The sequence below is a fragment of the Amia ocellicauda genome, chromosome 7 (genome assembly GCF_036373705.1).
Source record: "Amia ocellicauda isolate fAmiCal2 chromosome 7, fAmiCal2.hap1, whole genome shotgun sequence".
Lineage (NCBI taxonomy): Eukaryota > Metazoa > Chordata > Actinopteri > Amiiformes > Amiidae > Amia > Amia ocellicauda.
In genome coordinates, this window is record NC_089856.1 from 32797381 (window position 1) to 32941559 (window position 144179).

A 144179-nucleotide genomic window follows, 5' to 3' on the forward strand; every position below is an offset into this window, starting at 1 on the left:
ACAGTCATATTGTATCCAGATATTCCCCTTGTCTCCACTCTGTAGCTGGACACATTTCCAATAGGTGCACTCCAGCTAAGGAAGATTGATGTTGTGGAAATGGAGGTGGCTGCCAAACCGGTAACAGACTCGGGTTCTGTGGAAGACAGGTGGGATAAACAATTACTTCAAAATGATTAGAAAATAAGGGAAGGTTCAATTCAATTCTGATCAATTCTGTCAATTGATCAAATTAAACGTTAGAAACATGTATGAACTGTGGATCACAAAAGCATGGCTATACATTGTAAGAGTAAACGAAAATATTACGAAGATTTTGACACTTACTTGTAGATACTGTTGTTGTCACTGGTGCCCCTTCAGTAACATTGTCTGCAGCCACAGCAATAACACTCAGTGTATAATTGCTTCCAGGTACAAGTCCAGATACTTTAGCTGATAATGTGTTCACTGTGAAGTTTGTAAAAGTAGGTCCAGTGGCTTCAACTTTGTAACCCCCTGCATTTCCAAATGGTGCACTCCATGTAAGGACTATAGATGTTGTGCTGATGTTGTTGGCAGTCAGATTGGCAATCCTCTCAGGCTCTACAGGGGGACAGGCATGTTAAAGTAAATAAAAAAGGTGGCAGTTGAATACGTTTAAATTATAAAAATTCAATTTTTAAGCAACATAATTTAACATTATGCACAGCTAAAGGGGATAGCATAAAAGTATTTGGTATTCAACATTGGATTAGATTGAACATCAAAATAAAGTGAGTAATTCAACAGCAATAAAGAAAAGTTCAAAATGTCACATAAGATAATAACACTATATACTTCTTATATTTTGTCATCCAATTTATATAACTCACTTGTGACCACTATTATTGTCACTGCAGCTCCTTCAGTACGCTGCTCTGTGGTGACGCCAGCAATTGTACTAGTTGATGTTGTCATACTAGTAGTAGCTGTTGTAGTATTAGTTGGTGTTGATGTAATAGTTGGAGCTTCAATTCTGGTGTTAGTTGAAGGTTCAGGAGTGGTGATAGTGGTCGGAGCTTCAGTAGTGGTGATGGTGGTCGGAGGTTCAGATGAGGTAGTGGTGGTCGCAGCTTCAGTGGTGGTGGTGGTGGTCGGAGTTTCAGTAGTGGTGATGGTGATCGGAGGTTCAGTTGTGTTGGTGGTTGGAGCTTCGGTGGTGGTGGTGGTGGTCGGAGCTTCGGTGGTGGTGGTGGTGGTCGGAGCATCAGTTGTGGTGGTGGTGGACGGAGCTTTGGTGGTGGTGGTGGTGGTCGGAGCTTCAGTTGTGGTGGTGGTGGTCGGAGCTTCAGTTGTGGTGGTGGTGGTAGGAGCTTCAGTGGTGGTGGTGGTCGGAGCTTCAGTTGTGGTGGTCGGAGTTTCAGTGGTGGTGGTGGTGGTGGTGGTGGTCGGAGCTTCTGTGGTGGTCGGAGCTTCGGTGGTGGTGGTGGTGGTCGGAGCTTCGGTGGTGGTGGTGGTGGTCGGAGTTTCAGTAGTGGTGGTGGTGGCGGTGGTGGTCGGAGCTTCAGTTGTGGTGGTGGGAGCTTCAGTGGTGGTGGTGGTGGTCGGAGCTTCAGTTGTGGTGGTGGGAGCTTCAGTGGTAGTGATGGTCGGAGCTTCAGTTGTGGTGGTGGTGGTCGGAGCTTCAGTGGTGGTGGTGGGGATCGGAGCTTCAGTGGTGGTGGTGGGGGTCGGAGCTTCAGTGGTGGTGGTGGGGGTCGGAGCTTCAGTGGTGGTGGTGGGGGTCGGAGCTTCAGTGGTGGTGGTGGGGGTCGGAGCTTCAGTGGTGGTGGTGGGGGTCGGAGCTTCAGTTGTGGTGGTGGGGGTCGGAGCTTCAGTGGTGGTGGGGGTCGGAGCTTCAGTGGTGGTGGTGGGGGTCGGAGCTTCAGTGGTGGTGGTGGGGGTCGGAGCTTCAGTTGTGGTGGTGGGGGTCGGAGCTTCAGTTGTGGTGGTGGGGGTCGGAGCTTCAGTGGTGGTGGTGGTGGTGGTGGGGGTCGGAGCTTCAGTGGTGGTGGTGGGGGTCGGAGCTTCAGTTGTGGTGGTGGGGATCGGAGCTTCAGTGGTGGTGGTGGGGGTCGGAGCTTCAGTTGTGGTGGTGGGGATCGGAGCTTCAGTGGTGGTGGTGGGGGTCGGAGCTTCAGTTGTGGTGGTGGGGGTCGGAGCTTCAGTGGTGGTGGTGGGGGTCGGAGCTTCAGTTGTGGTGGTGGGGGTCGGAGCTTCAGTGGTGGTGGGGGTCGGAGCTTCAGTGGTGGTGGTGGGGGTCGGAGCTTCAGTGGTGGTGGTGGGGGTCGGAGCTTCAGTTGTGGTGGTGGGGGTCGGAGCTTCAGTTGTGGTGGTGGGGGTCGGAGCTTCAGTGGTGGTGGTGGTGGTGGTGGGGGTCGGAGCTTCAGTGGTGGTGGTGGGGGTCGGAGCTTCAGTGGTGGTGGTGGTGGTGGGGGTCGGAGCTTCAGTGGTGGTGGTGCTGGTCGGAGCTTCAGTTGTGGTGGTGCTGGTCGGAGATTCAGTGGTGGTGGTGGTGGTTGGAGCTTCAGTTGTGGTGGTGGGGATCGGAGCTTCAGTGGTGGTGGTGGGGGTCGGAGCTTCAGTTGTGGTGGTGGGGATCGGAGCTTCAGTTGTGGTGGTGGGGGTTGGAGCTTCAGTGGTGGTGGTGGTGGGGGTCGGAGCTTCAGTGGTGGTGGTGGTGGGGGTCGGAGCTTCAGTGGTGGTGGTGGGGGTCGGAGCTTCAGTGGTGGTGGTGGTGGTGGTCCGAGCTTCGGTGGTGGTGGTGGTGGTCGGAGCTTCGGTGGTGGTGGTGGTGGTCGGAGCTTCAGTGCTGGTGGTGGTGGTCGGAGCTTCAGTGGTGGTGGTGGTGGGGGTCGGAGCTTCAGTGGTGGTGGTGGTGGGGGTCGGAGCTTCAGTGGTGGTGGTGGTGGTGGGGGTCGGAGCTTCAGTGGTGGTGGTGGTGGTGGGGGTCGGAGCTTCAGTGGTGGTGGTGCTGGTCGGAGCTTCAGTTGTGGTGGTGCTGGTCGGAGATTCAGTGGTGGTGGTGGTGGTTGGAGCTTCAGTGCTGGTGGTGGTGGTCGGAGCTTCAGTTGTGGTGGTCGGAGCATTAGTGGTGGTGGTGGTGGTGGTGGTCGGAGCTTCAGTTTTGGTGGTGGTGGTCGGAGCTTCAGTGGTGGTGGTGCTGGTCGGAGCTTCAGTTGTGGTGGTGCTGGTCGGAGATTCAGTGCTGGTGGTGGTGGTCTGAGCTTCAGTGCTGGTGGTGGTGGTCTGAGCTTCAGTGCTGGTGGTGGTGGTCGGAGCTTCAGTGCTGGTGGTGGTGGTGGTCGGAGCTTCAGTGCTGGTGGTGGTGGTCGGAGCTTCGGTGGTGGTGGTGGTGGTCGGAGCTTCGGTGGTGGTGGTGGGGGTCGGAGCTTCAGTTGTGGTGGTGGGGATCGGAGCTTCAGTGGTGGTGGTGGGGGTCGGAGCTTCAGTTGTGGTGGTGGGGATCGGAGCTTCAGTGGTGGTGGTGGGGATCGGAGCTTCAGTGGTGGTGGTGGTGGGGGTCGGAGCTTCAGTTGTGGTGGTGGGGATCGGAGCTTCAGTTGTGGTGGTGGGGGTCGGAGCTTCAGTGGTGGTGGTGGGTGTCGGAGCTTCAGTGGTGGTGGTGGGGGTCGGAGCTTCAGTTGTGGTGGTGGTGGTCGGAGATTCAGTGGTGGTGGTGGTGGTTGGAGCTTCAGTGCTGGTGGTGGTGGTCGGAGCTTCAGTGGTGGTGGTGGTGGGGGTCGGAGCTTCAGTGGTGGTGGTGGTGGGGGTCGGAGCTTCAGTGGTGGTGGTGCTGGTCGGAGCTTCAGTTGTGGTGGTGCTGGTCAGAGATTCAGTGGTGGTGGTGGTGGTTGGAGCTTCAGTGCTGGTGGTGGTGGTCTGAGCTTCAGTGCTGGTGGTGGTGGTCGGAGCTTCAGTTGTGGTGGTCGGAGCATTAGTGGTGGTGGTGGTGGTGGTGGTGGTCGGAGCTTCAGTTTTGGTGGTGGTGGTCGGAGCTTCAGTGGTGGTGGTGGTGGGGGTCGGAGCTTCAGTGGTGGTGGTGCTGGTCGGAGCTTCAGTTGTGGTGGTGCTGGTCGGAGATTCAGTGCTGGTGGTGGTGGTCTGAGCTTCAGTGCTGGTGGTGGTGGTCGGAGCTTCAGTGCTGGTGGTGGTGGTGGTCGGAGCTTCAGTTGTGGTGGTGGTGGTCGGAGCTTCGGTGGTGGTGGTGGTGGTGGTCGGAGCTTCGGTGGTGGTGGTGGTGGTGGACGGAGCTTCGGTGGTGGTGGTGGTGGTGGACGGAGCTTCGGTGGTGGTGGTGGTGGACGGAGCTTCAGTGGTGGTGGTGGTGGTGGTCGGAGCTTCGGTGGTGGTGGTGGTGGTCGGAGCTTCGGTGGTGGTGGTGGTGGTCGGAGCTTCGGTGGTGGTGGTGGTGGTCGGAGCTTCGGTGGTGGTGGTGGTGGTCGGAGCTTCAGTTGTGGTGGTGGTGGTCGGAGCTTCAGTGCTGGTGGTGGTGGTCAGAGCTTCAGTGCTGGTAGTGGTGGTCGGAGCTTCAGTTGTGGTGGTGGTGGTCAGAGCTTCAATTGTGGTGGTGGTGGTCGGAACTTCAGTTGTGGTGGTGGTCAGAGCTTCAGTGCTGTTGGTGGTGGTCGGAGCTTCAGTTGTGGTGGTGGTGGTCGGAGCTTCAATTGTGGTGGTGGTGGTGGGAGCTTCAGTGGTGGTGGTGGTGGTCGGAGCTTCAGTTGTGGTGGTGGGAGCTTCAGTGGTAGTGATGGTCGGAGCTTCAGTTGTGGTGGTGGTCGGAGCTTCAGTGGTGGTGGTGGTGGGGGTCGGAGCTTCAGTTGTGGTGGTGGTGGTGGTGGTGGTGGTGGTGGTCGGAGCTTCAGTTGTGGTGGTGCTGGTCGGAGCTTCAGTTGTGGTGGTGCTGGTCGGAGATTCAGTGGTGGTGGTGGTGGTCGGAGCTTCAGTGGTGGTGGTGGTGGGGGTCGGAGCTTCAGTGGTGGTGGTGCTGGTCGGAGCTTCAGTTGTGGTGGTGCTGGTTGGAGATTCAGTGCTGGTGGTGGAGGTTGGAGCTTCAGTGCTGGTGGTGGTGGTCTGAGCTTCAGTGCTGGTGGTGGTGGTCGGAGTTTCAGTGGTGATGGTGGTGGGGGTCGGAGTTTCAGTGGTGGTGGTGGTGGTGGGGGTCGGAGCTTCAGTGGTGGTGGTGGGGGTCGGAGCTTCAGTTGTGGTGGTGGGGATCGGAGCTTCAGTTGTGGTGGTGGGGGTCGGAGCATCAGTGGTGGTGGTGGTGGGGGTCGGAGCTTCAGTTGTGGTGGTCGGAGCATTAGTGGTGGTGGTGGTCGGAGCTTCAGTTTTGGTGGTGGTGGTCGGAGCTTCAGTGGTGGTGGTGGTGGTGGTCGGAGCTTCAGTTTTGGTGGTGGTGGTCGGAGCTTCAGTTGTGGTGGTGCTGGTCGGAGATTCAGTGCTGGTGGTGGTGGTTGGAGCTTCAGTGCTGGTGGTGGTGGTCTGAGCTTCAGTGCTGGTGGTGGTGGTCGGAGTTTCAGTGGTGATGGTGGTGGGGGTCGGAGTTTCAGTGGTGGTGGTGGTGGTCGGAGATTCAGTGGTGGTGGTGGTGGTTGGAGCTTCAGTGCTGGTGGTGGTGGTCGGAGCTTCAGTGGTGGTGGTGGTGGGGGTCGGAGCGTCAGTGGTGGTGGTGCTGGTCGGAGATTCAGTGGTGGTGGTGGTTGGAGCTTCAGTGCTGGTGGTGGTGGTCTGAGCTTCAGTGCTGGTGGTGGTGGTCGGAGCATTAGTGGTGGTGGTGGTGGTGGTGGTCGGAGCTTCAGTTTTGGTGGTGGTGGTCGGAGCTTCAGTGGTGGTGGTGGTGGGGGTCGGAGCTTCAGTGGTGGTGGTGCTGGTCGGAGCTTCAGTTGTGGTGGTGCTGGTCGGAGATTCAGTTGTGGTGGTGGTGGTCGTAGCTTCAGTGGTGGTGGTGGTGGTCGGAGCTTCAGTTGTGGTGGTGGTGGTCGGAGCTTCAGTTGTGGTGGTGGTGGTCGGAGCTTCAGTTGTGGTGGTGGGAGCTTCAGTGGTGGTGGTGGTGGTCGGAGCTTCAGTTGTGGTGGTGGGAGCTTCAGTGGTAGTGATGGTCGGAGCTTCAGTTGTGGTGGTGGTCGGAGCTTCAGTGGTGGTGGTGGGGGTCGGAGCTTCAGTTGTGGTGGTGGGAGCTTCAGTGGTGGTGGTGGTGGTCGGAGCTTCAGTTGTGGCGGTGGGAGCTTCAGTGGTAGTGATGGTCGGAGCTTCAGTTGTGGTGGTGGTCGGAGCTTCAGTGGTGGTGGTGGGGGTCGGAGCTTCAGTTGTGGTGGTGGTGGTCGGAGATTCAGTGGTGGTGGTGGTGGTTGGAGCTTCAGTGCTGGTGGTGGTGGTCGGAGCTTCAGTGCTGGTGGTGGTGGTCGGAGCTTCAGTTGTGGTGGTCGGAGCATTAGTGGTGGTGGTGGTGGTGGTGGTGGTCGGAGCTTCAGTTTTGGTGGTGGTGGTCGGAGCTTCAGTGGTGGTGGTGGTGGGGGTCGGAGCTTCAGTGGTGGTGGTGCTGGTCGGAGCTTCAGTTGTGGTGGTGCTGGTCGGAGATTCAGTTGTGGTGGTGGTGGTCGTAGCTTCAGTGGTGGTGGTGGTGGTCGGAGCTTCAGTTGTGGTGGTGGTGGTCGGAGCTTCAGTTGTGGTGGTGGGAGCTTCAGTGGTGGTGGTGGTGGTCGGAGCTTCAGTTGTGGTGGTGGGAGCTTCAGTGGTAGTGATGGTCGGAGCTTCAGTTGTGGTGGTGGTCGGAGCTTCAGTGGTGGTGGTGGGGGTCGGAGCTTCAGTTGTGGTGGTCGGAGCTTCAGTGGTGGTGGTGGGGGTCGGAGCTTCAGTTGTGGTGGTGGGAGCTTCAGTGGTGGTGGTGGTGGTCGGAGCTTCAGTTGTGGTGGTGGGAGCTTCAGTGGTAGTGATGGTCGGAGCTTCAGTGGTGGTGGTGGGGGTCGGAGCTTCAGTGGTGGTGGTGGTGGGGGTCGGAGCTTCAGTGGTGGTGGTGGTGGGGGTCGGAGCTTCAGTGGTGGTGGTGGTGGGGGTCGGAGCTTCAGTGGTGGTGGTGGTGGTGGTGCTGGTCGGAGCTTCAGTTGTGGTGGTGCTGGTCGGAGCTTCAGTTGTGGTGGTGCTGGTCGGAGCTTCAGTGGTGGTGGTGGGGGTCGGAGCTTCAGTGGTGGTGGTGGTGGGGGTCGGAGCTTCAGTGCTGGTGGTGGTGGTCGGAGTTTCAGTGGTGATGGTGGTGGGGGTCGGAGTTTCAGTGGTGATGGTGGTGGGGGTCGGAGTTTCAGTGGTGGTGGTGGTGGTGGTGGGGGTCGGAGCTTCAGTGGTGGTGGTGGTGGGGGTCGGAGCTTCAATTGTGGTGGTGGGGATCGGAGCTTCAGTTGTGGTGGTGGGGGTCGGAGCTTCAGTGGTGGTGGTGGTGGTGGTCGGAGCTTCAGTGGTGGTGGTGGTGGGGGTCGGAGCTTCAGTGGTGGTGGTGGTGGGGGTCGGAGCTTCAGTGGTGGTGGTGGTGGTGGTGGTGGTGGTGCTGGTCGGAGCTTCAGTTGTGGTGGTGCTGGTCGGAGCTTCAGTTGTGGTGGTGCTGGTCGGAGCTTCAGTGGTGGTGGTGGGGGTCGGAGCTTCAGTGGTGGTGGTGGTGGGGGTCGGAGCTTCAGTGCTGGTGGTGGTGGTCGGAGTTTCAGTGGTGATGGTGGTGGGGGTCGGAGTTTCAGTGGTGGTGGTGGTGGTGGTGGGGGTCGGAGCTTCAGTGGTGGTGGTGGTGGGGGTCGGAGCTTCAATTGTGGTGGTGGGGATCGGAGCTTCAGTTGTGGTGGTGGGGGTCGGAGCTTCAGTGGTGGTGGTGGTGGTGGTCGGAGCTTCAGTTGTGGTGGTGGTGGTTGGAGCTTCAGTGCTGGTGGTGGTGGTCTGAGCTTCAGTGCTGGTGGTGGTGGTCGGAGTTTCAGTGCTGGTGGTGGTGGTCGGAGCTTCAGTTGTGGTGGTGGTGGTGGACGGAGCTTCGGTGGTGGTGGTGGTGGACGGAGCTTCGGTGGTGGTGGTGGTGGTCGGAGCTTCAGTGGTGGTGGTCAGAGCTTCATTTGTGGTGGTTGAAGCTTCAGTTGTGGTGGTAGTGGGAGTCTCAGTGGTTGTCGTGGTAGGTGCAGTTTTCATGGTAGATGGAGCTGCAGTTGTGGTGGTAGTAGTAGATGTAGATATAGTTGCAGTTGGATCAGTAGTTGTGTTAGTGGGGTCTGCAGTTGATGGCACTGCTGTTTCAGAAATGATATATATTACATTTACTATATTTGATTACTTTCTTATTCATCATAGTCTGCTTGTATGGTAGAACAATCAAACATTTTTATTATTAAAAATAATAATTGACTGCATTGCAGATATGCCAACACTGACTGATGCGAGAGAGTTCCCCCCCGGTGGCATGCTCCCACCTCAAGATGTTGAAATAATGTAATGAAGTTTGATGGGAGGTTGAGATTTGTTATTTATTTTATTGTGTTTGACTAACAATGGTCATGTTCATGTAGCACAGATTTCCACAGTTCTGCACGGATCTGCACAGCTCCACCAATGGGATCGGTGGAATTCTATAGATCTGCACAGATCTGTGGAAATCTGTGCTACAAGAACTTGACCAATGGCTTCCTCACAGAGAAATATATTTATTTTGTGACTCAGAGATTTATGATTTAGTTAAATATTGAATCAAATGATAAATATTTAGAGAGAGGCAGCTGGACACAGTACAGTACATGGACCACGGCACCAACCAGATAGCACAGGACGTTGGGTCGACGTCGGCATATGGTTTGCATGGTTGAACAGCAGTAACTAGTGAAAAACAGAAGTGTTCACATTCTTTTCACATTGTATGTTTCTTCAGTGAGCCTCAGTACAGGCGTTGTGTGTGAAGATGCCGCAGAAACGAGTTGTTTGTTTTTGTAAGAGGACACTGAATTAGCCACAAATGTAACTTAATGGCTACAGGACAGAAGGGAACATTCACATAACTATTTTAAAAGTTGTCAATACTGAAAATTAAAATTAGTTATAAGAATGAATACAGCTTATTGAATGCCTTGTAGTTTAGTTAATTTTTGTTTATCTGTTTATCTAGAATTGAGCCAGACGTGTCCAGAGGATTCAGGCACTCGATCACTGCGGGCTATAGGACGAGGACGAGCAACACTGGATACAGGATAAGTGCAAAGGATATTTTTGGGGATGAACATTTGCAGGTCAAAACACGGATGACCGACTGATGTTGGACCGATGTTGGGCAGTCGTTGTTTTTGCTCATCGGGCCAAAGTAGGCACTATGATGAGCAAAAAGAAGACGGCCCGACCACTCCAATGCTGCTGTGCTATCTGGGCAGGCAGAGGCACTTACCTGTGGTGGTGAGAAGCGCCATCTGGTTTGGAGTAGCTGAAAGAGATAAATATCAAGGTTAAAGGTAATGAGTTTGCGAAGACTGAATCCCACAGAGTCCTGATACTGCACTCGTCTAGAACTGCTGCAGCTCACAGTTAGCTTCCAAACCTCATTTAGTTGCTAACTTTCTGTTTCATTTGGTTGTTACATTGATTACCGATGTGCACGTTATACATAATTACAGGTTGTAAATGCAATGTTTTTCATTAAGGGGCAAATATCTCCAATTATTAATATTACGTGCCTCAATTAGTAGGTCCGTTTTATCGATTGTAGATCGCACAGTAAACGTCTTATGTTTACCCTTTCAAATCCATTGCATAGAGCCAGCGTTTCTGCACGGTTCAGTAGATAACATGTCACCATTAGTTACGATTTCACATTATATTTTTAGTTTCACTTTCGATTTCTCTCTCGCTTGTCTTCCCGGTTTCTCTACAGCTTAAACAATCCCTCACTATAAACAAATCTCAGGTGACAGTATTTGTATCTGCATGCAGAAATGTCTCTGTGTTTAAACTAATACTTTACATTCTATTCGTGTTGAAGTGACTGATTGTGACTGAGTTTTGATGTTACGATATACATGCCAAAGACCGAGTAGGTCCGTTTTCTCGGGTGTAGCTCGCACAGTATACGTCTCTTGTTCACCCTTTCAACTCTACAGCAAAGCCCAAGCGATTCTGCACAGATCAGTATATAATATGTCACCACAAGTTATGATTTCACCGAGAGAGAAGAGCACAAAGTTGTGCCCCCCATGTTGCATCGGTAACATGATATAAACAGGAAGTCACGCACTCGTTGTGATCTCAGTTTGAAATGACTTTAATTTGAAAGCAATAACCCACCACTACAGATTCAGCAACGTCATTGCTGTTGTACCACTGTTCATGTTCATGTATTTATTTTAATACCTTGCATTACAGTGTGTTGAGAATCATATTTAAGTATTTTTTACTTTCACTTTCGGTTTCTCCCTCGTTTTCCTTCACGGTCTCTACAGCTGAAACAACCCTCACTACAAACACATCTCAGTTTACACTATTTGTATTTGCAGGCAGAAGTGTCTCTGTGTTTAAAACAATAGTTTCCACTCTAATACTGTTGCAAGTGACTGATACTGCTTTGTTGCTACGATGTACATGCCCAAGTTGGCTGCTTCGTTTTTTTTTCTCAGTGCTCTATGTGGTATATGCTGCTACCAGTGGTGACAGTGTGTCATTGCAGGCTTAAAATTGAACAAAATTTACAGTAAGTCAATATCTTTTGTTCATTACTGCCATGTGTTTTTATGTAGGAACTTTTCATTAAGAATATGTATAGAACACAGTCCAAAGATACTGTATACCAAAGCACACATCAGCCAGTTTAAGGGTTTATGAGATATCGAAGCTGAAGTGTTTTCAGCATAATCCAAAATGGTTGCCATACCATGTGACTTATACATTTTTGGAAATAGCCAAATCAATACAATATAAGTCTCATATCTCAACTCTTTACCGTTCCTGAGAAAACAAAGTTTGAAAACTGACATTTCTTGTTTGGACTACAATCAAGATGGCTGCCAAACCGTGTTACATGATGCCGCCATTTTGTGGTCGAGTGACCATGCCAAGGACTCCTACATCCATGTATCCATGAATTGGTGACTTTTTAGACATCAGTTGAAAAGTTATCGGCATTTGAACATATTCTGGTATAAAAAGTATAATAATAATGACCCTTGACCACCATATTGCTCATGGGATCATGAAAACTTCATATCAATCGGACCAACCGTTTCGGAGAAGAAGATCTTTGAAGATTCTTGGCCAATCCAATATGGCTGCCAAACCATGTGACTTATCGAAATCTGAATATAGGCTATACCATAACATCACACACCAAGTTTCATATTTTTATAGATTTTCCAAAATGTGTCACCAGACCATGTGACATATGGCCTCCATATTGCATATGGCATAGCACTACATAGCCATCTATCACTGTATGAAGTTTCATGAGTTTTCGTCAAGCGGTTTGGGTTTTATAGGCTTTTGAAAAAAAATTGCGGAAAAATAATAATAATAATAATAATCCTAACAATAACAATAGGGTTCCAGCAACTTCGTTGCTTGGCCCCCTAATAATAATAATCCTAACAATTACAATAGGGTTCCAGCAACTTCGTTGCTTGGCCCCCTAACTAGAAGTTGCATGCAACTTTTAAGGCTTCCATGTTGTATCGGTAGGTTTCAGATTTGAACAGGCATTTGTAGTTGAAATGCATGTGTTATTAAATGTGTACTTTTCAATTCTAATTCAATGTAGTATAGATTTGAGTTTTTCAATATTTTGTCACTTGAAGTGTGTATTTCAATGTCAGTGAAGTATAATATTAATGTATTGATTGCATGCATCAATTTTGAAAGGTGCCATTGTATTTTTTCATGTATGTATAAGCGTTTTATGGACATTTTAATGTTTCAAGTTTTCTGCATTGAAGATACAGAATGCAATTTCCAAGTTTGTCCTCATGATGGAGGTAGAGGGTTACATAACGAATATCAGTATATGGTTGAGGCTGTCATTTTCATTGGTGTATAGCAGTCATGTTTTTTGTCCAATCAACTTGGCTTTTTCAGCTTTGACAGATGTTTGACCTAGTGTTAATCACTGAAAATTTAAGCACCTTAGGATTCACTGTTCTGTAGATATTCACTGCTGCATGTGACATGGCCTTCAGCATCGGTACCAGTGCGCCGTTTCACCGTTGGTAACAAAACTCACTACAAACAAGCATAACATTGTCATTTATTATTGTGCCAAGTTTGGTGAGTTTTTGAATATGGCTCATGGGTTTTTTTTGGGGTCAAATTTCATGCTTTTGTAAATACGTGTATTTTGCATATGTGCTCAGTCATTTGCTTGTGGCTGCCATGTTTTTGCATGCAGTCACTTGCTTTTTGCACATTTGATAGATTACAGTATGTATGTAATACATGGACAGTTTCAGGGCACTGGGCTTTATTGTTCTGGAGTAGTAACCGTTTTCATATTCTCACGCGGATTAATGTTAAATCCAACATTACAGCTAAACCGTGTACCCCACAAACTTTTTCATTTTCTGGTTTTCTCTTCAAGGCAGAGGCATACACACATGTGCAGAGTTTCATGTGCGTACTGCATTCCAGTGTGCAGGAAATGTGTAACTTGTCTGAAGCGGCGCATACTTTTTATTCATTGGCCCACAGCACCCATGTTTTTCACTGGGCCATCTCGCCTTTAACTACCTTGGTAGTACTCTGTACTAGTGTCATGCATACCAATTTGTGGCACAGTGGTATGGAGTAGAAGGCACCAAAGCTTGAATCAGAAAACACAGCCTGGCGGACAAAGCTTGAGACCGAGCAACTTCTGATGAACAAGCGTAACAGTAGGCCATAAGGTATGCAAGTGTATGAAGTGGCATATGCATGTGTCCATTGGTTTTGGAGAAGAAGATTTTTGTAGCATTTCACAATTTCGCCTCTAATCACAACATGGTGGTGGCACTCCGTGCATGGAAGCCTAATAATAATAATAATAAAAATCCTAACAGAAACAATAGGCTTCCAGCACTTCGTGCATGGAAGCCTAATAATAATAATAACTAGAAGTTGCATGCAACTTTTAAGGCTTCCATGTTGTCTCAGTAGGTTTCAGATTTTAGCAGGCATTTGTAGTTTAAATGCATGTGTTATTAAATGTGTAATTTTCAATTTCAATCCACTGTAGTATATATTTGTGGTTTTCATTCTTTTCATTTGAAGTATGTATTCTAAGTCAGTGGACTTTATTTTCAATTTCGTCATTGCTTGCTTTACTGATGTAAAGTACCATTGTATGTTTCATTTAATTCTAACATATATGTGAAATGTTCATTCTTGTGTCATTCAAGATGCATAATGCAATTCCTAAGTTTAGCCAAATGATGGAGGTAGAGGTCTACATAAGGAATGTCATGATGTGGCTGAAATGTGAAGCTTTCATTTTGGTTGGTGTACAACAGACAGGTTTTGTGTCCTATCAGCTTGGCTTTATCAACTTTTACAGATCTTTCTACTAGTTTAATCACTAACAATTTAAGTGGGAGTTTGTCAGACAGTCCGGGGTTCAAGAGGGAGAATGGTCCAGGTCCAGAAAAAGGGTCATAAGCCAGTGAATCCGTCAACTGTGAGCTTTACCCTTCTTTCTCCTGCTCTTCCATGCTCACACTCACGCTCTCGCTCTCGCTCTCCGTTGTCTTCTCGCCCTCCTGTGCACCTTGCTACCCCAGCCAAGCATGCACACCCTGGTCTGTTTCCTGGTTCCTTTTATAGGGGAAGTGGTGGTCGGGGCTATGGCTATCAGGAGCCCTGCTGGCTTCTGGGGTTTGGAGTCTTGGAGGAGATGTTTTGTAGTCTCCTCCACTGAAAGACCCGCCCTGACCCCATCCTTGCCTCTCACACTGCCACAATATATATTCTATACAAAAGTAGTAGTCCAAAATGTATTCAACATGGCACAACAGAACCAGCCGATTTGTCCGCAAAGAATACATCTGCACTGAGTCAGACACGTGTTTACAATCAATGCAAAGTAAGCAATATACGTCTATTATTAGTATTGTTACGATTAACATCACATTAAGATGCTTCTATATTTATTCAACACAGCACAACCTGAACTAAACCTGTTTTTTTTTTTCCCAGTTATAGTTCTGATGAGCTTCTAGATAGGTGCACAATTGATGATATCTTTTGAACAGTTATTTGTAAACATCTGTTACAAGCTGTGAATTCAGAAGATAGAAAACTAAGCATTCAGTGTTTCCCATCATTCTCCTGACAAGGTGGTGTATGAGCCTACTGGGAGGAAAAAAGTGTGATTGCATAGAACATTTTATTATACACAATGCAAGAAGTAGAGATTAAAATATTATTAAGCCCCCTGCCTATTTTTGCCACCCGGACAGTATTTTACCGAATTGTCCAGTATTGTTTTGTACTTTGACCCCCGTCCGTTTTTTTTATAATTTGAAGATTGTAATCTATTGGATATGTTCTTACAAATGTGTTACAATCAGTGCATGACCCCTCCTCCCCACCTCGACAATTCACCAGCACCGCCACTCCCCCCAGGAAACCCTACCCCTGCCCCCCAAAATAAAGAAGTCAAATTCCGCCTTTGGTGCACCGAGATGACACGTACTCCATCGGATGTCTGCAGAGGATTATGTAGAATCCTATCTACTGGCATTTGAACACATCTCAGCAAGAAAGGCCTGGCCTAAGGATCAATGGGCTGGGATTTTAGCACCTTTTCTGACGTTGACTTTGCAGATGCAGAAAATTATTAAGTTAAAAACAGAAATCACGCAACAGGCATGCCTGGACCTACAGTCAGGCCACAAGATCCTGGATGTTAGACATGGTACACCTAGCAAATAGGTGGCAACAGCCAAAATGCAACACCCCAAATATGATACTTGAACTCCCACCAAAGCTAAGGATGTGTGTGTGACAAGGAAACTACAAGAACCTAGATGAGTTTGTAGTGAGGGGGCATGCTGAAAAGCAATTAACTTGAACCTATGCAATATAACCTGGATTTATACACCCTTCATGATTCTGAACTAATCCGTAACTAGGGACCTCCAAATGTCATCCCTACCAGGAAGAAAAAGCCATGGCAGAAGATATTACAAGTATATTCCCATTTTGTGATACAGATTTATTCATGGAGACTCCAAAAGGACGGAAAACCAATTAAGACTGATAGCACAACAAGGCCAGAGGTGTTGAAGAAACGGAGGAACAACTACTAGAACCAACAGGAAGTTAAGATAATGAGGCAATTAAACAATTGGCAGTACACAGTCCACTCAACTCCACCGAGACCACTAAAAAGGATCTTAAAAAGACACCCAGATCAATGAAACAAATAGCACAACTGCTTCTTCTTCAAACCCATCGAATCAACGTAATGTGACTAGTTCACTTGTTTGGGGCAGACTTAGGAGTGGCAAAAATGATAGACAGGATCTCAACCCCTTGTCTACTCAACGTCACGTGTTTATATAACCTTGTTTTGAAACCCAAAATGGCACTGCCCAAACAAAGAAAAAAATCAAACACGTACAAAATTGTGAATTTCTTTAAAATGGAACATATCATGGGTCAGATGCCAAGTAGTATGTAATTGTAATATAGACAGCTAACAGAATTATGATGTCAAAAAAATGATGATATAAAAATGTATGTTATATTTGAATCATGGAAAAACACGTATTTTCACTTTTTTTTATTTGAGAATTTAGATGTTTTAATCACAGAAAACTAGTAACCTTGCTAATTATGGTGCTTTGATTAAGAGTGGAAAATTAGCTACTGGATGTGCTACATGATTGATTGTTTAGAAAATATGACTCTACCAACCACCCATGGCTAATTATGGAGAAATCGAATCTTTGCTGCACAATTTGTTGAAACTAAGGTAGGCACCCTGTATCCAGAGAAAATGTTGGGCATTAAACTGGCTAGAGTGGGTAACATGCATCGTGACCTACACTGCCCCAGATCTGCCTCAGATTTTTAAACCAAAAATGTGTTTACATCATGGTTTATGAAAATAATGGGGGGGAAATTAGAATGTTATCTTTAAAATTATATATTTTTATTAATTTTGGTTACCCCTGGGCTATATACAGAATATGCAGTGGGAGATCATACAGTCAGATTCTGAAATGCCACGGACCCGACGATGGGTCCACCAGAGTGGAAATGTTTAAAAATTTGAGTAGACATAACAGCATATTTTTGTGGCATTTCAAGTGACAAATTTATAAATAATTTAATTTTAATATTTTATGTTATTTTGTTAGCATGTTATGTACAGTGGTGGCTTGAAAGTGCACTAATAATGCATTACATTGATGTTAAGAGTATGTCATCACACTAAGCACTCTGGTACCTCAGCTGCCCCTAGTACATCCACTCTCTCCTACATATTGAGCTATGTAAATGGATATAGATATACACTCACCTAAAGGATTATTAGGAACACCATACTAATACTGTGTTTGACCCCCTTTCGCCTTCAGAACTGCCTTAATTCTACATGGCATTGATTCAACAAGGTGCTGAAAGCATTCTTTAGAAATGTTGGCCCATATTGATAGGATAGCATCTTGCAGTTGATGGAGATTTGTGGGATGCACATCCAGGGCACGAAGCTCCCGTTCCACCACATCCCAAAGATGCTCTATTGGGTTGAGATCTGGTGACTGTGGGGGCCAGTTTAGTACAGTGAACTCATTGTCATGTTCAAGAAACCAATTTGAAATGATTCAACCTTTGTGACATGGTGCATTATCCTGCTGGAAGTAGCCATCAGAGGATGGGTACATGGTGGTCATAAAGGGATGGACATGGTCAGAAACAATGCTCAGGTAGGCCGTGGCATTTAAACGATGCCCAATTGGCACTAAGGGGCCTAAAGTGTGCCAAGAAAACATCCCCCACACCATTACACCACCACCACCAGCCTGTACAGTGGTAACAAGGCATGATGGATCCATGTTCTCATTCTGTTTACGCCAAATTCTGACTTTACCATCTGAATGTCTGAACAGAAATCGAGACTCATCAGACCAGGCAACATTTTTCCAGTCTTCAACTGTCCAATTTTGGTGAGCTTGTGCAAATTGTAGCCTCTTTTTCCTATTTGTAGTGGAGATGAGTGGTACCCGGTGGGGTCTTCTGCTGTTGTAGCCCATCCGCCTCAAGGTTGTACGTGTTGTGGCTTCACAAATGTTTTGCTGCATTGTAACGAGTGGTTATTTCAGTCAAAGTTGCTCTTCTATCAGCTTGAATCAGTCGGCCCATTCTCCTCTGACCTCTAGCATCAACAAGGCATTTTCGCCCACAGGACTGCCGCATACTGGATGTTTTTCCCTTTTCACACCATTCTTTGTAAACCCTAGAAATGGTTGTGCGTGAAAATCCCAGTAACTGAGCAGATTGTGAAATACTCAGACCGGCCCGTCTGGCACCAACAACCATGCCACGCTCAAAATTGCTTAAATCACCTTTCTTTCCCATTCAGACATTCAGTTTGGAGTTCAGGAGATTGTCTTGACCAGGACCACACCCCTAAATGCATTGAAGCAACTGCCATGTGATTGGTTGGTTAGATAATTGCATTAATGAGAAATTGAACAGGTGTTCCTAATAATCCTTTAGGTTAGTGTACAGTTGCAGTGAACAGAATTCACATCCTTCATTTGAAGCAATATTTTTAGTGATTAGTTAAATAAATATTGTTAATTAGACAATTGTTGTTAATTATCAAAGGTATGTTTTCACAGTTTGTTGAAAATTGGTCATCATTGACATTGTGTCTATACGTAGATCTAAGAACCCCTCATAGACACATACGTTGAGTTGTTTTCTATAGCCTATTCTGCCTATTTGTCTATATGCTTTTTTATGACCCCAGCTGCATTTGTCAATCTGATACCTATAATATAATAATTGTCATAATCCAATCTTACCTGCTGTTGTTCCTTGTCCAAAAGACAAATGGAGGTTTATCAATAAAATTAAAATTAAATAAAACATTATTAATGCTTGTCATCTGAAAGACATAAGCATACAGTGCGTGTCTCTTGGTTAAAGGAAGTGAATTTCAACAATTCCTTTTACTGGATGGGATTGGATAACCTGTTTTACAACTATGATCTAAAAATACTGGATTACTTTAATATAAGGAAATTAATCTGGTGGTAATATAAAGGAAACATACATTTACAAATGACAGCAACTTTACACTAATGTCTGCAAATTTCCAATGAATTAATATATGGATAAATTATTTTTACTTACAGTGGTATCCCATGTCCTGGGATCCTGACTAAACCTGCAAGGGGAAGACTGAACAGAAAACAAATATTCTGATGGGGTCTGGTAGATATATATGTTTTATACTTAATTAACCACTCTGCTTTGTATTAATCATGTTATGTAATTTTGATTTAAACAATTTCTGAGAAGTATATAAATACTGATTTATATACTCAAATGTATAACCCGAGAAATCCCTTGACAAGAGCAATTTATGCAATTATTTTTTAAATGTATTTCTTGAGCTAACATACAAAAAGAACAAAACAAACATCATAATCTTGAGTTTTGTTGTTGATTAAGTGCTGCATTTGCCACTGTTTCCTGAAACTAACACTTTACAAAAAGACATGCAAAGTATGTTATGTTATGTTATGCCTGACTTCCTTTTTACAATGAAATTAGCTTATTTTATAAATGAGCATCAGCTTGGTCTAAAAAAGTACAATAACGTATATTATATATCACATATGAGAAACTCCCCCACAACAGGTCACTCCACACAGGCTGCATTTCCCTCATTGCCAAAGCCATATTAAGGCCTGCAGAGTGACCTTATAAACATTGTAACATCATGGGGGCATGGCACAGTGCTGGGCACTTTTAATAGGCAGGGTCGGGAAAACAGACACAGAAACGGGGTATGGTACAAAGGATATTTATTTATAGTGCAGAAGTAAAGGAAACAAATTACAACCAAACAAAACCCTAGCTCTTTTTCTAGCCTAGGTATACAGAGAAACAGATCCATCTCTACACATAGATATTAACAGAATAGACAGACAGACAAAGACAGCAAACAGTCTGACTCACAACCCAAAAGCAGTCAAAGTCACAGTCTGTAAGCAAAAGTCTATTACCAGTTCCTCTTCAAATTCAGTTTGTGCAATCTTGCTCTTCCACTAGCTCCTACTCCCCAGCTTCCCCAGTTTGAATTTACAATGCCTCAATTTTTGTTTGAGGAAGATTATTTAACGAATGCCCATGTCGAAAGGGGTGAAGCTCAGAAATATCATTATTTATATTTATATATAAATATATATATATTTAAGATGCATATTTAAGATGTTTTGTTGCTGTCTAAAGTAAACCACAGAGAATCCGGTGTAAAACACATTACATTAGAAGATGTAAGGACACTCTCTATTACTAGGGGTAGAACGACTACTAACTTATGTAATCGAATAGATAAGTGTAAAGTAGTCGAACTAGTCGAGATTGTAGCACAAAAATATATTTAAAAAACCCCGCATTATTTCAGTTTTATTTTGTATTTCTTTGATGGAGATTAATAACACTATGTAACACAATTGTTGTTCCTGGGTAGTAAGTGTTATTTCCTAATTGCTTATGCCTCAAAATTATAGAAAATGGCTATTATTCCCCACAAATAGGACAGTGATATTTTGAAATGTACCTATTTCCAATGAGAAAACGTGTGAATTTGTGTCTTTTCATTCAAATAAAGTCAGAAAAAACAACATATGAATCCAAATTAACATGTATTTATACTAAAGTAATGCTAAACTGACTACACACGATTTAGAAGTGAGTCGTTTTTTGAGCCCCTGCTGTCATTCGCCTGAGTGGAGGGTCACTGTGCACGGCGGCGGTTGCGGCAGCTCTCGGTGTGAGGACGGAATCTGCAGTCTGATCGCGCCTGCTGTGCATGTGCACATCCATGAAACAGATAAAGTGCAGCGGAGGCACCGGTCAGTGTTTGCACCAGGGGACACACAACAACTGGGACACCTCCACGACAAGTGGAGCGCCTAGCGGGTATGGCTGCTGTAAATGTCTCCACCTGGCAACGTTAGCGGACACGGGGGCACTGCAACACCAACACTGCCGGACAGAACACTGTGTATCTAAACACTGGAGTGTAGAATACAAGCGCCACATAGGCCCATAGGCTTAACCACACCGTGGCAGCCGCAGGCTGTAGTGTGGGCCCAAGTTGGTGGAGGAGCCCCTCACGTGGGCGAGATCTCTTACGACAGAACAAGGCTTAGGACGGGCGTCCGGGACTCAGATTTTTCTGCCACTGCTAATGTTCATGCTGTGGAGGAAAAAGCCCTGTGGCCAAAAAAAACAACCACAGCAAGCAGTTGGATAATATAAGGCACTATATTAACACGACTATTATTTTGTAAATGCTCTATTTGTAACCGAACTGAAACCGGAAGCACAACCGGACCTCGGCTGTGGAACTGAATCGGGATTAGCTATCAAGATAACTAAAATTTAACAAATAGAGAGGTACCGTAGCGAGAAAATGGTGGTGAACGACACAGTAGTGAAGCCAGCCAACCGAAATACGCAGTTTGTAAAGGGAGTCTTATGCACAAACAAGACACAGTGAGCTCACGTTCTCGAGTCCAGCAAAGAGACAAAAGATTGTGAACCTGTGCAGACCTTTTATACAAACAGGAAGTGGAAGGAACCTGTTTGAGTGACATGCACAGGGGCCAATGGCAGCTTTGATAGAGTGATGTCTCGATCAGGTTCCTACGGAAGTGTGCAGAAACCCCTCCCCCTTGGACCGTGCTTCCGACTGGAAAGATACACCGATCAGCCATAACATTATGACCACTGACAGGTGAAGTGAATAACACTGATAATCTCGTTATCATGGCACCTGTCAGTGGGTGGGATATATTAGGCAGCAAGTGAACATTTGTCCTCAAAGTTGATGTGTTAGAAGCAGGAAAAATGGGCAAGCGTAAGGATCTGAGCGACTTTGACAAGGGCCAAATTGGGATGGCTAGACGACTGGGTCAGAGCATTTCCAAAACTGCAGCTCTTGTGTAGTGTTCCCAGTCTGCAGTGGTCAGTACCTATCAAAAGTGGTCCAAGGAAGGAAAAGTTGTGAACCGGCGACAGGGTCATGGGCTGCCAAGGCTCATTGATGCACGTGAGGAGCTAAGGCTGGCCCATGTGATCCAATCCAACAGACCTACAATGGGCACGTGAACATCAGAACTGGACCACAGAGCAATGGAAGAAGGTGGCCTGGTATGATGAATCACGAGTTGAAGGTGTTGACCTGGCCTCCAAATTCCCCAGATCTCAATCCAATCGAGCATTTGTGGGATATGCTGGACAAACAAGTCCGATCCATGGAGGCCCCACCTCGCAACTTACAAAACTTAAAGGATCTGTTGCTAACGTCTTGGTGCCAGATACCACAGCACACCTTCAGAGGTCTAGTGGAGTCCATCCCTCTATGGGTCAGGACTGTTTAGACGGCAAAAGGGGGATCATAATGTTATGGCTGATCGGTGTAATATCCAAATCAAAAGGTTTCACGAGTTGCTGTTCTACTGCCATTAGCATTAAATAGCTAAGTCTTTCGTCTCCTGTAGTTGTCCTGATGTAGGTTTTCACTCTTTTCAAAACTGAGAAGAATTTTTAATTGGCATCTGTGTTGACTGACAAGTTAAGGGCAATTCAGATTACCTTCAGCACTTCTGGGTAGTCCACAGGTAGTGTCTGCAATGTGTTAAGTATTGTGAAAATGTCACAGTCCTCTGCATCTCACAGAGAGGTCACGTTCAGTCCAGCGAAGAGGCAAAAGATGGCAAACCTGTGCAGACATCACCTTTTATATAATAAACAATAAACAAAGTGGGTAAGCAGGAACCAAAAACAATCCCTCAGTTAAAACTGAAGAGGGAAACTGAACCAACAGTTGATGAAATAAACAAAAACAAAAATGGCAAAACCACCAAATAAATAAATGCTACTTCTTTGAATACAGCAAAAGGAGCCAAGCAGCGTAAAAACACCACTCCTCACTCTGAGCCTCCCCCCCTGACTGAATGGAGAACAGCCTTTTTATACCCTGGGTCTTAGCTTTGGGGAAAAAACATCTAAATCCCAAGTAAGTGAACATTAACTAATATGATTCATTCTCTGTTTTCTTAGTAAATGGGTACATCCTGCAATTTGACAGCATTCAAAGACAGTTTGAATGGGGGTGCAACAGGAAAAAAGCATGTAAATGTTGCCTGCATTTTGCTGGAATTTCAGTGTGAATGGGGCTAATGTGAGTGTTATACAGTTTTGAAAACACTTCAATGTTGTCGACATCCATTGTCAAAGGCTTCTATTGAATTAATAGGTTTGCTAAATTTGACAATGAAAACAGAACCTCCTGTAGAAGTGACTGGAACAAAGATAATTCAGGTTAAATGTGATTTATTACAGAGTCTAGAATATAGATCACAGTATACAGGTATACTGGGTACAGCAACCTTTCTGTTTTTGCAGTTTCTTAATGCATTTTGGTCTGTAGTTTCGTACCAACTACTCAGGATGTTACATAAATCTACCAAAGTCATATCACCCTGTCTGTCTTAGGTTCATTGCCATTTGTATGTCTTCATTTACTATCGGGTCATTGTTGAATGATAAGAGCAAGGAAAGCCAGATTATTATGCTGGGTACTCTGTATACCAGAGTTACATCTGTAGGAATTGAATAAGTGATTTACAAACACTGCAGGGTTCTCCCCTTTCTCTGGCTTAGAGTTCTCTCCTTTCTCAAGCATCTACATTGACGACATCCTAATTTACTCTTCCTTCCTCTCCGAGGACACGTCTCCCAGGTGCGACAGGTGCTACAGTGTCTGCTGCACAATGGACTGTATGTAAAGGCAGAGAAGTGTGAGTTCCACCGCCAGCACGTGGGCTTCCTGGGCTACGTCATCAATGCCAGTGGCTTGCATATGGATGTAGAGAAGGTGCGTGCTGTTACAGACTGGCCTCAGCCCCACACTATGAAGGAGCTGCAAGCGCTTCTTGGGCTTTTCCAACTTTTATCGTCTGTTTATCCACAACTTTACCTCTGTCGCATCTCCACTGACCTCTCTATAAAAGGGATCCCCCTGGACATTCACCTGGACTGATGCTGCCACTGCCACATTCGCCTGACTCAAGACCCTGTTCATGACAGCCCCCATCCTCAGACACCCAGACCCTCATGGAGGTGGATGCCTCTGAGTCCGGAGTGGGGGCTGTGCTTTCCCAGTGCCACGTACAGCCTCCCAAGCTGCACCCCTGTGCTTTCTTCTCTCGAAAGTTGTCACCGTTGGAGTGCAATTACGACATTGGTAACCATGAGCTCCTCGCTGTGAAGCTGGCTTTCGAGGAGTGGAGACACTGGCTGGAGGGCTGGTCACCCAGGTGTCAGCCGCACCATCGCCTTGCTTCGGGGAAAATTCTGGTGGCCCAGTTTAGTGCATGATGCTACCAGGTTTGTCAGTGCCTGCTCCACCTGCGCACAGTCCAAAGTCTCCAGACACCTCCCTGCCCATCTGCTTGATCTGCTTCATATCCCTCACCGTCCCTGGTCCCACATTGCCATGGATTTTGTCACGGATCTCTGCAAATCCCAGGGCTACACCGCCATCCTGGTGGCTATTGACCGGTTCTCCAAAGGCTACAGGCTCATCCCTCTAAGGGGATCCCTCACTGCACTAGAGACTGCGGAGATGCTGTTCACTCACGTCTTCCGCATCTACAGGTTGCCTGAGGACATTGTCTCCGACCAGGGTCCCCAGTTCAACTCCTGTGTTTGGTCTGCCTTTTTCAAGGCACTAAACGTGAATGTCAATCTCACGTCTGGCTATCACCTCCTGCTGAATGGACACACCGAGTGCCTGAACCAGGAGATCAGGAGGTTTCTGCGCTCCTATTGCAGCTCATCCCAGGTGGACTGGAGTCGCTATCTACCCTGGGCTGATTACACGCAGAACTCCCTCACCAGCTCTTCCTCCGGCCTCACACCCTTCCAATGTACACTTGGTTACCAGCCTGCCCTGTTCCCATGGGATGAGGAATCCACGGATGTCCCGGCACTGGACTACTGGTTTCACTACAGTGCTGCAGTCTGGCAAGCAGCGCACACCTGGCTGCAACACGCGATCCATCGTCAGAAGACCACAGCAGACCGTCATCGCTGTCCAGCACCTCAATATCTATCAGGACAAGAGGTTTGGCTGTCCACCCGAGACATACGGATGAAGCTCCCTTCCAAAAACCTCAGCCCCCGGAACATAGGTCCCTTCTGGGTTCTGTGCCAGGTCAATCCGGTTGCCAACTGCCTGCAGTTGCCCCCAAACTACCGGATTGACCCCACTTTCCATGTCTCTCTCTTAAAACCCATTGTGTCGGATCCCTCGCCTTCTCCTGCTCCTGCTCTGCCTGTCATTGCTCCTCCTCCTCCTCCCCTGGATCTGGTGATGGTCCTGCTTGCATGGTGCGCTCCCTGCTTCACTCTCGTTGCATCCGGGGGCGACAGAAGTAACTGGTGGACTGGGAGGGATTCGGCCCGGAGGAGCAATCCTGGGTTCCAGCCTCCGGTGTGCTTGATCCATCTCTCCTCATGGACGGCCCATCCTTCTGCACCTGCTCGTCAGCCCCGTAGCCGTACCCACCATGTCCAGTCTGGTTTGGCTGCGGCCGATCGTGGAGGCGTGGTGTAATGTCACAGTTCACAACACATCTCCAGTTCCCCACTAGATGTCACCATCACCCTTCCTTATCAGTCACTTCTTCCAGTTCCTTTCATCCTGTCATTCAATTAACATTCCTGAAACCCATGTGCACTTTTTCAATCACCCTCTGCTCCCATCCACCCTGCACCTCCCAACTTGGTTTTCTGTTCCACATATAAACCCCTCACTAACCCTCTTTCCTTGTGAAGTTTTGTCAGTTTTACCACTACATCTCCAAGCATTACTCCCCGTGTCTTGTTATTGCCTTGTTCCCTGGATTCCTTGCCTGACCTACCGACTACGACTTTCCTCATTACTCTGTTTGCCTGATCATCTAACCCTTGCTTGTGACCACGACCACGTCTTTGTCTTGCCTTGATTGCTGTCCTACCGGTATCAGACCCACGCCTGTCTGACCATCCCTCTCAGCACTGCAACTGGGTTCCCCTGTTCCCATGCCCCATGGTGCATGACACTCTGCCTCCGTCTTAACCCTCAGAGTTCTAGGCCCACAGGGGGTGTTCTACACGTCAGGCCTAGAGTGCTCTCAAAAAACATAACATAACATAGCGCAGCAAACTACTTAATTTGACATAAATACATATAAGCATAATATGACACCTATATATCACAAGAAACATAAGACACTGATGTTTTTCCATTCTTCTATAATTTGTTTATTTTTGGAATGAATACAGAAAAGTACATTGGCAAAGAAACAAAACTTATACAGACACCATGTTTATTTTCAAAACATCCCGGTTTTCAGAATTAACCTGGCTAATAAACACTGAAAAAATCATATTTATATGATTTGCCAGAATGTTCTTTTTAAAATACAAAAAACCACAGATGTTTACAAATACTTGTTCAAGAGATATAATATGTTTTGCAAGTAGCACACCTGTCTAGAAACTAGTCAGAATTACACAGCAAAACAACTAAAAATGAAACTAATCCAACGGTCGACTTGTGAATAAATATAAAAACATCTTCAAAATGTACAGATTATTGTTGTTGTCATTATTACTACCAGTAATATTTAATATTAATAACAATACTACTACTAATAATAATAATAAACGTACATAGCTTACTTTGCATTGATTGTAAACGCGTGTGTTTGGCTTGGGGGAGATGTGGTGTTTCTCCTTTGTGGAGAAATCAGCTGGTTGGGGTTGCCATGTGGAAATAAGTATATTACTACTTATTAATTATTTATTAATCGTACCTGCTTTCTTTTGTGTCAATTTATCCATTATCTGTTATTTGTGTCCAAAAGGTGATTGACAATTTTTTTTACCCGACATTTAGGTTGACCAGCGGAAATAAACTAGAAACATTTAATCTGCACTGTCACCGCCTCGCATTTACATTCCCATGATAAACTTCTGCCTCCCCCTCTTCCAAATCGCTGTCATAATGGTGTACAGTACTAATCAATGTGCCAAATTAAAAGTTTACAATACTAAAAAGTTTGTTTAATTTAGTTTTACCAGTCTCAGAAGTAGTCTGGATAAGGGTGTCTGCCAAGAAATAAAAATAATAATAATACAAAGTTCAAAGCATCCCCCATTTGACTCCTTTAAAAGCGTTCTCATGTAGTGTGCATTTTCAGCAGGCCGCCATCTTTTCCCATCTTCTCTAAGAGATGGGTATTTTTTTAATCAATACAATACCTCTGTAACCTCTCTGCTATTGGTTAAACAATTTGTTGCTATGCAGATTTGTCCAATAAAAACAATTTTAAGGCTAAAAAGGGGGTGGAATTTTGGGCCGAAAATCGGCCCCTTAGTCCTCTAGCTACACCCCTGGGCAGGCCGATTTTTCGGCCCATTAGTTCTCTGCAGGTTAAGGGTCACTGTTTCTTGAATATATAGGCCTACAGCTATTGTATTTGGATACACAATCAACAACTGTATTAGTATGCATGGGATAAATTTAACTCATACAGTTGGATTGAACTGGATTTGGTGTAACCTATTGACTATCAAAGATACAAAGGGGCTTCTTCCAGCTCACATCTCTTGTTCTTTTCTTCACTTCATGTGAGAGGAGAGCTCCGAGTTAATTTGTAGTTATTGTTTCCAACACTGAAGGGGGGGGTAGTGTAGTGATCTTGAACCTCACTAAGTGGGCTGGGCCTTTTAGAGATATGGTAAGATCGCTGCATTGTGGCACAGGAGACCAGGGTTTGAGTCTCCTTCCTGCCATGGCCCAAAAACACCCAAAAGCATTACAGTATCTTGTATCTGACCCCAGTTGGGTTGTGGATTACCTATCATACTAAGTGTCACAAGAGGTGCCTTTTCCTTTCTTTATTTTTACAATTACTATTACTGTTTTGACTTTATTGTTTTTCTTATTTTTCTATTGTCTTCACGTCTGTCTTTTTTTTAATTCACTGATTGCTCGATTGATTGTTCACGTTGTTTTCTAAACAGTTATTTATTTTTGCGCCTGATGTGGCACACTGGCCTAATTAGCATGGAGTCCTGTCCACTTACGGCATTGCTACCATCATCTGCTCCTACTCATGACTAAGTGCACTCCCTGCTATTTAAACTGAACTTGGACTAAGCAGGAAGATAAAAAAAAAATTAAACACAAAGCAGCAGCACAGAGACTGTGAGGAAGCCGGCAAGTTGTAGAGCCAGGTGCACATTGTGGGAGAGCTGTAAGGAGAAGGGAACTGAGTGCTGCAAGGATCCAGGAGAATCATGTTGCTGAGTGAAGGCTGTGAGGAAGTCCAGCCAAAAAAGCTAAGTATTCTTGGGAAACTAGAGTAACCCCTGTGACAGTCAGTAGTACTTCTGTACTACCTTTTAATTCAGCTCCTGCAGCTCCGTGTCCACAAAGTGAGAATCCCTTGTGCCGTTTTCTTTTATAAGCACCTGGAATAAAAATATAAACCGCACGATTGCACTTTCCCTGCTCTTACCTGGCGAGACGGGGTCCCTCTGCAGTGGAAGGTGCTCCAGAGACTGGGTTCAGGCAGCTGGGAGGGAGAGACTTGCAATGAAGGGGTAAGAAAGGGACATGCACAAGAGTTCTTCGGGTTCAATATGAGAAGTGTACTTATCTGCGGTTGTGTGCGGTTGGTTCTGATTCCTCCATCGGTTTCCCACTCTCCTACTTTTCACCATCGGCTACGCTGTGGAGCAAAAGTCCAGCTGCAGGAAGAGAGCACTGCACAGGGGGTCCTGTGCAGCCAGCTTGCAGCTGCAAAAAGGAAGAGACTGATCGGGACTCCATTGTATTGGCTGTGCCACTCCAGGACATTGACCTTTTTATTTTTAAGCCACTCCAGTGTGGTTTTGGCTGTATGTTTGCGGTCATCGTCTTGCTAGAAGGTGAACCTTCTCTAAAGTCCCAGGTCTCTTGCAGGCTTTCTTGCAGGATTTCTCTGTACTTTGCTGCATCTATTTTGCCCTGTATCTTTACAAGGTTTCCAGAGAAGCATCCCCATAGCATGATGCTGCCACCACCATGCTTAATGGTAGGGATGGTGTTCTCAGGATGACGTGGGGTGTTAGGCTTTGGTCAAACATAGTGCTTAGCATTGAGGCCAAAAAGCTCTATTTTGGTCTTGTCAGACCATAGAATCTTCCTGCACTTGGTTTCAGTCTCCCACATGCCTTCTGGTAAACTCTAGCTGAGATTTGATGCAAGTTATTTTCTCTTCCATAAAGACCACTTTTGTGAAGCACCCGGGCTGCACTATGCACAGTGTCTCCCTGCCTGGCCATTGGAGGACTAACTCTTTTAGAGTAGCCATAGACCTCTTAGTGGCCTGCCCGACTAGTGCCCTCCTCGCCCGGATACTCCGTTTTTGAGGAAGGCCTGATCTGGGCAGATTCACAATTGTCATATTTTCTCCAGTTCTTAATAATGGACTTGTGATGTAGTTTTTGTTAGGAATTGTACTAACCAACTGTGGGACCTCCCAGATACAGGTGTATTTAACCTGAAATAATGTGACAGGCAAGGAATCCAGAAATGAGGTGGAGTCCATTCAACTAATTATAAAGACAATTGGTTTCACCAGAGCTCAATTAGGTGTGTCATAGCAAAGGGGATGATTACTTATGCATTTAAGCATTTTCTGTTTTGTATTTGTAATTAATTTATAACAATTTGCAGATTATATTTTTCACTTAGATATTATGGACATCTTCTGTGTTGATCAGTGGCAAAAACTCCATTCTGATTTCATGTTGTAACACAAGAGCCACTGTGTATTTGCATATATATTATATACTGTATATATATATTAGTGGTGGGCACACAGCATATCCCCACTGTTGATTTGCCATTGTACATTCAGTCTCAGAATTTAATAAGTAATTTCCCAAATCTTACATAAAACTAATACAGTAAAATATAAATAATCTTCTTAACTGTCTTTATCACTGATTGGCCTTTTTTTTTGCTGTGGCACTGTGCGGAGACCTGCCTCTGTCACTCAATGGCATACTCACATACTCATTTGCATATTTTTTACTGGCTCCCTATAGCTATAGCTTCTGTTGCATTTTCCTTTAAAGATCAGCAGAGTAGCATAATAAAATTACCTTTGGCCTTGCAAGAAGACTGCTGCCTTCACCCGACTTTGGCATGTCATGTTTTATATTACAAATTACATTACATTATATGTTTTTAATGTTAATGAGGCTAATTATAGTGTTAACTGCCCAGTTATATTTGAGCTCCTTTTGAGCTGTGTTCTTAATTGTTGTATAGTCGGAACTGTTCATGAAGAAGCCTACAGGCTAAGCAAGCCAGTTTCAATGTTTTTGTGCATAAAAGCCTAGCCTGCCTATACTAGAAGGCAATGTGTAAAATGAAACAAGGCTAAATAAAAGGTCAAAGGCTTCCTGCTGGTATATTTGCCATCTTGCCAAACACATGAGTAAACGTTAAGAAAAAAAGTAACAAAAAATGCAGTGTTTTTAACTTGTGAAATGGTGATGCACATGCGGTCTGAAACCTTGGCAGAATCAAGTTTGAGGCCAAAAAAACATTCTCCAGAGAAGGACAGGGTCAATCCCAAAGACTTGAGTAAATGACATAAAAATTATGAAAACACTGGAAAAACACAGATGGAAACAAAGCTGATGGAAAGATTGCTGATGGACGTTTCATGTTTTGCAATAGTGTATTTCAGTTTAATGGCAATGCAGAAAGCAGTTTTTTTTTATTTGTTGTTTACTATCATCATTATGTTCTCTATATTGTTGTGGGTCTGTTGTTCACTGTTCAGTATTGTACATCATGTTGTAATCCTAACTTTATAACTTTAAATATACTCAGTATTTGTTAGCCCCATCAGTGAGGTGAAAAAACACTTGGTTAAGATCAGTAAAACAAAGTATTAAACTAGACTTGAGGCACAAACCACAGCTGCATACCATTACATCTGAACAAGTTGTCACATGACAGAGTTCTCCGCACATGCAAACCACCCTTTCTGGCATTTTCCTCCAAAAACAGCACGAGAACTGTACGTCGATCCAATTTACATATTACTTCATTCCATTGCCCTTAATTTGCATGACATCGGGTCAGCTCGTCCCGAGTGCAATAAACAAAAACCATGTTAACCCCGAGAGGGACACGGCCATTTCATTTTTGACTCGAGCATATTGTCTCAAGTAAGGGTAAAAAAGACATGTAAACTCTGCCATTGTGACACCGTGGGGGGTTCCGGCAATGGCGAGACTTGAATTCCAGTTTCCTATCCACAATGCAGTGACCTTCACTAAAACACAGCCCCTTAGTGAGATTTGAGGGTCGCTATGCTATAAAAGTGCTACCACAATCACAACCACCTGCCCTCATAGATGACAATTCAACAGCACTCCCCCCCTGCAAATTTATCCTCACCATATTTATGTTAATAGCCTGGAGAAATAAATTAAGATGGGGGTAGGTAAACATCAGACTGCCACTACATTGAAATAAATGTATTCTGATATCCACATTAAGTCTTAATTTAGTCTTCCATTTAGTCTGAAATCCACATTAATACATATTTAATACATTATGTAAACTTAAAAATGTAATCAAATACCTTGTATTCCACTTGTTAAACTAGGTCTTATCTTATTTTTAAAAAAATAATCACAGAATGCCTTACTAAAAGTATATGTAATGTTTTCTGGCACTGTGGCCATAATGATTGATCAGAACTGAAATTAACAGTGCAAAATCAACAGCAACCACATCTCACATCTCTTTGTATTGGTTATTGCTGAGATTTTGTATCTACTTAGATCTAAGAATCCCTCCTAGACACATACATCAGGTCATATTATATAGCCTGTTGTGGCTATTACTCTATATGCTTTGTTTATGCTCCCAGCTGCATTTGTAAACCTGATACATAGAACATATTAATTGTCATAATCCAGTCTTACCTGTTATTGCTGTTCCTTGTCCAAAAAACAAACAGAGGTTTAGGAATAAAATTAAATATAACATTATTGCTCGGCATCTGAAAGACAGCATTACTGCTGTAAAACTGAACATACAGTGCATTTACCATGCTTAAAGGAAGTTCATTTGAACAATTCCTTTGGCTGAATGGGAGGGGATAACCTGTGTTACAGCTGTGATCTAAAAATACTGGATTTCTTTAATATAATTCAATGAGTCAGGTGTGGGTGGTTATTTAAAGGGAACATAATTATACATTTAAAAACTACAGCAACTTTACAATAATGGCTGCAAATTCTGAATTAATACATGGATTTTTTTTACTTATTGTGGTATATGTCCTAGGATCTGGGGAATAATGGGGAAGACTGAAGAGAAAAACATTCTGATGTAAACTGTTGTTTGATGTATATGTATTATACTTAATTAACCAATCTGCTTTGTATTAATTATGTTATGTAATTATGATTTAAACATTTTACAAGACGAATTTCAATAATGTGATTTAGAAACTGAGAAATCCATTGACAAATGCAAGTTATGCAATTATTTTTTGAAATGTGTCGTTTCTTGAGCTAACATACAATAACAACAAAACAATCATCATAAACTTGATTTTTGTTGTTGATTATGTGCAGCATTTGTTTCCTGAAACTACCACTTTTCTAAATGATATGCAAAATATCTTATGCAAAGCTTGAATTGCTGTTTACAATGACATGTATGATAAATGAGTCTCGGCAAAAAACTACAATGTGTATTAGCACAACGACCTCTTAAAGTTGGGAATTATTTTATTTTCAGATAATGTTTTTTTTTTTTTTTTACAAAAAACAAAAGTACACAATATGCCTTCTGCGAGTGGAGTGACTGATATGTAGCACTAACGTCCCTAAAAACGCGAACTAGTGCAGGAGGGGCAGGTCAGTTGCAGGTTACAGCGGTGCTGCTGATGCGAGAACACTGAGGTGGAGAGAGAGATGGTATAATTTAATGCTCCCACACACCGATTCACAAAAAGGAAAAGGGCTCAATAACAAGGTTGAACTCTGATGACATTGAGCCTGAGGCCTTGATTGAGGTTTGAAGATGTTGAGCCCAGAGGGAGGAAAAGCATGGAATTAGCCGCCGAGTCCCAGTAATTTATTTTTTCCTCTCCTCAATGCCCAATGGTTTACCTTTATATTTTGTATTAATCAAAATCTTGTATTGTTGGGTTCAATGTGTGAAGCGCTCTGTGGGAACTTTCAAAGTATGCTATACCAAATACAAATGTATTGATTCAAATCTGCATGAAATGCAGACATTGAACATTAAACAAGTCGACATTCTGAACAATTTGTCTTAGCATTTTTAGCATGAAAGATTACAACAATCAGAAAAACCATGACCTAACAACAATAGGACATCAGTGGATGTTGCATTGCATGTGTATAGATTGAAGAGCCTGTCATAACATATCTAGCTCATTATTATGTTTACTGCACATTTTTCCATAGTTATATGAGTTGTCAACCTGATGTCTTAACTGCTATTGTAGCAGTTGTTGTTACTTGTCCAAAAGAAAAGAAAAAAGGCTACATTTTAAAAGTTATAATTCTGAACTAACATTTAGAATTAGAAAGTTTGAACTCACAATGCCTCACCTTTAGTTTCACAAATACCTGTGTGGAAAAGGGTGAGGTAACCAGATTGACCTGTGTCTAAGAACAATGATTCAGATATACTTCTGAATGCCTCTGGGCATTGGGCATTTCACATTTCTCCCAAAAAGAGGGTTTGCAGACCAGTGAAATTCATTAAATCAAAAATGAGCAGTATGTCAAATAAACACAACACTCACCTACTACTGTCACATTTAACCTCGGGTGCTCAGGAACAGTGGACAGTGCAGAGTGTGGTCAGACAGGCACGGGTCGAGTACTGGCGGATCAGGGCAATGGAGACTAGACAGGCACGTGGTCGTGGTCACGGGCGATGGTCGTGGGATCAGGCAGACAGACAGGCAAAGGTGAGATGGAGTCGTAAACGGGAAGACAGGCAGGAGGTCAAGGGAACACGGGAAATCCAAGGCACGAGGAGTACAGGGCTACGGGGAACAAGACTGGAACTGGGACAATGCTCGGGATTGCAGTAGGAACTGACAAAACTTCGCCATGACTGAGGGAAGTGAGGGGATTATGAAGGGGAGCAGGAACCAGGCTTGGGAGGTGCAGGGCGAATAGGAACAGAGTGTGGAAGCACGATTGCACAAGGGTGTATGGAATGTAAATGAGTGATGAGAGCAGGGAGAAGGCAGGGAAATGGCGGACCCTAGTGGGGACAGAGGGGGAGTGCTAGGGGACCATGACAACTGCCAATCATGTTCTTATTGACAGAGGCATAGCTTTTGGATCTGAAGCCCTGCTGTACTCACTTAAATATGTATGTTTTAAGTTAGCAAAAAAAAAAGGTTAATATTTTAATAGTAAAGGTCCTTGTGAAGTATACAACATTTAAGATGTTGCGTTCTCAAGTAAACCACAGAGAATCAGGTGTAAAACTACACAATTCTTGTTGTTTGGCCACAGCTATTCATCTACTCTCAATGAATAATCAGTTTTTTTGGTTTATGGAGATACCCATTTGTTATACCTTCTAAGCTTTGTGTTTTCCTTTTGAAGACACAACACAAATATACAATATACAAATATAAAAAGTATATTAGACAGTGCTACAGTCTAAAGGATTATTATATAATAAGAATGGAAGGTACCTGTGTTATAATAAATAAGCAAAATCAATAAGGCATTTTGTGTAAATGTTTTGTTTTAGTGAATATATCAACATACATAACAAATATAATGTACATGTATACCTCTCAGGAACCCACTATGCACTGATTATTTATAGAACAAATGTATTAAATTAATTAAAAATGAAATTTAAAATATCATTAAAATATCAATCATTAGCGAAACTGAAACAAAATATAGATGGCATAGCTGTTTTAAAAACTGACAAATCCTCAACTGCTACCATACTAATTCCACTGTGTTGTGTTGCCAATGCTAGATCCTTTTAGCTTCATTATTTTAGATATATGTTGTACAATTTTACTGTGTGTTACCTCCTTGCTGCAACTGCATTGGAAGCTGGCTCTCACTGGTTCTTGATGTGTATGGTACTTCTGTATTATATCGTGTCACCGACTACTGGGTGATTAGGGGCGACACCCTACACGACCATGCCACCTCCTTTGTTAGACCAGACAGGACCTCGTTCATCCACGACAATTCCCTCCCCGGGCAGGCTTGACTGGACTCCAGAACACCATCACACAAAGACAAGCTTTCAACAATAATTTATTTGTTTAATTAGCTAGGACAGGGCACGAAGACTGTACCATAGCAAGGAACACAATAAATGACAATAAAAACGTAAGTCTAAAACCGCCTTTAATAAACTGGACGATAAAACTAATAAATACCCTATCCAAAATAACACAAAAAATAATAAAGAAAGGAGCTACGATAAGAACTAAAACACAAATTCCTATACTAAAATACCATTTACAGAAACCAATAATTTACAATCTCTTAATTCAATTATAGACAGGTGCAATCACGCAAAACGAAGTCCCCCTTCTTCTTGGAGGAGATCACCCCAGTCCCGACAACCAGAGCCCGGTCGGCCACCTGGGACCTACACATGCTGCAGGTAAGAACAAGTATAATTATTAAATGTTAAATTGCACATGCCCAAAGTAAATTGTTCATTCTTTCTCCGTTCACTTGCAGGCACGGATCCACAGGGGCTATAAAAGAGAAAACCCGGCGACAGTTTCCATAACCCAGCACAGGAACCCTTCTCCGTCCAGGTAAACAGCATGAGGAAATAACTGTCCAACAGGTCTCAATAAAGAAAGTTTAATATTCCCTCCATATCAGCTCCTTTTCTTCTAACTAGATCCTCTCCCAAGAAACAAAGCAGAATACCTAACGCTCCGTGGACTTCCCTGACTTCTCCAGCGATTCATCAATAATCCATTTCCAAAGGTTTCTTTTTGTAATCCTTCTTCTGATTAGCAGTGCTGCATTGTTTGGAGTCAAAATATGACATGTCAAAAGTGTGTAAGATGTTGTGGTAATACCACAAACCTGCTAAAACACATAGAAATCAGTCACACTCGACAGCATGACGAGCTGCAGCGGAGGCGATTAGAGGAGGGGAGAGAGCAGACCAATACCGCCGCGTCTGACACAGTGAGGCAGAGCTCTCTGACAGATGCCTTTCAGACAGGCAGGCATTATCCAGGTATCTAAGCGATAATACTAGCTAATTTTAATCATTTGAACAGAAATTAGTTAATACTTTTTATTTCTTTTTATATACACTAGTACACCGATACCCCGACTAAGGTTAATATCCGGCTATGTAAAAAGTAATGTAAACACTTTATCTGATATCTTTAATCGCGGTCTTAATAGTAGTAACACACCAACATTTCTGCTCAACACTTTGATTAATCACATTTTCAAACAATATCTGAATGCATTTTATCAATTTTGTGGAAAAACTGATATGCATTGCTCAGGATTTCTAAAACATAGATTATATCTTGTTGCTAATACCTTCATGAATGATCTGGTGAATATAACTCTTATGCCAGCCAGAACAATTGAACATGTGTTTTATAATTGCTGTTATTAAACAGAAAACAAAAAGAGAAGTCTGATCATTGGTAGTTTATTTAATACCAATGCAAAGGCTTTCAAATATAATTTTTGATGTCTGCATTTACCAATTTTCATTGTAGAAATCACAAAGATTTTCCCTTTTTACATACATAAGAAGACTTTTAAAAGTATCTATCGGTATTGGTATTAGGATACTAGCCTTAGTATTACTTGATATCGGATCGAAAAGAAAATCAGTGGTATCGCCCATCACTACTTCTGGGGAGGTCTTCGCTATTCTCCGTCTCTCGCCACCTCTGCCGGTGTTACGACGAATTCAGTGACCGCTAGGATTCACGTGACCTGGTGGATGTGCGCATGCGTCAGCAGCAATCGCCGCTATCTGCCTACAGGATTACGTGATCACTAGTTCACAACGCAAAGCGCCTGTGTCAATAGAGCATGCGCTCTGCTGCAAACGGAGCGAGTTTAGCACTTCTGCGCGGCGCATAGCTGTACATTATGAATGGGTTGTTTAAAAATAACATCAACTATACAAATTGTTTATTGAGATGTGTATACATTAGTTACACTTACAATAGGATGTAAGTATATGTACTCTTACTATAGGTTATCAAACTTTATATGCATATTTGCTCTTAATAAGGAAGGGTTCACCATTTTATCCAAGGGGCACATTCTTACAGCCACTGGAAAATTTGGTGACTCCCCCTGTAAATCAGTTTTTCAATTACTATTCAGATACAGCCACTTTCTTGATGTAATATAAATAAACTATTCACATAACTTGTACTAGTTTATGATTATAAACCTCTATTTTATCAGTTTACAGAGGATGTGCTTGTAGGCAGACCAAGCAACTTGTCCCCCTACAGGGAGTGCATCGCCATAATCTGGAAGCCTTCATGTAGAAGAATCAGGTATAAAGGGTAATAGGACTGTTTGAGAAAGTTAATACTGATGGCAGTGATAATGAATCTGTATTATACTGCACATATTTGGGGTTCATGAAGCTGCCTTTAAAAAGTTAGGTTTAGCTCAAATTCTCACAGTTGACAATACAGTTTGTTAAATCTAGCCATGTTTATTGCATATGAATTGATAATTTAATTGTGCTTTTTTGGGTGAGCAGCAACATTGCCAGGTTAATCTTGTATTGTCCACAGTACAGTAGTGATGTTTCACTATATATATATTTAAGTTAAATGCATACATGAACAACAAACTACATAATCTACATTAGTGAAACAGTCTGGTGGTGGTGTTCTAACTATTTCTCACATGTGAGACTGCAATATTTGGTGGCCACTAAGAGGTTGCTGTTCTCGGGAATTATTGTTTACCAAAGAATGATTAGCTGCATGTTTAAAGACAAATAAATGGGCATGATGAATTTACACATTTACAATATGAGAGGCAGAAGATAAATACATGATAGAGGACAGGTCTAAGAGTATGGTCATGAGCCCGACTATATAATTAAGTTGTGTGTAGTGTTTATTGGTTTGGCTTGAATCCTCTGTTTTATCCTAAACACTACAGACCTTCTAATTAGTCATGACATTACAGGGGGAATGAAAAGGGCAAAGTTTCTGTTGTGGTTCCTTTTTATGTTTCATTCTTTGTTCCTCTAATAAATATGTTTGATCAAACAAAAAAGTTGTTGATTATTCAGGTGAGAGAGAGACACAGTAGCTGAAAAGTTTGGGCACTTTTGGAGAAAGGGGAGTCACCAAATTTTCCAGTGGCTGTAAGAAACTGTGCCCCTTGGAAAAAAAGGTGACCCCTTCCTTATTGAGAGCAAATACACACCAGAGTCACAAAAGTGGTTGTGTATGCAGGTTGGAAGGGGACAAACTAGCAATCAAAGTTTGGTCATTTTTTGAGAACTCCTGCTTGATTTACAGGACAGTCACCAAATTTTCCTGTGGCTGTGAAAAACTGGGCCCCTTGGAAAAAATGGTGACCTCTTCCTTATTGAGAGCAAATACACACTAGAGTCACAAAAGTGTTTGAGTGTGCATTCAGATGGCAAATAAATTAACCATTCTAATCTCCTTTAAATTTCAAAGTTTATTGCTTCACCTGTGTGAGTTCATTGTGAAAAGCTGTCAGGAATTAAGTTACTTACAAATAAGTAAATAAACATTTAGAAAATCATACTGCATTTATGTCGCTGACATTATTAATTATGACGCTAAATTAATATAAATGAAAGTGTCTCAATGTGTTTGTTGTGGTCTGTGAAAAATACACGTACATCGTACAATACTTAATTGAATTACCTACATGAATCCATTGCGTTAGGTTCTCTTTTTTAATTAGCAGATACCCTTACACAAAATATATAATTTTACAGTAAGAGCAGATCAAATACAGATTAACTTCATCCTATAGTAAATGTAACGAATGTATACACCTCTCAATAAACAATTTGTATAGTTGATTTGGTTATTTTTAAACAATCCATTCACCATGTGCAATTTGCACAGACTACCATACGCCGTGCACAAGCACTCAACTCGCTCTTGTTTGCAGCATAGCGCATGCTTTATTGACAATGACGCACTTTGCGTTGTGAGCAAGTGATCATGTGCTCCCGTAGGCAGATAGCGGCGATTGCTGCTGGTGCATGCGCACATCCACCAGGTCACATGAACCCTAGCGGTCACTGAATTCGTCGTAACACCAGTCTACCTCTCTCCAGCGCTGTGCCTTTTAATTCTGGTGTCTGTCGGGAGGTCGCTATCCCCACGTCTCCTTTTCTGTGTGCTCAGTCAGTTGGTTGCTCTCAAATGACCCTGTCTCTGTGTTGAAATACTAGACAAAGAGGTAGGGGTGCAGGTGAAGGCAATCAATGAGACAACGTGAAGGTAAGTCCAGGTGACAATGCAACCCGCGGCATGCACTTGGCAATGAAAGCAATAAACCAATAAACTAATAAACCAATAAACCAAAAGAAAAGTAAACAATATAAGGAAGTAAAGGAACACACTTCATAAGTTAAAAGACAACCATGATTAAAAAGACTGAGTGCACACATCTAATTAATAAGTGGAATAAATAATAATACATCAATTAAGGGTAATCAATTAAATGCTTAACTGCCTGTCACACCCCGCCTGTGACACTTGCATGCAGACCAGTGTTAATTTTGGTCTGAGGGGTTCAGCAGTAACAGCGGAGGTGACAGAGAGTGTCGGGGATGAGGATGCGGAGGAAGGCGTTCGTGGCTCGGCCTTCCTGTATAGCTGGGGGAAACTTGTTTTATCCCCAGCAAGTTAAGTGGCAACTGTTGGCGGCATACTGGCCCAATGGTTCCCCTGGGCTGCGTAGGTGTGTTGACAGTCGCTGATGCAGAAGAAGAGCAGGTTCAGCCCCCCTAAAGTAATAGGTTAAAGCCTGACTGACAGCCTCATAATTGAGATGCTCATTATCGCTAATGTTCAACAATATCTGGAGCGCCTCCCCTTCTAATGCTGGCCATGGTGCCGGGGTCTGTGTGGCGTCTTGTGCAGGTTGGTCCTGGGCAGTATCATGGCCTATATCCCCGCCGCTATCAGAGCGGTGCCAATGTCGAGGCTTATTTACCCACCCCTGCTAACTCACAGGCTTGGTTCTAACAGCGGTTGTATCAGCGCAAACTATGAGTTGCATATCGACAGTCCATACACTCTGTTCTGCATCGACTGCAAAACACTCCCATGTGGGCTTACCGGGTGGCTTGTCTTCCGGTTAGTCCGCTTAGGCCATTCTTCCAGTTCTCCACTTCCACCTGCGGTAACATGGTTGGCACGGGCCCATCCTGTGCATCATGGCCGGCCTCCCCCACTCCATAGTTGCACCGCGTGTCGCTGTACTCTTTTTCTCCCCACTTCCCACTGAATCTCATCAAGTATCATCTTTATGCTTTCTCCCTCTGGATGCCTCCTCGGCATGGCTCTGAGCAGCTGCTCTCTTGTGATTGATGTCGTGGACATTTCTCCTTTCCCTCACACATGTGTTTCGTGTGCTTAAATGGTGTGGTCTTGGTACTGGGCCCCGATCCTAGCCCTGCTAGTAGAGCAGGAGGCCGCTATTACTAGGCTCCATGGAAGGCACAAGGATTCTTGTTGCCCCTTGGATACACCTGTAATCCTGGGGATAACAGGGTGTGATAGACCCAGGTGCAGAACGCAAGGGAGAGTCAGGACAGGCAGAACTCGTTGTCAGGAAACAGGCAAGTGTCAGGCGATGGAGCAAACAGGCTGGTCGGGAGAATACAATAATCAGTATTCGGGGATGAAAGCATGGGTCAGGAACATTAGGAGTCAAATACTGGGATATAATACTTGGAATGTAATGTAATGAATAGTAAAGCAAGACTTCGCAATGTGGTTGTGAACCTAAGGGACAGAGTAACAGAGCAGGGAAATGGAAAACAGGTGTGCGTGATATTTAGGTGTAAATTAGCAATAGACCAGGTGAATCAGAGCTGACAGGCAGGGAGAAGGAGACTAGAACTCGGGAGACTGTGACCTCTGGAGGCGATAGGAGGAAGAATGCAATGACGTTGTGACAACACCATTCTTTATTTCTTCCCACTTCAGCATGACTGCAGTCTTCGTGTCTGGACAGCGAAAAGAGGAAGTCTCTGTGCAGACGTCACCTTTTATACAAACAGGAAGTTGAAGGGTCCTGTTTGAGTGACGTGCACAGGGGCCAATGGCAGTTTTAATAGACAAATGTCTTTGATAAGTTCTAGCAAATGCGATAAAACCCCTACCCCTTGGGCAGTGCTTCTTTTCTCAGATAACCACGGTTGCATTTGCTACCTATTGTTTTATTATTCCCCTGCCAAGTCACCTAGCCAAAGTACATTCCCACATGGATCCCATTCCCCAGTTGATTGTTTCACCTGCACCCCCGAGCTGTAGACCAGGACTATTTAGCCACTTGACAGGCAGTCAGTGAGACCAAGGCACAGACGGCAGAAGCTGTTGTGTAGCCCAGCTTGACGGAACGTGCGGGAGCTACAGCACAGGGCGGGAAGTGCAATATTAAGCAGAGGTGAAGACAAGCGGCTTCTTTCCCAGTTTATGGGGATTACAAACTTGTCACCAGAAGGCGGAATGGAACAGTGAATAATTAGGCGATTTTAGTGGAGGAGGACGTCTTCCTCATGGCAAAGGCTAAGTGTACTATCATGTGCTATTGCTGCATGTCCCTTGTATGAAAAGAGACAAGAACCGATAAGGTGTGTAAAGCCAACCTCCTTTAATTCAAGCTTGCCTCCGCTGTTCGCATGTTTTATTTTACAAGGGAAATTCTTAGATATTTTAGTGCCCTTTTAGTTAGGATCCTTATTATTTATTATTTTTGTCTTTGTTTCATTTGGGTAGGGTTTTGATAGCAATATTGCCCAGGCTGTTAAAGGCATTTTAGATGGCTTTTATATTGTATTTTCCCTGTGTTGCCTACTTGAATACAGACTTCGTGCCCAGTATCGATTATCTGCCAGTTTTAACATCTCTGTGAATAAACAATTATAATTTACTTACCTGTGTCTGTCATGGTGTACTGGGGTCCTGAGCCATACCTGTGTGGGGGAAAGGTTGGGTGGCTTGAACCCCGGCTATTAAACCAGGGTGGTGTAGTCTGTTGTGTTCATACACTATTGCCAACCTTAGCGTGTGACACAACTTCTCTGAATTTCAATGTCACTCTACTGGCCTATATACAGCTGGAGCAAAAGAGATTGTTCTGCCTATGTACTTAGGCTGTAATTGGTGGTGGGTCAAGTGTATCTCTACATAGAGGGGCCTACTGACAGCTTTATTATGAGATTTTTCATGTTTCTATATCAAAGGTAATGAGCCATACTTCCTTATGGAACTTTCTCCATTTCAGATAACCAAAGTTGCATCTGCAATCTGACATTATACATGGTAAGAAAATTAAAAACAAAACACATGATAAGTTTTAGATGTGATAAGCAAAACATGGCTAGTTTAAGAGAATGTAAGCACTTGTTCATAGTTGTCACTATGCCTATATATAATGGGAGTAGCACTCCACCACCAGTCAATTTGCAACAACTATGGGAAGCAAGGAAGCCAGCATCCCATGTTGTGCTTTCAACACCTTGTTGAATCCAAGCCCTGATTAATTCAGGCTGTTCTGAGGGCAAAAGGGGGAGCAACTTGCTATTAGGTCGGTTTATGTATTCCCATGATGTGAATCTGTTACCCGTCAACAAAAACTGGTATTTGAAGAGCAGTTCAGCCCCCCATATACAAATGATTTCATTTCACTAATAATACACCATTGTGTTAAGGATGTACTACATCGGAATATCAATTTAAAGGAAAGAATGTGCATTATTTTAGACAAGTTAGTAGTGATTGAAAAAGTAGTACAGGTGCAAATCAAATGTAAAGTATCATAAGATCAGGGCACATCAGTAATCAGAGTAGTCTCATTGTGTGTTAACATGTAACCAGTCTTTTCCCATTTTACTGCATTGTCTTCATTACTAGTTTTAAAATACGTTGATTTATAAATTAAGTTGAGCTTATCATATAAATCATATAGGTCAATTTTCATTATTTTTATTAGTACATGAACAAGCTGCTCTAATGTGTGTTTTGATTTTCAACTGGTTACCACTACATAGAGGCGCCACTAAGAAATTTGGGCCCCATGAAGAGATTGCAATTTGGGGCCCCCACTCCCCCGGAAAGTCACAGCACTGTGTAGTCAATAATGAACTGTTCACACCACATTTAAACAAGTAATCATAATCTGTGATATGTGCTTAAGTCTGCACAGTTTGAAATCTCACATTTCAACCCCTGTTTCTCAACATACTGTAGCAATTACTTTACTATGGTTAAATGAGGTTTGCTTGGAGTACCATGCTTAAGAGAACATTATTTTCTTCATGCTTCATCACATCTTCTTGCTCACTATCTGCTACAAGGACAGATCCCTGTACAAGCATGAAGCATAAAGTATTGTCAATCCTAGACTGATATTAGCCTCTTAACCTGCTTATAGCCTAACATACAATACAACAGGCTACTTGATGTTAGTGTTGCTAAGCTTCTTTCAGTTGAAACTGCTACAAATGATTGCTTGGAATAACTTTTAATTGCCACTATATGAGCTCACCTTGTCTCACGTCCTCAATAACAACATCAGGAGATGATGAGGGACCTGCCGCTGCTCCACTCTTTATGCCTGTTTCTGAAACTAAGGGCCATGTGTTTCAGGATGTTAAGCTTCTCTAGGTAATTTCGATAGGCCCTATATACAATGTCATATGACCAGGGGTGGATTTTAAGGAGTTTTGGCACTAGCGAGCTGGGCTAGTATACCAACATTTCCACTAGCATGGCTAAAATGTTACTAGCCCTGTTTGTAACTGTATTTACAGAGTAAGGAACAGGGCTAGTAGTTTAGAAACAAATGTATTCAATACATATTTTCCCAGTATTCATGTTAAGTTAGTCTGTGCACAATATTATATATCCACTAGAATGAGAAAAATATTTTCTGAACTGAACATAACCCAAGAATATCCAAACAAGTGTAAATAGGCAATGTATAATGTAAAAATGATTTTTTAATATTATTTAAATAGTGCATACAAAACAAAAACACATAACTATAGTGAACAAAATATTATTGGAGCTGACTTCACATATGTAAAGGATTAAGTGCCTACCCAGCTATCACAAAATAAGACGTAGGGTACGATACTTATTTATAAATCAACCATGTATTAATCCTGTCTAATCCATCATATTCTCAGCAGTTTGAGTGTTCTTGTGTTCATACACACAGACAGCAGTTCTGGCTCCAGCCTTTTCTACCAACTAAATCAGCACTAAAAAGTGGACGGACGAGTGGCTCTAAAATTTGACTCGCCCGAAATGTAAACTAGCGAGAGAGGGGGCGAGCTTCATTTCCAGGCCTGCATATGACATTGTACCTATGATGCTGATTAATTTATCATACTGATTAATTCATGTTATACAATGCAAATATGCACCAAGCTAGATTCCTGGCTGACTGCCTGCAATCTAAACAACTGCTGATATATTAGCTTAAACCATTCTCAAACTGTGTCAGTTGTGGTGTTGTGCTCACCTTTCTTTTCAAAGAAATCAGTTGGCAGTTGTTTTCCCTCAGTTTGCTTTCTTTCTCTTTCCTTTCTTTCTTTTCTTTTTTGGTACCCTGATTTCCCTTTCTTGGGGAAAGACATGACTATCACAGTAGCAGTCACTCAGCTCGATTAGCTGCATTTAGAGACAAATCCTAGTGCAGGGGTTGACTAAACCAATTTGTGCCTTTTCTAAGGGGTGAGAGTGGCCTCAGAGAGCCTCCACTATTTTTTGGGGATTCAAAGTTCAGTCACTCAACTGATTTCTTCAGCCAATTTATATTTATTTATGACACTAATTACTAATTGCATATAAAAACTAATTTTCATTTCAAGCTTTTTGAGGGCCCTCCCCCCATAGGGGCCCTGCGTAGTCAGTCCCACTTTTCCTCCCACTTCGACACCCCTGCCACTACATATTACAACTCTAGCACCCACTGAGGCCTTACCACAGAGAATAAGGATGTCAGTCTCCCTCTCTTTCTTCTGTTTCACTACCTGTTCTTTCAGCCTTCGCATCTCTTCTCTTAAATTCTCTATACTCTGACTGCCTTGGAGGTTGCAATACCACAGCACTGACATGACCCTCTCCTTCTTTTTCCTCATCTCTATCTCTTCTATTTTGGTTAATTCTGGACTCTATTCCCCGAGTCCAGACACCATTCAAATAAAGAAAATGGAACAAATATTAAAGTGCAAGATGTGCCTACCACAGATTCAACTTCAAATCTAAAAAACATCTGGAGGTAAGATTCTATTTTTTAAACGTGTGCAGTCTTAGAATTATACTTGACATGTGAGTAGAAAATATGCATTGTAATCAAAATTATAATAAATACGATTTAATAATTACATATTTTTATGAAAGTATAATAAGAAAAACAGCAGCAAAGGCTTAGAATACCAAAAACGTTATCAATATAACGTTTGTATTTGCAGTAATTTATCCTATCCAAATTTAAGATAAATCCATGCATTATATATGTGTCTGATTTATTTTGGTTTGTAAAAATGTAACGGGTATCAAAATGCAGTTTCACATGTTTACAAAGCATACACTACTACAAAATGCAAAGTTTACATATGCAAGGAAATTAAACTGATGCAAATCTTAATTACCATTTTAATTGTTTGTACTGTGGATAAAAATAAACAATTTCAATATGTCATCCATATTAGAATGTGTAGTACATTTTGTTTCACTTCTTGAACTCAACTGATTTTAGTTTTTTAATAAAGGAGAAAACATTCCAAAAGTACAGTGGCCCTGAAGTGCAACTGCTGAAAAAATATAGCGGCGGCTGCGACATTTGCAACGGCTGCGAGTTTTGGAAGTGCTGAGACAATAAAGCAGGCTGTGACATTTGCAGTGGCTGCGAGATTTGGAAGTGCTGAAAAAATAAAGCAGTGGCTGCAGCATTTTCAGTAGCAATTACGGAAAGGGAGGGTACATTGTAAAATATATTTGACTTTCCCACATATTTGCCATTGGACAGCAAGCAAGTCACGTCGGCCAACCCTGCTTCTCCAGAAGAGTCAACAGAATATGAGAAAGGGGTGCCAACTGTGCAGTGCATGAAGGCTAAACACAAGTGGTATGTATTCATATTAATATTTTGTGATCTTCTGCTCTCTATGCACTTTGTGGTGACATATTAATAGAGTTATAGGGCTGTCCTAAAATGTATTAGAAAATAATGAAAGCTTATTGTAACACTAATTTATCTAAACATGTATATTTTCTTATACAATTACAGTACAGTACAGATGTTGATATTTATATACATTAAAGATTTTGTACAGAACACTACAGACAAGACATTATTATTATTATTATTATTTTTATTTCTTGGCAGACGCCCTTATCCAGGGTGACTTACAACATAAGTGCAAAACAAAGTGCAAAAATACAGTTAAGTAAAAAGGCATCAATTTCAAATTCAATTTAACTAAAACATAGCAATTCAAAATAATACATTTTACAATTTACACAGGCAAGTACAGTAAGTGAGGTCCTACATCCTGGACGGTAAAAGCTAAGTGCTGTCAAGATGTAGGGTCAGAGTCAAGGGCTACGGGAAAGGGAGCAAGGAGGAAATCAAATAACTAAACTAAACATCGAATCAGACTAGATATCATTATGTTGAATCATGAAGATAATACTACCTTCATGTATGTAATGTTTGTTTTTGCTGGAATATCTGCAATATGCATGCTTATTAATTATGAATCTGGTTTTATATACATACACACACACAAATGTCTCTATTGATCTATCTGTCTAGGTAAATGGATATATATATATATATATATATATATATATATATATATATATATATATATATATACACACAGTTGCAGTCAACATTATTTATGTCTTTCACTTGAAACAATGTTTTTTTTTTCAGTGACTAGTTTAAATGTTGTTAATTAGACTATACTTTATCAATGGTATGTATTCAGTGTGTTGAATATTGCTTCCACCTGCAGAAAACTGAAACAATTAAGATGGCAGGGTAGGTAAACATCAGATTGCCACAACATAGAAACCAATGTATTCCTATAAGTCGTAAATCAGCACATATAGAATATATAGTGAACTCTACACATTTCATGTAAATTGTGAACCTGAAAAACATTATGTCAAATCAATGCAACACTCACCTACAGTGAGTTGTTTTCTTATGTAGCGTTATGTTGGGTGTATTTTGATAAGAGCATTTTGGCTCTGAGCTGAAGCACTGATCTAAAGAAGACCTCTCCCCCCCAAAGTTATCAGATTTCCTTAGCTCATCAGCTTGGAGCTGGTTTGCATCAGGGTGACAGTTTTGGGGAGGATGGCACTGAGAATAGGCCAAATGGTTTGGAATCCTGCTATGAGATGTCTGGAGAAAGGGGCCTGTGGGTAATAAAAACTCTTTGAGTGGACGAAAGCCGAAATCCCGACACAGTCTCTTTCTTTCTCTCTCTCACCTGAACCAGAAACTCGCTGCCACAGCTCAACCTGTAGCTCTGTTGCCCGAACCGGAACCAGAAACCAACTAAGTCTTTGCCGGCAACAGAAGAGTTAAACTGGGAGAAGGAGATTGAGCCGTACAAAGAATTCTTTTAAAGGACTTTATTAAATAAAGAACTTTACAGACTGCGCATGCCCGCTTGTGCCCACCTGATCAGTGGAGTTTTACAGCTGGACAATTGACTAAGTCGACTGAATACGAAAGTGTCAGTCATTTAAATAGCTATTGAGTCTTAAGAAACTCGACCCTTGGAACCAAACAGGGCCCTGCTTTCCTCAAAGACTTTGTCTAGTAACTCCGGTGGAACCCTGCTTACAAAGAAGATTTTGTGCACAACCTTGGAGCCTTCAAACCAGTGGAAAATCTGTTTGGAAAAGACTCTACATCCGCGAAACCCCAACTTCCAGGTGCATCGACTGAGTGGAAGTTCTTGGACAAAGCCGAACCGGACTGCCTTTGTTCCAAACCACACGGACCTCGTGCCGTGTGCTGTTATCTGAGCCCAAAGCCAGAGAGGCCTCTGCGACGAAGTTCAGATAAGTTTAACAGTTTGGAGTTAATCATTCATGACATTTGAGAAATCAATTAGAAATGTTAATCTGTGATTCATAACTCTAGAATGTGTAATATCATTTAGTTTTCTTAAATATAAATGTGTGTTGCATTAAACTGTTTTGTTGAAAATTTTAGAAATAAAATCTGTCAACGCCGAGAAATATCTTCTCATTCCTGTTTAACTGTTTAGTCTGAAATTGACACAAGTTAATAGACATTAGATTATTGGTGGCCCTGCCTATCCTTAATCATTGAATAATAATCAGTTAAGGGAAATTGTGGTAACAAGTAATGATAGGATCTTTCTCGGCACCTAAACGTAAATGAGACTGATATATATATAACGAGAAGTTACCTGACATAAATACTAACCTGCATAGTTATTTAATGTCTGACTAACAATACTAATGAGAGACTCACCTTCGTCTTACTAACCGGTATTGTAGTCAATGTGTTTATAACCTTTTTTGTTTAACGATTTGTGTGTTATCATATGCGATCCCATGGTCTTTGATTTGGTCACGGAAGTGATTTGTCTTTGATTTGTTGATCTAGAGTTGAATTTTAATTAGTTTTTCCCTTTTGTATAATTAGTGTAGTGCTACATTTAGTCTTTGTTTTTGAATAAATTTGACAATTTATATCTTTGGAATTGGTGTCTGTGTCCAATTATTACAGAAATTGAGTTCTCCAAGATTCCAGGATTCGTGATAAGGTGATACTATAAATTCACTTCTTTAATTGAAATTTATAAGTGTACCTTACGCTACACTTATTTACAGAGAGCAATTGGATCTGAAGCCGTGCTGTACTATTTTTGAAATACTTACTTACTTGAATACTTTATTTAAATACTTATGCTGTGATTTGTATGAGTTAGCTAAATGTATGTATTTTAGTAGTACTAATCAGAGGTGTAGACTTGAGTCACACGATTTGGGACTTGAGTTAGCTCGAGTCACAATTTATGAGACTTGGGACTTGACTTGAAAAAATCTGAAATGACTTAGGCTTGGCAATCACCGACTTGTGTCTTGACTTGACTTGCAGGTGTTTCACTTGGAATGACTTGAAAAAATAATCTCATTTTTATGTTGTTTGTTATTGTACATTTTTTGTTACATTCAAATGGATGCGGGGCAGTCCATGGATGAATACGGCACTAATTGTGAGAGGGGCTGTCATACTATGTGTCCTTGGGCACAGACTCTCACCGAAGACAATAGAGAGCCAATGTGGTGTCGTCACTTTGTAGGCACTAGCATATGTAAATTAACTTCCGGTTCCTACCACAAAAATTCATATAGATTCATAGAGATTCATAGAGATTCAGAAAAATCGCTCAAATAAGGTCTATGTTCAGCACAGGCTTAGGCCATCATATACATTTTGTTGTGGAAGTTACCCTCTTTAAATACATTCTGCCATTATAGGTCTTGAAGCACAAACTGACTGGCAGCAAGGAAAAGCTATCAAAATGATAACTTTTAGAAGAACGGTACTACAGCACAGGTGCATGTCTGTGACGTCTCCTCTACAAGTTAACATGTCCTCGCTGTCACCTACCTAGCTAAGTGGCAACTTTCTACATTCTAGCACAATCGGGTAGTGTTTATTTTAGCTGTTAGCTAGCCAGTTATCTCTAAGTGGAATTATAAAGTGCTAAAGTTGCTTAACATAGGAAATGTATCCCCTGCCTCTCAGCTCAGCCAGTACCTCACAATGTGTGAAGGACAAAACAGCCTTCTGTTCTGGGCAATGAATAGGAAAACTCAGCTGTCACTCTTTATTGTGGCAGTTAGGGCATTAGCTGTACTAGCAACAAGTGCACCTATTGAGTGGGTTTTCAGCCATGGTGGACAAATTCTACGACCACATCGTGCACAGATGAGTGACACGGTTCTGTCCAACTTGATATTTTGCAAGTGCAATCCTCTGTAGTACAAGTACAATACTTCACGGATACATGTAGACATCTAGCAACATAGTTGATGTTCTTCTACTTACACGATCAGCCATAACATGACAGGTGAAGTGAATAACACTGATAATCTCGTTATCATGGCACCTGTCAGTGGGTGGGATATATTAGGCAGCAAGTGAACATTTTATCCTCAAAGTTGATGTGTTAGAAGCAGGAAAAATGGTGATGGCTAGATGACTGGGTCAGAGCATCTCCAAAACTGCAGCTCTTGTGGGGTATTCCCGGTCTGCAGTGGTCAGTACCTATCAAAAGTGGTCCAAGGAAGGAACCAGCGACAGGGTCATGAGCGGCCAAGGCTCATTGATGCACGTGGGGAGCGAAGGCTGGCCCGTGTGGTCCGATCCAACAGACGAGCTACTGTAGCTCAGATTGCTGAAAAAGTTAATGCTGGTTCTGATAGAAAGGTGTTAGAACACACAGTGCATCGCAGTTTGTTGCATATGGGGCTGCGTAGCCACAGACCAGTCAGGGTGCCCATGCTGACCCATGTCCACTGCCGAAAGCGCCTACAATGGGCACGTGAGCATCAGAACTGGACCATGGAGCGATGGAAGAAGGTGGCCTGGTCTGATGAATCACATTTTCTTTTACGTCACATGGATGGCCGGGTGCGTGTGCGTTGCTTACCTGGAGAACACATGGCACCAGGATGTACTGTAGCATAAGGTACACTTATAAATTTCAATTAAAGAAGTGAATTTATAGTATCACCTTTTAGTTTGTAAATAGGCCTTAATCCAGGCACACATTATTTGACTATGAATATTTCATCTGTGAATGTCTGCTCATACTGTACCCCTTTTCAAATTTCCCTTTTATTCTCAACACCCTCACATGATCACCTTCTTTAAACTTACATTTTGAAGGTTTGCTTTTTACAAATGACCCATACACATTCCTCCACACTGTAGCGTAAGGTACACTTATAAATTTCAGTTAAAGAAGTGAATTTAAGTATCACCTTATCAAGAATCCTGGAATCTTGTAGAACTCAATTTCCATAATAATTGGACGCAGACACCAATTCCAAAAATATAAATTGTCAAATTTATTAAAAACAAGACTAAATGTAGCACTACACTAATCATAAAAAAAGGGAAAAACTAATTAAAATTCACTCTAGATCAACAAATCAAAGACAAATCACTTCTGTGACCAAATCAAAGACCATGGGATCGCATAAGATATCACACAAATCGTTATACAAAAAAGGTTATAAACACATTGACTACAATACCAGTTAGTAAGACGAAGGTGAGTCTCTCATTAGTATTGTTAGTCGGATATCAAATAACTACACAGGTTAGTATTTATGTTGCTTCTCGTTATATATATATATATCAGTCTCATTTACGTTTAGGTGCCGAGAAAGATCCTATCATTACTTGTTACCACAATTTCCCTTAACTGATTATTATTCAATGATTAAGGATAGGCAGGGCCACCAATAATCTAATGTCTATTAACGTGTGTCAATTTCAGACTAAACAGTTAAACAGGAATGAGAAGATATTCCTCGGCTTGACAGGTTTTATTTCTAAAATTGTCAACAAAACAGTTTAATGCAACACACATTTATAATTAAGCAAAACTAAATGATATTACACATTCTAGAGTTATGAATCACAGATTAACATTTCTAATTGATTTCTCAAATGTCATGAATGATAAACTCCAAACTGTTAAACTTATCTGAACTTCGTCGCAGAGAGGCCTCTCTGGCTTCGGGCTCAGATAACAGCACACGGCACGAAGTCCGTGTGGTTTGGAACAAAGGCAGTCCGGTTCGGCTTTGTCCAAGAACTTCCACTCAGTCGATGCACCTGGAAGTTGGGGTTTCACGGTTGTAGAGTCTTTTCCAAACAGATTTTCCACTGGTATGAAGGTTCCAAGGGTGTGCAAGCAGGGTTTCCACCGTACTTACTTGAAGACAAAGTCTTTGAGGAAAGAAGGGCCCTGTTTGTTTCCAACGGTCAAGTTTCTTAAGACTCAATAGCTATTTAAATGACTGAACACTTCCGTATTGCAGTTGACTTAGTCAATTGTCCAGCTGTAAAACTCCACTGATCAGATGGGTACAGGCAGGCATGCGTAGTTTCTAAAGTTCTTTAACTGAATAAAGTTCTTTAAAGAATTCTTCGTACGGCTCAATCTAACTTCTCCCAGTTTAACTCTTCTGTTGCCGGCAAATACTTGGTTGATTTCTGGTTCCGGTTCAGGCAACAGAGCTTCAGGTTGAGCTGTGGCAGCGAGTTACTGGTTCAGTTGAGAGAGAGAGAGAGAGAGAGAGAGAGAGAGATGCTGTGCGCTACCTTTTATACGCCTGTCAGATCAATAGATGATTGGTTCTTGAGTTTGTGAGATTGGATTTTGGTTTCAGCCCCCAGTGTCCTATTGGAGGGGGGCTTGATTTATGACTGATGTCAAACCATGCCATCTTTTGGAAATGCCGGTTGGCCCGGGTTCGTAGCTCTGTGTCGGGATTTCGGCTCTCGTCCATTTCAAAGAGTTTTTATTACCTACAGGCCCCTTCCCCAGACATCTCACAGCAGGGATTCCAAGCTATTTGGCCCATTCTCATGGCCCATTGGTGCCATCCTCCCAAGACTGCCACTTTGATGTAAACCAGTTCACACGCTGATGAGCCAAGGAAATCTGATAACTTTGGGGGAGAGGTCTTCTTCAGATCAGAGCTTCAGCTCAGAGCTATGAATGCTCTTATGAGAATACACCCCTACACTTAATGCTACAGTACTATGGGAAGAAGGCAAACTGGCGGAGGCAGTGTGATGATTTTGGCAATGTTCTGCTGCGAAACCTTGTGTCCTGCCATTCATGTGGATGTTACTTTGGCACGTACCACCTACCTAAGCATTGTTGCAGACCATGTAAACCTTTTCATGGACATGTTATTCCCTGATGGCATTGGCCTCTTTCAGCAGGATAATGCGCCCTGCCACAAAGCAAAAATGGTTCAGGAATGGTTTGAGGAACATAGCAACGAGTTCAAGGTGTTGACCACTCCAATCCAATTGAGTATCTTTGGGATGTGCTGGACAAACAAATCCAATCCGTGGAGGCCCCACCTCACAACTTACAGGACTTATAGGATCTCCTGCTAATGTTTTGATGCCAGATACCACAGCACACCTTCAGAGGTCTAGTGGAGTCCATGCCTCGACAGGTCAGGGCTGTTTTGACGGCAAAAGGGGGACCTACACAATATTAGGCAGGTGGTCATAATGTTATGGCTGATCGGTGTATGTTTGAAGTAAGGCTCAGCAGTAGGAGTGTGCATTTTCTGCTTTGGACCAGAAAGAAAACCCATATTCATACACTCACCTAAAGGATTATTAGGAACACCATACTTATACTGTGTTTGACTCCCTTTTGCCTTCAGAACTGCCTTAATTCTACATGGCATTGATTCAACAAGGTGCTGAAAGCATTCTTTAGAACTGTTGGCCCATATTGATAGGATAGCATCTTGCAGTTGATGGAGATTTGTGGGATGCACATCCAGGGCACGAAGCTCCCGTTCCACCACATCCCAAAGATGCTCTATTGGGTTGAGATCTGGTGACTGTGGGGGCCAGTTTAGTACAGTGAACTCATTGTCATTTTCAAGAAACCAATTTGAAATGATTCGACCTTTGTGACATGGTGCATTATCCTGTTGGAAGTAGCCATCAGAGGATGGGTACATGGTGGTCATAAAGGGATGGACATGGTCATAAACAATGCTCAGGTAGGCCATGGCATTTAAACGATGCCCAATTGGCACTAAGGGGCCTGAAGTGTGCCAAGAAAACATCCCCCACACCATTACACCACCACCACCAGCCTGCACAGTGGTAACAAGGCATGATGGATCCATGTTCTCATTCTGTTTACGCCAAATTCTGACCATCTGAATGTCTGAACAGAAATCGAGACTCATCAGACCAGGCAACATTTTTCCAGTCTTCAACTGTCCAATTTTGGAGAGCATGTGCAAATTGTAGCCTCTTTTTCCTATTTGTAGTGGAGATGAGTGGTACCCGGTGGGGTCTTCTGCTGTTGTAGCCCATCCGCCTCAAGGTTGTACGTGTTGTGGCTTCACAAATGCTTTGCTACATACCTCGGTTGTAATGAGTGGTTATTTCAGTCAAAGTTGCTCTTCTATCAGCTTGAATCAGTCGGCCCATTCTCCTCTGACCTCTAGCATCAACAAGGCATTTTCGCCCACAGGACTGCCGCATACTGGATGTTTTTCCCTTTTCACACCATTCTTTGTAAACCCTAGAAATGGTTGTGCGTGAAAATCCCAGTAACTGAGCAGATTGTGAAATACTCAGACCGGCCCATCTGGCACCAACAACCATGCCACGCTCAAAATTGCTTAAATCACCTTTCTTTCCCATTCAGACATTCAGTTTGGAGTTCAGGAGATTGTCTTGACCAGGACCACACCCCTAAATGCATTGAAGCAACTGCCATGTGATTGGTTGGTTAGATAATTGCATTAATGAGAAATTGAACAGGTGTTCCTAATAATTCTTTAGGTGAGTGTATTTTTTCCATGGATTTTGTCCCATAATTCACCAATATATATAGGGAACCTATATGTTTTTGTACTTAACTGTATTTTTGCACTTTGCTTTGCACTTATGTTGTAAGTCGCCCTGGATAAGGGCGTCTGCCAAGAAATAAAAATAATAATAGTATATATATATATATATATATATATATATATATATATATATATATATCGCACATTATTTTGGTGATATATGGACAATAAAAATGTTTTTGATAATCTGCTGTGTTATGTGTTGTACTATTTAAAGTATAAAGAAGATCATAAGTGGTAATTCATTATAAAAGAGACTTGAAGACTCGAAGCTCAAAATTGAAGACTTGAGACTTGACTTCACTTGTAGCTCAATAACTTGGGACTTACTTGAGACTTGCTTAATACTGACTTGGGACATACTTGGACTTGAATCAAAAAGACTTGGGACTTACTTGGACTTGCAAAATAATTACATGTTGACACCTCTGGTACCAATCCTTGTGAAGTATAAGCAATTTTAGATGTTTTGTTTTGCTGTCTTGAGTAAACTGCAGAGAATCAGGTGTAAATGCACAATTCCCCTTCTTGTTTGAGCACAGCCCTCCGTTATATCAAATCAACTACTAATTATTAATCAGTTGTTTTGTAGATGTGTTCTTGTAGTTAATTAAAATACTCCAGAAATATGTCACAACACAAAGTGAGTTTTACAACAAAGGCATTTCATCCCACAGACCAACAATGTTTTCAGTGGACAGGAAAAGCAACATACCTTAAAAAACTCTGAATTCTTACAAATGTAACCCAATATGGATTTCAAACTACAAGGTTTATCATACATAAGCTTTACAGAGACATTTGTACTGGTTTCATCTTTTGAAATACTTTAAAAGATATCATTCAATTATATTACTGAAAATAAGTAATATTATGCTTCTGCTGGATTATAGAAAGAAAACAGATAATACCCAATTTCTCCTTTCTCCTCTCACAGGGCAGCTTAGGTCAGTCTGATCATGTAGGCAGCGGTCTCTCTCTCTCTCTCTCTCTCTCTCTCTCTCTCTCTCTCTCTCTCTCTCTCTCTCTCTCGCTCTCTCGCTCTCTCTCCTATCCTCTCCTCTCCTGCTCTTTCTTGTTGTTGTCTCTTCTTCATGAACTCCTTGAACAGTGAAGAGAACTAAACTTCTCTTTGTTTTCCTTTTATAAGGTTTCCTTCCAACCAATCACATTTTGCCACCACCATGATTTGGGTGCTTGATGCTAATCTAATTTAGAAGTGGGGGTCCTTTGGAATTTGGCTAGGAGCCAATCAGAGGACAGATTCCCTTTTGGTCTCTGGACATATAGATAAGGTTACCAGTGGCTACCAGGGAACTAGCTAAAGGGAAGGAAGTCTGTTTCCTCTACCAAACCAGATGGTATTGAATTTCCCATAGAAAAATGCATTCTAACAAATAATATCTTACACTGCAAACTATTATTATTTATTAGTGGAAACAAAATGTGTTTTGTATTTTACATTTTAGATTATATAAATAAATGTGAAAAAACAAATATGTACATGTTTTATGGATTAGTAAAAACCTGATAATATATATGTTAATAATTGGACATTGATCTTGGATTTTACTGATAAATGATTGATTATTCTTTATTAAAATGTTGGTACTGCTCCAGATACAAATTAAAATACCATGACTGATTAGTCCCACTATTACATCCGCCTCAGCTAGGAGCACACTGCTCAAAACAAAAAAGCTACTTTTGAAAATCAGCTATAATGTTAATATTTCAAATATTAAATAACATTACATATTCCATGTAATACTGCTACAGCAACACCATACAGTGAAATAACATTTTCTTGGAGTTTTCTATAATATAGATTTCTGCTTAGTGAAAACCCCCACAGCTAAATTATACAAAAATAAATGGAATTGACCTTAGTATCAAGATCAACAGTTACAAATCAACCACATCCTGTTCCACAAGGATTTTCTGTACACAAACACTTGTTATTTATTTACATTGTTCTAATCAAATAAGAGCTGAATGCTTCTCATCTTCCACTTGATCAGAAAGATGTTAAGTCTGTCCTTGTTGCCTTCCATTTTACAGTGACATTGGTTTGTGTGAATTTCTGAACTATGCTGTTGATCTGAAATAAATAAAAATATTATCAATTAATGTAGAATTTTTTTTTTAATGATTTTTACAACAAAAGTCACAACGCGAGGATATAAAAATGGTAATTTGCAGCTCAGAAGTGCAGAACTGCTTGGAAGACCTAATCTGTAATGTTACAATCTAGGCAAATCTTCCAGACAGAATAGACCAGATGTAGGTACTTCTAAGTTCCCATTCTTCTCATTCCCATCCATTGCCTGCCTGCTTTCAGATCATTCAGGAGTATGAACAGATGAAATGTCTAAATACATTTAGATGGTGATAATTGAAAATAGATTTGTTTTACAAGTTTTGTAATTCAGTTAATTTGGAACAAAGAAATCTATACACTGGTTACCTACCTGCTGTTCAAGCAAAGTTATTGTGTTTTCATCAATTGCAGAAGAGGAAACAAGTGACACCTCCAGTCTTGCTGTCGCAGGGACTCCTGGAGGAACTTTAAGAGTACAAAACAAGGCTGATTTAAAATATCTAATGTTTACAGAATCTGCACACATCTTGCACACACAAAGACTAAAAGTGAGATGCACACTTCATCACAATAGAAGCCAGCTCTTGTTGTTACCAGGATACCACATGAAGCCCTTACAGTTATTTTGAAGATAATGTAAGTGCTCGTAAAAATCTGATGAAAGATGTATAAAATATGCTGAAAGTTAAAGTAAATTTTGTTTTACTTGATTTTTATGCAATACCAAGTCTTACTCAGTTTCAATCTTTTCATTTTTAAAGCACAGGGTTTATTGTAACAAAATATAAATCTTTTAGGATTTTGTTTAAGGTAAGTGCGACAGCTGAAAATAACATTATCAGTCTGGCCAGAGGTTGTTAAGCTTATTCATAGAGCTGATAGGATCACAAGAATTTTTATTACAGGAATTTCTGAGTATGTAAAAAACAATCAGGTGACCCAGGCATTGCAGATTAAAACAACTATGCACAAATTATACAGCTGGAGTTGTGAATATTAGTGGTATATCATTAGACGAATTAAGTTAAGTGTTCCAGCAGTGGGAATAACAGTGCACTGTGGAGTGCAGAAGGATTTGCAAGGCACAAACAGATTTGTGAGGAACAGGAAGAAAATGCTATATTCGAATGTCGTGCTAGAATATCTCTCATTTTTGATGCAAATCACATTGTTTTGGGAAGTAACGGAAATTGTGCAAAATTGCACGGTTTGAATATTGGACACTTAATGTTGCATTTAATCAATTTAAAATCTATTGTTCAGTTTTCTTGATTTAAATGTATTTCTTCAAATAATAGGTTAGTTCTGTACTCTATTATGTTAGTTGTACTGTAGAATAATTATTAATGAACCTAATGTCATACATGTAACTTGCAAATTTTTTAACCACACCCCCCCCTGCCCACCAAACACACACACACACACACACACACACACACACACACACACCCATTGTTAATGTACAGGGCCCAGTTGGCGTTGGCATTGGTGTTGGCGTTGGAGTTGGAGTTGCAGCTGGGATTGCAACATGGAAGAAAAGACACAAGCAGTACAATATCAGTACAATATGTAAACATCAAGGACATGTTTCCCATCAATAAGGTTTGCACCTAATAACTTGTTTATTTGATCAGATTAATTACAGTTGGGTGCATCTGTATTCCCAATAGTCCTACTGAAAAATTGAAAGTCTTGAAATACCTCAATACATAGTCAGCACAATATAACAGTATACAGTTCCCTACAAGTCTGGTGGTTAGCTGTATAACTGAATGTACATTGAACAATATACTTAACGAATGTAACATACAGGACTATGATTTATGACCAACTACCTACTGATTCCAACATAACCTTTTTATACAATATGTTGACATATAGTTTTAAACATCTTACATATGTAAACAAATGAAGAAAATTGACTCATAGCCCTTACCTAAAAGTACTGTGACTGTCACTGTAGCTCCTTCAGTAATGCTGTCTGCAGCCACAGCAATAACCCCCAGAGTATAATTGCTTCCAGGTACGAGTCCAGTTATTTCAGTTGAGAATGTGTTCACTCCAAGACTCTTAACAGTCATACCATTGACTTCAACTCTGTACCCTCCTGCATTTCCAGATGGTGCACTCCAGCTAAGGGTTATGGACGTTGTGGTGACCTTTATCATAGTGAGATTGTTCACAGAACCAGGCTCTAAAAGAATATAAGACATCAAATTATATTTTCATGTGAGAAAAAGACTATAAAGTCACTTTAAATAAGTGATCTATGGAGATATTACAGCCTGAAGTGAAGTTCGGATACGTATGTGGGTAAGTTGCCATTTTAATGTGTTTGTAATGTTTAATGCTATTGTAGAACTGATGCTAACTTAGATATTTAACTTTTTGGGGAAATACGACAAAGTGTGGTGTGCGAATGATTATATGATGTGAAGTGCTGCTATACTGTTTGGTAAGAGCTCAGTTTCTATGTATAAATGTATAGTTTGTTTTCGCATTTTAAGGTGTCCATGTAAGCATTTATATTTACGTCGGCATCCTATTTGTAATATAATGGTATGTTGGATTGTATTTATTGATGTGGACCTTGACAGTCATTGTGTTTTTATGTTTAAATATAGGTATACTGCATAGGCATCTTTATACGATGTACTTGATGTGTATTTTAATTGCGCTATAATACAAGGATGTTTGATAAATGTAAATAAGAAATGCGTATGGCTAATTGACTGTGCGTATATGTGTATATGTAGGTATACTACTTTAATGGTATGTGATTGGAGTTTATATTTGATTTATTTTCTATTGTTTGCATTGTAGATTTTGGAGTTAACACTGTTTTTCTTGGACTTGATGTTATTGGATTTTGTTTATTTTGTTTGAGAACACTTGAGTTTTATATGTACGGGTTGTTAGTTTGCACATAAGTGTATAAATATATATACATATATTTACACATCTTGCTATTTTACACATATACTGCTAGTTTGCCAGTTTTGCACATTGTCTGCTGCCATTTTACATCAGACTGTATTGTATCGCATGTGACACCTTTTATTATCCATCTGTTTTTGAAGTTTTTTAATTGATTGAATAAAAGGTCTCTGCCTGCCATGTATTTGTGACCATCTTCGGGCTACACAAGCTATAGATGTCATATTAGTTTCATTTTCATTTTGGTATAAACCGTCTTACTAGTAAAATTGCTGATTGCTACAGCAGCCCCTTCAGTCACAGTGTCTGCTGCCACTGCAGTAACCTGCAATGTGTAGTTGCTTCCAGGCTCAAGTCCAGAGATATTAGCGAACAAAGTCTTCACAGTCATATTGTATCCAGATATTCCCCTTGTCTCCACTCTGTAGCTGGACACATTTCCAATAGGTGCACTCCAGCTAAGGAAGATTGATGTTGTGGAAATGGAGGTGGCTGCCAAACCGGTAACAGACTCGGGTTCTGTGGAAGACAGGTGGGATAAACAATTACTTCAAAATGATTAGAAAATAAGGGAAGGTTCAATTCAATTCTGATCAATTCTGTCAATTGATCAAATTAAACGTTAGAAACATGTATGAACTGTGGATCACAAAAGCATGGCTATACATTGTAAGAGTAAACGAAAATATTACGAAGATTTTGACACTTACTTGTAGATACTGTTGTTGTCACTGGTGCCCCTTCAGTAACATTGTCTGCAGCCACAGCAATAACACTCAGTGTATAATTGCTTCCAGGTACAAGTCCAGATACTTTAGCTGATAATGTGTTCACTGTGAAGTTTGTAAAAGTAGGTCCAGTGGCTTCAACTTTGTAACCCCCTGCATTTCCAAATGGTGCACTCCATGTAAGGACTATAGATGTTGTGCTGATGTTGTTGGCAGTCAGATTGGCAATCCTCTCAGGCTCTACAGGGGGACAGGCATGTTAAAGTAAATAAAAAAGGTGGCAGTTGAATACATTTAAATGATAAAAATTCAATTTTTAAGCAATATAATTTAACATTATGCACAGCTAAAGGGGATAGCATAAAAGTATCTGGTATTCAACATTGAATTAGATTGAACATCAAAATAATGTGAGTAATTCAACAGCAGGAAAGAAAAGTTCAAAATGTCACATAAGATAATAACACTATATACTTCTTATATTATGTCATCCAATTTATATAACTCACTTGAGACCACTATTATTGTCACTGCAGCTCCTTCAGTACGCTGCTCTGTGGTGACGCCAGCAATTGTACTAGTTGATGTTGTCATACTAGTAGTAGCTGTTGTAGTATTAGTTGGTGTTGATGTAATAGTTGGAGCTTCAATTCTGGTGTTAGTTGAAGGTTCAGGAGTGGTGATAGTGGTCGGAGCTTCAGTAGTGGTGATGGTGGTCGGAGGTTCAGATGAGGTAGTGGTGGTCGCAGCTTCGGTGGTGGTGGTGGTGGTCGGAGTTTCAGTAGTGGTGATGGTGATCGGAGGTTCAGTTGTGTTGGTGGTTGGAGCTTCGGTGGTGGTGGTGGGAACTTCAGTTATGGTGGTGGTGGTGGTGATGGTCGGAGCTTCAGTTGTGGTGATGGTGGTTGGAGCTTCAGTTGTGGTGATGGTGGTCGGAGGTTCAGTTGTGTTGGTGGTTGGAGCTTCGGTGGTAGTGGTGGTCAGAGCTTCAGTGGTGGTGGTGGTGGTCGGAGCTTCAGTTGTGGTGGTTTTGGTCAGGGCATCAGTTGTGGTGATGGTAGGAGGTACAGTTGTGTTGGTGGTTGCAGCTTCAGTGCTGGTGGGGGTGGTCAAAGCTTCAGTTGTGGTGGTCGGAGCTTCAGTTGTGGTGGTGGTGGTCGGAGCTTCAATTGTGGTGGTGGTGGTCGGAGCTTCAGTGCTGGTGGTGGTGGTCGGAGATTCAGTTGTGGTGGTGGTGGTCGGAACTTCAGTTGTGGTGGTGGTGGTTGGAGCTTCAGTGCTGGTGGTGGTGGTCGGAGCTTCAGTGCTGGTGGTGGTGGTCGGAGCTTCAGTTGTGGTGGTGGTGGTCAGAGTTTCAGTTGTGGTGGTGGTGCTGGTCGGAACTTCAGTTGTGGTGGTGGTGGTGGTGGTGGTCGGAGTTTCAGTTGTGGTGGTGGTGGTGGTCGGAGCTTCAGTTGTGGTGGTGGTAGTCGGAGCTTCAGTTGTGGTGGTGGTGGTCGGAGCTTCAGTGCTGGTGGTGGTGGTTGGAGCTTCAGTGCTGGTGGTGGTGGTCGGAGCTTCAGTTGTGGTGGTCGGAGCTTCAGTTGTGGTGGTGGTGGTCGGAGCTTCAGTGGTGGTGGTGGTCGGAGCTTCAGTTGTGGTGGTTGTGGTCAGAGCTACTGTGGTGGTGGTGGTGGTCAGAGCTTCAGTGGTGGTGGTGGTGGTGGTCGGAGCTTCAGTTGTGGTGGTCGGAGCTTCAGTTGTGGTGGTGGTGGTCGGAGCTTCAATTGTGGTGGTGGTGGTGGTCGGAACTTCAGTTGTGGTGGTGGTGGTGGTGGTGGTGGTCGGAGTTTCAGTTGTGGTGGTGGTGGTGGTTGGAGCTTCAGTTGTGGTGGTGGTGGTCGGAGCTTCAATTGTGGTGGTGGTAGTCGGAGCTTCAGTTGTGGTGGTGGTGGTCGGAGCTTCAGTGCTGGTGGTGGTGGTTGGAGCTTCAGTGCTGGTGGTGGTGGTCGGAGCTTCAGTTGTGGTGGTCGGAGCTTCAGTTGTGGTGGTGGTGGTTTTTGGAGTTTCAGTTGTGGTGGTAGTGGTGGTGGTCGGAGCTTCAGTTGTGGTGGTTGTGGTCAGAGCTACTGTGGTGGTGGTGGTGGTCAGAGCTTCAGTGGTGGTGGTGGTGGTGGTCGGAGCTTCAGTTGTGGTGGTCGGAGCTTCAGTTGTGGTGGTGGTGGTCGGAGCTTCAATTGTGGTGGTGGTGGTGGTCGGAACTTCAGTTGTGGTAGTGGTGGTGGTGGTGGTGGTCGGAGTTTCAGTTGTGGTGGTGGTGGTGGTCGGAGCTTCAGTTGTGGTGGTGGTGGTCGGAGCTTCAATTGTGGTGGTGGTAGTCGGAGCTTCAGTTGTGGTGGTGGTGGTCGGAGCTTCAGTGCTGGTGGTGGTGGTTGGAGCTTCAGTGCTGGTGGTGGTGGTCGGAGCTTCAGTGCTGGTGGTGGTGGTCGGAGCTTCAGTTGTGGTGGTGGTGGTTTTTGGAGTTTCAGTTGTGGTGGTAGTGGTGGTGGTCGGAGCTTCAGTTGTGGTGGTCGGAGTTTCAGTTGTGGTGGTGGTGGTCGCAGCTTCAATTGTGGTGGTAGTGGTCGGAGCTTCAGTTGTGGTGGTGGTGGTCGGAGCTTCAGTGGTGGTGGTGGTGGTCGGAGCTTCAGTTGTGGAGGTGGTGGTCGGAGCTTCGGTGGTGGTGGTGGTCGGATCTTCAGTGGTGGTGGTGGTAGTCGGAGCGTCAGTAGTGGTGGTGGTGGTGGTCGGAGCTTCGGTGGTGGTGCTGGTGGTCGGAGCTTCGGTGGTGGTGCTAGTAGTCGGAGCTTCAGTTGTGGTGGTCGGAACTTTAGTTGTGGTGGTGGTGGTCGGAGCTTCAATTGTGGTGATGGTGGTCGGAGCTTCAGTGCTGGTGGTGGTGGTCGGAGCTTCGGTGGTGGTGCTAGTGGTCGGAGCTTCAGTTGTGGTGGTCGGAACTTTAGTTGTGGTGGTGGTGGTCGGAGCTTCAATTGTGGTGGTGATGGTCGGAGCTTCAGTGCTGGTGGTGGTGGTCGGAGCTTCAGTTGTGGTGGTGGTGGTCAAAGCTTCAGTGCTGGTGGTGGTGGTCGGAGTTTCAGTGCTGGTGGTGGTGGTCGGAGCTTCAGTGCTTGTGGTGGTGGTCGGAGCTTCAGTTGTGGTGGTGGTGGTGGTCGGAGCTTCAGTTGTGGTGGTGGTGGTCGGAGCTTCAGTTGTGGTGGTGGTGGTCGGAGGTTCAGATGAGGTGGTGGTGGGAGTGTCAGTTGTGGTGGTGGTGGTGGTGGTCGGAGCTTCAGTTGTGGTGGTGGTGGTGGTCGGAGCTTCAGTTGTGGTGGTGGTGGTGGTCGGAGCTTCAGTTTTGGTGGTCGGATCTTCAATTGTGGTGTTGGAGGTCGAAGCTTTAGTTGTGGTGGTGGTGGTCGGAGCTTCAGTTGTGGTGGTGGTGGTCGGAGCTTCAGTTGTGGTGGTGGTGGTCGGAGCTTCAGTTGTGGTGGTGGTGGTCGGAGCTTCAGTGGTGGTGGTGGTAGTCGGAGCTTCAGTGGTGGTGGTGGTGGTGGTCGGAGCTTCGGTGGTGGTGCTGGTGGTCGGAGCTTCGGTGGTGGTGCTAGTGGTCGGAGCTTCAGTTGTGGTGGTCGGAACTTCAGTTGTGGTGGTTGGAGCTTCAGTTGTGGTGGTCAGAGCTTCAGTTGTGGTGGTCAGAGCTTCAGTGGTGGTGGAGGTGGTCGGAGCTTCAATTGTGGTGGTGGTGGTCGGAGCTTCAGTGCTGGTGGTGGTGGTCTGAGCTTCAGTGCTGGTGGTGGTGGTCGGAGCTTCAGTTGTGGTGGTGGTGGTCGGAGTTTCAGTTGTGGTGGTGGTGGTGGTCGGAACTTCAGTTGTGGTGGTGGTGGTGGTCGGAGCTTCAGTTGTGGTGGTGGTGGTGGTGGTGGTGGTGGTGGTGGTGGTCGGAGCTTCAGTTGTGGTGGTCGGAGTTTCAGTTGTGGTGGTTGGAGCTTCAATTTTGGTGGTGGTGGTCGGTTCTTCGGTGGTGGTGGTGGTGGTGGTCGGAGCTTCAGTGGTGGTGCTGGTGGTCAGAGCTTCAGTTGTGGTGGTGGTGGTGGTGGTGGTGGTCGGAGCTTCAGTTGTGGTGGTCGGAGTTTCAGTTGTGGTGGTTGGAGCTTCAATTGTGGTGGTGGTGGTCGGTTCTTCGGTGGTGGTGGTGGTGGTGGTGGTGGTCGGAGCTTCAGTGGTGGTGCTGGTGGTCAGAGCTTCAGTTGTGGTGGTCGGAACTTTAGTTGTGGTGGTGGTGGTCGGAGCTTCAATTGTGGTGATGGTGGTCGGAGCTTCAGTGCTGGTGGTGGTGGTCGGAGCTTCGGTGGTGGTGCTAGTGGTCGGAGCTTCAGTTGTGGTGGTCGGAACTTTAGTTGTGGTGGTGGTGGTCGGAGCTTCAATTGTGGTGGTGATGGTCGGAGCTTCAGTGCTGGTGGTGGTGGTCGGAGCTTCAGTTGTGGTGGTGGTGGTCAAAGCTTCAGTGCTGGTGGTGGTGGTCGGAGTTTCAGTGCTGGTGGTGGTGGTCGGAGCTTCAGTGCTTGTGGTGGTGGTCGGAGCTTCAGTTGTGGTGGTGGTGGTGGTCGGAGCTTCAGTTGTGGTGGTGGTGGTCGGAGCTTCAGTTGTGGTGGTGGTGGTCGGAGGTTCAGATGAGGTGGTGGTGGGAGTGTCAGTTGTGGTGGTGGTGGTGGTGGTCGGAGCTTCAGTTGTGGTGGTGGTGGTGGTCGGAGCTTCAGTTGTGGTGGTGGTGGTGGTCGGAGCTTCAGTTTTGGTGGTCGGATCTTCAATTGTGGTGTTGGAGGTCGAAGCTTTAGTTGTGGTGGTGGTGGTCGGAGCTTCAGTTGTGGTGGTGGTGGTCGGAGCTTCAGTTGTGGTGGTGGTGGTCGGAGCTTCAGTTGTGGTGGTTGGAGCTTCAGTTGTGGTGGTGGTGGTCGGAGCTTCAGTGGTGGTGGTGGTAGTCGGAGCTTCAGTGGTGGTGGTGGTGGTGGTCGGAGCTTCGGTGGTGGTGCTGGTGGTCGGAGCTTCGGTGGTGGTGCTAGTGGTCGGAGCTTCAGTTGTGGTGGTCGGAACTTCAGTTGTGGTGGTTGGAGCTTCAGTTGTGGTGGTCAGAGCTTCAGTTGTGGTGGTCAGAGCTTCAGTGGTGGTGGAGGTGGTCGGAGCTTCAATTGTGGTGGTGGTGGTCGGAGCTTCAGTGCTGGTGGTGGTGGTCTGAGCTTCAGTGTTGGTGGTGGTGGTCGGAGCTTCAGTTGTGGTGGTGGTGGTCGGAGTTTCAGTTGTGGTGGTGGTGGTGGTCGGAACTTCAGTTGTGGTGGTGGTGGTGGTCGGAGCTTCAGTTGTGGTGGTGGTGGTGGTGGTCGGAGCTTCAGTTGTGGTGGTTGGAGCTTCAATTTTGGTGGTGGTGGTCGGTTCTTCGGTGGTGGTGGTGGTGGTGGTGGTGGTCGGAGTTTCAGTGGTGGTGCTGGTGGTCAGAGCTTCAGTTGTGGTGGTGGTGGTGGTGGTGGTGGTCGGAGCTTCAGTTGTGGTGGTCGGAGTTTCAGTTGTGGTGGTTGGAGCTTCAATTGTGGTGGTGGTGGTCGGTTCTTCGGTGGTGGTGGTGGTGGTGGTGGTGGTCGGAGCTTCAGTGGTGGTGCTGGTGGTCAGAGCTTCAGTTGTGGTGGTCGGAGCTTCAGTTGTGGTGGTTGGAGATTCAGTTGTGGTGGTCAGAGCTTCAGTTGTGATGGTCGGAGCTTCAGTGGTGGTGGAAGTGGTCGGAGCGTCATTTGTGGTGGTCGGAGCTTCAGTTGTGGTGGTGGTGGTCGGAGCTTCAGTGCTGGTGGTGGTGGTCGGAGCTTCAGTGCTGGTGGTGGTGGTCGGAGCTTTAGTGCTGGTGGTGGTGGTCGGAACTTCAGTTGTGGTGGTGGTGGTCAAAGCTTCAGTGCTGGTGGTGGTGGTCGGAGTATCAGTGCTGGTGGTGGTGGTCGGAGCTTCAGTGCTTGTGGTGGTGGTCGGAGCTTCAGTTGTGGTGGTGGTGGTGGTCGGAGCTTCAGTTGTGGTGGTGGTGGTCGGAGCTTCAGTGGTGGTGGTGGTGGTCGGAGCTTCAGTTGTGGTGGTTGTGGTCAGGGCTACAGTTGTGGTGATGGTGGTCTGAGCTTCAGTTGTGGTGGTGGTGGTCGGAGGTTCAGATGAGGTGGTGGTGGGAGTGTCAGTTGTGGTGGTGGTGGTGGTGGTCGGAGGTTCAGTTTTGGTGGTTGTGGGAGCGTCAGTTGTGGTGGTGGTGGTGGTGGTGGTCAGAGCTTCAGTTGTGGTGGTGGTGTTGGTGGTCGGAGCTTCAGTTGTGGTGGTGGTGGTGGTCGGAGCTTCAGTTGTGGTGGTGGTGGTGGTCGGAGCTTCAGTTTTGGTGTTGGAGGTCGAAGCTTTAGTTGTGGTGGTGGTGGTCGGAGCTTCAGTTGTGGTGGTGGTGGTCGGAGCTTCAGTTGTGGTGGTGGTGGTCGGAGCTTCATTGGTGGTGGTGGTGGTCGGAGCTTCAGTTGTGGTGGTTGGAGCTTCAGTTGTGGTGGTGGTGGTCGGAGCTTCAGTTGTGGTGGTGGTGGTCGGAGTTTCAGTTGTGGTGGTGGTGGTGGTCGGAGCTTCGGTGGTGGTGCTGGTGGTCGGAGCTTCAGTTGTGGTGGTGGTGGTGGTGGTGGTGGTGGTCGGAGCTTCAGTTGTGGTGGTCGGAGTTTCAGTTGTGGTGGTTGGAGCTTCAATTGTGGTGGTGGTGGTCGGTTCTTCGGTGGTGGTGGTGGTGGTGGTGGTGGTCGGAGCTTCAGTGGTGGTGCTGGTGGTCAGAGCTTCATTTGTGGTGGTGGTGGTGGTTGGAGCTTCAGTGGTGGTGCTGGTGGTCAGAGCTTCAGTTGTGGTGGTCGGAGCTTCAGTTGTGGTGGTTGGAGATTCAGTTGTGGTGGTCAGAGCTTCAGTTGTGATGGTCGGAGCTTCAGTGGTGGTGGAAGTGGTCGGAGCTTCATTTGTGGTGGTCGGAGCTTTAGTTGTGGTGGTGGTGGTCGGAGTTTCAGTTGTGGTGGTGGTGGTCGGAGCTTTAGTGCTGGTGGTGGTGGTCGGAGCTTGAATGCTGGTGGTGGTGGTCGGAGCTTCAGTTGTGGTGGTGGTGGTCGGAGCTTCAGTGCTGGTGGTGGTGGTCGGAGCTTCAGTGCTGGTGGTGGTGGTCGGAGCTTCAGTTGTGGTGGTGGTGGTCGGAGCTTCAGTGCTGGTGGTGGTGGTCGGAGCTTCAGTGCTGGTGGTGGTGGTCTGAGCTTCAGTGCTGGTGGTGGTGGTCGGAACTTCAGTTGTGGTGGTGGTGGTCAAAGCTTCAGTGCTGGTGGTGGTGGTCGGAGCTTCAGTTGTGGTGGTGGTGGTGCTCGGAGCTTCAGTTGTGGTGGTGGTGGTCGGAGCTTCAGTGGTGGTGGTGGTCGGAGCTTCAGTTGTGGTGGTTGTGGTCAGGGCTACAGTTGTGGTGATGGTGGTCTGAGCTTCAGTTGTGGTGGTGGTGGTCGGAGGTTCAGATGAGGTGGTGGTGGGAGTGTCAGTTGTGGTGGTGGTGGTGGTGGTCGGAGGTTCAGTTTTGGTGGTTGTGGGAGCGTCAGTTGTGGTGGTGGTGGTGGTGGTGGTCAGAGCTTCAGTTGTGGTGGTGGTGTTGGTGGTTGGAGCTTCAGTTGTGGTGGTGGTGGTGGTCGGAGCTTCAGTTGTGGTGGTGGTGGTGGTCGGAGCTTCAGTTTTGGTGGTCGGAGCTTCAATTGTGGTGTTGGAGGTCGAAGCTTTAGTTGTGGTGGTGGTGGTCGGAGCTTCAGTTGTGGTGGTGGTGGTCGGAGCTTCAGTGGTGGTGGTGGTCGGAGCTTCAGTTGTGGTGGTTGTGGTCAGGGCTACAGTTGTGGTGATGGTGGTCTGAGCTTCAGTTGTGGTGGTGGTGGTCGGAGGTTCAGATGAGGTGGTGGTGGGAGTGTCAGTTGTGGTGGTGGTGGTGGTGGTCGGAGGTTCAGTTTTGGTGGTTGTGGGAGCGTCAGTTGTGGTGGTGGTGGTGGTGGTGGTCAGAGCTTCAGTTGTGGTGGTGGTGTTGGTGGTTGGAGCTTCAGTTGTGGTGGTGGTGGTGGTCGGAGCTTCAGTTGTGGTGGTGGTGGTGGTCGGAGCTTCAGTTTTGGTGGTCGGAGCTTCAATTGTGGTGTTGGAGGTCGAAGCTTTAGTTGTGGTGGTGGTGGTCGGAGCTTCAGTTGTGGTGGTGGTGGTCGGAGCTTCAGTTGTGGTGGTGGTGGTCGGAGCTTCATTGGTGGTGGTGGTGGTCGGAGCTTCAGTTGTGGTGGTTGGAGCTTCAGTTGTGGTGGTGGTGGTCGGAGCTTCAGTGGTGGTGGTGGTAGTCGGAGCTTCAGTGGTGGTGCTGGTGGTGGTCGGAGCTTCGGTGGTGGTGCTGGTGGTCGGAGCTTCGGTGGTGGTGCTAGTGGTCGGAGCTTCAGTTGTGGTGGTCGGAACTTCAGTTGTGGTGGTTGGAGCTTCAGTTGTGGTGGTCAGAGCTTCAGTTGTGGTGGTCAGAGCTTCAGTGCTGGTGGTGGTGGTCTGAGCTTCAGTGCTGGTGGTGGTGGTCGGAGCTTCAGTTGTGGTGGTGGTGGTCGGAGTTTCAGTTGTGGTGGTGGTGGTGGTCGGAACTTCAGTTGTGGTGGTGGTGGTGGTCAGATCTTCAGTTGTGGTGGTGGTGGTGGTGGTGGTGGTGGTCGGAGCTTCAGTTGTGGTGGTCGGAGTTTTAGTTGTGGTGGTTGGAGCTTCAATTGTGGTGGTGGTGGTCGGTTCTTCGGTGGTGGTGGTGGTGGTGGTGGTTGTCGGAGCTTCAGTGGTGGTGCTGGTGGTCAGAGCTTCTTTTGTGGTGGTGGTGGTGGTTGGAGCTTCAGTGGTGGTGCTGGTGGTCAGAGCTTCAGTTGTGGTGGTCGGAGCTTCAGTTGTGGTGGTTGGAGATTCAGTTGTGGTGGTCGGAGCTTCAGTTGTGATGGTCGGAGCTTCAGTGGTGGTGGAAGTGGTCGGAGCTTCATTTGTGGTGGTCGGAGCTTCAGTTGTGGTGGTGGTGTTCGGAGTTTCAGTTGTGGTGGTGGTGGTCGGAGCTTGAGTGCTGGTGGTGGTGGTCGGAGCTTCAGTTGTGGTGGTGGTGGTCGGAGTTTCAGTTGTGGTGGTGGTCGGAACTTCAGTTGTGGTGGTGGTGGTGGTCGGAGCTTCAGTTGTGGTGGTGGTGGTGGTCGGAGCTTCAGTTGTAGTGGTGGTGGTCGGAGCTTCTGTGGTGGTGGTGGTAGGAGCTTTAGTTGTGGTGGTTGTGGTCAGAGCTACAGTTGTGGTGATGGTGGTATGAACTTCAGTTGTGGTGGTGGTGGTCGGAGGTTCAGATGAGGTGGTGGTTGGAGCGTCAGTTGTGGTGGTGGTGGTGGTGGTCGGAGCTTCAGTTGTGGTGGTCGGAGTTTCAGTTGTGGTGGTGGTGGTGGTCGGAGCTTCAGTTGTGGTGGTCGGAGGTTCAGTGCTGGTGGTGGTGGTCGGAGCTTTAGTTGTGGTGGTGGTGGTCGGAGCTTCAGTTGTGGTGGTTGGAGATTCAGTTGTGGTGGTCGGAGCTTCAGTTGTGGTGGTTCTGATCAGAGCTTCAGTTGTGGTGGTGGTGGTGGTCGGAGCTTCAGTTGTGGTGGTCGGAGGTTCAGTGCTGGTGGTGGTGGTCGGAGCTTTAGTTGTGGTGGTGGTGGTCGGAGCTTCAGTTGTGGTGGTCGGAGCTTCAGTTGTGGTGGTTGGAGATTCAGTTGTGGTGGTCGGAGCTTCAGTTGTGGTGGTTCTGATCAGAGCTTCAGTTGTGGTGGTGGTGATCGGAGGTTCAGTTGAAGTGGTGGTGGGAGCGTCAGTTGTGGTGGTGGTGGTGGTGGTGGTGGTGGTCGGAGCTTCAGTTGTGGTGGTGGTGGTCAGAGCTTCGGTGGTGGTGGTGGTGGTGGTGGTGGGAACTTCATCTGTGGTGGTGGTCGGAGCTTCAGTTGTGGAGGTCGGAGCTTCAGTTGTGGTGGTTGTGGTCGGAGCTTCAGTTGTGGTGGTCAGAGCTTCAGTTGTGGTGGTGGTAGTCGGAGCATTAGTGGTTGTGGTCGGAGCTTCAGTGGTGGTGGTGGTGGTCGGAGCTTCAGTGGTGGTGATGGTGGTGGTGGTGGTCGGAGCATTAGTGGTTGTGGTCGGAGCTTCAGTTGTGGTGGTTGTGGTCGGAGCTTCAGTTGTGGTGGTGGTGGTCAGAGCTTCAGTTGTGGTGGTGGTGGACAGAGCTTCGGTGGTGGTGGTGGTGGTGGTGGTGGGAACTTCATCTGTGGTGGTGGTGGTCGGAGCTTCAGTTGTGGTGGTTGTGGTCGGAGCTTCAGTTGTGGTGGTCAGAGCTTCAGTTGTGATGGTGGTGGTTGGAGCTTCATTTGTTGTGGTGGTGGACAGAGCTTCGGTGGTGGTGGTGGTGGTGGTGGGAGCATCGGTGGTAGTGGTGGTGGTGGTGGTGGGAGCACTAGTTGTGGTGGTGGTCGTTGGAGGTTCAGTTGTGGTGGTGGTGGGAGCATCAGTTGTTGTGGTGGTGGTGGTGGCGGTCGGAGGTTCAGTTGTGGTGGTGGTGGGAGCGTCAGTTGTGGTGATTGTGGTCGGAGCTTCAGTTGTGGTGGTCAGAGCTTCATTTGTTGTGGTGGTGGACAGAGCTTCGGTGGTGGTGGTGGTGGTGGTGGGAGCATCGGTGGTAGTGGTGGTGGTGGTGGTGGGAGCACTAGTTGTGGTGGTGGTCGTTGGAGGTTCAGTTGTGGTGGTGGTGGGAGCATCAGTTGTTGTGGTGGTGGTGGTGGTGGTCGGAGGTTCAGTTGTGGTGGTGGTGGGAGCGTCAGTTGTGGTGGTTGTGGTCGGAGCTTCAGTTGTGGTGGTCGGAGCGTCAGTTGTGGTGGATGTGGTCGGAGCTACAGTGGTGGTTGTGGTGGTCGGAGGTTCAATTGTGGTGGTGGTGGTCGGAGTTTCAGTTGTGGTGGTGGTGGTGGTCGGAGGTTCAGTTGTGGTGGTGGTGGTTGGAGTTTCAGTTGTGGTGGTGGTGGTCAGAGGTTCAATTGTGTTGGTGGTGGTCGGAGTTTCAGTTGTGGTGGTGGTGGTGGTCGGATCTTCAGTTGTGGTGGTGGTGGTCGGAGCTTCAGTGGTGGTGGTGGTGGTCGGAGTTTCAGTTGTGGTGGTGGTGGTGGTCGGAGTTTCAGTTGTGGTGTTGGTTGTCGGAGCTTCAGTTGTTGTGGTGGTTGTGGTGGGAGCTTCAGTGGTGGTGGTCAGAGCTTCATTTGTGGTGGTTGAAGCTTCAGTTGTGGTGGTGGTGGTGGTGGTGGTGGGAACTTCATTTGTGGTGGTAGTGGGTGTCTCAGTGGTTGTCGTGGTAGGTGCAGTTTTCATGATAGATTGAGCTGCAGTTGTGGTGGTAGTAGTAGATGTAGATATAGTTGCAGTTGGATCAGTAGTTGTGTTAGTGGGGTCTGCAGTTGATGGCACTGCTGTTTCAGAAATGATATATATTACATTTAATATATTTGATTACTTTCTTATTCATCATAGTCTGCTTGTATGGTAGAACAATCAAACATTTTTATTATTAAAAATAATAATTGACTGCATTGCAGATATGCCAACACTGACTGATGCGAGAGAGTTCCCCCCCGGTGGAATGCTCCCACCTCAAGATGTTGAAATAATGTAATGAAGTTTGATGGGAGGTTGAGATTTGTTATTTATTTTATTGTGTTTGACTAACAATGGTCATGTTCATGTAGCACAGATTTCCACAGTTCTGCACAGATCTGCACAGCTCCACCAATGGGATCGGTGGATCTCTATAGATCTGCGCAGATCTGTGGAAATCTGTGCTACAAGAACTTGTCCAATGGCTTCCTCACAGAGAAATATATTTATTTTGTGACTCAGAGATTTATGATTTAGTTAAATATTGAATAAAATGATAAATATTTATTTTGATAAGAAGAGAGAGAGGCAGCTGGACACAGTACAGTACATGGACCACGGCACCACCCAGATAGCACAGGACGTTGGGCCGACGTCGGATTATGGTTGACATGGTCGGACAGCAGTATGGTCGGTGGGGGGGGGTGACGTATAGCCGATGTCCGAATATGGTTGGCATGTTCGGACTGCAGTTACAGTCGGCGAGATGGATCATGTCCGACTAAATGCCGACAAATACGATATCAGTGCAACTTGTTTTAATGCATTGACCTATATAACTTTAAAATATCATACGAATGAATAATAATCATTACAAATATGTTTGATAATGTCAGAAATGTTCACAGCTTCATTATTTGAAAGTGCTCCAGTGCTCTTCCTCGAGACCACAGGCGTCTCCTCAGATGACATCACAATGACGAGCCACTTTAATGTAAGTTCACTTCCACGACTATTATTAAAATATTTAAATTGACTGTTTAAATGTACTGAAAAGTAGAATATGTCATTGTCTGAAGTACTGTGATGTATGTATGACACATTAACTGTGGTTGTTTTCAAAATAACATTTTTAAAAATATCAATGATAGGCTTCTAATTTTCTGGAATGGATAAAAGTGTAAATGACAATATATAGCCAGTTGTGTCATTAATTATGCAGCGAATTTGTAACTAGTGAAAAACAGAAGTGTTCACATTCTCTTCACATTGTATGTTTCTTCAGTGAGCCTCAGTACAGGCGTTGTGTGTGAAGATGCCGCAGAAACGAGTTGTTTGTTTTTGTAAGAGGACACTGAATTAGCCACAAATGTAACTTAATGGTTACAGGACAGAAGGGAAAATTCACATAACTATTTTAAAAGTTGTCAATACTGACAATTAAAATTAGTTATAAGAATGAATACGGCTTATTGAATGCCTTGTAGTTTAGTTAATTTTTGTTTATCTGTTTATCTAGAATTGATCCAGACGTGTCCAGAGGATTCAGGCACTCGATCACTGAGAAGCAAGATCAGATATATTATTCCTTAATACCTCTGCTGAGTGATTTGAATATATGATCTTACATGTCTTTCTGTTGTGTTTTGATCTGGGGATATCTGTAAGTGGCTACTGCACATTTACTTATTTAATATTTAATTGGGCTTGGTTCTGTTGAGCATGTATAAGACGTCAGCTTTTTAAATAACTGTGAATTGGATAATACTAATTTTAGAAATACTCTCTCAAGCTTCCTGCATCCATACCTCACAGGGAGAGAGAAAACGAAGCATTGACAAAGTGTGATTGTAGTTCTGCTCTTCTGCAATATATGTCTACAACAGCAAGAATGGGCTCTGGAAACACTGCGGGCTATAGGACGAGGACGAGCAACACTGGACACAGGATAAGAGCAAAGGATATTTTTGGGGATGAACATTTGCAGGTCAAAACACGGATGGACCGACTGATGTTGGACCGATGTTGGGCAGTCGTTGTTTTGCTCATCGGGCCAAAGTAGGCACTATGATGAGCAAAAAGAAGATGGCCCGACCACTCCAATGCTGCTGTGCTATCTGGGCAGGCAGAGGCACTTACCTGTGGTGGTGAGAAGCGCCATCTGGTTTGGAGTAGCTGAAAGAGATAAATATCAAGGTTAAAGGTAATGAGTTTGCGAAGACTGAATACCACAGAGTCCTGATACTGCACTCGTCTAGAACTGCTGCAGCTCACAGTTAGCTTCCAAACCTCATTTAGTTGCTTTCTGTTTCATTTGGTTGTCACATTGATTACCGATGTGCACGTTATACATAATTACAGGTTGTAAATGCAATGTTTTTCATTAAGGGGCAAATATCTCCAATTATTAATATTACGTGCCTCAATTAGTAGGTCCGTTTTATCGAGTGTAGACCGCACAGTAAACGTCTTATGTTTACCCTTTCATGTGACATGGCCTTCAGCACCGGTACCAGTGCGCCGTTTCACCGTTGGTAACAAAAATCACTACAAACAAGCATAACATTGTCATTTATTATTGTGCCAAGTTTGGTGAGTTTTTGAATATGGCTCATGGGTTTTTTTTGGGGTCAAAATTCATGCTTTTGTAAATACGTGTATTTTGCATATGTGCTCAGTCATTTGCTTGTGGCTGCCATGTTTTTGCATGCAGTCACTTGCTTTTTGCACATTTGATAGATTACAGTATGTATGTAATACATGGACAGTTTCAGGGCACTGGGCTTTATTGTTCTGGAGTAGTAACCGTTTTCATATTCTCACGCGGATTAATGTTAAATCCAACATTACAGCTAAACCGTGAACCCCACAAACTTTTTCATTTTCTGGTTTTCTCTTCAAGGCAGAGGCATACACACATGTGCAGAGTTTCATGTGCGTACTGCATTCCAGTGTGCAGGAAATGTGTAACTTGTCTGAAGAGGCGCATACTTTTTATTCATTGGCCCACAGCACCCATGTTTTTCACTGGGCCATCTCGCCTTTAACTACCTTGGTAGTACTCTGTACTAGTGTCATGCATACCAATTTGTGGCACAGTGGTATGGAGTAGAAGGCACCAAAGCTTGAATCGGAAAACACAGCCTGGCGGACAAAGCTTGAGACCGAGCAACTTCTGATGAACAAGCGTAACAGTAGGCCATAAGGTATACAAGTGTATGAAGTGGCATATGCATGTGTCCATTGGTTTTGGAGAAGAAGATTTTTGTAGCATTTCACAATTTCGCCTCTAATCACAACATGGTGGTGGCACTTCGTGCATGGAAGCCTAATAATAATAATAAAAATCCTAACAGAAACAATAGGCTTCCAGCACTTTGTGCATGGCTTCCATGTTGTCTCAGTAGGTTTCAGATTTTAGCAGGCATTTGTAGTTTAAATGTATGTGTTATTAAATGTGTAATTTTCAATTTCAATCCACTGTAGTATATATTTGTGGTTTTCATTCTTTTCATTTGAAGTATGTATTCTAAGTCAGTGGACTTCATTTTCAATTTCGTCATTGTTGCTTTACTGATGTAACGTACCATTGTATGTTTCATTTTATTCTAACATATATTTGAAATGTTCATTCTTGTGTCATTCAAGATGCATAATGCAATTCCCAAGTTTAGCCAAATGATGGAGGTAGAGGTCTACATAAGGAATGTCATGATGTGGCTGAAATGTGAAGCTTTCATTTTGGTTGGTGTACAACAGACAGGTTTTGTGTCCTATCAGCTTGGCTTTATCAACTTTTACAGATCTTTCTACTAGTTTAATCACTAACAATTTAAGTGGGAGTTTGTCAGACAGTCCGGGGTTCAAGAGGGAGAATGGTCCAGGTCCAAAAAAAGGGTCATAAGCCAGTGAATCCGTCAACTGTGAGCTTTACCCTTCTTTCTCCTGCTCTTCCACGCTCTCGCTCTCGCTCTCGCTCTCCATTGTCTTCTCGCCCTCCTGTGCACCTTGCTACCCCAGCCAAGCATGCACACCCTGGTCTGTTTCCTGGTTCCTTTTATAGGGGAAGTGGTGATTGGGGCTATGGCCATCAGGAGCCCTGCTGGCTTCTGGGGTTTGGAGTCTTGGAGGAGATGTTTTGTAGTCTCCTCCACTGAAAGACCCCAGCCTTGCCTCTCACACTGCCACAATATATATTCTATACAAAAGTAGTAGTCCAAAATGTATTCAACATGGCACAACAGAACCAGCCGATTTGTCCGCAAAGAATACATCTGCACTGAGTCAGACACGTGTTTACAATCAATGCAAAGTAAGCAATATACGTCTATTATTAGTATTTTTACGATTAACATCACATTAAGATGCTTCTATATTTATTCAACACAGCACAACCTCAACCTTTTTTCCCAGTTATATTTCTGATGAGCTTCTAGATAGGTGCACAATTGATGATATCTTTTGAACAGTTATTTGTAAACATCTGTTACAAGCTGTGAATTCAGAAGATAGAAAACTAAGCATTCAGTGTTTCCCATCATTCTCCTGACAAGGTGGTGTATGAGCCTACTGGGAGGGAAAAAGTGTGATTGCATAGAACATTTTATTATACACAATGCAAGAAGTAGAGATTAAAATATTATTAAGCCCCCTGCCTATTTTTGCCACCCGGACAGTATTTTACCGAATTGTCCAGGATTGTTTTGTACTTTGACCCCCATCCGTTTTTTTTATAATTTGAATATTGTAATCTATTGGATATGTTCTTACAAATGTGTTACAATCAGTGCATGACCCCTCCTCCCCACCTCAACAATTCACTAGCACCGCCACTCCCCTATCCCTGCCCCCCAAAATAAAGAAGTCAAATTCCGCCTTTGGTGCGCCGAGATGACACGTACTCCATCGGATGTCTGCAGAGGATTATGTAGAATCCTATCTACTGGCATTTGAACACATCTCAGCAAGAAAGGCCTGGCCTAAGGATCAATGGGCTGGGATTTTAGCACCTTTTCTGACATTGACTTTGCAGATGCAGAAAATGATTAAGTTAAAAACAGAAATCACGCAACAGGCATGCCTGGACCTACAGTCAGGCCAAAAGATCCTGGATGTTAGACATGGTACACCTAGCAAATAGGTGGCAACAGCCAAAATGCAACACCCCAAATATGATACTTGAACTCCCACCAAAGCTAAGGATGTGTGTGTGACAAGGAAACTACAAGAACCTAGATGAGTTTGTAGTGAGGGGGCATGCTGAAAAGCAATTAACTTGAACCTATGCAATATAACCTGGGGAAACAGGACTTGGGTCTTTTTGAACCTCCCTGTAATGTAGCAGATTGATACACCCTTCATGATTCTGAACTAATCCGTAACTAGGGACCTCCAAATGCCATCCCTACCAGGAAGAAAAAGCCATGGCAGAAGATATTACAAGTATATTCCCATTTTGTGATACAGATTTATTCATAGAGACTCCAAAAGGACGGAAAACCAAGTAAGACTGATAGCACATCAAGGCTAGAGGTCAGTAGTGATAATGGCAGCGTATGTGACAGCCGGAAGTCCCGCCTTACCCAGAAGCCCCATGGGCCAGGAAGTCCCACCTATCCAGATGCCCCATGGGCCTGGAAGCCCCTCCTCACCCAGATGCCCCATGGGCCAGGAAGCCCCTCCTTACCCCCGGTGGCCCTTTGAACTGGAACCCTCTCCTCCTTCCCACCACTCCCCCGAGTTTACCCTTTGACCCTCTCCAATCAGCCATCTTGTTAGGATGACCGCCATCTTGTTAGGCTGACAGTCATTTTGGAAAGGGCACAGGTCATCTTGACAACAGTTCACCGCCACCTCACCCTGATGGTGTGTGTGTGTGTGTGTGTGTGTAATGTTTAAGAGGTTAAATTTATTATTATTTGTTTTAGGTTATATGTTTTATGATTAGGTTTGGTATGATATGGTGTTAGCAAAATAAAATAAATTAAAATAAAAAAGAGAACAACAAAAAGTATTTTAAACTGTGTTAATTGATGTGAGTGTGATGTTTTTATGTTATATATTTTATGACTAGGTTTGGGATGGTACAGTGTTAGCAAAATAAAAGAAAAAGAGAGGTATAGACATTCAAAAAATGAGACTTGGTAAAATATGCATCAATGTCAGTCTTTTATTGTGACAGCTCTAAAAAATGACAACAAGGCATCAGGTCAGATGTAGACAGTGAGATTAGATACTGACACGGGTGACCAATGACCCCGCCTCCCCAACACCTACAGCAGCCAGGAAGAAACAACTGGACTGTACTGCACTAGCAACTCCCTCCACTTGTTTATTGGCAAGGGTTGTGACACTGATCATGGCTATTCTGTCTAGCACAGTGTAGAAATTGGGTTTGGTCATGATAGGAATAGTATTTCCAAAAGAACTCGGAAGAACTTTTTGGACAGCTGTAAAAGCAGATTCACCAGGCGGTGACTCTTTATACAGCATTCTCTTGAGCACATTGGCCACTGTTTTCTCAACATCCCCAACTAGAGATTTCACATCAGAATTACCAGTATCTTACAAATCACCAATCTTGCAAGCTATTAGAGAGAGGATGAAAACTTCAAGCAAAGATTTCTCAAACATACGTAAACGTAATTCCAAGGTCCCCGGGGGTTTCTTTCTCTGAAAAAATGAAAATGTAATGTCTTATTGTACAGAAAAGCAGAGCAGACACAAACAGTATTTTATTTATGTTTGTAAAACACATGATAAGCCTTGTTATTTATAACCTTCTCAACTATTTGCATTACTTTCTCATCCACACTTTCTATCAAGTCACTAAACCATTTTGAAGGTAGAGTGCGTGTTTCTAGGCTATGCAAAAGAGTTTTCACTTCTTTCTCAGTCTGCCTGTTGATACTCATTCCACGTAGGGTACGAGCAACACATAACACAATGTTTAGCAAACATGTGACACCTATTTTGTCGCATATAAGAGCTACACTACTCCAAACACTCCCTTGCTCATGATCTAAAGTTAGACAGATGTGATGTAGTTGGCTGGGGTCTCCTATGAGACAGGCTTCACATTTATCAACTAATTCAAGGCCTATACAATGTTTTAACACAAGAGCGACACCGGCCTTTACAGTATGTGTCATCACCAGTCTAACATGCTCATCCTGGTTTTTACAATTATATCTCACACCTTCACTGTCTGAATCAAAACTCTTGTGGGTTCTAGCAAGGCAAGAACAGAAGCATGCAATGTTCAGTCTTGTTCGGGGTCTTAAAGAGCTGACAGAGGAATCAATATCACTGGTGTCAGGGCTTCCATTATTCTAATGAAGAGAAAAGAAAATAACACTTAAAACTGAAATGAGTCTCTAAGCAAATAAGCACATGACTATAGAAGGTTCTAGGGCCTTTATAGTTACCTCTCTTTCTGCTGATTTCCCAACTCCCCTGTCAGTGTCAAAGGTGCTGTTTTCATAATCACTGCCATGGTCAGGGTCCTCGTCATCCTCGTCAGACTCATCAGCAATGCTGACGCCTTCATCTTCATCAGACAGCTGGGCAGCTTCACCGAGGCTCAGGGGAGGGATTCCTACACCAGTCTTTTGTAAAACAAACAAATGTATTTAAATTCACTTTTCACTGAAATGTATACACACACACAACCTAACAGCATGTAAACACCGGCATAAGTTTAAAAATAATAATATTCTTAAACACATTTTTGCTAAGTAAAAATAAAGTTTTACCTCTTACGTGTCTGCACCTTCAGTCCAAGTTTTGTGCTCGGGGCCTCACTATCATCAACAGAGTGGTCATCAGCAGAGTGGCCGTTAGGGGGGCTCTTCTTGGTCGGTGTTGCCATAGCGAGCAGTGATCCTTCCAGGTGTTAGCTGAGAGCTGGCCAAACCAACCTGATGACATGTTTTCAATGTTCATCATGTCAACTGACTGGGACCTCTTCGACAAGACAGAACTACTGGAACTAGTATCATGTATCGATGGTAAGTATAGTTCTGAAACAGGGGTATTGGGGCTGGGTATGTATAGTAATAGAGTCTGGTTCAAAAGTATTAGTATATGATACAAAGTTAATGTATATATGTTTGTATTATTTCAGCGAAATTACCAGATGTGGACTTGCAAAGAGCTGAGATACTGCAGCGTAGATTAACAGAGCCATCACTGCTGGACCAAACAGCCAGCTGCTCGACATGGAGAGTGGAGCTCACAGCCCCCCACGCGTCCGGCACGAACAGTGCCTTCCAAACTGCAAGAAGCGCGAGTTCTGAGGGTAGGGCTGAGCAATGCGTTCAACGCATCAGACTTTATGGTATGACATAGAACAAGGTGTTTCATATTATGAAATAATTATACATTGTATCTTCTAAATCATAATGACAAATAATGTGTAAAGTTACGGTATCGATCTCTGTTTTCACTTTTCATGTTGACAGTTAAATGCATTGGGATTAAACAACACGTATTTTCAGAAAGGGAGACCAGCGAGGGAACCATTAACCCGCATAACTATGCACGGCCCCACCCTGTCCAAGTCTCAGAGCAAACTCTTAATGGCGGTATGTAACATTCATTGGGTTACTGATGTGTTTTTATTATTATGTATTGTTTTCCAAATGCTGTGAAAGTTACTGTACAAAACAAGATACCATAACACCTATGTGTTTCTTATAGCTGAAAACGCTTTGCGGTCAGGGCATGCAGGCACCTTACAGAGGCCAGTGAAAGGAGGGGGCAAGGGGCCCACTTCTGAAGAAAACCGGACGTGTTGATAAGGAAGCTACTGGTGTACGTCGCCATCCACACACAGACACTTTGAAAAAAAAAGTACAATTCAGCTGTGCATAACTGAGAAAAGCACGCAGTAAGACAGCCTGTGTTGCTCACGATTCAACTGACAATGAGCAGGTGGTGACACCTAAACAGAACCCGGCTTGTAAAAGACAGCGGGTTATTGACAACACCTCCGATGTGGAGGTACACAGTGTGAAAGTGACCAAAACGAAACCCACTACTGTAAAAACAGGTAAGCGTACAAATAGGACAGCTAACACCACTCCGAGTGTGCATAAAGAGATAGACAGGTCAGGTGAACAAATATCTTGTGCAGACATTCAGACCTCTGATGATTCTAGGGCCCTGTTGTTTAGCAAGATATGTCACATTTGTTGGCAACTTTACACACAGCTCATAGAAAAATACAAATACAAATGTGTTAAAACAAAAAGGGTATAGCACCGTTTCTGATGAGAGTTTGCTGAATGGGCTCACTGTGAGTGAAACAGTCTCTCTGCAAGATGTAGAGGAGCTGATACAGAAAATAGCCACTTCTGAAAACCGCAATTGACAAACAATGAAACAAGTAAGACGCAGAAACGCTTGGTCTGCACATGTAATCACGGCAGTACTGATAAAGAAAATTAATGCTGCCAAAAGAGTGCTGCATAGGCTTAAATCTACAATGGATGTGTCACAATTACAGTCTGACAATTTAAGCACAGTGCTGGCTGATGACCACCCAGCAAACTTGGAAATTCAGGAATATATAGATTTGGATGTGTCTGATGGATTAGCATTAGAAGCTAATAACAATGATAATCAGATTGGGGGTTGTGATGTTGCAATGTTAGAGGTGAATAATGAAAATGATGAACAAATGGGTGAGGGTGGTGATGGCGGGGACCCGCCTCGGGTGTTTTTGGAGCATATTCATCGCTATGACCGGAAAAATTAATAGGATTTGGGGTATGGAGTTTTATGAAGAATTCAGGTTTGTGAATATGGATCTGGTAGAGTTTACACGGAGGCCGTGCATATTGTGCATGTGGCTGTGCAAGGGCTGTTAAATGAAATATCACACAATGTGGGGCCTAATGATTTTGTACAGCTTAGACTGAGCTCGGGGTAATTAAATAATGCTTTCTATTCGAGGAGACTACATTTGGGGGAGCTGGATGTGAGAAATTTCCTAGAGAGCATAGCTAATTTACTGCAAATTCACCCCGAAATCCTAATAGATGGTAGTTTTAGAATAACGGTCACAGTAATTAGAAATATGCAAGGTGGTGGTGGTGCACAGAGGCGTATAAAAGGTATTTTGTTTAGCAAGATAGTAGACACGAAAATGGCTTGCCTCACTGATTTCAAAAACCAAGGTAACAATTTATGTTTCGCCGCCAGTGTGTACCGCTTGTGGAAGGGTAAAGAATGCACAGATGCAGAAATGTTAGATGGTGCCAAATGAATACATATTCAGCTAGGGTTTTCAATTCAGAAAAAAAAAAAAATCAGACATTCAGGCATTTGAAAGACTATTGGGGGTCGTTATCAAGGTATTTTACTATGGAAATGGGTGGGAATATTTTACTACTGGGCCTACTATAAATTCTAAAGTCCTGTTTGTTTTACTTCACGAACAACATTACTACGGGATTTTAAACCAGAACCAGAGTTTAAATCAGAACGTTTATAGGTGCTAGCTATTTCTGTGATAATTGCCACGCGGTATATGGACATAAAAATAGTCACACGTGTCGGAATTTGTGCAGAGCATGTTTAGACCCCCACTGTTTTGAGGTTAAAGAGACCATCACCAGATGCAGTGTATGTAAAACATTCTGTAGAGGTGGTGTCTGTCTCAGGAGACACAAGGCTAAAGCTGCCACCAAAGAGATTCAGTGTGTTCAGTACTTTTACTGTACGGAGTGCCGGACTTTTCTCCCAATAATGCACACTTGTGAAGAAAAGCTATGTCCGCACTGAAAAAGTGTTATCCAGACACTGACATTCATTTATGCTACATGAGCATAATAAACATCCCCAAACAATCGGAAAAATACATTTTCTTTGATTTCGAGTGCATGCAAGAAACAGGGACACACATCCCAAATTATGTTTATGCCTCACACATAAACAACGAACACACATGGGAGTTTTATGGGGATTCATGCTTATCAGGCTTTGTGAAATGTTTAATCGACACGTGTTTTTAAACTACACTTTTATTTCACACAATGGTAAAGGCTATGATAACTACTTGGTCACCTGGAAACATACAAAAGAGCACTACACACAGCTATCAAATGTAAATATTTTTATCGCCAGTTTCACCACCACCTATGCTAGGTTAGAACTGTACTCTCTTTTAGATGCATTACAAGATCGTTGTTTGTATTATGACACTGATTCAATCATTTATGTAAACAGGTCAAACCAGTGGGACCCGGAATTAGGAGATTATCTGGGGCAATTGACAAGTGAGCTGCCTCCAGATCAGCACATTACTGAGGACCTAAATCCAATGGATATAAGCTCTCAGGAGGGAAAGCTTGTATCAATGTAAAGGGTATCACATTAAACATGGCTAATAATGAGAAAATTAATTTTGATAGCCTAAAAGATTTGATACTTGACAATGCGGATAAGGAGGCTGGTGCAAATGGTGAAATAAAATACATTATACTCCGGCAACCAGGGATAGTACGTGTTAAGAGGGGGTGTGTATTGTGATAATAGCATTCTAGCCCTGAGCTGGAGCTCTGATCTAAAGAAGACTTCTCCCCCAAAGTTACCAGAATTCCTGAGCTCATCGGCCCATGAACTGTTCTACGTCAAAGTGACAGTTTTGGGAGTCGGCTCACCTAGAATGGGCCAAATGGCTTGGAATCCCTTCTGTAAAAACGTCTGGGGAATATGGCTTGGAGGTCATACATCCCTTTGAAGCGGGCGAGAGCCGAAATCCCGAAACAGGGCTACGAATCCAGGCAAACCGGCATTTCCAAAAGATGGCATGGATTGACATCAGGCATAAATCGAGCCTCCTCCAATAGGAGACTGGGGGCTGTGGAGTCTTTTAAAGAACTTTATTAAGTAAAGAACTTTAGAACCTGCGCCTGCCCTCCTGTACCCATCTGATCAGTGGAGTTCATACAGCTGGACAATTGACTAAGTCGACTGTTATACAGAAGTGTTCAGTCATTTAAATAGCTACTGAGTCTTAAGAAACTTGACCCTCGGAAACTAACAGGGCCCTGCTTTCCTCAAAGACTCTGTCTTCAAAAACCCTGCTTGCAAAGACGATATCCTGTGCACAACCTTGGAGCCTTCAAACCAGTGGAAAATCTGTTTGGAAAAGACTCTACTTTCACGAACCCCCAACTTCCACGAGCAACGACTTAGGAAGTTATTGGACCTTGTCCCACCCCATGGAACCTCATGCCGTGTGCCTTTATCTGATCCCGAAGGCAGAGAGGCCTCTCTGCGATGAAGTTCAGATAAGTTTAACAGTTTGGAGTTTATTATTCATGACATTTGAGAAATCAATTAGAAATGTTATTCTGTGAGTCATAAACTTTAGAATGTGTAATATCATTTAGTATTTTCTTAAATATAAATGAGTGCTGCATTAAACTGTTTTGTTTGACAATTTTTGAAATAAAATCCGTCAATGCCAAGAAATATCTTCTCATTCCTGTTTAACTGTTTTAGTCTGAAATTGACACACATTAATAGACACTAGATTATAGGTGGCCCTGCCTATCCTTAATAATTTAACAGTAATCAATTAGGGAGAATTGTGGTAACAAGAAATGATAGAATCTTTCTTGGCACCCAAACGTAAATGAGACTGATATATATAACGAGAAGTTATTTGACATACATACTAACCTGCATAGTTATTTGATGTCCGACTAATAATACTAATGAGAGACTCACCTTTGTCTTACTAACTGGTATTGTAGTCAATGTGTTTGTAATTTTGTTTAACAATTTCTGTGTTATCATATGCAATTCCATGTTCTTTGATTTGGTCACGAAAGTGATTTGTGTTTGATTTGTTGATCTCGAGTGAATTTTAATTAGTTTTTCCCTTTTTGTATAACTAGTGTAGTGCTACATTTTATCTTTCTTTTTAATAAATTTGAGAATTTATATCTTTGGAATTGGTGTCTGCGTCCAATTATTGCAGAATTTGAGTTCTACAAGATTCTAGGATTCTTGATAAGGTGATACTTAAATTCACTTCTTTAACTGAAATGTATAAGTGTACCTTATGCTACAGCGTGACTGGCACTTAGAAACGAGAACACTGCAAAAGACACTGAAAGCCATGTGTTTTCATGCATGCCTGATAATATTGTTTGGTGTTATAGTTGCATGCAGCCTCTCTATAAAGAACTGAAGTTAAAATACCCTTTTATTAAATTTATAGAGGGGTTGCCTGAAACATTTAATGACGATGAATTACTACCATGTAATAAAGTAAACATGTTGATCATTGATGTTCTTATGGAAAAAGCATGTGAAACTGATGAGATTGAAAAAGCCTTCACTAAATACGTGCACCACAGAAACCTCAGTATTTTATATATTGTACAGAATATATATATATATGTTTTGTCAGGGATGGAAAAGTAGAAGTATTACTTTAAACACCAAATACATGGTCCTTTTCAAAAACCCGGGAGATAAATTACAGATTACAACGTTTGACAGATGTATCCAGGCAAATCTCAATATTTTTTGGAAGCTTTTGAAGATGCCAAATACCCCTGATGAATACCGTTTAAGGATGGGTCTTTTCCCCCCTGATACCCCGGTGGTTTATGTATATAAAAAACAAAGAAAGTAAAAGCTGATGGCTTTCCAACTTTGAGCGCATTTGCTGTCTGTGACTCTGGCTGTCAGTATGTCACCGCGCATGAAGAGAAGCCTCGCTCTCTTGCAGCTGCTGGTTAAAGCCACCCCACAGCAGAGGAAGGCCATTCTGTGCGCGGCGGGGAGTGACCTGGTGCAGGCTGTGTCTGAAATCGCTCTAAATACACTGAAAGGCAACATCCGCTTGAGCGCTACACAATTTCGGAAACTCAAGAAAAGTGGCAACATTATAAAAACTCTTAGTAAAAAGACTGTGTCTGTTATGAGAAAGATAAATCTATTGAATCAGTCTGGGGGGTTTATCGGTAAATTGCTAAGTATTGCCCTACCCCTCATTATCGGCTTACTGACCAGATGAAAATGCAATTCACTGAGAAAATGTATCTGTTTCCCAGAAACAGATGGAACAAATTAAAGAGGACTTTCCAGTTGAACACGACATCAGAAAAATAGCCACGTATAAATTGGATGGGGAAATTAAAGATATTCTGCAGAACTCTCAATTGGGTGAATATGACAAAGCAAAATGCTAAAAGTGCGGCAGGCAGAATCTGAAAAAGCCACTTTGACATTGCAGATGCCTGATGCCGATACCCCGAACGAAAAACCACACACAGCCTGTTTTCGATGATATTTTAGAAGCTATACTGCAGAGGCAAAAGAAAAATGCAGAAATATTACTTAAGACAATGGTATCCAACAATTCTATAGCTTCCTGGAAGGAGAATGGGAAATTTGTGTACAAAGGGGGCCCTGTTCACGGGTCTCATGTGATCGATCTGATTAGGGCTGTCACACAGCCGCATATGCTTGCTGCAGGGAGGGCCCCAAAAGGCTGGGGCAGTTTTATGACTGCGATGGCGGAGATTAACATCCCCGGTTCGGTACTGTCAAACAGAATTAACAGGGAGGTGATGGAGAAACTGAAAATGACGCCTACTAGAGTTCTATGTCTATACAGAGAAATCCTATTTCTCCTGAACCAGACTTTGATATTTTGATGGCTGCCCTTCCCGAAACACCACAAAGAAACCAGCCTGCTAAGAGGCGCAGGCTGTTTGGAAAATTACCATGGCTGTCTCTGTAAAGCAGGTCCTCATGGTTTTATTTATTGTATTATTATTTTGGTGGGCGTTTGTTTATATATAGGCTATAGAGATACATAAATTGTTGTTATCTGTAAAATGTTTAATCCTTGTGCGATTCTGTTAATAAAAAATGTTTTATCATTATTATTATTGTGTTTGCATGCCAAAGAACATTGTCAGTGTTGTTTAACTGTTTTTTGTTTATTTGTTTTTTGTGATAAGTGTACTGAATTAATTTTTTTAACACGTGATAAACAACGGTGTTTGAATGTATGAATTTATTAACTACATATAAACATAATTAATGTGTATATAATATTTTATTAACAGGTTAATAGGCGTTACATATATGAGAATTTCAAATGTCATTAAGCTTAAACACACACACACGCACGCACACACACACACAGACAAGCAGTATTCTATCATTCCTCTGCGTCTATAGCGTTATTCATACACTATTCTAACATTGCTAATTTCTGTTCATGACTGATTTAGCAATTATGACAGATCCTAAAATCATGCATTCGGTTACACATCTGACAATTCTCATTTACATGAAGCTTAAACAAATACCTAGGTCTTGGTCTCCTGTTATAACTTTTCACAAACTGCATTACCATGTTGTCATTACTAATTAAATCTTCAGAATACAAATCCAATATCTGATTATAAGCTAAACCTTTACAACGCTGTTGTAAAAAATACACACAGTGGTTTCCACATGTTGTGGATAAAGCATCCTGCAACTGTTGGGAGTTATACACTGTTAACACTGCATTTGTGTTTAAAAAACGCGTGATTGATTTAGGGAAAAAAGGAGCATTATGGGGGAATCCATAAGAATCAAAGAATTCAGCCTTCCCATCTCCTCCTAGATAGATAGCGAGCCATTGCTCTCCGGGTAAGTCAAGGCCGGCCTCCTATTGTGGACTCCTGACCGTTTGGGGAGCTTATCAGATGGAAATACCCCCTGAAAATAGTCTCTTGTGTAACTGTCCTTAGTCATGATGGACCTAATCTGTTGCGTATTCATGACCAGCTTAGTGAAAGCCACAAGGCAATAGTTTTTCAACTGTAGTCGTAAAGGACTTGGCGTCTCATGTTAATTTCAACATTGTTGTCAAAAACAGCACACTATCATGTTCACGGTGGTTGGTAATGGATGGGCAAAAGAAATTTCAGCTCTCAGGTTCCCTGTTTTTATGATCGAATAGTGGCCGGTGCACTCTTGATCTGGGCTGCGGTTGAATGCAAACAGTGTGTAACCTCCGGCAAACTCCTTATGGTCCACTATGAGCGGCTTGTCTCTTAAATGTTTTCCAGCTGTTTCCACCAGGTTAAAGTACTCCCGGACACAGTTATCATTTCCGAAATCTGGTTGCAGCGGTTTAGAGGGGATCTGTTCCCCATCGGCATACAGGTCCAGGAAATTAATATCACAATGTTTAAAATTGAAAGGGTTTTGTGTAATGTCACCACTGAAGCGGGATTGTCCACAAAACCAATTACTATTATTTTAGGCAATTGGCCCAGAAACAAATTTTCCTGGTTGCACACATGACTTCCTTTGGCCATACTGAACACTTTCATCTGAACCCGATCTACAGGGTATTTTTGCATTAGCCACCTGCAGCGCATTAGCGTGCCCCAGCCTGACAGCGGGGGCCACCCGGACCCTCTTCACAAACAGAGCTGCGGAGAGATTCGACAGTTTAAAATCCTCAGCGTTGTTCATATGACAGAACGCTTCTGTGTTATGGGTGAGTTTAATTTTTATATCAACACCGTTTATCATTAATTTGTCTTGAAAAAACAGGTCTGCATGAATACACCCCAACAATTCCAGTGTTCGGCTTCCTGCTGAATAGGCCGCTCAATTTTTGAACCCCAGGTTTGCCCCATTCAGTGCAGTCACTTCATACTGGCGGGCTGTGTCCTTCACAAAAAGGCCTGCAGAGTATTTTGTGTTCAGGGTGCTTTCACTGTAGTTGAGAATGGATTCTATTATAGCCCTGTACGGATAACAGTTGTTGCTCTGGCTAATAAGTCTGTCGCCGATTGTGTTGTCGACCTGGCTGAAAAGTGAGGCCACAGGGTAATTTACCATGCCCACCCGATCATCTTGGGCCAGATCAGTGCCATTGTGCTTAGTAATTTTACAAGTCAAATAGATCACAGTGTTGTTCAGATCTAGATAGTCTTCGCCATTTCCAGTGATGTAGAATTTCAGTGGGGAGTTGTCAGAGAGCGCTGTGAGGAGCAGCACCTCCACATAGAAACTCTTCTCAATGCTGGTCTGTGTGGGCGCCAGCTGGAAATGGTCCAGTTCAGATTTGGTGCACTCCTCAGAACTGCAGTGAACGAAAGCCATGTTTAAAATATATCCCTGCAATGTTGTTGCCTGGAACTCCTCTTCTTACCATCCCCGTTTCTTTTATGATTGTGTTTCTTCTGAACAGCCCTTCTTTTAACAGGTGCCGGGGGCCCTGTGAGCCTCAGTAGTGTCGTTCTTTTCCTTTTAATGCCTCTCCTGATATACATTAGTCCCAAATCCTCCTGTTTCGGAGCATTTATTCTACTGTAACCTGTCCGACCACATCTTTAGCTATGTTTGTGGCCGCCGATCTGACGTGTGGTTTGACAATTTCTAATCTAATAGCTTTTCTGAAAAATGATCTAAATATACCAACTACCCCCGCACCATATTGTACCGGCATCCCGGCAAAACCGGGGAGGCCTTTACCCGCCTGATACTTGAACTAGTAGTTCCTATACATGTGCGGGTCTCCATACTTCATAACAATCAAAGATTTAAAAGTGGTTGTATTTAACAGTTCGGAAATGTAACTTCACTATCACCTTGCCGTATGCGAATGTGACATGTTCGTTCTGATCAGTCTTTATTTCAATGCTGATGGTGTCGAATTGATCCATGCTCAGGGGGACATAGAGGGGCTTATCATATGACAGCGTAACAAACTTGCCTTCCTCCCCTTTTTTAGGCACACAATGCAGAAGTGGGGCATATGTATCACCCACTAGTTGGTGTTCAATTATATCGGTATAAACATACATGCAGGATGGGGCAATTTATTTCCCCCTTCTCAGGAATGAACCCCAATACGTGTGCTAGTTGGCCACTGTTAAAAAAAGTCAAATCCCCGAAAAGCCTCACGCTTCTACTAATATAATTGTATTGAAAGTATACCTTGGGTGATGTGGGGACTGCCTTGACAGCATTATTCTTGGCTGTTAACAATACATGTTTTTATAGTAGCCTTGTGATATTTCATAATACCAGTTTGTATCAGTTGTCTCAGAATGCAATTCGAAGCTCTCTTTCCTGTCAAACGTATTGATGGTCATGGGGTAGTGCACCATCCCTACCTCCCATTTACCTGATAGATCGACGGATTTGGGCTAGATGATCAGTGAAGTTGGAGCTCTTGCTGTTAGGAAATAGTGTCTCTGAGGCATTACTGGTTAAAGTCAGGTAAAATCCGTTTTCACTCATTTTTTTGAACCTCTCACAACCTATGCTATTTCTTTCACCTCTGAAGCTTTGATCCAACTATTAAATTTAACTCCCCAACCCAGCCATTTGACTAAAAATTGTTTATTCCGGCCACGGCCTCTGGAGTCTAAAATTGTCTGTATACGATAGACTCTGTCACCATTTGGGTTTATCTTTTGTAACTTTTCTGTGTAAAACTGCCATTTTATGTCATCACCAGCATAATCTTTTAGTTTGTAAATAGGCCTTAATCCAGGCACACATTATTTGACTATGAATATTTCATCTGTGAATGTCTGCTCATACTGTACCCCTTTTCAAATTTCCCTTTTATTTTCAACACCCTCACATGATCACCTTCTTTAAACTTACATTTTGAAGGTTTGCTTTTTACAAATGACCCATACACATTCTTCCACACTGTAGCGTAAGGTACACTTATACATTTCAGTTAAAGAAGTGAATTTAAGTATCACCTTATCAAGAATCCTAGAATCTTGTAGAACTCAATTTCTGTAATATTTGGATGCAGACACCAATTCCAAAGATATACATTCTCAAATGTATTAAAAACAAACTTAAAATGTAGCACTACACTAGTTATACAAAAAGGGAAAAACTAATTAAAATTCACTCGAGATCAACAAATCAAAAACAAATCACTTCCGTGACCAAATCAAAGAACATGGAATCACATATGATAACACACAAATCGTTAAACAAAATTATAAACACATTGACTACAATACCAGTTAGTAAGAGGAAGGTGAGTCTCTCATTAGTATTATTAGTCGGACATCAAATAACTATGCAGGTTAGTATTTATGTCAAATAACTTCTCGTTATATATATCAGTATCATTTACGTTTGGGTGCCACAATTCCCCTTAACTGATTATTATTCAATGAATAAGGATAGGCAGGGCCACCTATAATCTAGTATCTATTAACGTGTGTCAATTTCAGACTAAAACAGTTAAACAGGAATGAGAAGATATTTCTCTGCGTTGACAGGTTTTATTTCTAAAATTGTCAAACAAAACAGTTTAATGCAGCACTCATTTATATCTAAGAAAATACTAAATGATATTACACATTCTAAAGTTTATGACTCACAGAATAACATTTCTAATTGATTTCTCAAATGTCATGAATGATAAACTCCAACTGTAAAACTTATCTGAACTTCATCGCAGAGAGGCCTCTCTGCCTTCGGAATCAGATAAAGACACACGGCATGAGGTTCCACAGGGTGGGACAAGGCAGTCCGGTTTGGCTTTGTCCAATAACTTCCTGAGTCGATGCTCCTGGAAGTTGGGGTTTCGTGAAAGTAGAGTCTTTTCCAAACAGATTTTCCACTGGTTTGAAGGCTCCAAGGTTGTGCACAGGATATCTTCTTTGCAAGCAGGGTATTCCACCATAGTTACTTGAAGACAGAGTCTTTGAGGAAAGCAGGGCCCTGTTAGTTTCTGAGGGTCAAGTTTCTTAAGACTCAATAGCAATTTAAATGACTGAACTCTTCTGTATTACAGTCGACAGTCGTCAATTGTCCAGCTGTATACACTCCACTGATCAGGTGGGCACAGGCAGGCGCAGGTTCTAAAGTTCTTTACTTAATAAAGTTCTTTAAAGAATTATTTAAATTCTCAATCTCCTTCTCCCAGTTAACTCTTCTGTTGCCAGCAAAGACTTTAGTTAGTTTCCGGTTCTGGTTCTGGCAACAGAGCTACATGTTGAGTTGTGGCAGCGAGATACCGGCGAGTTTTGTTCTCAATTTAACATTTTTTGCTTTCAAGTTTTTTTGTTTGTTTTCAATACATTTTTTTGTTTACAATTCTATACATTTTGCATTCGATTTTTTTATTTTTGATCTCAACATCAATTTTTTCTCAAGTTTTTTTTGTTTACTATATATATATATATATATATATATATATATGTTTTTTTTATTATTATTATTATTTTTTTTATTTATGCGATACTTATGGCGCTAATTTGAGCCCATACTGCAGAGTACCCTCATAAACATTGTAACATCATGGGGGGATGGCACAGTGCTGGGCACTTATAATAGGCAGGGTCGGGGAAACAGACACAGAAACAGGGGTTATGGTACAAAGGAGATGTATTTATATTGCAGAAGTGAAGGAAACAAATTACAACCAAACAATAATCTAGCTCTTCTTGTAGCCTAGATATACAGAGAAGCAGATCCATCTCTACACATGGATATTAACAAAATAGACAGACAGACAAAGACAGCAAACACTCAGACTCACAACCCAAAAGCAGTCAAAGTCACAGTCTGTGAGCAATAGTGTATTACCAGGTCCTCTTCAAATTCAGTTTGTGTAATCTTGCTCTTCCACCAGCTCCTACTCCCCAGCTTCCCCAGTTTGAATTTACAATGCCTCAATTTTTGTTTCAGGAAGATTATTTAACGAATGCCTATGTTGATGGGGGTGAAGCTCAGAAATATCATGCTCACGCATGATATTTATATATTTAAGATGCATATTTAAGATGTTTTTTACTGTCTAAAGTAAACCACAGAGAATCTAGTGTAAAATTACACAATTCTACTTCTTGTAGAATAATACATTTGTTTGATTGTCGAGACACTGATCTGTTGTTTTGTCACTGTGTTCTGCAGAAGTGGGTCACAATGCAATGTGAGTTTTAAAACAAAGGCTTTTTTTCCCACAGACCAACAATGTTTTCCATGGACAGGAAGAGAAACATACCTTGTTAAAACCTCTCTTAGCAATGTAACTTTCCTCCAGGGCAATTCTTAAAAATTAAACCCATTGATAGCTCTCTTACGTACTTCATGCTTCTTAGTCCGGGAAAAATACAGGCCCTCAATTGATGGTAGACGACAGCAAATTACCCTCTGTGCTGCCCAAAAAACATGCTGCAGATTGAACAGATACAGACCCAAACCAAACAGTAATAGAATATGTACGGACACTCTCTATTACTAGGGGTAGAACGACTGCTTATGTAGTCGAATAGTTAAGTGTCAAGTAGTCGAACTAGTCGAGATTGTAGCACAAAAATATATGAAAATAAAACACATTATTTCAGTTTATTTTGTATTTCTTTGATGCATGCAGATTAATACTGTTAGATAAAATCTCTTCACCAAAAACGATTACTTCTATTTTGATAATTAAAGCGGAGAAAATTGAATCATTCAGTTTACAAATTAAGTTCCTTTATAAACAACCAGCTGAAGTATTGCATGGACATAGTGAAAAGCAACAAATACAACACGTAACAAGAAAACCAAATGCATTGCAGTTAAACCGCAGTCATTAGAATTATTTAGTCTATGATGATAATTATTTATTCATATTCACATTACTGATTTACAAAAAAAAAAAATAATAATCATTAGTTCAAACAATACACTCATGCGTAGCTCACCATATGGGAAATAATAAAATACATTAAAAAAATATAAGATATTTTTTACTTGGGTAACAAATCAAAGCCTTTTATATAAGAAACACAATATTAGCCTATACTGCTGGAATTGTCATGAACCAAACAAAAACATTAATGCCCTAGTGTAGTTACACTATGTAGTAGCTGGGACCTGTGTGGGGCTTCTGCAGGGTGAGAATGAAGGGAGGGGGCGCAGCCAGACCAGTCACATAGAAGGGGAGGGGGATAGCGACAACACAGAAAAGGAGGAGGGGGCCCGTGCGGCTGTGACAGCAGCAGGTGCAGGCAGAGCAGCGAGTGTAAAAGGCACGTCTGTCTCTGAAGCTGCGTGCCTGGAGGAGGAGACAGAAGGCCTTGGTGAGAGATGGAGTTCCAGAGCCACCGAGCCCCCGGTGTCACTCGCCGGAGTGGAGTGTCACCGGGCGCAGCGGCGGTTACAGCAGCTCTCTGTGTGAGGACGGAATCTGCAGTCTGATCTCACCTGCTGTCGGTTCCCAGACAAACGGGGCATAGGACCACCCCACTCCAAGCAGGCATGGTGCAGTGGCCGCAAGCGGCACAGTGGCGGGGGAGAGAGGAGGAGGGGGGTCTCTCCATCGTCGCCGAGCGCACATGCGTGAACCAGGTAAAGTGCAGTGGGGACACCGGTCAGTGTTTACACCAGGGGACACACAACAACTGGGACACCTCCGTGACAAGTGGAGCGCCTAGCGGGACTGGCTGCTGTAAGTGTCTCCATCTGGGTACATTAGCGGACAAGGGGGCACTGCAACACCAACACTACCGGACAGAACACTGTGGATCTAAACACCGGAGTGTAGGATACAAGCGCCACATAGGCCCGTAGGCTTAACCAGACCGTGGCAGCCACGGGCTGTAGTGTGGGCCCAAGTCTGTAGTGCGGGCCCAAGTCGGTGGAGGAGTCCGTCACTTGGGCGAGATCTCTTACGACAGAACAAGGCTTAGGCCGGACGTCCGGGACTCGGATTTTTCTGCCCTGCTAATGCTCCTACTGTGGAGGAAAAAGCCCCTGTGGACAAAAAACAACCACAACAAGCAGTTGGATAATATAAAGTACTATATAACACGAAATGCTCTATTTGTAACCGAACTGAAACCAAAAGCACAACCGGACCAGATAGAGAGGTACTGTAGCGAGAAAATGATGGTGAACGACATAGTGTAGCCAGCCAACGGAAATACGCAGTTTGTAAAGGGAGTCTTATGCACAAACAAGACTCAGAGAGCTCACGTTCTCGAGTCCAGCGAAGAGGCAAAAGATGGCTAACCTGTGCAGACGTCACCTTTTATACAAACAGGAAGTGGAAGGAACCTGTTTGAGTGACATGCACAGGGGGCAATGGCAGCTTTGATAGAGTGATGTCTCGATCAGGTTCCTACGGAAGTGCGCAGAAACCCCTCCCCCTTGGGATGTGCTTCAAACTTGAAAGATAATATCCAAATCAAAAGATTTCACGAGTTGCTGTTCTACTGCCATTAGCATTAAATGGCTAAGTCTTTCGTCCCCTGTAGTTGTCCTGATGTAAGTTTTCACTCTTTTCAAAACTAAGAATTTTCTGTGGTGACTGACAAGTTAAGGGCAATTCAGATTACCTTCAACACTTCTGGGTAGGCCACAGGTAGTGTCTGCAATGTGTTAAGTATTGTGAGAATGTCACAGTCCTCTGCATCTGATAGTATGAAACGTAAAGTGCCGCACAGTGTGAGGTCACCGATGTGCTATTACCTCGGTAGTTAGGATGAGAAGTTCGAGGTAGATTAAATAAGTGTCCAACAGATAAAAACCAGGGGTGGTGTATTTATTGTCCAGAGGTCAAAGTTCAATAAACAAAGTGGGTAAGCAGGACCAAAAAACAAAAAGGGAGAAAATAAATATAAATAGTTTGCAGGTTAAAACTGAGGGAAAGTGAACCAACAGTTGAAAAAATACACAAAAACAAAAATGGCAAAACCACCAAATAAATTAATGCTACTTCTCTGAATACAGCAAAAGGAGCCAAACAGCGTAAAAACACCACTCCTCACTCTGAGTCCCCCCCCTAACTGAATGGAGAACAGCCTTTTTATACCCTGGGTCTTGGGTTTGGGAAAAAACATCTAAATGGAGACCCAGGTAAGTGAACATTAACTAATATGATTCATAATATCAAATCAATAAGATGGAAAATAAAGCAAATAATAATTACATGGGAAATCAAATATGGAATATATGCTTTCAAGAGACAATCAATAAAGATGCAAGACAATTTCATAGTTATGAAACAAAAGGGAAAGAAAAGAAAAGAGACTGGAGCTTTCCAGGCACCCAAAAGACTTTACACAAGCAGATGCTCAGGCCTAGAGCAACAGTGAGTTAGCCTTACTTGTGTTGAGTTGAAAGTTTGGGGCCTGAAAATGCTCCTGGAAAAAGAATGAATAAATGTACATTTAAACTACTAAATGAAAATGTATTTATACATTTCAAAACAATAACAAACATACATACAGTTTATATGACAGTCTGTATTTAACTATGGATCCTTATAAGTCAACTTGACACTAAGGTAAGGTGGTTTTAGTATGTATTATTGTTATGAATGGTGATGTGACAAAGAAAAAGGCCTTATGGTTTGAGATATTGCTGTCATTGAAATGATTAGTAACTAGACTAGAAGGTGCAATATGGAGGTGATACAGAGCCAAAATGGTGGCAGGGATGAAGGAAGGCTCAGACGACCTCATGTCAAATGTCGTCTTTTTGGTGGCATTTTGTTGCTGGCAAAGTCTATGTGAATGGGTTTATGCCGGCATTTTGAAACCAGCAATTTTCCAGCAAGGGTCCTAGTCTAAATGCCAGCAATGTTTTGGTAACTGTGTGAGTCTGTGTGAGTGGAGAAGGAAAATGATTGCCGGCAAATGACACGTCATATCCTTGTGTTGTCGACGCAGTGCGTCAGCTAACTGATATTACCAATCAGAATACGGGCGCATTTCAGCAACACAACAACCTTAAGCCACCTTTGAACAAGAACTTGTGACCGTAACAAAAAACAGACCGGGTCGTTAGAAATGGCAGAGGTTGAAAATAATGTGCATCCCTTCCTGGTTCTGACTGACCACCAGAACCTTGAGTACATCCAGTCAGCAAGCACCTCAACACCCGCCAGGCGTGCTGGGTGCTCTTCTTCACCGGTTCCACTTCACATTGACCTACTGCCTGGGATCAAAGAATGTCAAGGCGGTTTGACTCCTCTCCTGCTCCTCAGGTAGAAGGTATATCTTCTCTCAAGTCCCAGGTCTCTTGCAGGTTTCCTTCCAGGATTTCTCTGTACTTTGCTTCATCCATTTTGCCCTCTATCTTTACAATGTTTCCAGGCCCTGATGCAGAGAATCATCCCCATAGCATGATGCTGCCACCACCATGCTTAATGGTAGGGATGGTGTTCTCAGGCAGACGTGCATTGTTAGGCTTGGGCCAAACGTAGTGCTTAGCATTGAGGCCAAAAAAGCCAAAAAGTATGTCACGCGGTACACCCCCCCTGCTCTCACAGTTTTTAACCGTCACCCACCCCCACTCTTACAGTTTTTAACGCCACCACCCCCACCCCCCACCCCCAGTTTGTGTTCCGGCACCTTCTGATTTACAAATTAAGCACTGGGGGTGAATACTTTTGAGAGCCACTGTGTATATGTATATATATTATCCCCACTTTTGATTTGCCATTGTACATTCAGTCTCAAAATTGTATAAGTAATTTCCCAAATCTTACATAAAACGAATACAGTAAAATATAATTAATCTTCTTATTAAAAAATCTTAATTTTTACTGGCTCCCTATAGCTATAGCTTCTGTTACATTTTCCTTTAAAGATCAGCAGGGTAGCATAATAAAAATACCTTTGGCCTTGCAAGAAGACTGCTGCCTTCACCCGACTTTAGCATGTCATGTTTTATATTAGAAATGACATTACAAATGTTTAATAGAGATCATGTTAAAATACAGATATCCTAATGCTCCCTAAACACAGCAAATTATTTATTTTTGAATGTTTTGTAATGTTAAAGAGGCAAATTATAGTGTTAATTGCCCAGTTACACTCACCTAAAGGATTATTAGGAACACCATACTAATACTGTGTTTGACCCCCTTTCGCCTTCAGAACTGCCTTAATTCTACGTGGCATTGATTCAACAAGGTGCTGAAAGCATTCTTTAGAAATGTTGGCCCATATTGATAGGATAGCATCTTGCAGTTGATGGAGATTTGTGGGATGCACATCCAGGGCACGAAGCTCCCGTTCCACCACATCCCAAAGATGCTCTATTGGGTTGAGATTTGGTGACTGTGGGGGCCAGTTTAGTACAGTGAACTCATTGTCATGTTCAAGAAACCAATTTGAAATGATTCGACCTTTGTGACATGGTGCATTATCCTGCTGGAAGTAGCCATCAGAGGATGGGTACATGGTGGTCATAAAGGGATGGACATGGTCAGAAACAATGCTCAGGTAGGCCGTGGCATTTAAACGATGCCCAATTGGCACTAAGGGGCCTAAAGTGTGCCAAGAAAACATCCCCCACACCATTACACCACCACCACCAGCCTGCACAGTGGTAACAAGGCATGATGGATCCATGTTCTCATTCTGTTTACGCCAAATTCTGACTCTACCATCTGAATGTCTCAACAGAAATCGAGACTCATCAGACCAGGCAACATTTTTCCAGTCTTCAACTGTCCAATTTTGGTGAGCTTGTGCAAATTGTAGCCTCTTTTTCCTATTTGTAGTGGAGATGAGTGGTACCCGGTGGGGTCTTCTGCTGTTGTAGCCCATCCGCCTCAAGGTTGTACGTGTTGTGGCTTCACAAATGCTTTGCTGCATACCTCGGTTGTAACGAGTGGTTATTTCAGTCAAAGTTGCTCTTCTATCAGCTTGAATCAGTCGGCCCATTCTCCTCTGACCTCTAGTATCAACAAGGCATTTTCGCCCACAGGACTGCCACATACTGGATGTTTTTCCCTTTTCACACCATTCTTTGTAAACCCTAGAAATGGTTGTGCGTGAAAATCCCAGTAACTGAGCAGATTGTGAAATACTCAGACGGGCTCGTCTGGCACCAACAACCATGCCACGCTCAAAATTGCTTAAATCACCTTTCTTTCCCATTCAGACATTCAGTTTGGAGTTCAGGAGATTGTCTTGACCAGGACCACACCCCTAAATGCATTGAAGCAACTGCCATGTGATTGGTTGGTTAGATAATTGCATTAATGAGAAATTGAACAGGTGTTCCTAATAATCCTTTAGGTGAGTGTATATTTTAGGTAGGGTATGCAATATTTTCCAGAAACATTTTTTGTTATACTGGATGAGAAAGTCTCTTCACATCTTGATAGCAATCAATAATTTAAGTGGTCTAAATGTAATATATATATATATATATATATATATATATATATATCTTCTGTGGAAGGGACAGGAATAAAAAAGGATCGACCAATCATTGCATTCGGTTCGAATGTAATGATAGGATGTCCTTCCTGTCTGTCAATCTATATTTACATACCGCCGCGCAACTTGTTCGTGCTGACAATCACGCCTCATCAGCGCGGGAACCTTTGACGCTGTACAGAGCGATCGCGAGAATGGAAGGCGAGCCACAGCTACTATTTTTAAAAACATAATAACCGTAAATAAGCTGTTTACGTTCGTTATTATTGTAATGTCTGGCCTATGAATGAGACATGCGGTCATCTGAAACTGTTGCGATCGATTCCACCCACACATCTCTCCTCCTGGCGCTGAGACTCTGCTCTGTGTGTGCGCATGTGTGACAGAGGGGGCGTGGCTTTGGAGACGCCTCTGAAGCGAGGGCAGGCTCTATGCTTTCAAAACAAGCTGCTAACTGCTGGCTTCTCAGGATTGAATACCCTAGCTTTAATTGTTGTGTAGACAGAACTGTTCATGACGAAGCCTATAGGCTAAGCAAGCCAGTTTCAATGTTTTCATGCATAAAAGCCTAGCCTACCTATACTAGAAACAAGGCTAAATAAAAGGTCACAGGCTTCCTGTTGGAATATTTGCCATCTTGCCAAACACATGAGTAAACGTTGAGAAAAAAAGTAACAAAAAATGCAGTGTTTTTAACTTGTGAAATGGTGATGCACGTGTGGTCCGAAACCTTGGCAGAATCAAGTTTGAGGCCAAATACAATTTCCCCAGAGAAGGACAGGGTCAATCCCAAAGACTTGAGTAAATGACATAAAAATTATGGAAACACTGGAAAAACACAGATGGAAACAAATCTGATGGAAAGATTGCTGATGGACGTTTCATGTTTAGCAATAGTGTATTTCAGGTTAATGGAAATGCGGAAAGCAGTTTTTTTTATTTTTTGTTGTTTACTATTATCATTATGCTCTCTATATTGTTGTGGGTCTGTTGTTCACTGTTCAGTATTGTACATCATGTTGTAATCCTAACTTTATAACTTTAAATATAATCAGTATTTGTTAGCTCCATCAGTGAGGTGAAAAAACACTTGGGTAAGATCAGTAAAACAAAGTATTAAACTAGACTTGAGGCACAGCTGAATACTATTAAATCTGAACAAGTTGTCACATGACAGAGTTCTCCGCACATGCAAACCACCCTTTCTGGCATTTTCCTCCAAAAACAGCACAAGAACTGTATGTCGATCTAATTTAAATATTAATTAATTCCATTGCCCTTAATTTGCATGACGTCAGGTCAGCTCATCCTGAGTGCAATAAACTAAAACCATGTTAACCCCGAGAGGGACAGGGTCATTTCATTTTTGACTCGAGCATATTGTCTCAAGTAAGGGTAAAAAAGCCATGTCAACTCTGCGATTGTGACACCATGGGGGGTTCCGGCAATGGCGAGACCTGAATTCCAGTTTCCCACTCCACAATGCAGTAACCTTACTACTTCATTAAAACACAGCCCCTTAGTGAGATTTGAGGGTCGCTATGCTATAAAAGTGCTACCGCAACCACAACCACCTGCCATCATAGATGACAATTCAACAGCACTCCCCCCCACATATTTATCCTCACCATATTTTTGTTAATAGCCTGGAGAAAAAAATTAAGATGGGGGTAGGTAAACATCAGACGGCCACTACATTGAAATAAATTTATTCTGATATCCACATTAAGTCTTAATTTAGTCTTCCATTTAGTCTTAAATCCACATTAATACACATTTAATACATTATGTAAACTTAAAAATGCAATCAAATACCTTGTATTCCACTTGTTAAACTAGGTATTTTATTTTTTAAACAAATAATCACAGAATGCCTTACTAAAAGTATATGTAATGTTGTTTTCTGGCACTGTGGCCATAATGATTGATCAGAACTGAAATTAACAGTGCAAAATTAACAGCGACCACATCTCACATCTCTTTGTATTGGTTATTGCTGAGATTTTGTATCTACTTAGATCTAAGAATCCCTCATAGACACATACATCAGGTCATATTATATAGCCTGTTGTGGCTATTACTCTATATGCTTTGTTTATGCTCCCAGCTGCATTTGTAAACCTGATACATAGAACATATTAATTGTCATAATCCAGTCTTACCTGTTATTGCTGTTCCTTGTCCAAAACACAAACAGAGGTTTAGGAATAAAATTAAATAAAACATTATTGCTTGGCATCTGAAAGACAGCATTACTGCTGTAAAACTGAACATACAGTGCATTTATCATGCTTAAAGGAAGTTCATTTGAACAATTCCTTTGGCTGAATGGGAGGGGATAACCTGTGTTACAGCTGTGATCTAAAAATACTGGATTTCTTTAATATAATTCAATGAGTCGGGTGTGGGTGGTTATTTAAAGGGAACATAATTATACATTTAAAAACTACAGCAACTTTACAATAATGGCTGCAAATTCTGAATTAATACATGGATACTTTTTACTTATTGTGGTATATGTCCTGGGATCTGAGGAATAATGGGGACGACTGAAGAGAAAAACATTCTGATGTAAACTGTTGTTTGATGTATATGTATTATACTTAATTAACCACTCTGCTTTGTATTAATTATGTTATGTAAATATGATTTAAACATTTTACAAGACGCATATCAATACTGTGATTTAGAAACTGAGAAATCCATTGACAAATGCAAGTTATGCAGTTATTTTTTTAAATGTGTTGTTTCTTGAGCTAACATACAATAACAACAAAACAATCATCATAAACTTGATTTTTGTTGTTGATTATGTGCAGCATTTGCCACCCACTGTTTCCTGAAACTACCATTTTTCTAAATTATATGCAAAATATCTTATGCAAAGCTTGAATTGCTGTTTACAATGACATGTATGATAAATGAGTCTCGGCAAAAAACTACAATGTGTATTAGCACAACGACCTCTTAAAGTTGGGAATTATTTTATTTTCAGATAATGTTTTTTTCTTTTTTTTACAAAAAACAAAAGTGACTGAGATGTAGCGCTAACGTCCCTAAAAATGCGAACTAGTGCAGGAGGGGCAGGTCAGTTGCAGGTTACAGCGGTGCTGCTGATGCGAGAGCGCTGAGGTGGAGAGAGAGATGGTATCATTTAATGCTCCCACACCGATTCACAAAAAGGAAAAGGGCTCAATAACAAGGTTGAACTCTGATGACATTGATGCCCAATGGTTTACCTTTATATTTTGTATTAATCAGAATCTTGTATTGTTGGGTTCAATGTGTGAAGCGCTCTGTGGGAACTTTCAAAGTATGCTATACCAAGTACAAATGTATTGATTCAAATCTGCATGAAATGCAGACATTGAACATTAAACAAGTCAATATTTTTAACAATTTGTCTTATCATTTTTGGCATGGAAGATTACAACAATCAGATAAACCATGACCTAACAACAATATGACCTCGGTGGATGTTGCATTGCATGTGTATAGATTGGAGAGCCTGTCATAACATATCTATTTTATTATTATGTTTACTGCACATTTTTCCATAGTTACAGTGAGGGAAAAAAGTATTTGATCCCCTGCTGATTTTGTACGTTTGCCCACTGAAAAAGAAATGATCAGTCTGTAATTTCAATGGTAGGTGTATTTTAAGTGAGAAACAGAATAACAGCAAAAAAAACAGAAAAACACATTTCAAAAAAGTTATAAATTGATTTGCATGTTAATGAGGGAAATAAGTCTTTGATCCACTATCAATCAGCAAGATTTCTGGCTCCCAGGTGTCTTTTATACAGGTCTCTTAAAGGGAGTGCTCCTAATCTCAGCTCGTTACCTGTACAAAAGACACCTGTCCACAGAAGCAATCAATCAATCAGATTCCAAACTCTCCACCATGGCCAAGACCAAAGAGCTGTCCAAGGATGTCAGGGACAAGATTGTAGACCTACACAAGGCTGGAATGGTTTACAAGACCATTGCCAAGCAGCTTGGTGAGAAGGTGACAACAGTTGGTGCGATTATTCGCAAATGGAAGAAACACAAAATAACTGTCAGTCTCCCTCGGTCTGGGGCTCCATGCAAGATCTCAACTCGTGGAGTTTCAATGATCATGAGAACGGTGAGGAATCAGCCCAGAACTACACGGGAGGATCTTGTTAATGATCTCAAGGCAGCTGGGACCATAGTCACCAAGAAAACAATTGGTAACACACTACGCCATGAAGGACTGAAATCCTGCAGCGCCCGCAAGGTCCCCCTGCTCAAGAAAGCACATGTACAGGCCCGTCTGAAGTTTGCCAACATCTGTATGATTCAGATGAGAACTGGGTGAAAATGGTCTCAGATGAGACCAAAATCGAGCTCTTTGGCATCAACTCAACTCGCCGTGTTTGGAGGAGGAGGAATGACCCCAAGAACACCATCCCCACCGTCAAACACGGAGGTGGAAACATTATGCTTTGGGGGTGTTTTTCTGCTAAGGGGACAGGACAACTGCACCGCATCAAAGGGACGATGGACGGGGCCATGTACCGTCAAATCTTGGGTGAGAACCTCCTTCCCTCAGCCAGGGCATTGAAAATGGGTCGTGGATGGGTATTCCAGCATGACAATGACCCAAAGCACACAGCCAAGGCAACAAAGGAGTGGCTCAAGAAGAAGCACATTAAGGTCCTGGAGTGGCCTAGCCAGTCTCCAGACCTTAATCCCATAGAAAATCTGTGGAGGGAGCTGAAGGTTCGAGTTGCCAAACGTCAGCCTCGAAACCTTAATGACTTGGAGAGGATCTCCAAAGAGGAGTGGGACAAAATCCCTCCTGAGATGTGCAAACCTGGTGGCCAACTACAAGAAACGTCTGACCTCTGTGATTGCCAACAAGGGTTTTGCCACAAAGTACTAAGTCGAAGGGATCAAATACTTATTTCCCTCATTAACATGCAAATCAATGTATAACTTTATTGAAATGCGTTTTTCTGGATTTGTTTGTTGTTATCCCCCACTGTATATGAGTTGTGAACCTGATGTCTTAACTGCTATTGTAGCAGTTGTTGTTACTTGTCCAAATGAAAAGAAAAAAGGCTACATTTTAAATACAATACATTTTAAAAGTTATAATTCTGAACTAACATTTAGAATATTAGAAAGTTTGAACGCGCAATGGCTCGCCTTTAGTTTCACAAATACCTCTGCGGAAAAGGGTGAGGTAACCAGATTGACCTGTGTCTAAGAACAATGATTCAGATATAATTCTGAATGCCAGAAATGACATGCCCATGCCTCTGGGCATTTCACATTTCTCCCAAAAAGTGGGTTTGCAGACTAGTGAAATTCATTAAATCAAAAATGAGCAGTATGTCAAATCAACACAACACTTACCTACTGCCAATCATGTTCTAATTGACAGAGGCATAGCTTTTGGATCTGAAGCCCTGCTGTACTCACTTTGAATGTTATTTTATATAATTTAAATATGTGTGTTTTGATTTAATTTAGCAAAAAAAAAAAGGTTAATGTTTTAATAGTAAAGGTCCTTTAAGATGTTGTGGTCTTAAGTAAACCACAGAGAATCAGGTGTAAAACTACACAATTCTTGTTGTTTGGCCACAGCTCTTCATCTACTCTAAATGAATAATTCGTTTTTTGGTTTATGGAGACACCCATTTGTTATACCTTCTAGGCTTTGTGTTTTCCTTTTGAAGATACAATACAAATATACAAAAAGTATAAATATTTCTAAACCACAGTGCTACAATCTAAAGGATTATTATATAATAAGAATGGAAGGTACCTGTGTTATAATAAATAAGCAAAATCAATAAGGCATTTTGTGTAAATGTTTTGTTTTAGTGAATATATCAACATACATAACAATATAATGTACATGTATACCTCTCAGGAACCCACTATCCACTGATTATTTATAGAACTTATGTATTAAAAATGAGATTAAAAATATAATTAAAATATCAATCATTAGCGAAACTGAAACAAAAGATAGATGGAATAGCTGTTTTAAAAAGAATGACAAATCCTCAACTGCTACCATACTAATTCCAGTGTGTTGTGTTGCCAATGCTACATCCTTTTAGCTTCATTATTTTAGTTATGTATTGTACAATTGTACTGTGTTACCTCCTTGCTGCAACTGCATTGGAAGCTGGCTCTCACTGGTTCTTGATGTGTATGGTACTTCTGTATTATATCGTGTCACCGACTACTGGGTGATTAGGGGCGACACCCTACACGACCATGCCACCTCCTTTGTTAGACCAGACAGGACCTTGTTCATCCACGACAATTCCCTCCCCGGGCAGGCTTGACTGGACTCCAGAACACCATCACACAAAGACAAGCTTTCAACAATAATTTATTTGTTTAATTAGCTAGGACAGACCATGAAGACTGTACCATAGCAAGAAACACAATAAATGTTTCCATAACCCAGCACAGGAACCCTTCTCCGTCCAGGTAAACAGCATGAGGAAATAAATGTCTAACAAGTCTCAATAAAGAAAGTTTAATATTCCCTCCATATCAGCTCCTTTTCTTCTAACTAGATCCTCTCCCAAAAAACAAAGCAGAATACTGAACGCTCCGTGGACTTCCCTGACTTCTCCAGCGATTCATCAACAATCTGTTTTAAAAGGTTTCTTTTTGTAATCCTTCTTCTGGGGAGGTCTTTGCCATTCTCCCCGTCTCTTGCCACCTCTGCCAGTCTACCTCTCTCCAGCGCTGTGCCTTTTAATTCTGGTGTCAGTTGGGAGGTCGATACGCCCCGTCTCTCCTCTGTATGTTCAGTCAGTTGGTTGCTCTCGAATGATGCTGTCTCTGTGTTTAAATACTAGACAAAGAGGTAGGGGTACAGCTGAAGGCAATCAATGAGACAACGTGCAGGTAAGTCCAGGTGAGAATACAACCGGTGGCATGTACTTGGCAATGAAGCAATAAACCAATAAACAAATAAACCAAAAGAAAAGTAAACAATATAAGGAAGTAAAGGAACACACTTCATAAGTGAAAAGACAACTGTGATATAAAAATAATGAGTGCGCACATCTATTTAATAAGTGTTATAAATCATAATAAATCAATGAAGGGTAATCAATTAAATGTTTAACTGCCCTTCACGCCCTGCCCGTGACACTTGCATGCTGACCAGTGTTAATTTCAGTCTGAGGGGTACAGCAATAACGGCGGAGGTATCCTCTTTGTCCGCACTGCCAGTAGACGCATGCATCGGGCTTCCTCAGCACCAGTGGTGTGGCTCTAGTTGGTGGCTCGCGGTGCGGGGCCTTGGGGGCCTGGATGCAGTGAGTGCTGAAGTGGGGCAGCTGTGGGGCGGTGTGGGGAAGCAGTGATTGTTCCCATAGGATGACCTCCACAAGCTTGGTCTGGTTCAGCACAGCGTCGAGTGTTAAGGGGGCAGCAAGGCAGACCTGGTGGCAGACAGTGTCGGGGATGAGGCCGCGGAGGAAGGCATCCATGGCTCGGTCTTCCTGTGCGGCTGGGGGAAACTCGTTATATCCCCGGCAGGTTAAGTGGCGAATGTTGGCGGCGTCTTGTGCAGCCTGTGCCCGGGAAGTTTCATGGCCTATATCCCCGCCGCGATCAGAGCGGTGCCGAGCGATGTCGAGGCTTATCTACCCCCACCCTAACACACATAAACATTGCTGTATAGTCTTGATACTCACGGGCTCGGTTTCTAACAGCGGTTGTATCAGCGCAAACTCAGATAGACTCAGTCTTTTAACCAGCTGTATGAGTTGCATATCGACAGTCCATGTATTCTGTTTACGCTTCGACTGCAAAACACTCCCATGTGGGCTTACCAGGTGGCTTGTCTTCCGCTTAGGCCACATGCTTGTTTGGTGTTTGAAGTGTCTCCTGTTTTCTATTTTGAATGCCTTGTGAATATTATCTAAGTCCCTTTGAATAGCCTGTGCTGCCGAGTTTGTATCTGCTGAGCCACCTATTTTAGTATCATCTGCAAATTTGCAATTTGCAATAGATTAGAAACAGCAAAGGCCCTAGTACTGATCCCTGTGGAACTCCACCAACAACTTCACTTCAGTTAGAAGCAACTCCTCTAATTGACACCCTCTGTTTCCTATACATCAACCAGTTCATCTACTTACATTACCCTGAATGCCTACAGCTTCCAGTTTGAGGATCAGTCTTTGGTGTGGAACCTTATCAAAAGCTTTTTGAAAATCTAAGTATATCATATCATGTGCTTTCACATGATCTACAGCTGCAGTTGTATGTTAAAAAAACTCCAATAAATTAGTAAGACATGATCTGCCTCATCTAAACCCATGTTGACTATCTCCAAGAATATGGTTTTCATTAAGATGCTCCTCTATTTTCTGTCTAATCATTTTATTCCAAAATTATACAGATGATGCAAGTGAGATTGATTGGTCTGTAATTTCCTGGCTCAGTTTTGTCCCCTTTCTTGTGGATTGGTATGACATTTGCCATCTGCCAGTCAGTTGGCACATCCCTATGGCAAGCCAAATGATCATTTAGAGATATCTCTAAATGCATTTAAAGATATCTTCAAATATTTCAAGATATCTCTAAATCATTTAAAGATATCTATACATGATTTAGAGATATCTAAATAAGTTGTTTTATAAAGATATCTCTAAATGATTTGAAGATATCTCTAAATCATTTGAAGATATCTGCAAATCATTTAGAGATATCTGCAAATCATTTAGAGATATCTTCAAATGACTTCCTGTATTTTGGCTGAGATTATCACTTCCTGTTTCCTTATTCAGTTACATAGAAATGAATGAACAAGTTAACAGGAAGTGATAATCTTGGGCTACGTACAGGAAGTCATTTGAAGATATCTCTAAATGATTTGCAGATATCTCTAAATGAACAGGAAGTCATTTGAAGATATCTTAAAATGATTTGCAGATATCTCTAAATGAACAGGATGTTATTTGAAGATATCTCTAAATGATTTAGAGATATCTTCAAATAACATCCTGTTAATTTAGAGATATCTGCAAATCATTTAGTGATATCTTTAAAAAGCACCTTATTTAGATATCTCTAAATCATTTGCAGATATCTCTAAATGATTTAGAGATATCTCTAAATGATAATTTGGCTTGCCATACATCCCCTGTTCTAAGTGTCATTTGGAATATTTGAGTTAGCGGCCTAAAAGTAATTTCCCTAATTTCTTTAAGTACTGTTGGAAAGATCCCATCTGCCCAGGTGATTTGTTTGTTTTTAATTCTGCTAGTCCCTTTAGTACCTCCTCCTCATTTATCCTGATCTCTCTTAGGGTTTGACTGGACTGATTGTAAACCTGTGGCATGTTATCCATTTTTTCTTTTGTAAAATCCTCTGTGAAATATTCCTTTAGAACATTTGCCACATCTTGTCCATTTTCCAAGATACTTCCTTTTTGGCCTTTATCCATTTCACTTCCTCCTTTATTGACCTCTTGCTGTTGTAGTATTGAAAAAAGCTCTTTGCATTAGTTTTAGCTCGAAGAGCTATGTTTCTTTCTATTTCCCTCTTTGATTTACTGATCCCTTTCTTAAGATCTCTTTGCAGTTCAACATATTCTTTGTATGTAGTTTCATCTCTATCCCTTTTGTATACGCTATACAACATTTTCTGTCTCTTGATATTTTTTGGCATACCTCTATTAAACCATGGTTGGCACAGGACGGTCCTATGCATCATGGCCGGCCTCCCCCACTCCATAGTTGCACCGCATGTCGCTGTAATATTTTTCTCCCCACTTCCCACTGAATCTTGTCAAGTATCTTTATGCTCTCTCCCTCTGGATGCCTCCTCAGCGTGGCTCCGAGCAGCTGCTATCTCGTGATCGATGGCGTGGACATTTCTCCTTTCCCTCACACGTCTGATGTGTATCTGTAGTTCTGACACCAAATGTAATGACCCCAGGGTTTAGGGTAATTACAGAAAAATGCAATGAAAATAACAAAGAAGTTTTTACAAAACAAATCGTGCTTTATTGGACAATTGCTTGTGGTACATCAACTTTCCATCAGCTTTCTTGTCACTCATAACATGCACGTCTTCTCAGTGTTTAACTCCCTCTTCAACTCTCTGAGCTGCACATAACCACCCCCTAATATACCCCACGGTCATGTGACCCCCACCCCCAAATCACCGCTCCCCGGCTTTACCATCCGGAAGCAGGGGGGTAGACACATTATTATTATTTTATTTTATTTTATTTTATTATATTTATTGTCCAGGGCAACTTACAAAATATAACCCGAAAACACTATCCCTCCATAACCCAACACAAACAATTAACCTCCCATATACACACAAAAGCCAGGATTGCTACACTATTATTATTATTATTATTATTATTATTATTATTATTATTATTATTATTAATAATAATTTATTAATTAATTTATTTATTTATTTATTTATGTATTTATGTATTTATTTTGGCATGGCTGCGGCCAGCAGTAGCTAGTCTACGGGTGTATTCATTCATCTAAATTGTGAGTGTGTGAACTAAGCATGATACATTCCAAGTCTACTGTCTGGCAGTAGTTCAGATACCACAAAAAAATAAATAAAACATACTGCAAAATATTAACTTCAGGAAACAAAAACGAATTGTGAGTGGAAAAAATACGATGAATTTGAAGTGACATGTGAAGCAACCGCCCCCATGCACCTCGGCACTGGTAAGATATTTGTATGTAGTTTTTTCTTCAAAATAATGTATGTACAGTGAAAGCTCTGTGAAAAATTGAAACACTGGCTTGTCTCTGTTTACATGATGCTTGCATGGGGTAATTAGTGTTGCAGTGTAGAAAGGATAATATGATGTTACATATTTAAACTGTAAAATATTAACATCAGCTTGCACAATATTGATTTTTTGTTACGTCTCCCTCCATGCCCTGGGTCCCCATTGCCTATCGCTTCGGCTGCAGCTGCTGCACTGGCTTGACCTTGTCTCCTTCTGCTCAGATTCTCTGGTTTGAACTGGGCAATTAGTTTGTCAGCTTTAACTTTAACAGCTTTTAACTCTATTGGTTACGGAAGCGTATTGCTGCCACACATAATATATATATCACGTAATTACGTGATAACTATCATGTTTTTACGTGTTAGAGAATTATCACGTTATTCCGTGATAGGGAATTATCACGTTTTTACGTGTTAGAGAATTATCACGTATTTACGTGATAGGGAATTATCACATACTAACGAACTGAACTAGAATACAGGAGACAAAACAACGATGTCAGACGTTGAGGATTTTGTACGAACTTACTTTAGGTTGGGATTTAGCCACAGGGAAATATTACAGTATTTGGCTCATGTACACCATGCCATAATAAGCATTAGGACACTCAGGCGTATCCTTAAGAAACAACGACTGTTCCGCAGAAAACACCGCTCGGATTTACTGGATGTGGCACTGTACCTCCAACGGGAAGCTGAATGTTCTGGGCAGTTGCACGGATATAAACTTATGCACTTACAGTGTATCCAGGAAGGATTTGTTCTACACTAGAATACAGTAAGACTGATGCTTCAAGTTATTGACCCTCTAAGGTGTTCAACAGAGACGGCAAGGTCGTCTAAGACGATGAATATACCAAAACCCTGGGCCTGATTTTTTATGGCATGTTGACTCGTATGATAAATTAAAGCCTTACGGAATATGGTGCAATTGATGGAAGGCATTAGATTTGGTTTGAAGCCTACACTACCAACAGCAACCCAGCAATAATTGCAAGCTATTTTTTAATGCAGTTCAAGCGACAATGCGATGTCACAAACGAATACGGACCGACTTTGGGACAGAAAACGGACACATGGAAAACATGCAGCGGTTTCTGAGATACGATCACATAGATGCTTTTGTGAGAGAATGTTTTCTGTATGGACCCAGTAATCACAATCAAAGTATAGAGAGCTGGTGGGCATTTCTTCGCAAGCACAACGCACAGTTCTGGATAAATCTGTTCAAGAGCTCAAAGAGGACAGCTTTACTGGGGATTTTTTGGACAAGAACTTGGTACAGTTCTGCTTCCATCAAGTTATACAGGCAAGTTTACATCCTAATGAATATTTCACTTCAAATATAACACCTTTATGAAGGTTAAATGTAGCTTGCTATTTTGTGCCAAGTATAGAAAATGCTTAATTGCTTATTGATTAGCTGTGGAAAATGGGAAATATTTATTAAGGCGTTTAAACAAATTTTAACCAGGGTGTAGCAGTGAACATGGTAGGCAAGCGATCGTCAAATGTCAACGGTTTAAACGTTTATAACCCGAAAGATATTAAGCTACTTAAAGTGCTCTGTAGCTACCCTGAAAGGCGTTATAGAAATAATTAATAAAAAATGATTAATTGATTGACTAACTCAAAGCAGGCAAGACTGATCAATGTGTTAATTATATAATACCAATATATAATAAGACAAATATACAGTTTTAAGCCTTCATCTTAATTTTAAAGCACTGCACATGTTGATACTGTAATAAACATAGACCTCCGTCTAGTTTATTTAGGTAACCTTGCGCTGCCACCACCTTTGTTTAACCTGTGAGCTGAGGTGTTTTTACACATGTGGGTGTGGAGGAGCAATCTGCAAGGAGTACAAATCAATAGTTTATTTCATGCACGTTACAAAATTGATTAAAACAATAGCTGCTCGTTAAAATAGTCCCACCCTGAAAAGCGTCAATTTTAATTCTCCCAAATGAATCCTTAAAAAACAAAAAACATACGTGCCAAAATAAAATGTGCTATTAAGAGTTTATTCATTCTAAAACTGCAACTACAAAATAACTGAAATATTAAAATACAGTGCACAAAAATATCACAATAGCATTGGATTAGCTACAATATATACCTAAAATAGCACAGTCCCGCCCTAATCAAAACAATCACACATGCGTCTAATAACGTACAAGGGAAACAAATAAATTAAAATAGCCATTCATTTTAATACTCCAAAGAACGCACTGAATTAAATGTGCGGTTGCTTTCTATCAATCCATGCTGTGTGTCGAGTGCCTGGTGAGTTGACTGGGTTCGCAGGCTCTACATTTATTTATTTTAAATGCCCTTAAGCAAGTTGCTTGATCCATATATCCTCATATATTGGGGCAAATAGTAACACCGTAGTCTTTATAATCATTTAGGCTAAATTTAAGAAAAAAGTAAATGGGTTTGACAATATGATTAGTCTGAATTTAACACGTGCAAATGAAGATGTAGCCGACACATCTTGTTATGTAATTAACGCATTATTGTCTTACATGTTTTAAGTTGTGTTGTAAAACATTGATGAATTTACATATGACGATCCCCTGTATGCCTATTGAATCAAAAAATCTGATCATTAACAATGCTACAATTCAATCTCACTTTACAATATTTTACAGGATGAGCCAGACAATGTTGCAAACCTTTGGAACAGTCATCAAATTCGTCCCAGCCGCAACCAAACAGCACCAAACGACCGCCCTGTGACCATGTACAACCTGTCACATCTATATGGTGCTGGCTGTGTCAGGAAGAATGCATCCAAAAGGGTCCTTATCCATGTGATGAAACGGTTTTCGAACTGTATTGTATTGTATTGTAATGCAGGAAAACAGTTGCAGTCCACCAACTAATCCAGAGGAAGCAGTTCAACTGTATGAAATATTGAGAAACTGCATATGGTCCATTTTGTAAAGCAAGACATGATTTAATGAGTGTCTAATGCACACACAATATCATTTAATAATGATTTAGTCTACTTAAAAAACTAAATTTGTTTATAGCAGGGGGGGCAGCCCTGATATTGGAGAGACCCACAGTCTTTTTTGTATTCCTTTTTTGTATGAATGACTTCATTACATTAATGATTTGCTTCATTAGTGCAATTTAATAGTTTTTCAAGTCTCAGCTCCTTGATTAGTTAAAGTTACCTATAAAATCTGCTGCACTGCTCCTACTCCAGGAGTAGGGTTGCAGGTCTATTGTGTTTCTCAAACATCCTTTAAATTAATTTGTATTGGGAAAATGTACTTTGATTATTGATATCCTTTCTTTTTCATAGTTTCATGTTGTTTTTGGTTTTGTATATAAAGCATTCACTAGTTTGTATTTATGCCTTTTGGGGGCTACTTATGATTATTAGTTCTTGGTGCATCTCTGTCTGAGAGGTTACTTCAATCAACTAAAACAGTGAAATAGTATAAAGGTTGTGTGTTTTGGGGTACAGGTATGTGGTTGAGGATTTAAAACTATTTATTTGCTGCCTGGAGAATACTGACCAGCACCAATCAACTCATCGAACACTTCAACAATGGTACAAAAAAAACTTAGGTCTATGTTAATTATTATGCATGTGGTAAACTCTTTGTAAAACTGTATTTTAATTAGATGTAATCACTTGTGATGGTTAAGACTGAAACCTGATATATATCTGAAGATATTAAAAGGCTTCTCCAACTCACATCCTTCGTTCTTTTCTTCAACTCATGTGAGAGGAGGGCTCTGGGTTCAACTGTATTTCTGTTTCTTTGTAATATACTTGTTACTACTGTATCACTGTATCCTGAGAATTTATAAAAAAATACAATTTTATACCACAGCTGGAAATACACCTTCTGCCTTGTGCCATATTTTGTATTGTCCTTTTTAAATCTGCTGCCATAGTTTTCTGTTTTTATGTACTGTGTGTTTTGTTATGTCCACTGTCATATTTGTTATAGTGATGAAATAGTTGCATATTATTGTAGTTTTTATATTAAATTGTACTTTTAATGCTCGATGAAGCTTGTAAGTCACCTTCAATAAAGGCATCCATAATAATAGTAAAATACCTTTACCTTTAAAATTCAATTCCTGGTCCAGCTAGCTACATGGACCCATTGCAATGGCATTTTCAAAAAACATTTTAGTTCAAACTGTGGTAAACAATCAATACAGTAGTTAGACAAACTTCACATGGATGGTTTTACAAACTCCAGTAACTCTAGTCCTAAATTAGTTTTCCAAAATTCAGATTAGGTATTCAAAAAGTACTGATAATCCTTGAAATACCTGGTCAAATTTAAATACAATAAATGACATATCAGCTCTGCATAAATATTCAAATGTATATTAATATGTATATATATTTCCTTGAATGGAATATGTAAAATGTTGTATAGTTCTTTCTGTCTGTCTCTCTCCCCCTGCACAGCTACTTTTCTCTTTGACTGGTTCCACGTGCAAAACACGTCGAACCACTCTCTGCCCCACAGTCCTTTGCGCATCCCTTTGCGGAGGAAACGGTGACGTCACCCCCGGTGCTTGGTAACCCTACACTCCAAAGGAGGAAGAGGAAGTAGAGAAGCAGAGGGCTGAGCCAATCCACATGCACATCCGGGACACTGCCCTCTGCTGATTGGACATTATTCACCTTTTGTTTACTACTGTATAAAATGTAAAACCCGGAAGAGATCTGTAAGAAAGCTGTTTGAACACGAGTTCACTCTGGTTTTCTTCCGGGCTGGCCTGATTAAAAGACTTCTTTACCATTTGCAACACAACTCCTGCGCTGCCATTTTCGTCAATTTAAGAGGGTTTCTTCAATCCTAATGTGCAGTGTGCAAATGTATGCCCTAATGTCATTCATATTATAGACGTTTGTTGGTATACTTTTAGTATATGTTGAACTGCATTTCTTTCCCTGTGTGTCTGTGAACAAGGTCACTGTCTCACTGTCTTGCTGTGCTACAGTTCTGTGCTCTAGTTCAACCCTGATACCTAGAAGAACAGGGTCTGATAAGAACCAGTTTTCTCCAGTAAAGTGGGCTTGATACATCGTACAAACACCCCTTATGTTAAACATTACATATGCCTTACATTTTCCCCCGGTTTAACCATATATGGGTTTTCCTAACGAGTTGTCAGGCAGAAACCGAACTTGCACTCATGACGGGACAGACATGTGGGCCTGTTATCTTTCTCTCATGTCTGGTCTGCATAAATGTGCCTGTTTGAAACTGTATCTTTGGAGAGAAACCTCATGGAGACCGCCTCGGTGTGTCTTTCTTCCCCAAGCTGCTTGTACGAATAAACTTTCTGATCAACGGCTCTCTCAGCCGGTTTTATGAAAAGGAAAATATCCACAAAGAAGTTTGATTCAACAGTATATGAATGGTGCAACCAAATGTTTTTTTTAAACTTTAATTATTTCAATTAACAAGAGTGACAGAAAAATAAACTCTGCTGTGTGTTCCTCCAGTACAACACATAAGAAAATTAAATAAAAAGACAGGCATTTCTTTCTCTATGAATTTCTTTCTCTATCTTCAAAACAGAATGTCTCTGTACTCTTAGTGTTAAAGTTCTATGCCTGTTGCCCTGATATGCTGTATCCTCAGTTTTAGTTGCCAGGGTTTCTTTGGAGGATGGCACACAAGGACTCCTTATAGTCTCCCAGGTGCCTCCAAACGAATTGAAAACTGTGGTGTGGGTATTTTGCAGTGTGCTTTTGACGATGCATGTGTTGGAGGGCACATGCTTTCTCATCCCTCCTGAGGAGATGCAGAGCCATGTGGTCAGTTACATTGAACTGGTGATTCCAAATTGGGTGAATATAAGGGTATAATAATTGTGGATATTAAATGTATATAAATATATATATGAGTAGCATGAAATAAAATGTTATGTAAAAGTACAAAATAAATATAACTTTAAGCTGAAAACATATCACCCACTAGACAATGTCCATTGTGAAACAATCCTTGGTTGCCAGTATGTTCTCCATTTCCCCCCGAAACTCAGGATAGGCCTGGTATGTTGAAGGGAGTTCTAGCACTGGCCCACATGTGTGAGCAACAGGCCGTCTTGCCAGACTGTTTAAGGAGCTGAATTCAATTTTTACTTGCTCAACACATACAGTGGGGGAAAAAAGTATTTGATCCCCTGCTGATTTTGTACGTTTGCCCACTGACAAAGAAATGATCAGTCTATAATTTTAATGGTAGGTGTATTTTAACAGTGAGAGACAGAATAACAACAAACAAATCCAGAAAAACGCATTTCAAAAAAGTTATACATTGATTTGCATGTTAATGAGGGAAATAAGTATTTGACCCCTTCGACTTAGTACTTGGTGGCAAAACCCTTGTTGGCAATCACAGAGGTCAGACGTTTCTTGTAGTTGGCCACCAGGTTTGCACACATCTCAGGAGGGATTTTGTCCCACTCCTCTTTGCAGATCCTCTCCAAGTCATTAAGGTTTCCAGGCTGACATTTGGCAACTCGAACCTTCAGCTCCCTCCACAGATTTTCTATGGGATTAAGGTCTGGAGACTGGCTAGGCCACTCCAGGACCTTAATGTGCTTCTTCTTGAGCCACTCCTTTGTTGCCTTGGCTGTGTGCTTTGGGTCATTGTCATGCTGGAATACCCATCCACGACCCATTTTCAATGCCCTGGCTGAGGGAAGGAGGTTCTTACCCAAAATTTGACGGTACATGGCCCCGTCCATCATCCCTTTGATGCGGTGCAGTTGTCCTGTCCCCTTAGCAGAAAAACACCCCCAAAGCATAATGTTTCCACCTCCATGTTTGACGGTGGGGATGGTGTTCTTGGGGTCATTCCTACTCCTCCAAACACGGCGAGTTGAGTTGATGTCAAAGAGCTCGATTTTGGTCTCATCTGACCACAACACTTTCACCCAGTTCTCCTCTGAATCATTCAGATGTTCATTGGCAAACTTCAGATGGGCCTGTACATATGCTTTCTTGAGCAGGGGGACCTTGCGGGTGCTGCAGGATTTCAGTCCTTCACGACGTAGTGTGTTACCAATTGTTTTCTTGGTGACTATGGTCCCAGCTGCCTTGAGATCATTAACAAGATCCTCCCGTGTAGTTCTGGGCTGATTCCTCACTGTTCTCATGATCATTGAAACTCCACGAGTTGAGATCTTGCATGGAGCCCCAGACCGAGGGAGACTGACAGTTATTTTGTGTTTCTTCCATTTGCGAATAATCGCACCAACTGTTGTCACCTTCTCACCAAGCTGCTTGGCGATGGTCTTGTAGCCCATTCCAGCCTTGTGTAGGTCTACAATCTTGTCCCTGACATCCTTGGACAGCTCTTTGGTCTTGGCCATGGTGGAGAGTTTGGAATCTGATTGATTGATTGCTTCTGTGGACAGGTGTCTTTTATACAGGTAACGAGCTGAGATTAGGAGCACTCTCTTAAAGGGAGTGCTCCTAATCTCAGCTCGTTACCTGTATAAAAGACACCTGGGAGCCAGAAATCTTGCTGATTGATAGGGGATCAAATACTTATTTCACTCATTAACATGCAAATCAATGTATAACTTTTTTTAAATACGTTTTTCTGGATTTTTTTGCTGTTATTCTGTCTCTCACAGTTAAAATACACCTACCATTGAAATTATAGACTGATCATTTCTTTGTCAGTGGGCAAACAAAATCAGCAGGGGATCAAATACTTTTTTCCCTCACTGTATCACATCAGAGCCAGTCATAAATCACAACATCCTCCTTAAAGATGCATCATCTAAACCTCTGATGTACTGGTGCAAAAATTGCAAACTTTGCTTTTCCCCCTGCAAGGATGGGGATGCTTTCAGCATCTTCAAAACCTTTCTTGTTGGAGGCTTCTTTTCAGCATACATCTTCTCAACTTCACTGACACTCAACAAATATCTTCTAAGAATCTCCCTGGAGACATGTGTGATTTATCCAGTGCATACTTTGGCTTCTGGATCAATTCTTTGTGTACCACTTGGAACAAGATAGCCTTGAGGTTTTCCTGGCTTGGGATAGTTCTAACTCCCATTCTGTCAAGAAGATCCAGATCCAGTCCTCTTCTTGAAGAGCTCCTTGAAGTGCTTCAGAGACCAAATCTCTTTCAGACTGGCTTAAGTATAAAAGAAAAGTACTAAACAACATATCAGAAGTGACAGAATCATCTCCAAAAATTAGTGCCACTGTAAATGCAGGTGCAAGATGAAGTGGGAAATACTTATGATCTTCATATCCCTTTATTAAGATTCTGCCTACTGATTTCCATTCCTCTTCCTGCCACTTAGGAATAAGTGCTGGAACTCTTACTTCTTCACCTTCTGCTACACATGCAAAAAACTCTGACCAAAATGCAGAAAAATGATCTCTAGAAACACCATCTGCATCAGCTCCAACTTCATCTACAAAAGTAAATCTTAATGGAAAAATAACTGAATCAGGATTCTTAAACTGAGCAATCATCTCTTCCAGAAGATGAACTCTGTGTATTCTAATGGTGGCATTCACAGAGTTTTCAGGGGGAGGAGAAGGTCCTCTTGACGACAACATGGTATGGGTCATGTGATACTCTTCTGAGTCTAGGTTCTCTTCTGAATAAATGTTCTCTTCACCCAATACATTGTCTTGAAAGGGGCAACATACGTTCTCAGTTGACAGGCTCAGATGTTGATTAGATTCTTCAAGTGGTACAGTGTCATCCAGCTGAAATAGTTGAGGGTCTCCATCCAATGGTCCAAACTGGATTTCTGATATGAAGCTGGTCAAAGAACATTGCAGTATCACATGAGGTACTGCTGATATACACTCACCTAAAGGATTATTAGGAACACCTGTTCAATTTCTCATTAATGCAATTATCTAACCAACCAATCACATGGCAGTTGCTTCAATGCATTTAGGGGTGTGGTCCTGGTCAAGACAATCTCCTGAACTCCAAACTGAATGTCTGAATGGGAAAGAAAGGTGATTTAAGCAATTTTGAGCGTGGCATGGTTGTTGGTGCCAGACGGGCCGGTCTGAGTAGTTCACAATCTGCTCAGTTACTGGGATTTTCACGCACAACCATTTCTAGGGTTTACAAAGAATGGTGTGAAAAGGGAAAAACATCCAGTATGCGGCAGTCCTGTGGGGGCGAAAATGTCTTGTTGATGCTAGAGGTCAGAGGAGAATGGGCTGATTCAAGCTGATAGAAGAGCAACTTTGACTGAAATAACCACTCGTTACAACCGAGGTATGCAGCAAAGCATTTGTGAAGCCACAACACGTACAACCTTGAGGCGGATGGGCTACAACAGCAGAAGACCCCACCGGGTACCACTCATCTCCACTACAAATAGGAAAAAGAGGCTACAATTTGCACAAGCTCACCAAAATTGGACAGTTGAAGACTGGAAAAATGTTGCCTGGTCTGATGAGTCTCGATTTCTGTTGAGACATTCAGATGGTAGAGTCAGAATTTGGCGTAAACAGAATGAGAACATGGATCCATCATGCCTTGTTACCACTGTGCAGGCTGCTGGTGGTGGTGTAATGGTGTGGGGGATGTTTTCTTGGCACACTTTAGGCCCCTTAGTGCCAATTGGGCATCGTTTAAATGCCACGGCCTACCTGAGCATTGTTTCTGACCATGTCCATCCCTTTATGACCACCATGTACCCATCCTCTGATGGCTACTTCCAGCAGGATAATGCACCATGTCACAAAGGTCGAATCATTTCAAATTGGTTTCTTGAACATGACAATGAGTTCACTGTACTAAACTGGCCCCCACAGTCACCAGATCTCAACCCAATAGAGCATCTTTGGGATGTGGTGGAACGGGAGCTTCGTGCCCTGGATGTGCATCCCACAAATCTCCATCAACTGCAAGATGCTATCCTATCAATATGGGCCAACATTTCTAATGAATGCTTTCAGCACCTTGTTGAATCAATGCCACATAGAATTAAGGCAGTTCTGAAGGCGAAAGGGAGTCAAACACAGTATTAGTATGGTGTTCCTAATAATCCTTTAGGTGAGTGTACTTATCTCTCCAGCTGTAGCATTTTCAATCAGCACTTGTGCAGGAATCATGCCAGATCTCTCTTCTGAATATATTTCTATGTACCCTACAGGTATGTCTTGCGATGTAAATACAGACATATTTGTCTCTGTTTTGTCACTACTGGAAAGAATTGCATGAACATTAGACATCTGGATTTCATTGGACTCTGTATTGCCTTTCTCTTTAGGAAGTGTACTTTTGTCTCTGAGAGACAGACCTTAATTTTGAGCTTCGCTGTGTGAATCTTCCACCTCATACGTGCTAAGGTAAAATCTAAAAATTCCAATTTTTAGCACTTTATACATTTCTCCCACTGTAACGCCTTCAGCTAGGGGTGTTTCCTGAAAATCTAAGATGTCATGTGTGAAATCCTCAAACTTCCCTTTTTTGGATTTTCCATTTGGGAAAAACAGATCCTTGGCAATAAGTATAATGCTCTGTTTGTCTGCTGTCTTGGGTACATCAAATAGTCGTGTCCCACCACCCCCTCTTTTCCTGACTTGCTTTCCTCCATGCAGCCACCCTGCAAATCACTTTATATTAAGGAAACTTACCAAAGTTATGGAGCACTTATGCTCTGTTAACTCAGTGGGAAAAATTGCATTGACAGCTAAACCAATAAAAAGAATACATTTATAGCAGTATATGTATAAACAATACCCTCCAGATGTATTCATACCTTTATTTATTCATATGTTACCAAAAGTTGTATTTAGCAAAGAAAAGTGTACATTGATTGTTTTCTGCTTTTTAAAATACACTCACCTAAAGGATTATTAGGAACACCATACTAATACTGTGTTTGACCCCCTTTCGCCTTCAGAACTGCCTTAATTCTACGTGGCATTGATTCAACAAGGTGCTGAAAGCATTCTTTAGAAATGTTGGCCCATATTGATAGGATAGCATCTTGCAGTTGATGGAGATTTGTGGGATGCACATCCAGGGCACGAAGCTCCCGTTCCACCACATCCCAAAGATGCTCTATTGGGTTGAGATCTGGTGACTGTGGGGGCCAGTTTAGTACAGTGAACTCATTGTCATGTTCAAGAAACCAATTTGAAATGATTCGACCTTTGTGACATGGTGCATTATCCTGCTGGAAGTAGCCATCAGAGGATGGGTACATGGTGGTCATAAAGGGATGGACATGGTCAGAAACAATGCTCAGGTAGGCCGTGGCATTTAAAGGGGCCTAAAGTGTGCCAAGAAACCACCCCCCACACCATTACACCACCACCACCAGCCTGCACAGTGGTAACAAGGCATGATGGATCCATGTTCCCATTCTGTTTACGCCAAATTCTGACTCTACCATCTGAATGTCTCAACAGAAATCGAGACTCATCAGACCAGGCAACATTTTTCCAGTCTTCAACTGTCCAATTTTGCTGAGCTTGTGCAAATTGTAGCCTCGTTTTCCTATTTGTAGTGGAGATGAGTGGTACCCGGTGGGGTCTTCTGCTGTTGTAGCCCATCCGCCTCAAGGTTGTACGTGTTGTGGCTTCACAAATGCTTTGCTGCATACCTCGGTTGTAACGAGTGGTTATTTCAGTCAAAGTTGCTCTTCTATCAGCTTGAATCAGTCGGCCCATTCTCCTCTGACCTCTAGCATCAACAAGGCATTTTCACCCACAGGACTGCCACATACTGGATGTTTTTCCCTTTTCACACCATTCTTTGTAAACCCTAGAAATGGTTGTGCGTGAAAATCCCAGTAACTGAGCAGATTGTGAAATACTCAGACCAGCCCGTCTGGCACCAACAACCATGCCATGCTCAAAATTGCTTAAATCACCTTTCTTTCCCATTCAGACATTCAGTTTGGAGTTCAGGAGAGTCTTGACCAGGACAACACCCCTAAATGTATTGAAGCAACTGCCATGTGATTGGTTGGTTAGATAATTGCATTAATGAGAAATTGAACAGGTGTTCCTAATAATCCTTTAGGTGAGTGTACATGCAAACATGAAACACTGTAAGACTATCAGTTACAAGATACAATTGAACATTCCAGGCCAAAGTGTATTGCATTTAAATTATTAGGGTATGAATAATTTTAATCCTCCTCCAATTATGCATATGCAGATATATACATATGTATGCACACACACACACAATTGCAAGGGGGCCACGGGCTGGGCAAATTGGAAAAACTCCGCTGCACCCCCCCCCCACCCGCACTCACGGGAGAAAAGTCCGCCGCACCCCTCCCCCCCCTCCTGCTCTCACGGGAGAAAATACCATCACCCTCAGGAATTATTTTGCCGGGGGCCCCCACATACCCTAGATGCACATACACACACACACACACATATATATATATATATATATATATATATATATATTGTGGCAGTGTGAGAGGCAAGGCTGGGGTCAGGGCGGGTCTTTCAGTGGAGGAGACTATAAAATATCTCCTCCAGGACTCCAAACCCCAGAAGCCAGCAGGGCTTTTGATGGCCATAGCCCCGCCCACCACTTCCCCTATAAAAGGAAGAAGGAAGCGAACCACTCTGTGCATGCTTGGCTGGGGTAGCAAGGTGCACAGGAGGGCGAGAAGACGATGGAGAGGGGCGAGAGTGAGAGAGTGGAAGAGCAGGAGAAATAAGGGATAAGTTCACAGTTGACGGATTCACTGGTTTACGACCCTTTTTTTCCTGGACCTGGACCATTCTCCCTCTTGAACCCCGGATTATCTGACAACCTCCCACTGGTAACGAACTTTGATTACGGACTGTGACTACAAACCTGCCTTGCCCCTGTCGTGCTTCTGTTTACCCGGTGTTCGGCTCCATTATTGTTATTGTATGTTTTGCAGTTAGGGATTGTTTACGTTTAATTAGTGCTCGGACAGAGCTAGGTTTTGTTTTGCTTTTTGACACTGTGCCTGCCATTAAGGGAAATAAAACGACAGCAAGACCAGACCCCGCCTACATACAGCCCTTTTTTGGGACGGTGCCCCCCAACCCGTTACAATATATATGTATATATGATCAATAGATATGAGAGAGAATACTTAATACTTAGGAGGTCAAATTGCATGGTCCCTTTAAATAACAACAAATTATTATTCTCTGCTAGCCATGAACTAATCCATGTAAATAATGACTGTAATATAGGAGAGATGACAACATAAACAATAGACATTGCATGCGTCCGAGTTGTGTGCCCGGTTCCCTGTGAAATCGTCACAAAAACATTTAGCTAAAATGGCAGTTTATAATCTTCCTCTTAAGTGATAACTGTCTAATGATGTAACAATATTTGAAAATAGAAGGCGATTCAAGCAAGCAAATTAAAGTCGGGAATGAGCCAATCGTTACTCACTGTGTTTGACCAATGAAAATATTAGTTTGTAGACATTAATTCCTCGTCGTCAATAATAATTAATTTATCTTTCTGTCCTGGCAGGGGAATTTCATAATACCTTTCTCATGCGAGCATGAAACCAATGCGAATTTGAGAAATGATGGCAGATGTTGCACTGCAGAAATAAATCACTACCTTGAAATATTAGCGATTAATACAAAGACTACCTGTGATCCATTGGCAACGGGGTCAGGACAAGCACTTTTTTAAAGCAATATCATACAAAATAATTGTAAAATGACGCACACGATGTTATAGATGTTTGGTTAATTAAGCATACGCTTATTGTAAATGAGTAAGGCCAGAAAAACACTTAAGAGACTAATACACATAGGTGCTATTTTTGTAAACTCGCTGCTCGAAAAGTCATGGGAACCAGTTGAAATGGCAGCTGGAAATTTACAATTTTGTATTGAAACCTGTCCACATCAAATATTTAACAGGATTTAATCAAAATGTTAAACTCGACCACCAATCACAAATAAAAATCCTGGTAGTGGTGGCGTATTTTTGTGTCCTCACCAATATTACGTTTATCTTTTAATTAATGTGTTTATAGCATACGGCTAACAATAGTTGCCCAAAAGTCCCAAAGGCGAGACCCAGTTAACTACGGTTGCCCTGAAATGCAAACCTGAAAAACAAAATGAAAAACTGAAAACAAAATGAAAACCTGAAAAACTAATTACAAAACATGAACAAAAAAATGGAAGACATAAAAAAAATAAGAGGACCTGAAAAACAAATCCGAGGACGTGAAAAATTCAGAAGCAATTACGGAAAGGGAGGGTACATAGTCAAACAGATTGGACTTCAGCGATTGGACAAACGAATCTGTCAATTACAAACACACCATTCACAGAGGAGTGGCTGTGAAGTGCGTTGCTGCTTTTCAAATCTGTTTGAGCTGTTAAACATTGGTGGCACTGGCGGATGCGACACCCCCGCAGCCCCCGCGAGGCGGGGGGGCCCCACACCCCAAGGGCTCCGACTTCCCACCTCATAGCAAAAATATATAAAGTTTTTGGTTCTCAAAAACTAGCAGCGACAATATCTAACGTGCATTACAGTCCACAGCGAAATGCTTTACTTCATCGGTGGGGGGGATTGAGGGCGTACTGTATGTATGAGGTTTCCTATAGCCTACAGGACATGAAGTATGATTCTAGTTTTATTTTGTGTTAGTCTATTTACTTTCACGTAATGCATTTAATTTGTGTGCAGGTTAAACAACCCAAGTCAAATTGCCTATTATCTATAATTCTTTTTTTTTCCCACCATTGATCGTGTGTTATTTCATAGTGGCGGCAGCGCTGTCATTGGTGCTGATTCAATAATCAGGAGGCTGTATAGCGCTGTCATTGGTGTTGAACAATGATCGATAGGCTATAGAGCAGTCCGTTTTGCGATTGTGGTTTTGTAGTTAGGCTAATTGTTTTTTTATGTGTTTTTTTGTGCAGCAAGTTACTGTTTCGTGTACTGTCTTATTTTGAGTGAATTATATTTGAAATATTGTGCATTTAATAAATAATAATTGTCACTGGCTCTGCATGTGGGGTAATATGATCACTTTTTTTACACTTAAGTTGAAGTCCACTGCACTAATAATGTTGGACATGCATCCGCCAACCAAATTATGTTTGTATTATTTGAATATCATAATAACACGTCTGTTTAAAAAAAAAAAAAAACTCGTCATATTCTGCTGATTCATTTTTATTGTTCAATCGACATCAATTCGGACTTTATGCAGCTACAGCAGGAAATAGAATATTATTATTATTATTATTATTATTATTATTATTATTATTATTATTATTATTATTATTTAAATAATCGTGAAGTGAGTGAGACGTTATTGGCGCTTCAGTGTTCCCGTAAACATTGTGTTGTGTAAGTAATTATTTTATAATTGATCATTATATGGTCAAAGGTCACGTATATGGTACTTGGCCCCTGGTCATTACTGCATGCAGCTCTGTTTATTATTATAATTGTTGAAACCGACAGTGCTCCATCTTTGCAAATGGATTTAATTAAACAGTATTTTTTTGAAGGCCATCCATATAATGTTATACTGTATTTACTTTCCACTGTCCATGGAATTCAGTACAGCTTGTGGACATTAAAGAACAGGTTAAAGCACGTAAGATTATCCCGCAGAAGTAACTATTCTTCATTAAGGGATGTGAGAAATGCCATTGTGTGTGAGTTGCGAGGACTGGGACAGCTCTTTGGTTATCGCACAATGTGGCAGGTATTAAAACAAAAAATATAAGTAAAATGTTAAACGCTCAGAGGTAATGAGACTGTTATCTGCACTTAACCCAGTAGGAACCCAGATATCACAGCAGCGTTGGGCCAACGTCAGCCTGACGGATCAGGAGTGGTCAGACCGACGTTGGATTTTGCTCAACATGCCTACGTTGGCCCGATGTTCAAAACGACAACCATCCATGTTTTCATCTGCAAATGTTAATTTCCCAAAAGTATGCTTTGCTCTTATCCTGTATCCAGTGTAGCTCATTGCTTCGCTGTCCTCGTCCTGTAGCCTGCAGTGTTTTCAGAGCCCAGTCTTGCTGTTGTAGAAATATATTGCAGAAGAGCAGAGCTCCAACCACACTGCGTTTTCTCTCTCCGTGAGGTACGAACGGGGGAAGCTTGACCAAGTATTTCTAAAATGTGTCTTATCCAATACACACTGTTATTTAAAAAGCTGACGTATTATACAGGCCGAACAGAACCAAGCCCAATTAAATAATGAATGTAATATTAAATAAGAATGACAGATCCCCAGATCAAAACACAACAGAAACACATGTAAGTATATTGAAATAATTCAGCCGAGGCATTATTAAGGAATAATAAGCACCAATTTTATTCACAAATAGTAGATGAAACATGTAAAAGAATAAAGGGCACACATCTGATCTTGCTTCTCAGTGACTGAGCTCCTGAATAGTCCGGACATGTCTGTCTCAATTCTACATAAACAGATAAACAAAAAAACTGTAAACTACAAGGCATTCAATAAGCCGTATTCAGTCTTATAACTGTAATTGTAATTGTCACTTTTTAAATACTTATGTGAAAGTTCCCTTCTGTCCTGTAGCCATTAATTTTCATTCGTGGCTTTTCTTGTAAAAAATAAAAAAGTCAAACTTCAATGTTAAATCGGGATCATAATCATGGCTACGGACCCCACTCACTTCGGTGACGAGAGGTGTGTGTAACAAACAACCTGTGTGAGTGATGCTGTCGAACTAAACGCAGTGTGTGTGTATGAGGCCTGTGCAATAGACTTTGTGTTGTTGTTCAACGTCACAACTTAATCTGAAATACAAAACTACATTTAAATTGTGTCGAGTGTGTGCTGGGACAGTACATACAGCAATGCACCACATCTTAAATTATTTTATTTGATATCCTTTCACTTACGTTTTTCTGGTTCTTTTGATGTTGTAGTCTGAACTGGTGTTCTTGCCCTCACTTGTATATCCAATGGCTTAAATAAAAAAAATAAAAAGTATAAATAAATAAGTAACGACTACATAAACACGTATTTCTACTAAAGTCAATACTTTACGAACAGATTTGAAAAGCCACTCCTCTGTGAATGGTGTGTTTGTAATTGACAGATTCGTTCGTCCAATCGCTGAAGTCCAATCTGTTTGACTATGTACCCTCCCTTTCCGTAATTGCTTCTGAATTTTTCACATCCTCGGATTTGTTTTTTCATGTCTTGGAATTTGATTTTTAGTTCTTCGGATTTGTTTTTCAGGTCCTCTTATTTTTTTTATGTCCTCCTCTTTTTTCATGTCTTGTAATTTGTTTTTCAGGTTTTCATTTTGTTTTCAGTTTTTCATTTTGTTTTTCAGGTTTGCACCTCAGGGCCACCGTAATACGTATATATATATATATATATATATATATATACACACACACACATTTTAATTATGTACTTTTTGGAACTTACATGCAATTAAGGATTGTCAGCAGCTCCTATGAGCTTCCACGAGGTGTTCTTCTATCACGTAATAACGTGATAATTCCCTAACACGTAAAAACTTGATAATTCCCTAACACGTAAAAACATGATAATTCCCTATCACGTAATAACGTGATAGTTATATTTTTTTATGTGTGGCAGCAATACGCTTCCATAATTGGCCTATATACAGCTGGAGCAAAAGAGATTGTTCTGCCTATGTACTTAGGCTGTAATAGGTGGTGAGCCAAGTGTATCACTACATAGAGGGGCCTATTGGCAGCTTTATTATGAGATTTTTCATGTTTCTATGTCAAAGGTGATGAGCCATACTCTCTTATGGAACTTTCTCCATTTCAGATAACCAAAGTTGCATCTGCAATCTGACATTTTACATGGTAAGAAAATTAAAAACAAAACACATGATAAGTTCGAAATGTGATAAGCAAAACATGGCTAGTTTAAGAGAATGAAACCACATGTACATAGTTGTCACTATGCCTATATATAATGGGAGTAGCACTCCACCACCAGTCAATTTGCAAGAACTATGGGAAGTGTAAGGAAATGGAACCTCCTGTAGCAGTGACTGGAACTAAGACAGTTCAGGTTCAATGTGATTTATTACAGAGTCCGGAATATAGATCACGGTATACAAGTATACTGGGTACAGCAAGGCAAAACTAATACAAAGACTTTATGGACAAGTCAGCTTTTATGAGTTGAACCCCTGTCCAACTCCACCTTCCAGAGTGACCACCCCACCCACCAGAGTATCCAATGGCAGCTGCCTATTAGCATACCAAGTGACAATGGAGCCCTCACCCCGCTCTCCCACATTCCAGGGTAACAGCTCACCCGTTCCCCTCACCCATACCTTTCTCAGCATTGATTAACTCATCCCTCCCAACAGAGACAGACTGTCTTCTTACTCGTCCTTATCAATAGCTCTTGATATGCTGTGTCCTTATCAACCTTCTGTTCCTATTGATACCAGGGACCCCACCTTTGCTCAGCCATCTGCGTTTACCTTCTGTGAATTAGGACAATACCCAAGAACGTTTGGTGAGTCGACTTTAAACTGTGGAATTTATCATGGTGGAATTTGCCCAGCTTCAGCAATTGCATTTTTCCTTACATAAACCCCCCTTAAACCTTGACCCACTGGTGAAAACAAGCAGAGAAAGGTTTACCAGTAGCGTTGTATGACTATCTTAGGTTGACCCAGTTTCCATACCAAGTTCTTACCCATACATCATACAACCTACACTCTACTGGGCTACAGCAACATCCACCTCTCCACATGATGATGGTTCTCCTCTCTTTGAGAAGAACCAATGGTAGTGGGTCAGACCGAGCACCAATATCAGTACTCCTACTGACACCGCTGTGCTGAAAAGTCAATCCCAGCAGGCTTCTTGACCACTGATTGGCCATTCACATAGTTATGGATTTGCTGTATTACCACATTCTCTTCCTTGTTCACCTTTAATTAATTGTAATTACCCCAGTTTTTTCTTCACCAAATTTCTGTATTTCTCTTATTTTGGTATGGGGTCAGGTTGCATATTGTCAGGATTATCATCATCCAGATCTAAATCACCTCTAACCTCTATGTTCCTACAATCTTATGTTTTTGAATAGTTGACCTCCACACAGAACGTTTTGTCAGATGGCTGACCCTGTGGCTGACCCTTTTTAACAACTTTTGTTGATGTACATCATTTATAGTTTGGATATTGAAAAATATTACTTGTAACATTGTAATCATAATTAATCTGATGTGAAGTGGTGTGGTGTGTGGTGTGTATTGTGGCCGTTGGTGTTGATTCTGCTTGATGCTGTAGTCAGGGAAACACCCCCCTTGATGCAGTCTTGTCCACTTCATGGTCCGTGAGTCACATGAGTCGTATCTGTAAAACATCAAGTGCAGTATTTATTCTTTGTCAGTAACCAGCTACTGTATGTATAATTGATACAGCTTACACTGGTTATCATGATACAACTATTGAATTTGCTTAATTGATTAAATTATCCACTGTTTGATGTGGCCCTGTTCAATTTATTTCCCAATAACCTTTTTGGAGGTAATTGTTTTGAAATTACCTGTCCCCCCATCCTGAATTTAAGAAGAGAGTCACATCCTCATCTTACTGTTTGGTCTCTTTGTGGGCTAATCCCATTTCTTATATTTACCTATAGGCTGTGGGAATTCCTAGCAAATATCTGCACCAGTCTTTTCCAGATTCCACTGTGGCCTGTTTCAGTGCTGTGTTATCGGTCCTATTCAACCTCCTCACCACTCCTGATGCTTGAGGATGATAGGGTATGTGCCATTCTGTGTGATGCCCAATTGGGTGCATACATATTTGATCTTATGCCCTGCGTTTTTGACCTTATGGAATCCTCATCTTGAAAACACCTGTTCCCACAACTCTCGAGCTGTGGCAGCAGCCGTGCTTCAATTTTCTATGCATTTTCTGAACATATTCCACTACCAGAAGGAAATGGCACCCCCCTTAACCCAGTGACAATGGTCCCACATAATCAGTTTGTAGGCTTATCCATGGTCCTTTGACTGCTAAGAGTTGTCCCAACAATGCTTTACATTTTTGTGGGCTGGGGTCCATTTGCACATGCATCACACACTGGTCACATACTTTGTGAATTGTTGTCCCTCTGAACAAGGAGTGTCATGAGACTTGGTATAGATTCTATTAATTTTGTGGGATTTGTATTCTGCTCCCCCCTCAGTTATTGGTACCCGAAGAAAAGTGACATCTGGTGCCAATAACTGTACTCACTTAGGAGATAGTATTAATCCTGATTCCATCATGCTTAGTGTAAAAAGCAGTGACCTCATGGCAGTAATTAACCTACTCCTTCTGTACTTTTACCTTAAGCTGTAGTGTTAAGGTGGGCTGGGTGATTGTAAAATCTGCATCTACTAACAAAACCATGTTAAGTTTTAAAAATGTCTATTTTTAAATCACCCACCCAGGCCTGACACCTCTATTCCTTTAATAACAAATTTTCTTCATTTTTAAGACTGCTATCCTTAATAGCAAACCCATACTGTAATATGATTGTATGCATTCTTTGCAACATCCTATTCACTTCATCAAAAGGAAAGGGCTGGGCTTATGAGATCTCCTGCTCCTGTCTGTTCCAGGGCCTGGCAATATTTTGCCGTCTCTGCCCTTCTGCACCTCCCCCATTTGACCAGCATTTTTTTTTCTTGTGACCAAGTCTGCCGCAGTTGTGGCAATAAACTCTGTTGGCGTTGTTGTTAAACTTACACTTACTTACTTTAGTCACTATTGCTGATACCTTTATGTTGTTGCAATTTCTTAATGCATTTTGGCCTGTAGTTTCGTACCAACAACTCAGGATGCTACATATATCCACCAAAGTCATGTCACCCTGTCTCTGTCTTAGGTTCATTGCCATTTGTGTGGCTTAATTTACTATTGGGTCATACTGTTGAATGATAAGAGCAAGGAAAGCCAGATCATTACGCTGGGGATTCTCTATACCAGAGTTACAGCTGTAGGAATTAAATAAGCGATTTACAAATGCTAAAGGGTTCTCCCCTTTCTCTGGCTTAGTGTCTTGTATCCGACCCCAGTTGGGTTGTGGATTTCCTATTAAGCAATGCTGTTTCCCTCTGCAGGGCATCAGCCCAGACACCATTTTCTCCTAGTTTCATACTATCAGGAAGTGATTCTACTAAATCAGCTGGCATAGTTAACTGCATGATCTGACAACAGTCCTGGTCATCTAAGCCGTTAGCTCTCCCCTGCCTCTGTATTTCAGCTAGATAGGAACGTGGATCACTACATACATCCCACTGGCCCACACTTCTGCAAAGTGTTCCCAACTCTAATGCAGACAATTGAATATGTTCATGTATGTCCTGGTACTCGTAATCTGTAGAGAGTGGTTGACCGTCAGCTTCTCTTATTGTCCTGCGTGTCGGACGCCCTCTTATTCTGAATGGAGCAGCCTTTAACGGTTTGTTAGCATTCTCCTTTTTGTTTTGGTCTGCATGTCCCTGACTATACACTTCTGCACTTTCCTGCTCACTTTCCTCATCACTGTCCACTGGCAATTGGATACCCAGAGCAGCCACAAGGCTCTTGACTCATTCCAATTTGGTCTTCAAGGGGCCCTCACTTATAGCACCTATCCCTAAAACCTTCAGATTCTTTACACTTTTGGCCCAAAGCATCTTATACGCACCATGGCATTTTTCCAGTTGCTTTCCTAGACCCCTATTATCAGAAATACTAGCTTCCAGTTTCTGTCTTAATACAACATATTGAGCTCGTAGTTTGCTAGTGTTTTCTGCAATAACACACCGTTCGGCCCTTCCTGCTTCAATTTCAGCTTCCAATTCATGAACCCTTTTTATGAGGGTCTCTGATTGTTCACTATGTTGCATGCATTCTTCCTTCGCAGCTCTTAATCTGCACTTCAGCTCTGCTTGTCCTTGTAACAGGGCTTGCAGTACATTAGCATGTCTTACTTTATCCTGTTTGCATTTATCATTTCTGATTTTACACGCTACCTCTAGCCAATTTAAGGGATCTACCTTATCTGCAACCGATCCATAGGATCCTTCTTTGCAGTGCTTTGCAACATAATCAATGGCCCACTCCATCATTGCAGGTTCCGAGTATAACACTAAATACAACCTACCTGCCTGGTGGTTTATCTCGAGGATACAGGATAAATGTGGGATACCCTGCTGGTACTTTTTACAAGCCCAGTTCCCCTAAAAACACACCTCCCGTTTACCCTGATAAAGCTGATCACTTAACAACTTCTATCGATAAACAAGTAACACATGTACCACATACAACACCAATTCACTTCTTGCTTATCCTTGATAAAGCCTTTCAGACTCTTATCGATAAACAGGCTTTACAGGAGGATTCTCATGCCTAAGTCTTGAATACACTCCTAGTGTTCTTTCTATATTACTTACTCCTAAGTCTATTATCACAAATCACAAAGCTGACCTTTCTTGTTACCACTCTAAACACACACAGCCTATATTGAAATTACAGTGCTTTCTGTGCCTGATTTCACCCTAAGCACTGTGGGAAAAACCTTAGTGCTTTCGATGCTTAATTCTTTCCCTACTTAAAATGTAATAGGTATACTTACAGGATATTGTTCAAAAGATACGTGGTTCGGCAAAGAAGGTGCTTTCCTGGAATGGCTTCCCCATCTGGTTGTATGTTCAATTTCAAAGAATTCTGGTCCAAGCTGTCCACCCTTTCTGTCCACCAGTTATATTCTTCCTCAAATTTGTGGTTCAGCAAAGAAGATGCTTTCCTGGAATGGCTTCTAGTCTTGTTGTAGATTCAACTTCGGAGAAATCCAGTTCCAGATGTCCGCCCTTTTTGTCCGACGCTGGCTCGCCAATTATGTAGGAAAATGGAACCTCCTGTAGCAGTGACTGTAAGACAATTCAGGTTCAATGTGATTTATTACAGAGTCCAGAATATAGATCACAGCATACAAGTATACCGGGTACAGCAAGGCAAAACTAATACAAAGACTTTATGGACAAGTCAGCTTTTATGAGTTGAACCCCTGTCCAACTCCACCTTCCAGAGTGACCACCCCACCCACCAGAGTATCCAATGGCAGCTGCCTATTAGCATACCAAGTGGCAATGGAGCCCTCACCCCGCTCTCCCACATTCCAGGGTAACAGCTCACCCGTTCCCCTCACCCATACCTTTCTCAGCATTGATTAACTCATCCCTCCCAACAGAGACAGACTGTCTCCTTATCAATAGCTTTTGATATGCTGTGTCCTTATCAACCTTCTGTTCCTATTGATACCAGGGACCCCACCTTTGCTCAGCCATCTGCGTTTACCTTCTGTGAATTAGGACAATACCCAAGAACGTTTGGTGAGTCGACTTTAAACTGTGGAATTTATCATGGTGGAATTTGCCCAGCTTCAGCAATTGCATTTTTCCTTACAGAAGCAATGAAGTCTGCATGAGCCAGCATCCCCATGTTATGCTTTCAACACCTTGTTGAATCCAAGCCCCGATTAATTCAGGCTGTTCTGAGGGCAAAAGGGGAGCAACTTGCTATTAGGTCAGTTTATATATCTTCCTATGATGTGAATCTGTTACCCGTCAACAAAAACTGGTATTTGAAGAGCAGTATAACCCCCCATATATAAATGATTTCATTTCACTAATAACACACCATTGTGTTAAGGATGTACTACATCGGAATATCAGTTTAAAGGAAAGTATGTGCATTATGTTAGACAAGTTAGTAGTGCCTTGGAGGTTGCCATGACCCTTTCCTTCTTTTTTCTCATCTCTATCTCTTCTGTTTTGGTTAATTCTGGACTCTATTCCCAGAGCCCAGACACCTATCTGTGGAAAGTTGTTTTCAGTTGGGCTCAGTGCCTGTGCTACCATATCTGGGGTCCTAAGTGACTGAGCCAGAGTGGGGGGCCCTGATGGATTGTCAGTGGGTGTTGGGTGTTGATTAATCATCGGCGCGTATCAAAACCATCAGCTTCATCTCTTACATTCTTTAATACAGAAACAGAACCTTGCTGCTCAGCTGCAGACTCAGTCTTTGATGAAGTCCTTACTGGGGAGTGTCTAAATGTAACTTGTCTGTGTCTACCTGCAGCTTCCACACCCCCATTATATCAATAACTGGATCTATGTCCTCATCTCTTGGAATCTTCTGGTTTTTAAAACCTGCCAAATGAACAGCCATTATAGGAATTCCCTTTCTTTCACAGTCCCTCTAGTTTCTGTCTAAAGCCATGCTCTACCCATAATTGGTTAATTTCTGACAATCCTTCATTCTGACAATCATTGCTTCCCTCTTCGTAATGGATCACTTTTATGACTTTCATCATATCTTATCTTTTTCTGTCATGCTCCTATAATTTCCCTACACCTGATAGATTTCCATTTTCATCCTCAGTTTTAACTCTGCAGTCGGTAATGGTGCTAATGATTTTTCTTTTGCTTCCAGTTCTGCACTAGAATTATTATATTGCAACACTCCTAATACACCAGTATATTCGTGTTTCTTTCTTGTAAATGTTCCTATGCTGGTGTAGCGTAAGGTATACTTATAAATTTCAATTAAAGAAGTGAATTTATAGTATCACCTTATCACGAATCCTGGAATCTTGTAGAACTCAATTTCTGTAATAATTGGATGCAGACACCAATTCCAAAGATATAAATTGTCAAATTTATTCAAAAACAAAGACTAAATGTAGCACTACACTAATTATACAAAAGGGAAAAACTAATAAAAATTAAACTCTAGATCAACAAATCAAAGACAAATCACTTCCGTGACCAAATCAAAGACCATGGGATCGCATATGATAACACACAAATCGTTAAACAAAAAAGGTTATAAACACATTGACTACAATACCGGTTAGTAAGACGAAGGTGAGTCTCTCATTAGTATTGTTAGTCAGACATTAAATAACTACGCAGGTTAGTATTTATGTCAGGTAACTTCTCATTATATATATATATATATATATATATCAGTCTCATTTACGTTTAGGTGCCGAGAAAGATCCTATCATTACTTGTTACCACAATTTCCCTTAACTGATTATTATTCAATGATTAAGGATAGGCAGGGCCACCTATAATCTGGTGTCTATTAACTTGTGTCAATTTCAGACTAAACAGTTAAACAGGAATGAGAAGATATTTCTTGGCGTTGACAGATTTTATTTCTAAAATTATCAACAAAACAGTTTAATGCAACACACATTTATATTTAAGTAAACGAAATGATATTACACATTCTAGAGTTATGAATCACAGATTAACATTTCTAATTGATTGTGCACAAAATCTTCTTTGTAAGCGGGGTTCCACCGTAGTTACTTGAAGACAAAGTCTTTGAGGAAAGCAGGGCCCTGTTCGTTCCAAGGGTCAAGTTTCTTAAGACTCAAATAGCTATTTAACTGACTGACACTTTCGTATTCAGTCGACTTAGTCAATTGTCGAGCTGTAAAACTCCACTGATCAGGTGGGCACAGACGGGCATGCGCAGTCTGTAAAGTTCTTTATTTAATAAAGTCCTTTAAAAGAATTCTTTGTACGGCTCAATCTCCTTCTCCCAGTTTAACTCTTCTGTTGCCGGCAAAGACTTAGTTGGTTTCTGGTTCTGGTTCTGGCAACAAAGCTACAGGTTGAGCTGTGGTAGCGAGCTGCTGGTTCAGGTGAGAGAGAGAGAAAAAGAGGCCGTGCGTTGTTTTTTATACGTCTGTCAGATCAATAGGTGATTGGTTCTTGAGTTTTTGAGATTGGATTTCGGTTTCAGCCCCCAGTGTCCTATTGGAGGGGGGCTTGATTTATGACTGATGTCAATCCATGCCATCTTTTGGAAATGCCGGTCGGCCCGGGTTCGTAGCTCTGTGTCGGGATTTCGGCTCTCGTCCATTTCAAAGAGTTTTTATTACCTACAGGCCCCCTTCTCCAGACATCTCACAGCAGGATTCCAAACTATTTGGCCTATTCTTGGTGCCATCCTCCCAAAACTGTCACTTTGATGTAAACCAGTTCCACACTTTAAGGAAATCTGATTACTTTGGGGGGAGAGGTCTTCCTTAGATCAGTGCTTCAGCTCAGAGCTAAAATGCTATTATCAAAATACACCCATCGTAATGCTACACTGCTGACTTGCCACCAGTCTAATATTTTTGTAATTTTAGGATTATGTCCAAGACACTTCTATAGTGCTTGCACTTTTCAACAATGTACCCTGTAGGAGCCAAATGCTTTTTGATTTATGTTTACAAATAATTATTTATATATATATTTTGATGGGCTTTTGCATCCCATGTTTTGATTAATTATTATCTGGACACTCGTTGCTGGAGATGAGTGACAGCTTGACCATGCCCACTATTCTGGGAAACCACGCCCATATGAGGAAGTAATGGGGAGAAGTGAAACATGGCAGTCTTAGCAGTAGTGGAAGTTACACAGTTTTTCAACCTCTTGTCTCCTATTTTAAAACTCTATCCTTCTCCTTCGCCTCTTCTCTTTATTTATATATTTATTTACGTGATGTGATGTTTACTAAAAGAAAGACAGCGTCTCATGGAATGGAACACTAACTGAGCCACGAAAGGAAGAACAATGGGACTGGAGCGTTGAACATTTAACAACTATTGCTGGGGCCATAGTGGTTTAAATTGGTTTAGAAGCCACTACATACCTTCTAAAAAAAATCCTTCCTTTCCCACAGCCATCTTGTATCTGGAACCCTGGAGGGAGTCCCCCCTTAATTATCGATACCTGGTTTCCATGGGCCCAGTTCCTGATCAACCTTTCCTACAGAATACTTTTCTGTCATTATGTGATCTTGACTGATCCCTTTTCTTTAAAGTTATAGGATGATCAGAATCCACCACATCTTTTTTAGGGGAGCTTCCCCATTCGCATGGGTCCCAGGTTTCTCTCCAAAAAAAAATTCTGGAAAGAGAAACAGGCTCAAAAATACAATTTTCCAATTTATTGAAAACACAAAAATAATATACAATACTTGCAATTTCTCCATAGGTCTCTAGAATAATTGCCTTCATATAGCACTTTTACACATAGAAACAAACGCACACAGATGCACACACTATCACGGCCACAGACCAGCACTCTTCTCCCAGTCCAAGCACTTCCACTTTTCCCCACTGGATGTCACCATCAACCTTCCTTACCAGTCACTTCTCCCAGCTCCCTTCAATCAATCAATCAATCAATCAATCAATCAACATTCCTGAACACCATGTACACTTGTTCAATCACCCTCTGCCCCTATTTGCCATCCACTTCCTACAACTGGTTCCCTGATTCCCTCTGGTGCTCATATAAAACCCTCACTGTCTGTCACAAGTCTCGAAGTTTTGTCAGTGTTAGCTACATCTCCGAGCAGTCTCCCTGTGCCTTGTTATAGCCTTGCCCTCCTGATTGACATCCTGACCACGACCTTGCTCTTCGCCTGATTGCCTGTTTGCCTGATCGACCGACCCTTGCCTGTGATCACGACCATGTCTTTGCCTTACTACTGATAGCCCTGTCCTGCCAATATCCGACCCCCGCCTTTCTTGACCATCCCACCCACCACAACTGGCTTCCCCTGTTCCCATGCCTGCAGTACGTAACACACACATCTTGTTTGTACACAAGTCTCTGATCTTCGCGAGTCAATTCTCTGCTTACCAGTGAGCTCAGAGTTTTAGCAGCACATGTTGAAGTTCTCCCCAAAGATATTTAAATTACTGTTAGAAAACACGTTATACATTTTTTACATTTTCCACTAAACTCTCTTTATTTATTTGTTCTAAATACCTCTCCAGAATGTTTTTTTTAAGATTATAGACAGGGTTGGGGAGTAACGGAATACAAGTACATAGTTACATAGTCAGATTACAGAATTCTGATACTTGTATTCCTGATACAGTTATTCCTGTCAGACGAGTATTCTGATTACAAATACTGTTTTAAAAGAGTAAGGGAGTAAGGGAATCTGAAGGTCCAATGGGTAGTATTTTTGCAACATTTATTATTTTGTCTCTAGCGGGTGATTCAGGCCATTCTACATCAAGCGACAGAATGGAAGCTGCTATAGCATCCCAGCTACTAAAACACAGTTCTACAATGTTGTCGCAACATTGTGTGTTAGCAGGGATTTAATGCGCTGAAGTACAGGTTATTGTTCACTTTCAAAGAAAGAAAATGGAACAAATATTAAAGTGCAAGATGTGCCTACCACAGACTCAACTTCAAATCTAAAAACATCTGGAGGTAAGATTTTATTTTTTAAATGTGTGCAGCCTTAGAATTATGCTTGAAATGCAAGTAGAAAATATGCATTTTAATAACAATTATAATAAATACGATTTAATAATTACATATTTTTTATGGAAGCATAATAAGCAAAATGGCAGCACAGGCATAGTATAACCAAAAACATTATCAATAGTTTGTATTTGCAGTAATAAGTTATCCTATCCAAATTTAAGATAAATCCACGTAAATTACAAATAGTTCCTGTGCATCCTAACTGGTTATGTGACCTTAACAATGAAAGACTTAATATAATACCAAAATAACAACATACAACGTGTTAATAGTCTAAAATGAAACAAATCACACAAACTGAATAAACCGGTGCGGTGCTCTTTAACCGAGTATACACTCAGGATTCTCACATGTCAAACCTTTAAGCTTTTACAAACTGATAGATATCACCTAAAAGAAGGTAAGACATCAATAACATGTTCATTGCAGAAACAAGATGCGTAACATTCCGGGTTGGTACTTAACAATAATGCCCTAATTGTAACATGCTTTTTACAGAGAAGATACCCGTTTAAGTTTTCAAGAAAATATGTTTCACATATCAGTGATTAGCAGAAAATTGAAACCAACGCCTGCATTAAAAGTACTGTGAACGTGATGCACCTTTGACAGTAACGCATTAGTGATATGTTTGATTTATTTCAGTTTGTAAAAATGTAAAGGGTATCAAAATGCAGTTTCACTTGCTTACAAAGCATACAATACTACAAAATGCAAAGTATACATATGCAAGGAAATTAGACTGATGTGAATCTTAATTACCAATTTAATTGTTTGTACTGTAGATAGAAATAAACAATTTCAAATATGTCATCCATATTAGAATGTGTAGTACATTTTGTTTAACTTCTTGAACTCAACTGCTTTTGTATTTTAATAAAGTGAAAATAAAAGTATTCCAAAAGTAATAACCATTGTCTTCACAAACCAAAGAGAAATATTGAGAGAATTTCTTATAAACTATTTGAAACACAAAAATACATGTTATAATTAATGATTGGTTTTCCTTATACAGTCCCTTCAGTAACATTGTCGGCAGCCAGAGCAATAACCCGCAGTGTATAAATGCTTCCAGGTACAAGTCCGCTTATTTCAGTTGATAATGTGTTCACTGTGAAGTTTGTAACAGTAGGTCCAGTGGCTTCAATTCTGTAACCCCCAGTATTTCCAGATGGTGCACTCCAGCTAAGGGCCATGGATGTTGTGGTGATGTTGCTGGCAATCAGATTGGTAACCACCTCTGGCTCTGGAGAAGATAATAGAAAGAGCAGACATTAATGTTCCACACAGACTTTATATTGTATGTATGAACATAAAGATTCACAATATTTTTTGAGATTCACAATATTTAATCATATACCAAAACAGATCTCATTTATTTCCAAATTCAAATTTGCAAATGTAAAAAGCACATAAATTATTCAGGAACTTAATGAAAAAATTGGTCAATTTCCATGTTTATGAAATGGAGCTCATTCAGTGTAATGAGCATGTTACAAGTGATGTAACCCCTCAGTAAAATCAGTACAGTGTTAATCCTCCCATGTCCAGAAACCTAGTCTTTAGGCATAGCAGGCTTAACACTCTACTGGGTGAAGTCGCTGCAGTGCGGAGCACTTGGAGGGGTTCCTGTGGTGTGCGGTTTGATTCCTGAGCTGGGAGCTCCGACAGCACCGGCTACATTTAGTTATATTCATACGTTAAAGAAAAGTATATACACCGATCAGCCATAACATTATGACCACTGACAGGTGAAGTGAATAACACTGATAATCTCATTATCATGGCACCTGTCAGTGGGTGGGATATATTAGGCAGCAAGTGAACATTTTGTCTTCAAATTTGATGTGTTAGAAGCAGGAAAAATGGGCAAGCGTAAGGATCTGAGCGACTTTGACAAGGGCCAAATTGTGATGGCTAGTCGACTGGGTCAGAGCATCTCCAAAACTGCAGCTCTTGTGGGGTGTTCCCTGTCTGCAGTGGTCAGTACCTATCAAAAGTGGTCCAAGGAAGGAAAAGCGGTGAACCAGCGACAGGGTCATGGGCAGTCAAGGCTCACTGATGCACGTGGGGAGCAAAGGCTGGCCCGTGTGGTCCGATCCAACAGACGAGCTACTGTAGCTCAAATTGCTGAAAAAGTTAATGCTGGTTCTGCTAGAAAGGTGTCAGAACACACAGTGCATCGCAGTTTGTTGCGTATGGGGCTGCGTAGCCGCAGACGAGTCAGGGTGCCCATGCTGACCCCTGTCCACTGTCAAAAGCGCCTACAATGGGCATGTGAGCATCAGAACTGAACCATGGAGCAATGGAAGAAGGTGGCCTGGTCTGATGAATCAAAAGTTCAAGGTGTTGACTTGGCATCCAAATTCCCCAGATCTCAATCCAATCGAGCATCTCTGGGATGTGCTGGACAAACAAGTGCGATCCATGGAGGCCCCACCCCGCAACTTACAGGACTTAAAGGATTTGCTGCTAATGTCTTGGTGCCAGATACCACAGCACACCTTCAGAGGTCTAGTGGAGTCCATGCCTCGACAGGTCAGGGCTGTTTTGACGGCAAAAGTGGGACCTACACAATATTAGGCAGGTGGTCATAATGTTATGGCTGATCGGTGTATTAAACTAAGAAAAACAATGTTTAATCTTCCGTCAATGCCTGATTTTTGTGCACTGTAAAAAAATGTGAAAAATGCACAATTGAGAAGTTGGTAAAACTGATCAATCTGCAAATCTAGACAAGAAACTTTTACTGTTTAATATGTAATTTCATAATTTAAGATAGCTCACTTGTAAAGACAGTAATGGTCACTGCAGGCCCTTCAGTAACATTGTCTGCAGCCACAGCATTAACCTGCAGTCTATAATTGCTTCCAGGTACAAGTCCAGTTATTTCAGTTGATAATGTGTTCACTGTGAAGTGTGTAACATTAGGTCCAATGGCTTCAACTCTGTACCCTCCTACATTTCCAGATGGTGCACTCCAGCTAAGGGCTATGGATGTTGTGGTGATGTTGCTGGCAGTCAGATTCGCAATCTTCTCAGGATCTGCAAGGGAAAACAAATGATAAATAAGATCAATATGACAGCAACAGTATTCATTGGTACTGTACAATTAATTAGCTGTGTGCATAGTTACTAAAGCCAGTATTAATGAAAGGTTGAAAAATCTCACTTAATATATATATTAAAAAAAATTAAAAAAATGATATTACTCACTTTTGATCACAAAAGATGTGGTGGTGGTAGTGGGAACATCAGTTGTGGTGGTGAGGGTGGGGGTGGTAGTCGTACCTTCAGTTGTGGTGGTGGTAGCGGGAACTGCAGTTGTGGTGGTGGGGGTGGTGGGAACTTCAGTTGTGGTGGTAACAGGAACGTCAGTTGTGGTGGTGAGGGTGGGTGCGGTAGTGGTACCTTCAGTTGTGGTGGTGGTAGTGAGAACTGCAGTTGTGGTGGTGGTAGAGGGAACTGCAGTTGTGGTGGTGGGGGTGGTTGGAACTTCAGTTGTGGTAACAGGAACGTCAGTTGTGGTGGTGAGGGTGGGTGCGGTAGTGGTACCTTCAGTTGTGGTGGTGGTAGCGAGAACTGCAGTTGTGGTGGTGGGGGTGGTGGGAACTTCAGTTGTGGTGGTAACAGGAACGTCAGTTGTGGTGGTGAAGGTGGGTGCAGTAGTGGTACCTTCAGTTGTGGTGGTGGTAGCGGGAACTGCAGTTGTGGTGGTGGTAGAGGGAACTGCAGTTGTGGTGGTGGGGGTGGTGGGAACTTCAGTTGTGGTAACAGGAACGTCAGTTGTGGTGGTGAGGGTGGGTGCGGTAGTGGTACCTTCAGTTGTGGTGGTGGTAGCGAGAACTGCAGTTGTGGTGGTGGGGGTGGTGGGAACTTCTGTTGTGGTGGTAACAGTAATGTCAGTTGTGGTGTTGAGGGTGGGTGCGGTAGTGGTACCTTCAGTTGTGGTGGTGGTAGCGAGAACTGCAGTTGTGGTGGTGGGGGTGGTGGGAACTTCTGTTGTGGTGGTAACAGTAATGTCAGTTGTGGTGGTGAGGGTGGGTGCAGTAGTGGTACCTTCAGTTGTGGTGGTGGTAGCGGGAACTGCAGTTGTGGTGGTGGGGGTGGTGGGGGTGGTGGGAACTTCAGTTGTGGTGGTAACAGGAACGTCAGTTGTGGTGGTGAAGGTGGGTGCAGTAGTGGTACCTTCAGTTGTGGTGGTGGTAGCGAGAACTGCAGTTGTGGTGGTGGGGGTGGTGGGAACTTCAGTTGTGGTGGTGAGGGTGGGTGCAGTAGTGGTACCTTCAGTTGTGGTGGTGGTAGCAAGAACTGCAGTTGTGGTGGTGGTAGAGGGAACTGCAGTTGTGGTGGTGGGGGTGGTGGGAACTTCAGTTGTGGTAACAGGAACGTCAGTTGTGGTGGTGAGTGTGGGTGCGGTAGTGGTACCTTCAGTTGTGGTGGTGGTAGCGAGAACTGCAGTTGTGGTGGTGGGGGTGGTGGGAACTTCAGTTGTGGTGGTACCAGGAACGTCAGTTGTGGTGGTGAAGGTGGGTGCAGTAGTGGTACCTTCAGTTGTGGTGGTGGTAGCGGGAACTGCAGTTGTGGTGGTGGTAGAGGGAACTGCAGTTGTGGTGGTGGGGGTGGTGGGAACTTCAGTTGTGGTGGTAACAGGAACGTCAGTTGTGGTGGTGAAGGTGGGTGCAGTAGTGGTACCTTCAGTTGTGGTGGTAGTAGCGGGAACTGCAGTTGTGGTGGTGGTAGAGGGAACTGCAGTTGTGGTGGTGGTGGTGGTGTGGGCGGTACTGGTACCTTCAGTTGTGGTGGTGGTGGGGGGGGTGGTAGTGGTACTTTCAGATGTGGTGGTAGTGGGGGCAGTGGTGGTAGTTTCAGTTGTTGTGGTGGTGGTGCGGGCAGTGGTGGTAGCTTCAGTTGCGGTGGGGGCGGTGGTGGTGGTAGTAGTTTCAGTGGTGTTGGGGGGGGTGGTGGTGGTGTTACTTTCAGTGGTGCTGGGGGTGGTGGTGGGGGTAGTAGTTTCAGTGGGGGTGGGGGTCAGGGTGGTAGTTTCAGTGGGGGTGGGGGTTGAGTTTGTAGTTTCAGTGGGGGTGGGAGTTGGGGTTGTACTTTCAGTGGGGGTTGGGGTGGTAGTTTCGGTGGGGGTGGAGTTGTGGGTGGTTGTTTCAGTGGTGGTGGCGGTGGTAGTTTCAGTGGAGTTGGGGGTGGGGATGGGGGTGGTTGTTTTAGTGGGAGTGAGGGTGGGGGTGGTAGTTTCAGTGGTGGTGGTAGTTTCAGTGGGGGTGGGGGTGGGGGTTGGGGTTGTAGTTTCGATGGGGGTGGTAGTGGTGGTAGTTTCAGTGGTGGTGGTAGTTTCAGTGGGGGTGGGGGTGGGGGTTGGGGTTGTAGTTTCGATGGGGGTGGTAGTGGTGGTGGGGGTGGGGGTTTCAGTGGGGGTGGTAGTTTCAGTGGGGGTGGGAGTTGTGGTTGTAGTTTCAGTGGGGGTGGGGGTGGTAGTTTCGGTGGGGGTGGTAGTTTCAGTGGTGGTGTGGGGGGTGGTGGGGGTGGTAGTTGCAGTGGTGCTGGGGGTGGTAGTTTCAGTGGGGGTGGGGGTGGTAGTTTCAGTGGTGGTGGGGGTGGGGGTTGGGGTTGTAGTTTCGGTGGGGGTGGGGGTGGTGGTTTCAGTGGGGGTGGTGGTTTCAGTGGGGGTGGGAGTTGGGGTTGTAGTTTCAGTGGGGGTGGTAGTTTCGGTGGGGGTGGTAGTTTCAGTGGTGGTGGGGGTGGGGGTGGTAGTTTCAGTGGTGGCGGTGGTGGGAGTCATAGTTTCAGTGATGGCGGTGGTGGTGGTAGTTTCAGTTGTGGTGGTGGTGGTGGGGGCGGTAGCAGGAACTGCAGTTGTGGATGTTGGAGCCTCCGTTGTGGTGGTCAGGGGATCTGTAGTTTAATATATTGTATGTCACATTTTATAGATCTGATTCCTTTCTAATTTAATATGAGCTCTGCTTCTAGAGCAGACGAGTCAGACGAGACGAGAAAAGTCAGTGGAGAATGTGTTGTGCAACAGTTTCTATTTAATTAAACTTCAAATCAGGTTAGATATCATTATGTTCAGTCATGAAGATATGCTACAGTCATTCATATCCATCCTTATTATATAGGGATATATATATATTTTTAGAAATCAATATTTATTTACAGTACTTAATTTGTGCTGTAGCTCACCTTTGGTACCTCTCAATTTAAGACATACATATTCCGGGACCTCTATGCACAGCTTAAGGACCTCCTCAGGACACACACGCAAATTTAGGCCTAATAGTCATTACTGGTTCAGGGCCTGTTTTGTTGATTTGCTCACGTTGGTTATGGGTAGGACTAGGATAAGGAGAGCTGATCTTATAACAGTTTAAATTA

At 42.5% G+C, this 144179-nt stretch overlaps 2 protein-coding genes and 1 long non-coding RNA gene across 4 annotated transcripts in view; 1 reads left to right on the top strand and 2 right to left on the bottom strand.

Moving 5' to 3' along the window:
* LOC136753280 (receptor-type tyrosine-protein phosphatase eta-like) overlaps window positions 1-1710 on the bottom strand; it is a 6099-nt gene extending 4389 nt beyond the window's left edge. The window contains exons 1-3 of the mRNA XM_066709248.1: window positions 855-1710; window positions 328-585; window positions 1-136 (exon numbers count right to left, since the gene is read on the bottom strand). The exon at window positions 1-136 is cut by the window's left edge and continues 122 nt beyond it. Coding sequence (XP_066565345.1) covers window positions 1-136; window positions 328-585; window positions 855-939 — 479 coding nt within the window. The 5' untranslated portion in view covers window positions 940-1710. The remainder of the gene's footprint in view (window positions 137-327; window positions 586-854) is intronic.
* A 54068-nt stretch (window positions 1711-55778) lies between these two features.
* On the bottom strand, window positions 55779-100981 carry LOC136753282 (mucin-2-like). 2 transcript variants are annotated; one of them, XR_010817414.1, is made up of 6 exons: window positions 100837-100981; window positions 73623-73658; window positions 58313-58570; window positions 57826-57891; window positions 56747-56841; window positions 55779-56376 (listed from the first exon to the last, which is right to left on the bottom strand). XR_010817414.1 is itself a non-coding variant. In XM_066709250.1 (5 exons), the coding sequence occupies exons 1-5, from the start codon at window positions 100955-100957 to the stop codon at window positions 59534-59536; spliced, it is 11742 nt and encodes a 3913-aa protein (XP_066565347.1). In that variant the 5' UTR covers window positions 100958-100981; the 3' UTR covers window positions 59528-59533. The 2 variants fall into 2 exon arrangements, 1 of the variants encoding a protein (XP_066565347.1); XM_066709250.1 differs by lacking the exons at window positions 55779-56376; window positions 56747-56841; window positions 57826-57891; window positions 58313-58570 and adding exons at window positions 59528-59832; window positions 60024-60281; window positions 60551-71578.
* Window positions 100982-109442: 8461 nt separating this feature from the next.
* On the top strand, window positions 109443-113490 carry LOC136753283 (uncharacterized). Its single transcript, XR_010817415.1, has 2 exons — window positions 109443-110765; window positions 112114-113490. It is a non-coding gene; the product is annotated as an uncharacterized LOC136753283 (long non-coding RNA).
* The last annotated feature ends 30689 nt before the right edge of the window (window positions 113491-144179 follow it).

Coding starts and splice junctions, on each gene's coding strand:
- LOC136753282 (XM_066709250.1), bottom strand. CDS start 100,957: ATGCACTGTATGTTCAGTTTTACAGCAGTAATGCTGTCTTTCAGATGC. Junction 60,282..60,550: donor GACAATAATAGTGGTCTCAA/GTGAGTTATATA, acceptor GTCCCCCTGTAG/AGCCTGAGAGGATTGCCAAT. Junction 59,833..60,023: donor GACAACAACAGTATCTACAA/GTAAGTGTCAAA, acceptor TGTCTTCCACAG/AACCCGAGTCTGTTACCGGT.